Below are 123,792 nucleotides of genomic sequence, written 5' to 3' on the forward strand. Positions count from 1 at the left end.
CCCCTGCTCTAAAGCTTAAGCAAACTATAGTCTTAGGATTTTAATATATGATCAGTGTAGTTGCTGGTGCTGTTGTTCTCATTGATAAAGTAAGGCATGCATTGAGAAATGCACTCAGATTTCAAAGCATTTCCCTTTTGCTCTCTTCCTTTACTTTCTTACCATTTAGGTTGTATCTGCTCTCCTTTCCTTCCTCACAATCTCTCTTTTCCTCCACACTTCTGTTTCCCTCCCCTCTCTCTCAGGCTGTTCTGTTACTAAACCATGGTGTCTACAGTTCTTGCTGTGACACTATCTGTCACCATCCTCCACCTAACTACAGGTAACGTGTGTGGGTTAGTGCTGAGCGATTAACCGAAATGTTGGTTATTTTTTGGTTTCTAAACAACTAATTGACTGACGGTTCAATTATTTGAATTTCATGGCATTCTGCTTTTTTTCTGTGAGCTCAATGCAATGTGCGCTGCAGTTTCTCTAGAGATAAATCGGATTATATGCCCAAACTGTGCTTAGTAGTAGGGAGTTGTAGTTTCCAACAGGCCAATGTTCTATATACTGTAGTTTACCGCAGAACATTTTATAATTAACTACAATGACCATAATCCATTGCACAGCTAAACTTGTCCGGTCTTTGTTCATTTTACGCCTGCTACTTAAGAGAGAAGAATACGCAATGAAGAGGGGATACATAGAGAGCAGTTTATTTGCGAGGTATCTCAACCTGAAAATACTGTACATGATCTCAGTGATTTGATAGTTGGCATTCAGCAGTCAAAAGTAAGGCTTATTTACTTTGAAAAACTATTACAATAGTGACTTGTCAGACAGCATAGCCAGCAGCTCTATAGAGATGAGGACTTGGAATTAAATAGTCATCAAATAAAATAAACGTAATATGCACAATTGAAATATTTTATTAGTTAAATAATGTGAATAACTGATGGTTAATATATACAGTGCATTCAGAAAGTGTTAAGACCCCTTCCCTTTTCCCACGTTTTGTTATGTTACAGCCTTATTCTAAAATTAATTAAATTAATTATTTTCCTCTCCAATCTACACACAATACCCCATAATGACAAAGCGAAAACAGGCTTTTTGAAATTTTTGCAAATGTATTAAAAATGAAAAACAGATACCTTATTTACAAAAGTAATCAGACCCTTTGCTATGAGACTCGAAATTGAGCTCAGGTGCATCCTGTTTCCATTGATCATCCTTGATGTTTTTACAACTTGATTGGAGTTGACCTGTGGTTAAATTCAATTGATTGGACATTATTTGGAAAGGCACACACCTGTCTATATAAGGTCCCACAGTTGACAGTGCATGTCAGAGCAAAAACCAAGCCATGAGGTTGAAAGAATTGTCCGCAGAGCTCCGAGACAGTATTATGTCGAGGCACAGATCTGGGGAAGGGTACCAAAAGATTTCTGCAGCATTGAAGTTCCCCAAGAACACAGTGGCCTCCTTAAATGGAAGAAGTTTACAATCGGGGGAGAAAATGAGCAATCGGGGGAGAAGAGCCTTGGTCAGGGAGGTGACCTAGAACCTGATGGTCACTCTGAAAGAGCTCCAGACAACCATCTCTGCAGAACTCCACCAATCTGGCCTTTATGTTAGAGTGGCCAGACGGAAGCCACTCCTCAGTAAAAGGCACATGACAGCCCACTTGGAGTTTGCCAAAAGGCACCTAAAGGACTCTCAGACCATGAGAAACAAGATTCTCTGATCTGATGAAACCTAGATTGAACTATTTGGCCTGAATGCCAAGTGTCACATCTGGAGGAAACCTGGCACCATGCCTACGGTGAAGCATGTTGGTGGCAACATCATGCTGTGGGGATGTTTTTCAGTGGCAGGGACTGGGAGACTAGTCAGGATCGAGGGAAAGATGAACGGAGCAAAGTACAGCGAGATCCTTGACGAAAACCTGCTCCAGAGTGCTCAGGACCTCAGACTGAGGTGAAGGTTCACCTTCCAACAAGACAACGACCCTAAGCACATAGCAAAGACAACGCAGGAGAGGCTTCGGGACAGGTCTCTGAATGTCCTTGAGTGTCCCAGCCAGAGCCCGCTTGAACCTGATCAAACATCTCTGGAGAGACCTGAAAATAGCTGTACAGCATTGCTTCCCATCCAACCTGCCAGAGCTTGAGAGGATCTGAAGAGAAGAATCTGAGAAACTCCGCAAATACAGGTGTGCCAAGCTTGTAGCATCATACCCAAGCTGTAATTGCTGACAAAGGTGCTTCAACAAATGGTCTGAATACTTATGTAAATGTGATATTTCCGTATTTTATTTGCAAACATTTCTAAAAACCAGTTTTTGCTTTGTCATTATAGGGTATTGTGTGTAGGATGATGAGAAAAAATAATAATTTGAATCAATTTTAGAATAAGGCTGTACCGTAACAAAATGTGGAAAAAGTCAAGGGGTCTGAATACTTTCCGAATGCACTGTAAGTGATAAACAGTCATGGGCAGTCACTACCATCATGGAACTTTTAGTAATTTATTTATTCTGTGTTACAGCATTCAACCCACATAATGCTAGTGCATTTAATGGAAAAACAAAAGAGAAATTGAAATGTTCTATTAGTTTTTAGTAATCGAACCAACCTCAAAAAGCTCTAATCGCTCAGCACTAGCGTATGTGAGAGCGAGAGAGACAAGAGGCATCAATGTTTCTCGTGACAGATGTTTCTAGAATTTTTTTACAACTAATCTGCCAATCATAGTTTTAAATTCCTACGTTTCCTCTGAAGGTTTTTTATTTTTTTATTTTTTTACAAGTGATTATAAATCTCTTTCCTCTTAGGCGTGAGCTTTGTGACCCCTGACCCTGAGGCTCCTCCCACAGCAAGTCCTGGTCCCCATCCATTGGGCGAGCTGATCCATGCAGCCCTTCTGAGTAAGGAGTACCTGGGCCATGCCCCTGTTGATACAGGTAGCATAGCTCACCAATAGCAGTTTTAGATTATTCTATCAATACTGATATTCATTAATATGCTACTACTAATTTAATAATAACAATAACAGAAATACTTTTATTTGTAAAGCCCTTTTCAAATAAACCAAAACCAACTGCATAAATAGAATCACGATGGCATCAGTGGTGTAGGGTAGGTGGGGGCCACGATGCGGACCAATCCGCACACTCATGACAAAACCGTGCGTGTTTAAACCAGGGATGGGCAACTTTGACGGGGGTGGAGGCCACAAAAAATCTGAACTTATCATGGGGGATTGTAGTGGCTCGCGGGTCTGCATACCCACATCCATACCCACACATGCAGTTCTTTTGGGGCCCTAAACAAAATTACGTTTTACAGCTAATTTCCTGCAATTCTACTCATTTTGCAATAGGGTGTTAGAGAAATGTTAACATTTTTTAATGACATTTGACTGAGAGTGACTTGTTATCAACGTGCCCTGCCCCCCCCCCCCCCCCCCCCCCCCGGTCGGTATTTCAACCTTTATTACTACAAGGTTAGATAGCTGGCCGCAAGACAAACTTACAATCTAAAAAATGTTAGCTGACATTTGAGTGACTTTACATCACAAGACAAAACTGCTGATGCAAAACCATATTTCGAAATTGCACCGTGTATTCTACTATTCTAACTCTCAACAGTAAATTGAGACCCCGACTGTGTCCACCCCCGGCAAAAATATAAACGCAACATGTAAGGTGTTGGTCCCATGTTTCATGAGCTGAAATGAAGAATCCCAGAATTGTTCCATACGCACAAAAAGCGTATTTCTCTCAAATTGTGTGCACAAATTTGTTTACATCCCTGTTAGTGAGCATTTCTCCTTTGCCAAGATAATCCATTCACGTGACAGGTGTGGCATATCAAGAAGCTGATTAAACAGCATGATCATTACACAAGTGCTGTGCACCTTGTGCTAGGGACAAAAAATGTTTTGTACTTTGTCACACGACACAATGCCACAGATGTCTCAAGTTTTGAGGGAGCGTGCAATTGGCATGCTGACTGCAGGAATGTCCACCAGAGCTGTTTCCAGAGAATATAATGTTCATTTCTCTACCATAAGCCACCTCCAACGTCGTTTTAGAGAATTTGGCAGTACGTCCAACCAGCCTCACAACCGCAGACCACGCTCGTGTGGACGAGCGGTTTGCTGATGTCAACGTTGTGAACAGAGTGCCCCATGGTGGTGGTGGGGTTATGGTATGGGCAGGCATAAGCTACGGACAACGAACACAATTGCATTTTATCAATTGGCAATTTGAATGCACAGAGATACTGTGACGAGATCCTGAGGCCTATTGTCGTGCCATTCATCCGCCGCCATCACCTCATGTTTCACCATGATAATGCACTGCCCCATATCGCAAGGATCTGTACACAATTCCTGCAAGCTAAACATTTTCCAGTTTTTCCATGGCCTGCATACTCACTAGACATCTCACCCATTGAGCATGTTTGGGATGCTCTGGATCGATGTGTATGACAGTGTTCCATTTCCCACCAATATCCAGCAACTTCGCACAGCCATTGAAGATGAGTGGGACAACATTCTACATGCCACAATCAACTGCCTGATCAACTCTAAGCGAAGGAGATGTGTCGCGCTGTATGAGGCAAATGGTGGTCACATCAGATACTAACTGGTTTTCTGATCTACGCCCCTACCTTTTTTTTAAGGTATCTGTGACCACAGATGCCTATATGTATTCCCAGTCATGTGAAATCCATAGATTAGGGCCAAAGGAATGTATTTCAATTGACTGATTTCCTTTATATGAACTGTAACTCACTAAAATCGTTGAAATTGTTGCATGTTGCGTTTATTATTATTCAGTGCATTTGGAAAGTATTCAGACCCCTTGACTTTTTCCACTTTGTTACGTTACAGCCTTATTCTAAAATGGATTAAATATATTTTTTTTACCTTGGCAATCTACACACAATACGCCATAATGACGAAGCAAAAACTGGTTTTTAATTTTAGCAAATGTGTTACAAATAAAAAACGGAAATATTACATTTACATAATTATTCAGACCCTTTACTCAGTACTTTGATGCACCTTTGGCAGCGGTTACATCCTCGAGTCTTCTTGGGTATGATGCTACAAGCTTGGCACACCTGTATTTGGGGAGTTTCTCCCATTCTTTGCTGCAGATCCTCTCAAGCTCTGTCAGGTTGGATGGGGAGCATCGCTGCACAGCTATTTACAGGTCTTTCCAGAGATGTTCGTTCGGGTTCAAGTCCGGGCTCTGGCTGGGCCACTCAAGGACATTCAGAGACTTGTCCTGAAGCCACTCCTGTGTTGTGTTGGCTATGTGCTTAGGGTCGTTGTCCTGTTGGAAGGTGAACCTTCCTGAGGTCCTGAGCGCTCTGGAGCAGGTTTTCATCAAGGATCTCTCTGTACTTTGCTCTGTTCATCTTTGCCTCGATCCTGACTAGTCTCCCAATCCCTGCCGCTGAAAAACATCCCCACAGCATGATACTGCCACCACCATGCTTCACCGTAGGGATGGTGCCAGGTTTCCTCCTGAGGTGATGCTTGGCATTCAGGCCAAATAATCCAATCTTAGTTTCATCAGACCAGAGAATGTTGTTTCTCATTGTCTGAGATTCTTTAGGTGCCTTTTGGCAAACTCCAATCAGGCTGTCATGTGCCTTTTTACTGAGGAGTGACTTCCGTCTGGTCAGTCTACCATAAAGGCCTGATTGGTGGAGTCTCCACAGAGGAACTCTAGAGCTCTGTCAGAGTGACCATCGGGTTCTTGGTCACCTCCCTGACCAAGGCCCTTCTCCGCCGATTGCTCAGTTTGGCCGGACAGCCAGCTCTAGGAAGAGTCTTGGTGGTTCCAAACTTATTCCATTTAAGAATGATGAAGGCCACTGTTTTCTTGGGGACCTTCAATGCTGCAGAATTGTTTTGGTACCCTTCCTCGGATCTGTGCCTCGGCACAATCCTGTCTCTGAGCTCTACAGACAATTCCTTCGACCTCATGGCTTATTTTTTTTGCTCTGACATGCACTGTTTTCGCTTTGTCATTATGGGGTATGGTACGTAGATTGCTGAGAAAAAAAAATCAATTTAATCAATTTTAGAATAAGGCTGTAACGTAACAAAGTGGAAAAAGTCAAGGGGTCTGAATACTTTCCGAAGGCACTGTATACACTGAGTGTACAAAACATTAAGAACACCTTTCTAATATTGCGTTGCAACCCCCTCCCCCCCGCCCCCATGCCCAACACAGTTGTGTCATGTTGGCTGGATGTCCTTTGGGTACACACGGGAAACTGTTGAGCATGAAAAACCCAGCAGCGTTGCAATTCTTTACACAAACTGACAGTGTCTGCGAGAGGTTCGGAACATATTGACATAAGGAATGTCATTACGCTACCCTGGTGCTTGATCTACCTGCGCCTTCATCGCTGGGATTGCCTGTGTCTCAACGACAGTGCTGTCTCCAAATACGCTGACTCCGGCAGTGGCTTCTTCCAGCAGTGGCTCCTTTCCCTCTCTCTGACGGGGGCACTGCCTGCTGTGGGAGGTCTCGACTTATTGCCGTGAGCAGCGGGAGTATGCTATCCTGCTTCTCGTGGGCCCGTGAAAGGTTCAATGGGCGGATTTCTCCATCCCCTTCTCCGGCCGTTGTATTGGGCAGTTCAATGGTGAGAATTGTCTGTCCCTGGAGCAAAAACGTAGTGCTATCCAGGAGCACGAGTACATCAATAAGCTGCTCCCAAACATTTTAAAGGTGCATCAGAAAATTGAGTATCTTATTTCATGTGGGATACAATGACATTATGAAGGGCAGCTCAGAACAGCTAAAGATGGATTTTAAAGAACTGATTGGGTGTCTGCTTCACACCAACAAAAGCCCCATAATATTTGGCCCTGTGCCCTCCGTAAATCGTGTCATTGAACGTTTCAGCAGACTTTTAGCCCTCCGTAACTGGCTACGAGACTATTGCTGCTCTGTGGGTGTAACATTTAGTGTCAATTTTTATACCTTCTGGAAACAAAGCTTGTTTTATAAGGAGGATGGGATCCAGCCAAATCATTTGGGTTCCTGGATCCTTTCACAGCATTATAAGGCTGCGCTGAGATAATAACTTATCAATGACCCAAGCCCAGCTCAGTTAATCCCTACCATTATGTCACTGAGATGTCATAATGCTTCAGCAAATGTACATTATCCCAGGGGCATTGGAAGACGCAGTATTCTTATCCCGCTTTCCTCCCAAATTTCGTGGTATCCAATTGGCAGTTACAGTCTTGTCCCATCGCTGCAACTCCCATACGGACACGGGAGAGACGAAGGTCAAGAGTCGTGCGTCGTCCGAAACACAACCCAACCTAGCCGCTCTGCTTCTAGACACAGTGCCTGCTTAACCCAGAAGCCAGCCGCACCAATGTGCCAGTTGAAACACTGTACACCTGGTGACCGAGTCAGCGTGCACTGCACCCGGCCCGCCACAGGAGTCACTAGTGCGCGATGGGACAAGAACATCCCTGCCGGCCAAACCCTCCCCTATCCCCTACCCTGGACGGCTCTGGGCAAATTGTGCACCAACCCATGGGTCTCCCAGTCGCGGCCGGCTGCGACAGAGCCTGGAATCAAACCAGGATCTCTAGTGGCACAAGACCACTGCGCCACTCCGGAGGCCCCAAGTAACCTCATTTATGTCCCTCTAACTGCCCTGAAGGCCTCTGCTGATCCTACAGCTATTGTATGCAACCATAGGTTGTAGTGATCACAATATAGTAACCATATCTAGGAAAACCAACGTTCCAAAGGCTGGGCCTAAGATAGTGTATATGAGGTCATACAAAACATTTTGTAGTGATTCCTATGTTGTTGATGTAAAGAATAGTTGTTGGTCTGTGGTGTGTAATGAGGAGCAACCAGACACTGCACTTGACACATTTATGAAATTGCTTATTCCAGTTACTAAATAGCATGCACCCATTAAAGAAATGACAGTAAAAACTGTTAAACACCCGTGGATTGACAAGGAATTGTATGGTTGAGAGGGATGAGGCAAAAGGAATGGCCAATTAGTCTGTCTTCACAACCAATTGGCAAACATACTGTAAATTGAGATCATGTGACTAAACTGAATAAAAAGAAGAAGAAGAAACTACACTATGAAACAAGGATAACAGACAAACTCGGCTGCATCATTCATTTAATCAAATGACTCATTCATCACAAAACGTACTGATATTACCAATTACTTTAATGATTTTTTCATTGGCAAGATTAGCAAACTTAGGCATGACATTCCAAGAACAAACGCTGACACTACACATCCAAGTATAACTGATCAAATTATGAAAGACAAGCATTTTAATTTTGAATTCAGTAAAGTGAGTGTGGAAGAAATGAAAAAAATAGTTGTCTATCAACAATGACAAGCATCTCACATTTTAGTCATTTAGCAGACGCTCTTATCCAGAGCGACTTACAGTTAGTGAGTGTATACATTTTTCATACCGGCCCCCCGTGGGAATCGAACCCACAACCCTGGCGTTGCAAGCGCCATGCTCTACCAACTGAGCTGCAGGAGGGCCGTTTTACAACTTGGATGGACTAGGATAATAGCGGATGATATTGCCACTCCTATTTGCCATATCTTCAATCTAAGTTTACTAGAAAGTATGTGCCCTCAGGCCTGGAGGGAAGAAAAAGTAATTCCGCTACCCAAGAACAGTAAAGCCCCCATTACTGTCTCAAATAGCCGACCAATCAGCCTGTTACCAACTGTCAATCTTAAATGAATCATTGTTTATTATCAGCATGCTAGAGAGGTCACAGTCAAACTTAGATGCATAAAGTACTGGTCTGAAGTGAGTTCTACCGGGGAAGTCCGCTTCGTTCTCAAAACAAGGGTCTGGGCGTACTGCCAAATTGCATATACTGATAGTGAGGATTCGTTCAATCAGTCACTTGCATGAACACAGAAATTGGTAATTAGAAAAGCACAAATATAACATTTTCCATCACATAACCCTTTGTAAACTTTTGAAAAAATGTCTTGACCAGATACAATGCTATTTTACTGTAAACAAATTGACAACAGATTTACAGCACGCTTATAGGGAAGGACATTCAATAAGTACGGCAATTACACAAATGACTGTCTGAGAGAAATGTACAGTGGGGAAAAAAAGTATTTAGTCAGCCACCAATTGTGCAAGTTCTCCCACTTCAAAAGATGAGAGAGGCCTGTAATTTTCATCATAGGTACACGTCAACTATGACAGACAAATTGAGGAAAAAAATCCCGAAAATCACATTGTAGGATTTTTAATGAATTTATTTGCAAATTATGGTGGAAAATAAGTATTTGGTCACCTACAAACAAGCAAGATGTCTGGCTCTCACAGACCTGTAACTTCTTCTTCTTTAAGAGGCTCCTCTGTCCTCCACTCGTTACCTGTATTAATGGCACCTGTTTGAACTTGTTATCAGTATAAAAGACACCTGTCCACAACCTCAAACAGTCACACTCCAAACTCCACTATGGCCAAGACCAAAGAGCTGTCAAAGTACACCAGAAACAAAATTGTAGACCTGCACCAGGCTGGCAAGACTGAATCTGCAATAGGTAAGCAGCTTGGTTTGAAGAAATCAACTGTGGGAGCAATTATTAGGAAATGGAAGACATACAAGACCACTGATAATCTCCCTCGATCTGGGGCTCCACGCAAGATCTCACCCCGTGGGGTCAAAATGATCACAAGAGCGGTGAGCAAAAATCCCAGACCCACACGGGGGGACCTAGTGAATGACCTGCAGAGAGCTGGGACCAAAGTAACAAAGCCTACCATCAGTAACACACTACGCCGCAAGGGACTCAATTCCTGCAGTGCCAGACGTGTCCCCCTGCTTAAGCCAGTACATGTCCAGGCCCGTCTGAAGTTTGCTAGAGTGCATTTGGATGATCCAGAAGAGGATTGGGAGAATGTCATATGGTCAGATGAAACCAAAATAGAACTTTTTGGTAAAAACTAAACTCGTCGTGTTTGGAGGACAAAGAATGTTGAGTTGCATCCAAAGAACACCATACCTACTGTGAAGCATGGGGGTGGAAACATCATGCTTTGGGGCTGTTTTTCTGCAAAGGGACCAGGACGACTGATCCGTGTAAAGGAAAGAATGAATGGGGCCATGTATCGTGAGATTTTGAGTGAAAACCTCCTTCCATCAGCAAGGGCATTGAAGATGAAACGTGGCTGGGTCTTTCAGCATGACAATGATCCCAAACACACCGCCCGGGCAACGAAGGAGTGGCTTCGTAAGAAGCATTTCAAGGTCCTGGAGTGGCCTAGCCAGTCTCCAGATCTCAACCCCATAGAAAATCTTTGGAGGGAGTTGAAAGTCCGTGTTGCCCAGCTACAGCCCCAAAACATCACTGCTCTAGAGGAGATCTGCATGGAGGAATGGGCCAAAATACCAGCAACATTGTGTGAAAACCTTGTGAAGACTTACAGAAAACGTTTGACCTGTGTCATTGCCAACAAAGGGTATATAACAAAGTATTGAGAAACTTTTGTTATTGACCAAATACTTATTTTCCACCATAATTTGCAAATAAAATCATAAAAAATCCTACAATGTGATTTTCTGTAAAAAAATATTCTCATTTTGTCTGTCATAGTTGACGTGTAGCTATGATGAAAATTACAGGCCTCTCTCATCTTTTTAAGTGGGAGAACTTGCACAATTGGTGGCTGACTAAATACTTTTTTTCCCCACTGTAACTGCCTTATGTTGCTGGACCTCAGGAAGAGTAATGGGGGTCCTTAATAAATACAAATACAAAAAGGCACTTAAATATTTTATCTTGCCCATTCACCCTCTGAATGGCCCACATACACAATCCATGTCTCAATTGTCTCAAGGCTTAAAAATCATTATTTAACCTGTCTCCTCTCCTTCATCTACACTGATTTGAAGTGGATTTAACAAGATTTAACATCAACATGTTCTTAATGTTTTGTACACTCAGTGTATACAGTGCCTTCAGAAGGTATTCATACCCCTTTACTCATTTCACATTTAGTTGTGTTACAGCCTGAATTCAATATGGATTAAATTAATGTTGTTTCGCACCGATCTACACACAATACCCAGTGTGAAAACATGTTTTTTTAGAAATGTTTGCAAATATATTGAAAATGAAATACAGTAATAAGTAATTTACATTAGTTTTCACACCCCTGAGTCAATACATGTTAGAATCACCTTTGGCAGTGATTACAGCTGTGAGTCTTTCTGGGTAAGTCTCTAAGAGCTTTGCACACCTGTATTGTACAATATGTGCACTTTTTTAAATTTTATTCTTCAAGCTCTGTCAATTTGGTTGTTGATCATTGCTAGACAGCCATTTTCAAGTCTTGCCAAAGATTTTCAAGCTGATTTTAGGTCAAAACTGTAACTAGGTCACTCAAACATTGCCATCTTGGTAAGCAACTTGTCTCCCAGTGTCTGTTGGAAAGCAGACTGAACCAGGTTTTCCTCTACGATTTTGCCTGTGCTTAGCTCTATTCCGTTAATTTTTTTCCTTTAAACTACCTAATCCTTGCCGGTGACAGGCATACAAATAACATGATGCAGCCACCACCATGCTTGAAAATATGAAGAGTGGTACTCGGTAATGTGTTGGATTTTCCCCAAACATAACACTTTGTATTGAGGACATAAAATTATTTCTTTGCCACATTTTTGGCATTTTTACTTTAGTGCCTTATTGCAAACAGGATGCATGTTTTGGAATATTTTCTGTAGTTACTCCACAATACTCATCTAAATGACAGAGTGTCACGAATTCAGCCGAGGCTGCCCCTCCTCCTTGCTCGGGCAGGCTTCGATGTTCGTCGTCACCGTAGTACTAGCTACTACCGATCCATGTGTCTATGTTCGACTTGTTTTGTCTTTATTGGTCACACCTGTTTCCCATCATGTAGTTATGTCTTCCCTATTTAACCCTCTGTCTCACACTGTGTGTTGTGCGTGTTTGTTCATGTTTTGGTTGTCGTAAGTGTGCGGGTTTGTTCCTCCCTGCGTGGAGGTTTGTTCTTTCTATTACCTACGAGTAAAGTACATTTTTTCGATTAGCTCTGTGTCCTGCGCCTGACTTCGTCCTACCGCATTACACTGACGCCTTGACACAGAGTGAAAAGAAGGAAGCCTGTACAGAATACAAATATTCCAAAACATGCATCCTGTTTGCAATAAGGCACTAAAGTAAAAATAAAATGAATAGTCATTTTAAAGTCACCATTGGCCTCATGGTGAAATCCCTAAGTGGTTTGTATTTGTATTTATTAAGGATCCCCATTAGCTGCTGCCAAGGCAGCAGCTACTCTTCCTGAGGTCAAGCAACATTAAGGCAGTTATATACAATAAAAAAATATTACAGGACATTACATTTCATAAAACTTTTCACAACACATTAAGTGTGTGCCCTCAGGTCACTACTCTACTATCACAAATCTACAATACAAAATCCATGTGTACGTTTGTGTAGAGTTTATGTGTCTTATCATGTGTGCCTGTGTCTCTTCAGTCTCCGCTGTTCCATAAGTTGTATTTTTGTCTGTTTCTTAAATCTGATTCTACTACTTACATCAGTTACCTGATGTGGAATGGAGTTCAACGTAGTACTGTGCGCATCCCATAGTCTGTTCTTGACTTGGGGATTGTGAAGAGACCTTTGGTGGCATGTCTTGTGGGGTATGCATGGGTGTCCGAGCTGTGTGCTAGTAGTTTAAACAGACTCCTCGGTGCATTCAGCATGCCAACACTTCTTACAAAAACAAGTAGTGATGAAGTCAATCTCTCCCCTACTTTGAGCATGAGAGATTGACATGCATGTTATTAATGTTAGCTCTCCGTGTACATTTAAGGGCCAGCCATGCTGCCCTGTTCTGAGCCAATTGTAATTTTCCGAGGTCCCTCTGTGGCACCTGACCACACGTCTGAACAGTAGTCCAGGTGCGACAAAACTAGGGCCTGTAGGACCTGCCTTGTTGATAGTGTTGTTAAAAAGGCAGAGCAGCGTTTTATTATGGACAGACTTCTCCTCTTAGCTACTATTATATCAATATGTTTTGACCATGACAGTTTACAATTCAGGGTTACTCCAAGTGGTTTAGTCACCTCCACTTGCTCAATTTCCACATTATTTATTACAAGATTTAGTTGAGGTTTAGGGTTTAGTGAATGATTTGTCCCTAATGCAATGCTTTTCGTTTTTGAAAATGTAGGACTAACTTATTCCTTGCCACCCATTCTGAAACTAACTACAGCTCTTTGTCAAGTGTTACAGTGATTTCACTCGCTGTAGTAGCTGATGTGTATAGTGTTTAGCCATCCACATTCATAGACACACTGGCTTTACTCAAAGCCAGTGGCATGCCATTAGTAAAGATTGAAAAAGTAAGGGGTGTAGACAGCTGCCCTGGGAATTCCTGATTCCACCTGTATTATGTTGGAGAGGCTTCCATTAAAGAACACCCTCTGTGTTCTGTTAGACAGGTAACTATTTTTCCACAATATAGCAGGGGGTGTAAAGCCATAACACATGTTTTTCCATCAGCAGACTATGATTGATAATGTCAAAAGCGGCACTGAAGTCTAACAAAACAGCTCCCAGAATCTTTTTATCATCAATTTCTCACACAAATGACTGATGATTGGCTGAAAGTGCCGTGCTTGTTGAATGTCCTTCTCTATAAGTGTGCTGAAAGTCTGTTGTCAATTTGTTTACAGTAAAATAGCATTGTATCTGGTCAAACACAATGTTGTTGTGGTGTCGAGAAAACGTTGCTAATTTATGCTGTGAAAACAAGGCAATCCGCTGACACTGTACCTTGATTATAAAGGTTTATTTATATCAAAGTATTCCAGCGTCAATTTACAGATATCTGCCGATATCTGGAGAATAACTGGCTCCAATCTGTAATATGTTATTCTCCCCGTCCTCTGTTTTAACCGTGGTATTTATCCTATGCCCTATGTAACATAATATGGGTGTTTTCCCCTACAGACCAATCCCAGAACTCCACCTAACAGACTTCCTCGGCTTTAGGGTGCCCCTATAGAACTACTCCCCAGATGCTCCCCTTAAGCTAAGTCAACATCCTCTAAGACCCTTTGAAACCATTAGCAAAGTCATAAATTCCTCAGATACCACATTGTCAAAAAGTTTACTAAGGGTTGGTAACAGGCTGATTGGTTGACTATTTGAGCCAGTAAAGGGGGCTTTACTCTTCTTGGGTAGAGGATTTACTTTAACTTCCCTCCAGGCCTGACGGCACACACTTTCTAGTAGGCTTAGATTGAAGGTATGGCAAATAGGAGTGCCGATATCGTCCGCCATTATCCTCAGTAATTTTCCATCCAAGTTGTCAGACCCCGGTGGCTTGTCATTGTTGATAGACAACAATATTTTTTTCACTTCTTCCACACTCACTTTACGGAATTCAAAATTACAATGCTTGTCTTTCATAATTTGATCAGTTATACTTGGATATGTAGTGTCAGTGTTTTGTTGCTGGCATATCATGCCGACGTTAGCTAATCTTGCCAATTAATAAATCATTAAAGGAATTTGCAATATCAGTTGGTTTTGATGAATTAATGTGAAATCTGATTAAATGAATGATGAAGCTGAGTTTTCCTTTTTGCCGAACATTTCATTGAAGGTGCTCCAAAGATTTTTACTATCATTCTTTATATCATTTATCTTTGTTTCATAGTCTAGTTTATTAGTATTTTCAGTTTATTCACATGATTTCTCAATTTTCAGTATGTTTGCCAATCGGTTGTGCAGCCAGACTTATTTGCCATTCCTTTTGCCTCATCCCTCTCAACCATACCATTTTTCAATTCCTCATCAATCCACAGGGATTTAACCATTTTTAGTCATTTTCTTAATGGGTAACTGGAATAAGTAATTTCATAAAATGTCTGAAGTGCAGCGTCTGGTTGCTCCTCATTACACACCATAGACCAACAAATATTATTTACATTAACAACATAGGAATCACAACAAAACTTTTTGTATGACCTCTTATACACTATCTTAGGCCCAGCCTTTGGAACTTTGGTTTTCCTAGATATGGATACTATATTGTGATCACTACATCCGATGGATTTGGATACTACTTTAAAGCAAGTTTCTGCAGCATTAGTAAAGATGTGATCAATACATGTTGATGATTTCATTTGTAACTACCCTGGTTTGTTGACTGATAACCTAAACCAAGTTGCAGGCACTGGTTACAGTTTGAAGCTTTTTCTTGAGTGGGCAGCTTGATGAAAGCCAGTCTATCTAAATCACCCAGAAAATATACCCGTCTGTTAATATCACATACATTATCAAGCATTTCACAAATGTTATCTAGATACTGACTGTTGATACTGACTGTTAGCACTTAGTGGTCTATAGCAGCTTCCCACAAGAATGGGCTTTAGTTGAAGCAGATGAACCTGTAGCCATATTACTTCAACAGTATTTAACATGAGATTTACAGGAATGTGGTTCTGAATATAAACCACAACACCTCCTCCAATGGCATTTCTGTATTTTCTGTAGATGTTATAACCATGTATTGCTACCACTGTATCATCAAAGGTATTATCTAAGTGAGTTTCAGAGATTGTCAGAATATGAATGTAATCTGTTACTAGCAAATTATTGATTTCATGAACCTTGTTTCTTAAGCTACATGTGTTAACGTGGGCTATTTTTATGCATTCAGGGCAGTTAGAGGGACATAAATTAGGTTACTTACATTGTGTCTACCAACGGCCATGGGATAATGTACATTTGCTGAAGCATTATGACAACTCAGCAACCCAATGGTAGGTATTAACTGAGCTGGGTTTGGGTCATTGATAAGTCATTGTCTCAGCACAGCCTTATAATGCTGTGAAAGGATCCAGGAACCAGGTTTCCTTCCTCTCCAGCAACTTAATTAGGAAGGAGGCCTGTATATTTGTAGTGACTGGGTGTATTGATACACCATCCAAAGTGTAATTAATAACTTCACCATGCTCAGAGATATTCAATGTCTTTTTTTATTTTACCCATCTACCAATAGGTGCCCTTCTTTGTGAGGCATTGGAATACCTCCCTGATCTTTGTGGTTGAATCTGTGCTTGAAATTCTCTGCTCAGCTGAGGGACCTTACAGATAATTGTATGTGTGGGGTACAGAGATGAGGTGGTCATGAAAAAAATCCGTAAGAGTCTATTGACGCACCCATGCATCAATCTAAGTAACATAATACAAAAAAATCCCCCCCAAAATCGGAGATATGTTTTTTTGCATGGGTTGCATCCCAATCCACCGCACCCGCCTTTGTCGGCCTTCCGCATCTGCGGTGGAAGGTGGCCGAGCTACAGCGGTGTTTGTCAGACCATGAGACATCCCCATGAGACTTCTCACAAAAACGTCTATAGCGTCCAAATGAATATGACCACTCTATGGAAATATGAGACTCTCACGAACACAATGGTGTTCTCAGTTTTGCTCTACAACTCCCACAAGTGTCACAGGACTCGTCTGAAGGTAACCCAGTACCAGTTAAAACATTTTATGGAGGTAGTTCGTTTTGTGACAACAACAAAAGGGGTTAAATATGTGTCTAAAAAAACATAAATATTTCCTGAACTTTCTTATATTCCTATATATAGGACAGACACCTCAACCGTATTCCTTATTATGTATTTTTTGACTGTCTGTTTGACCCTTTATGAATGTTATTCAGTGTGTTTCTATGGGCTATAGTAGTAAAGGCGAAATTCTATATTTTATCAAATACTAAAACAAATAATTTTAATTTGGTATGACAAAACAATTATCTATGTTAGCTTAGTAGAATCCCCCCTCCACTTTGACATTATGGGGTATTGTGTATAGGCCAGTGAAAATCTCAATGTATTCTATTTTAAATTCAGACTGTAGCACAACAAAATGTGGAAAAAGTAAAGGGGTGTGAAGATCCATGGGGCGGCGCACAATTGGCCCAGCGTCGTCCAGGATAGGGGAGGGAATGGCCGGCAGGGATGTAGCTCAGTTGGTAGAGCATGGCGTTTGCAATGCCAGGGTTGTGGGTTCGATTCCCACGGGGGGCCAGTATGAAAACAAATATAAAAAATAATGTATGCAGTCACTTGCTCTGGATAAGAGCGTCTGCTAAATGACTAAAATGTAAATGTACTTTCTGGAAATTGATCCGGGCCGCCAGTTGCCCATCCCTGGTTTAAACACTCTGCCTCAATTGCAGGCACAACCACCAACCCGACTCAGGCTGTACCACAGCTTGGGCAGACTGAGCCTGCAGCGACTGTGATGCTACCAGGGGTGCTAACCACAGCCCTGACCTCATTGCCCGCAGCCAGCCAATCAGGAGCAGGGAAAACTGTAACATCAACCACAGAGGAGGAGACGACAACCACTTTGATCACCACCACGACCATCACCACGGTGCACATGCCAGGTAAATGCATGGTGTGATTGCAAGCCTAACGTTATGCAATGTTTCATAGCCATTACTTCCATAGGGTTGAGATATTTGTGCATTTTCAGTCAAGTGTCCTGACTTTCTCTCTCCAGTGCAGTGCAATGCCAGTCTCTCTGGGATGGAGGGCATTGTGGAGTCTCCAGATCCTCTCTCCTCATCCCCTTACTCTCCTCTGGAGTGCACCTACAGCATCACAGTGTATCCGGGTTATGGAGTGGAAATTCAGGTAAGGCACCGTTAGTCATCAACGTTACTTATGTCACATCATACCACAATTATTTATTTTTTATTATTTGCACAAAATAAAAATACAAAGCAATGGGATGAGAGTTTAAGAAGCAAGTGAAAAGTACATGTACGGGAAAGGGTCTGGAAAGGCTCCTTGATGTTGTAGGCACAAAGCGTCGATAATGAAGGTGGCTGTGCTTTTATACTGATTGGTTCTCTTGTGTCTTTCTCACTCAAACACCCACATGGACAGCCACACACAGCCCCTGAGTGCCACCCCCTTTAATTACAACCATTGGATGATCAAATCCTTATCTCGATCACCCAGAAATAAAATTATCTCATGAAAGCTTGTCATTTCCTGTTTTACTTCTGGGGGAATGCCTTTAACAATTGTGACTACCTTTGTACAAAGGAAGGACGCGAAGTCTCCTCCCTCGAAATGGAAACTCTCTGCCAAACCCCTCCCTTCCGCTAATTTCACCCGTGTTTATCATGGCCAAAAATCTAATTTTTGTTTTCATGAATTTTTATGATATAGCTAATTTAGACTTTGTGGCTGTGGAATCTAGTGGGAACCATTTATCATCCACACATGGGCTTGAAAATCACTGCACCATTTCAAGCACCACCTTCTCCCAATTCTGATTTGTAAAAATAATCAATGAAGAAAACCCAAAACCAGGAACTACTGCAGTGTTACCAATTTAGCAACTATATCAGTGTATTTAGTTCAGACCCCTCCAGCAACTTTTATTGGTAAAAGATTCTAGCGACAAATTCAGCTACTTTTCAGGCTGCCTTTGGGGAGTTTTGATACTGAGGGTTTCTATGGTTTTGATAGCATTTAGCTAGTCTTGCTAACACCAGCCTCTCTACGTCCATGACGTGAGAGTCTGGAACGGCTGCTTTGATGTGTCAGTAAGAAGTGACCGTAATGAAGGGGCTGTGCCCTCAGACTTCAAAGCGGCATCCTACGCTCGTTGGATATCCCCGTTTTTGAATTGAATCATGATCAATTGTTTTACATAGGACAGTTTCAGCCATTCCGCTTCCAGGATAAGCAAACACACACAGTAGCTAGACCTTCAGAGTTCGGACATCGTTTGCCACTAATACTTTTTTTATTTGATTAATTCAGGGAAAACCCATTGAGGCCATGGTCTCATTCGCAAGGGGGCCCTGATAACAACAATACAACAACCAACACAATGTCAGACAAAACAGCAATCAATACAAAACTTTACATTTATGAAAAACAGTTACAGTACTCAGCTACTAGGTCCTCAATTAACACCCTAAACTGCCGAGCGACACCAGAACATCTAATTGTAATGAGTTCTGCAAATTGTTCCAGCAGTGAGGCGCATTAAAACTAAAAGCGGATTTACCTAATTCAGTGGAGACCCGAGGAACCTCGAGTTAACCAACCCTGTGAACGGGTTTAGTAACGCATGTTTTTATACTTAAACAATGAAGTTAGGTAAGTCGGAAGCTTGTGTAGTGGAGCTTTGAAAAACAAAAAGGGAATAGTGAAGTGATCTATGGGACTTTAGTAAGAACTAGCCAACCTTTTAATACAAGATGCAGTGATGAGTATAAAACTGTAACCTGTGATAAAGCGAAGGGCGCTATGGTAGACGGCATCCAAAAGTTTAAGAGTAGTGGCTGCTGCATTCTGGTAAATTGTCACCATAGTCAAGAACTGGCAGGAAAGTTGACTGTACAATCTGATCCTGCCATTTAGGGAGAGGCAAGATCTATCTCTAAAAAAGCCCACTTTAAATTGTAGCTTTTAAACTAGCTTATCAGTATGTTTTTTTTAAACGTTAAATCCTTGTCAATCCAAAAGCCCAGATATTTATAGGTGGCAACCCGAATGATTGGAGAACCATTAAATGAATAATAATGTTGTCCATCTGAATATTTGGGGGGAGAACAACATATATTTAGTCTTGCCCACATTAACTACAAGTTTTAAACCAACAAGGTCATTTTGTAAGGCAGCAAAGTTAGATTGTAGCTCTAACAACACCTGGTCTACAGTTGGGGCAATGGCATACATAGCAGTATCGTCTGCATACAGATGAATATTACAAGTTTTAACAGATGAAAAAAGAACAGGTCCCAATACCGACCTCCGTGGAACACATTGCATAATATCCAGGAACCTAGACTTAACACCATCAGAAATCCCCACATTGTGTCCTTTCTAACAGATAACACTTGCAAGAAGCCTGACCCAGGGCACATACAGTGGGGAAAAAAGATTTTTAATGAATTTATTTGCAAATTATGGTGGAAAATAAGTATTTGGTCAATAACAAAAGTTTCTCAATACTTTGTTATATACCCTTTGTTGGCAATGACACAGGTCAAACGTTTTCTGTAAGTCTTCACAAGGTTTTCACACACTGTTGCTGGTATTTTGGCCCATTCCTCCATGCAGATCTCCTCTAGAGCAGTGATGTTTTGGGGCTGTCGCTGGGCAACACAGACTTTCAACTCCCTCCAAAGATTTTCTATGGGGTTGAGATCTGGAGACTGGCTAGGCCACTCCAGGACCTTGAAATGCTTCTTACGAAGCCACTCCTTTGTTGCCCGGGCGGTGTGTTTGGGATCATTGTCATGCTGAAAGACCCAGCCACGTTTCATCTTCAATGCCCTTGCTGATGGAAGGAGGTTTTCACTCAAAATCTCACGATACATGGCCCCATTCATTCTTTCCTTTACACGGATCAGTCGTCCTGGTCCCTTTGCAGAAAAACAGCCCCAAAGCATGATGTTTCCACCCCCATGCTTCACAGTAGGTATGGTGTTCTTTTACCAAAAAGTTATATTTTGGTTTCATCTGACCATATGACATTCTCCCAATCCTCTTCTGGATCATCCAAATGCACTCTAGCAAACTTCAGACGGGCCTGGACATGTACTGGCTTAAGCAGGGGGACACGTCTGGCACTGCAGGATTTGAGTCCCTGGCGGCGTAGTGTGTTACTGATGGTAGGCTTTGTTACTTTGGTCCCAGCTCTCTGCAGGTCATTCACTAGGTCCCCCCGTGTGGTTCTGGGATTTTTGCTCACCATTCTTGTGATCATTTTGACCCCACTGGGTGAGATCTTGTGTGGAGCCCCAGATCGAGGGAGATTATCAGTGGTCTTGTATGTCTTCCATTTCCTAATAATTGCTCCCACAGTTGATTTCTTCAAACCAAGCTGCTTACCTATTGCAAATTCAGTCTTCCCAGCCTGGTGCAGGTCTACAATTTTGTTTCTGGTGTCCTTTGACAGCTCTTTGGTCTTGGCCATAGTGGAGTTTGGAGTGTGACTGTTTGAGGTTGTGGATAGGTGTCTTTTATACTGATAACAAGTTCAAACAGGTGCCATTAATACAGGTAACGAGTGGAGGACAGAGGAGCCTCTTAAAGAAGAAGTTACAGGTCTGTGAGAGCCAGAAATCTTGCTTGTTTGTAGGTGACCAAATACTTATTTTCCACCATAATTTGCTAATAAATTCATTAAAAAATCCTACAATGTGATTTTCTGGAAATGTTTTTTCTCAATTTGTCTGTCATAGATGACGTGTACCTATGATGAAAATTACAGGCCTCTCTCATCTTTTTAAGTGGGAGAACTTGCACAATTGGTGGCTGACTAAATACTTTTTTTCCCCACTGTAAATCATCACACACACTTTCAAGCGTTGTTCAGCCCATAGAAAGCCAGCCAGCTAATAACTTGAGCTTTTGGTATTGTCCATATTTTACATTGACATTTTAGTGATTTAGCAGACACTCTTATCCAGAGCATACATTTTCATATTTGTTCATACTGTTCCCCAGGGGAAACGAACCCACAACCCTGGCATTGCAAGTGCCATGCTCTACCAACTATGCTCCCCTACCTCTGCGGAAGCATAATTCCCGCTCAGCCCAGTCAAAACTGTTCGCTGCTCTGGCACCCCAATGGTGGAACAAGCTCCCTCACGACGCCAGGACAGCGGAGTCACTCACCACCTTCCGGAGACATTTGAAACCCCACCTCTTTAAGGAATACCTGGGATAGGATAAAGTAATTATTCTACCCCCCCCCCCCCCCCCCCCCCAAAAAAAAACATTGTAAAGTGGTTATCCTACTGGCTATAAGGTGAATGCACCCATTTGTTAGTCGCTCTGGATAAGAGCGTCTGCTAAATGACGTAAATGTAAATGTCAAATGTCAAATCTTGGGTGAGTACCTCCTTCCCTCAGCCATGGCATTGAAAATGGATCATGGATGGGTATTCCAGCATGACAATGACCCAAAACACACGGCCAAGGCAACAAAGGAGTGGCTCAAGAAGAAGCACATTAAGGTCCTGGAGTGGCCTAGCCAGTCTCCAGACCTTAATCCCATAGAAAATCTGTGGAGGGAGCTGAAGGTTCGAGTTGCCAAACGTCAGCCTCGAAACCTTAATGACTTAGAGAAGATCAGCAAAGAGGAGTGGGACAAAATCCCTCCTGAGATGTGTGCAAACCTGGTGGCCAACTACAAGAAACGTCTGACCTCTGTGATTGCCAACAAGGGTTTCGCCACCAAGTACTAAGTCATGTTTTGCAGAGGGGTCAAATACTTATTTCCCTTATTAAAATGCAAATCAATTTATAACATTTTTAACATGCGTTTTTCTGGATTTTGTTGTTGTTATTCTGTCTCTCACTGTTCAAATAAACCTACCATTAAAATAATAGACTGAACATGTCTTTGTCAGTGGGCAAACATACAAAATCAGCAGGGGATCAAATACCTTTTTCCCTCACTGTATGTGTTGCTTCACAGTCCATGCTATTCCATAAGGTGTATTTTTCTCTGTTTTTTAATCTAGTTTTACTGCTTGCATCAGTTACTTGATGTGGAATAGTTCCATGTAGTTATGGCTCTATGGAGTACTGTGCGCCTCCCATAGTCTGTTCTGGACTTGGGGACTGTGAAGAGACCTCTTGTGGCTTGTCTTGTGGGGTATGCATGGGTGTCCGAGCTGTGCGCCAGTAGTTCAAACAGACAGCTTGGTGCATTCAACATGTCTATACCTCTCATAAATACAAGTAGTGATGAAGTCAATCTCTCCTCCACTTTGGGCCAGGAGAGATTGACATGGATATTATGAATGTTAGCTCTCTGTGTACATCCAAGGGCCAGCCGTGCTGCCCTGTTCTGAGCCAATTGCAATTTTCCTAAGTTTCCTAATTTTGTGGCACCTGACCACATGACTGAACAGTAGCCCAGGTGCAACAAAACTAGGGCCTGTAGGACCTGCCTTGTTGATAGTACTGTTAAGAAGGTAGAGAAGTGCTTTATTATGGACAGACTTCTCCCCATCTTAGCTACTGTTGTATCAATATGTTTTGACCATGACAGTTTACAATCCAGGGTTACTCCAAGCAGTTTAGTCACATCAACTTGCTCAATTTCCACATTATTTATTACAAGATTTAGATGAGGTTTAGGGTTTAGTGAATGATTTGTCCCAAATACAATGCTTTTAGTTTTAGAAATATTTAGGACTAACTTATTCCTTGCCACCCATTCTGAAACTAACTGCAGTTCTTTAAGTGTTGCAGTGATTTCACTCGCTCTAGTAGCTGACGTGTATAGTGTTGAGTCATCCGCATACATAGACACACTGGCTTTACTCAAATCCAGTGGCATGTCGTTAGTAAAGATTGAAAAAAGTAAGGGGCCTAGACAGCTGCCCTGGAGAATTCCTGATTCTACTTGGATTATGTTGGAGAGGCTTCCATTACAGAACACCCTCTGTGTTCTGTTAGAGAGAACTCTTTTATCCACAATTTGGCAGGGGGTGTAAAGCCATAACACATGTTTTTCCATCAGTAGACTGATCGATAATGTCAAAAGCCGCACTGAAGTCTAACAAAACAGCTCCCACAATCTTTTTATCATCAATTTCTCTCAGCCAATCATCAGTCATTTGTGTAAGTGCCGTGCTTGTTGAATGTCGTTCCCTATAAGTGTGCGGAAAGTCTGTAAATTTGTTTACAGTAAAATAGCATTGTATCTGGTAAACACAATTATTTCCAAAACTTTATTAAGTGTTGGTAACAGGCTGATTGGTCGGCTATTTGAGCCAGTAAAGGGGGCTTTACTCTTCTTGGGTAGCGGAATGACTTTTGCTTCCCTCTAGGCCTGAGGGCACACACTTTCTAATAGGCTTAGATTGAAGATATGCAAATAGGAGTGGCAATATCGTCCGCTATTATCCTCAGTAATTTTTCATCCAAGTTGTCAGACCCTGGTGGCAATGATTTTTTCATCTCTTCCACACTCACTTAACAGAATTCAAAATTAGAATGCTTGTCTTGGCATTGGCAGTCATACTTGGATGTGTAGTGTCAGCGTTTGTTGATGGCATGTCATGCCTAAGTTTGCTAATCTTGCCAATGAAAAAAAAGCATTAAAGTAAATGGCAATATCAGTGGCTTTTGTGATGAATGAGCCATCTGATTCAATGAATGTTGGACCTGAGTTTGCCTTTTTTCCCAAAATGTCATTTAAGGTGTGCCTTAAGCCAAAACTTTTTACTATCATTCTTTATTTAATTTGTCTTTGTTTCATAGTATAGTTTCTTCTTCTTTTTAATCAGTTTAGTCACATGACTAAACTGACTAGTCACATTTCTCAATTTGCAGTACGTTTGCCAATCGGTTGTGCAGCCAGACTTATTTGCCATTCATTTTGCCTCATCCCACTCAACCATAACATTTGTACAGTTCTTCAGTAATCTTTTAGACAGGTTTGTAATGCCAGTAGCCTGCTGAATCTTTCACACCCGCTGCCCAACGATGGTACCGGACCTGAAATAATTTGCCGCTTTTTGGAATCTTTGTGCTAGAATCAGTTCTTTAAAATACATTTTCAGAAGTTGCAAGCTAGCCCTCCTAATGTCGTTTGACCCCACATGGACTACGACAGCATCAGCCCCCGGCAGCTGTCGTAGAATGGTCGAAGCAGCCTTGTAATGTCCTGTACTTGTGCTCCAGGATAGCACAGAGTTTCTGCCCCGGGAACCATGATGTTTCTTACCATAGAACTGCCGATGATGACAGCTGGTGCAATGGCTGAGGAGGTCCGGCCGTTCTTTCACTTCGAGGACTGAAGGACCTGATGGACCCGAGCCAGCTGTAGTATCCATCGTGGATGATGAATGGGCTAGAGTCTCAGACAGCCTCACGGTGGATCTGAACCCGAGGTAGAAGCCACCGGAGAGGGAGACAGAACAGAGGACGAAGTCGCAGGTACCTCCGGAGCCAATATCAAATCTGAAGCCCCCAGGTAAGAAGGTGCCGGAACCTCTGGATCCAGGGTGGCGAATATGTTTCTAGTCTGTGTCCGGTCTGGGTTTAACATCTCCAAGGAGGCCCCCATTGCCAGAGGACGCTGTTTTAAATTTATACGGTGAATGACATATCTCCATGGCTGGTTGGTAGGATCGAGAACAGGAACATCCACCAAGTCATCCAGGAGCATCCCACCAACTCCATTCTCCAGGGAAGGGAGAGACCCATTCTGAGAGGGATCCCTGCAGAGTTCTGGCCAGTCGGCTGTGGAGAGCTGACACGGCGGCGACACTTCCACCAGGCCAGAGCGGCGTCTGGCTACTGGATAGAATGGAAAGAAAAAGTAGGCGGGAGTGGATTCCCCAGTAGCTTGTGTAGGTTTTCTACCTGTTTGCTAAGAGTAGCCACTTCGCCACTGTAGTCCTCTGCAAGCAAACCGTTGCAGTATGTGAAATCCATTCGACATTGTGGAGAACCAGTTTTGAATAATGTACTCTACCAGTCAAAAGTTTGGACACACCTACTCATTCAATGGTTTTTCTTTATTTTTACAATTTTTACATTGTAGAATAATAGTGAAGACATCAAAACTATGAAATAACACATATGGAATCATGTAGGAACCAAAACAGTGTTAAACAAATCAAAATATATTTTATATTTGAGATTCTTCAAATAGCCACCCTTTGCCTTGATGACAGCTTTGCACACTCTTGGCATTCTCTCAACCAGCTTCATGAGGTAGTCACCTGGAATGCATTTCAATTAACAGGTGTGCCTTGTTCAAAGTTAATTTGTGGAATTTATTTCCTCCTTAATGCGTTTTAGCCAATCAGTTGTGTTGTGACAAGGTAGGGGGGGTATACAGAATGTAGCCCTATTTGGTAAAAGACCAAGAAATTACTTGAAGCCATGAAGGTCAGTCAATATGGAACATTTCAAGAACTTTGAAAGTTTCTTCAAGTGCAGTCACAAAAACCATCAAGCGCTATGATGAAACTGGCTTTCATGAGGACCGCCACAGGAATGGAAGACCCACAGTTACCTCTGCTGCAGAGGATAAGTTCATTAGAGTTACCAGCCTCAGAAATTGCAGGCCAAATAAATGCTTCAAAGAGTTCAAGTAACAGACACATCTCAACATCAACTGATCAGAGGGGACTGTGTGAATCAGGCCTTCATGGTCGAATTGCTGCAAAGAAACCACTGCTAAAGGACACCAATAAGAAGAAGAGACCTGCTTGGGCCAAGAAATTAGACCAGTGGACATTAGACCAGTGAAAATGTGTCCTTTGGTCTGGAGTCCAAATTTGAGATTTTTGGTTCAAACCACCTTGGCTTTGTGAGACGCGGTGTGGGTGAACGGATGATCTCCGCATGTGTAGTTCCCACCGTAAAGCATGGAGGAGGAGGTGTGGAGGTGCTTTTCTGGTGACACTGTCTGTGATTTATTTAGAATTCAAGGCACACTTAACCAGCATGGCTACCACAACATTCTGCAGCGATACGCCATCCCATCTGGTTTGGGTTTAGTGGGACTGTCATTTGTTTTTTAACAGGACAATGACCCAACACACCTCCAGGCTGTGTAAGGGCTACTTTACCAAGAAGGAGAGTGATGGAGTGCTGCATCAGATGACCTGGCCTCCACAATCCCTCAACCCAATTGAGATGGTTTGGGATGAGTCGGACATCAGAGTGAAGGAAAAGCAGCCAACAAGTGCTCAGCAAATGTGGAAACTCCTTCAAGACTGTTGGAATTCCAGGTGAAGCTGGTTGAGAGAATACCAAGAGTGTGCAAAGCTGTCATCAAGGCAAAGGGTGGCTATTTGAAGAATCTCAAATATAAAATATATTTTGATTTGTTTAACACTTTTGATTACTACATGATTCCATATGTGTTATTTCACAGTTTTGATGTATTCACTATAATTCTACAATGTAAAAAAAATTGTACAAATAAAGAAAAACCCTTGAATGTGTAGGTGTGTCCAAACTTTTGACTGGTACTGTTTACATGGTGAGCAGGTTTTAAAAAAGTATATTATCATCACCATTACCTATGGTTAAAGAGTGGACGTGAAATTGTGTCTTTGCTCTCTACAGCGTCGTCAGACACCTTGTTTCTATTTATTTTGCTCACTCGAGTTAGTGCACACAACTTCATTGTAATGTTATTGGTTAGTGGTTTCTTTGATATTTTCTTTCTTACGGATTGACATTGGGATTCAATCTGATCGTGCTTTGTCAGCTATGCACCTTTTAAAGGCAATGTTTGCGGAGACTGCATTCACGGTAAACGCTGCATATGTCGATTCAATCACAAATTTACTTTGACACTTGACTTTCTTGTGGTTAGCAACCAGTGTTAGGCATTTTTACTCCTCAATGATTCCTAAATGAGTCACTAGATGTCCACCATCTCCCCTCTCCCCAGGTGAAGAAAGTTAACCTGTCCAAGGACGAGTCCCTGACTATCCTTGGCTATGGAGGGACGGGACCAGAACTCTTAGCCAATGAGACCCTGATGAGTGAGGGTCAGGTGATTCGAAGCTCAACCAATCAGGTGCAGATTTACTACCGCAGTCTCCGGCAGACCGATCATGGCATGTTCAGCCTACACTATCAAGGTAAATTCAGAGAGGTGTCTTTTCTTTTTCCAAGTAAATATGTTTGAGTCAATACAATGTTATTATAAGGATGCTGTCCACAACAAGGAGGGGAAGCACACCATAAAAACTTGAGGTGATTGTTTCATAAAAAAATAAAAAATAAAGACAACGTAAATTTTGCATGAATATATTACCAAGGTATTCCACCAGTGTGATGGTTTGTTCACATGTCATCCTGCCTTGTTTTGTGCAATTAATCTGTAGCTCTCTCTCTTTCCTCAATCTTTCTCACTCCCTTAATCTGTCCTACATGCAACAGCCTTCCTCCTCTCCTGCTCGTTCCCTCTTTCTCCTGAGGGAGGGGGTGTGACAGTAACGGACATCCATCCCGGAGGCCAGGCCCACTTCCACTGTGACCCTGGCTTCCAGGTCAGGGGCCACGAGGTAGCCACCTGCTTGAACATGACTCAACCTCATTGGAGCTCTCCTGAACCTCGGTGTGTGGGTCAGTGTCCGCTATCTTCTGACTGTAGAATCTTTGACAATGTCAATATGATACAACAATTGTCTGGCCTGCACAGAAAATGTGTATCTGAAATGCACAATGCTGCTTTGTTGTGGCCAGTGTGGGTACTGTGAGCTCATGGGAAATTATGTTTGTCCACGGAAGGCCCCACATCTCACACAGTTGAGGGAAGTGTTGATGTTTCTGTGGCCTGGCCCCAATGCCAGTGTCCACACACAGTGTGTATAACTGATGACTCTTGATTGTTCTTCCCAACTGTCAGCTGTGTCATGTGGAGGGTGGATCCGAAACGCAACCGTGGGTAGAATCTTCTCGCCGCCTCCTCCATCTGCGAGTAACCATAGCAACGGCAATCTGAGCTGCCATTGGCTACTGGAGGCCAGGGAGGGACACAGGCTCCACCTCCACTTTGAGAGGGTTGCGCTGGACGAGGACGATGATAAGTAAGTTAAGATGTTAAAGGGGCCATCTGCGATTGCTACATCCATATTTTAAATTCATGATAAATACCCTTTGATACTTGAAGAATATAACTTATTAATGCCTCATGAGCTTAGTTCAACTGTTTTACCCCATCAGTACCCAAAAATATAATCTTGTTTTTACTTCTATCTAATTGTAAACAAACACTGTATAATGTCAAAACATGTTCAAGTCTCATGGATGGTCAGTCTATGAATTTGAGTGGTTACATTTCTCCAGCCCCATCCCTCAGCTATTTATCAAATCAGTGGCAGGGTGACAGCGGTGTTATTGTTTAAACTGCAGATTCAGCTACTCAGTTCCACATGAATAATGTAAAACCCATCTTAGTACAATTATATTTTCTAACCCAGTACTGTGTATTGGTTAGATAATAACTTCCTTCTCATGGACATTGAAAAAGTGAAGTTGCAAAAATATAACAATAATTTGGCTGTATTGTATTGTGAGTTCCCTGCTGAAAAAACAGCATAGACCATCATAGGCTAGTCCAGTATAGATGCTGGTTTTGCTGGTGACCAGCCTTTGGTGTGTTTTCGACACTGGTGACCAGCCTTCCCTGTTGAAGAAAACAGCATAGAACAGCATACATTTCATGCTGTCTTTTGCTGGTGACCAGCCTTCACTGTGTTTTTGCTGGTGACCTGCCTTCGCTGTGTTTTGGACAGTGGTGTTAGGTTCTGACAAACAGAGTGAAAAACTAAGGGACAACTAGTCAAAGCTCAAAACAAGTTTATTCATCCAATTGGTCAAACAGCTGAAAAGACAAAGACATGTTTCCACCAGCACAAGTATTTATACGCTCCTATTAGGCGGAGTCTCCTCCTTGCACATCTAGACAGCCAATACATATCTGTTGCTAGGCAGGAAGTTAAGTGATGTGTGTCATAAAACTGTTCCTTCTCACTTCATCTGACCTGACCTCGGCCCACATTCCACACTAATCCACAGCTATCCAACCTTATCAGTGACCTCAACCAAGTGATTGCCTTTTCCCTCACTCAGTAACTTTCCAGACCCCTAGTTCTTATCCACCCTCCGTTTGTATTTGTATTTATTATGGATCCCCATTAATAAATAAACATTACAATACACTTACAACGGATTTCACAACATATTAAGTGTGTGCCCTCAGGCCCTTACTCCACTACCACATATCTACAACACAAAATCCATGTGTACGTGTGTGTATAGTGCGTATGTTATCGTGTGTTTGTATGCATGTGTCTGTGCCTATGTTTGTGTTGCTTCACAGTCCCCGCTGTTCCATAAGTTGTATTTGTATGTGTTTTTTATGTCTAATTCTACTGCTTGCATGAGTTACTTGATGTGGAATAGAGTTCCATGTAGTAATCGCTCTATGCAGTAATGTGCGTCTCCCATAGTGTGTTCTGGACTTGGGGACTGTGAAGAGACCTCTGGTGGCATGTCTTGTTGGGTATGCATGAGTGTCCGAGTTGTGCACCAGTAATTCAAACAGACAGCTTGGTGCATTCAACATGTCAATACCTCTCACAAATACAAGTAGTGATGAAGTTAATCTCTCCTCCACTTTGTGTACATCCAAGGGCCAGCCGTGCTGCCCTGTTCTGAGCCAATGGCAATTTTCCTATGTCCCTCTTTGTGGCACCTGACCACACGACTGAACAGTAGACCAGGTTTATGTTGGAGAGGCTTCCATTAAAGAACACCCTCTGTGTTCTCTTAGACAGGTAATTCTTTACACATACGTTTTTCCAGCAGCAGACTATGATCGATAATGTCAAAAGCTGCACTGAAATCTAACAAAACAGCCCCCACAATCTTTTTATTATCAATTTCTCTCAGCCAATCATCAGTCATTTGTGTAAGTGCTGTGCTTGTTGATTGCCCTTCCCTATAAGCGTGCTGAAAGTATGTTGTCAATTTGTTTACTGGAAAATAGCATTGTATCTGGTCAAACACAATTTTTTCCTAAACTTTACTAAGGGTTGGTAACAGGCTGATTGGTCGGCTATTTGAGCCAGTAAAGGGGGCTTTACTATTAGGTAGCGTAATGACTTTTGCTTCCCTCCAGGCCTGAGGGCACACACTTTCTAGTAGGCTTAAATTGAAGATATGGCAAATTGGAGTGGCAATATCGTCCGCTATTATCCTCAGTAATTTTCCATCCAAATTGTGGCTTGTCATTGTTGATAGACAGCAATACATTTTTCACCTCTTCCACACTCACTTTACGGAATTCAAAATGACAATTCTTGTCTTTCATAATTTGGTCAGATATACTTGGATGTGTAGTGTCAGCGTTTGTTGCTGGCATGTCATGCCTACGTTTGCTAATCTTGCCAATGAAAAAAATATTAAAGTAGTTGGCAATATCAGTTGGTTTTGTGATGAAAGAGCCATCTGATTCAATGAATGATGGAGCTGAGTTTACCTTTTTTCCCAAAATGTCATTGAAGGTTCTCCAAAGCTTTTTACTATCATTCTTTATGTCAGTTATCCTTGTTTCATAGTGTTGTTTCTTTTTCTTTTTATTCAGTTTAGTCACATGATTTCTAAATTTGCAGTACGTTTGCCAATCGGTTGTGCAGCCAGACTTATTTGCCATTCCTTTCGCCTCATCCCTCTTAAACATAAATTTTTTCAATTCCTCATCAATCCACGGGTATTTAACCGTTTTTACAATCAATTTCTTAATGGGTGCATGCTTATTAGTAACTGGGATAAGCAAATTCATAAATGTGTCAAGTGAAACGTCTGTTTGCTCCTCATTACACACCACGGACCAATAAATATTATTTACATCAACAACATAGGAATCACTACAAAACTTATTGTATGACCTCTTATATTAGGCCAAGCCTTTGGAACTTTGGTTTTCCTAGATATGGCTACTATATTGTGATCACTACATCCAATGGATCTGGATACTGCTTTCAAGCACATTTCTGCAGCATTAGTAAATATGTGATCAATACATGTTGATGGTATTAGTGGCGTTAGTACTGACTCTACCACAATGCATTCTTGTGTCTTCATATTTGGCCACCCATTCTATGCGAATTCTCAATCTATCCTTTTTACATGGTGCATTAACCATTAAAGCAACTGACACAAAAACTATGGCAGTTAAAGTAGCTCCCAGACCCCATCCAAGTGCTTGTTTACAGTGGAATCTACTTTTCCTCTTTAGCTCCACTTCCTCTATCGTAGCGTCTTCCAGCTCACCCATTATGCAGCTGGATCTCGTTTCACGTGGGAAGTGTGAACCCACCGAGGAGAGGCTGTGGTCTTCACCGATGCAGGTGCTGTAAGGAGTACCGTGTGTGGTCCAGACCAACACTGTCCCAACACCCCCGCCTGGTGGAACTTGATGTACACTCGATATCCGGGGCTCAGCCCATGCTCTCGGTTATCTCCAGGCGCCTGCTCCTCATGGGCTGATTTCACCTGGGAAAATACACACTGCAACGCATGGGTCATTTTCTGACAATAGGACAACATAGACTCTCCCATTATTGCCAGATCACTAATTTGTGACGTGAATAACAGCTCCTGGTACTCTCATCGGTCTCCCCATTACAACTTAATGTGGCGTGAGTCCTGTGGTGGCATTAGTTGATGCCCTCATTGACATCAGTACGACGGGTAAATTCGAAACCCAGTCTTTCCCTTCTGTGCTCAACATTTTGGCAAATTTCTCCTTAATCGAACGGTTCTGACGCTCCGTAATACCCGACGCTTGCGGCCTATATGGACAATGAAAGGCATGTTCGATTCCCAAAGCCTTACCACTGCCTTTAGCCTTTGGAAGTGAAATGTGTTCCTTGATCAGAGTCTAGTGTCCGGAATAAGCCCCATCTCGGTGTCACTTCCCTTAACATTGTTTGTGCTACAAAGTTCGCTGAAGCTGAGGAAGTTGCAAATACTTCTGTCCATCTGTCCACCACTACCAATGCACGAGTCAATGCCCTGCTTCGAGGGAGTGGCCCTATAAAGTCTATCTGTATGATGTAAATGGTCCATGCGGCAGGGGTTGCTTTTGGGCAGGAGTAGGCATTGTAGGTCCAATATTGTGTTCGGCACGTCACACATCTTTTAACCCAGTCCCGAAATGTTGCCAACACCCCCTTTCCGCATCACGTCGTCTTGAACTGAGATGTTCACAGCCGATTGATGTGTTGGTCCATGATACATTTCAGAAAGAGTAATACGTATCCCGCTTGGTGCTACGGGCCTTCCAGTGGTAGTATTATATCACAACCCCTCAGTGTCTACTTGGCACCCATGTTCTAACCACTCCCACATTTCTTTCTTGTTAGTTTGCTGCTGTAAATCTTTTAGACTTAGAATCCCAGCCTTGTAATTCACAATATTTACATGTGCTTCCTTAACACCTTATCTTACTCAAATCAAACTGTACAAATTGTCACATGCGCCGAATACAACAGGTGTAGACCTTACAGTGAAGTGCTTACTTACAAGCCCTTAACCAACAATGCAGTTTTAAGAAAATAGAGTTAAGAAAATATTGACTAAATAAACAAAAGTAAAATAAAATAAGTGACTACACATAGATAATAAACAGTGAGCAGCAGCAGTGTAAAAACAAAAGGGGGTGGGGGGGGTCAATGTAAATAGTCAAGGTGGCCATTTGATTAATTGTTCAACAATCTTATTGCTTGGTGGTAGAAGCTGTTAAGGAGCTTTTTGGACCTAGCCTTGGCGCTCTGGTACCGCTTGCCGTGAGGTAGCAGACTTGGGTGACTGGAGTCTCTGACAAATTTGTTGGGCCTTCCTCTGACATAGTACAGTGCTTGCGAAAGTATTCACCCCCTTGGCATTTTTCCTATTTTGTTGCCTTACAACCTGGAATTAAAATTGATTTTTGGGGGGTTTGTATCATTTGATTTACACAACATGCCTACCACTTTGAAGATGCTAAATAAAAAATGTTGTGAAACAAACAAGAAATAAGACAGAAAAACTGAACTTGAGCGTGCATAACTATTCACCCCCCCAAAGTCAATACTTTGTAGAGCCACCTTTTGCAGCAATTACAGCTGCAAGTCTCTTGGGGTATGTCTCTATAAGCTTGGCACATCTAGCCACTGGGATTTTTGCCCATTCTTCAAGGCAAAACTGCTCCAGCTCCTTCAAGTTGGATGGGTTCCGCTAGTGTACAGCAATCTTTAAGTCATACCACAGATTATCAATTGGATTGAGGTCTGGGCTTTGACTAGGCCATTCCAAGACATTTAAATGTTTCCCCTTAAACCACTCGAGTGTTGCTTTAGAAGTATGCTTAGGGTCATTGTCCTGCTGGAAGGTGAACCTCTGTCCCAGTCTCAAATCTCTGGAAGACTGAAACAGGTTTCCCTCAAGAATTTCCCTGTATTTAGAGCCATCCATCATTCCTTAAATTCAGACCAGTTTCCCAGTCCCTGCCGATGGAAAAACATCCCCACAGCATGGTGATGGTGTTCTCGGGGTGATGAGAGGTGTTGGGTTTGCGCCAGACATAGCGTTTTCCTTCATGGCCAAAAAGCCCAATTTTAGTCTCATCTGACCAGAGTGCCTTCTTCCATATAAATAATAAATAATATGCCATTTAGCAAACGCTTTTATCCAAAGCGACTTACAGTCATGCGTGCATACATTTTTGTGTATGGGTGGTCCCGGGGATCGAACCCACTACCTTGGCGTTACAAGCGCCGTGCTCTACCAGTTGAGCTACAGAGGACCACACATGTTTGGGGAGTCTCCCACATGGCTTTTTGCGAACACCAAACGTGGTATGATTATTTTTTTCTTTAAGCAATGGCTTTTTTCTGGCCACTCTTCCGTAAAGCCCAGCTCTGTGGAGTCTTAAAGTGGTCCTATGGAAAGATACTCCAATCTCCGCTGTGGAGCTTTACAGCTCCAGAATTATCTTTGGTCTCTTTGTTGCCTCTCTGATTAATGGTCTCCTTACCTGGTCCGTGAGTTTTGATGGGCGGCCCTCTCTTGGCAGGTTTGTTGTGGTGCCATATTCTTTCAATTTTTTAATAATGGATTTAATGGTGCTCCGTGGGATGTTCAACATTTCAGATCTTTTTTTATATTCTGTACTTCTCCACAACTTTGTCCCTGACCTGTTTGGAGAGCTCCTTGGTCTTCATGGTGCCACTTGCTTGGTGGTGCCCCTTGCTTAGTGGTGCTTAGTAGGACCTTTCAGAACAGGTGAACTGAGATCATGTGACAGATCATGTGACACATAGATTGCACACAGATGGACTTTATTTAACTAATTATGTGACTTCTGGAGGTAATTGGTTGCACCAGATCTTGTGTAGGGGCTTCATAGCAAAGGGGGTGAATACATATGCACGCACCACTTTTCAGTAATTTTTTTAGTTGTACATTTTTTTTTAACAAGTTTATTTTTTTCATTTCACTTTACCTATTTGGACTATTTTGTGTATGTCCATTACATGAAATCCAAATAAAAATGCTAAGGACCCTGGGACTAAACACCTCCCTTTGCAACTGGATCCTGGACTTCCTGACGGGCCGCCCCCAGCTGGTAAGGGTAGGCAACAACACATCTGCCACGCTGATCCTCAACACGGGGGCCCCTGTTAATTGAAATGCATTCCAGGTGACTACCTCATGAAGCTGGTTGAGAGAATGCCAAGAGTGTGCAAAGCTGTCATCAAGGCAAAGGGTGGCTATTTGAAGAATCTCAAATATAAAATATATTTTGATTTGTTTAACACTTTTCTGGTTACTACATGATTCCATATGTGTAATTTCATAGTTTTGATGTCTTCACTATTATTCTACATGGTAAAAATAGTAAAAATAAAGAAAAATCCTTGAATGAGTAGGTGTGTCCCAACTTTTGACTGGTACTGTAGGTCCTGGATGGCAGGAAGCTTGGCCAGTGATGTACTGTGCCGTACGCACTACCCTCTGTAGCGCCTTAGAGTCGGATGCCGAGCAGTTGCCATACCAGGTGGTGATGCAACTGGTCAGGATGCTCTCGATGGTGCAGCTGTATAATTTGAGGATCTGGGGACCCATGCCAAATCTTTTCAGTCTCATGAGGGGAAAAAGGCGTTGTCGTGCCCTCTTCATGACTTTCTTGGTGTGTTTGGACCATGATAGTTTGTGTGATGTGGACACCAAGGAACTTGAAACTCTCGACCCGCTCCACTACAGCCCCATCTATGTGAATGGGGGCGTGTTCGGCCCTCCTTTCATGTAGTCCACGATCATCTCCTTTGTCTTGCTCACGTTGAGGGAGAGGTTGTTGTCCTGGCACCATACTGCCAGGTCTCTGACCTCCTCCCTTTAGGAGTGATCAGGCCTACCACCGTTGTGTCGTCAGCAAACTTAATGTTGGTGTTGGAGTCGTGCTTAGCCACGCAGTCGTGGGTGAATGGAGTACAGGAAGGGACTAAGCATGCACCCCTGAGGGGCCCCCGTGTTGAGGATCAGCGTGGCAGATGTGTTGTTGCCTACCCTTACCAGCTGGGGGTGGCCCATCAGGAAGTCCAGGATCCAGTTGCATAGGGAGGTGTTTAGTCCCAGGGTCCTTAGCATAGTGATGACCTTTGTGGGCACTATGGTGTTGAACGCTGAGCTGTAGTCAATGAACAGCATTCTCACCTGTGTTCCTTTTGTCCAGGTGGGAAAAGGCAGTGTGGAGTGCGATTGAGTTGGCTTCATCTGTGGATCTGTTGGGGCGGTATGCAAATTGGAGTGGGTCTAGGGTTTCCGGGATGGTGGTGTTGATGTGAGCCATGACCAGCCTTTCAAAGCACTTCATGTCTACCGACGTGAGTGCTACGAGGCGGTAGTCATTTAGGCAGGTTATCTTCGCTTTCTTGGTCACAGGTACTATGGTAGTCTGCTTGATTCATGTAGGTATTACAAACTCGGTCAGGGAGAGGTTGAAAATGTCAGTGAAGACACTTGCCAGTCAGCGCATGCTCTGAGTACACGTCCTGGTAATCCGTCTGGCCCCGCAGCCTTGTGAATATTGACCTGTTTAAAGGTCTTGCTCACATCGGCTACGGAGAGTGTGATCACACAGTCGTCCGGAACAGCTGGTGCTCTCATGCATGCTTCATTGTTGCTTGCCTCGAAGCCAGCATACAGGGCATTTAGCCCTTCTGGTAGGCTTGTGTCACTGGGCAGCTCGTGGCTGGGTTTCCCGTTGTAGTCCATAATAGTTTGCAAGCCCTGCCACATCCGACGAGCGTCAGAGCCGGTGTAGTAGGATTCAATCTTAGTCCTGTATTGACGCTTTGCCAGTTTGATGGTTCGTCTGAGGGCATAGCGGGATTTCTTATAAGTGATCAGTGTCCCGCTCCTTGAAAGTGGCAGCTCTAGCCTTTAGCTCGGTGCGGATGTTGCCTGTAATCCATGGCTTCTGGTTGGGTTTGTACGTACGATCACTGTGGGGACGATGACGTCGATGCACTTATTGATGAAGCCGGTGACTGAGGTGGTATACTCCTTAATGCCATTGGATGAATCCCGGAACATATTCCAGTCTGTGTTAGCAAAACAGTCCTGTAGCGTAACATCCGCGTCATCTGACCACTTCCGTATTGAGCAAGTCACTGGTACTTCCTGCTTTAGTTTTTGCTTGTAAGCAGGAATCAGGAGGATATAATTATGGTCAGCTTTGCCAAATGGAGGGCGGGGGAGAACTTTGTACGTGTCTCTGTGTAGAGAGATTTTTTTCCTCTGGTAGAAATTAGGTTAAAGTCCCCGGTCACTAGGAGTGCCGCTTCTGGATGAGCAATTTCTTGTTTGCTTGTGGCCTTATCCAGCTCGTTGAGTGCGGTCTTAGAGCCAGTGTCAGTTTGTGGCGGTAAATAGATGGCTACGAAAAATATCTTGGTAGATAGTGTGGTCTACTTTTGATGCCATTAACAAATCATCTACGTACTGTACCAACACAGAACCCTCAAATGTACACTCTTTTAGCGATTGTTTCAATGCGGCGTTGTCATGAGCCTCTCACTCCACCGGGTTACCACCTTAATTTTCTTCCACTCTGCTCACCACTCTCTCTACTCAGCCTAACTAGCTCCACCTGTCCCTGCTCTGCTCTGCTCTAATTACTCTGCCAGCTGCGCTGCATTACCCACTACCTCTCCCAGTATTTAAGGCCCTGTCTTTCAGCTCTCCGGTGTCAGATCGTCTGCAAAGCTCACACCCGGAACCTGTTTGCTCGCGCTTCTGGCTCACCCTGATTTTGTGACCCCGGACCTGCCTGATTTTTGGATACTCTTCTGCCCCAGGAGATCCAGACCTGCTTCTGCCATAACGACTCCTGACTACTCTTCAATCCCGGTAACTCTGACCAGCCTTCTGCCTTGCTACTACGTATTTTGGATTTCCCTTGAACTGTACTGCTGCCTTGTTTCATTCCGCCCTGTTGTGTCTGTGTCTCCCCCCCCCAGGACTTCTGGACCACCCACCACCGGCTTCATAGGACGCATCGCTGCCACTGGGGGGGGCACAGACCCAGCACATTGGACGGGATCCCTGTTACCCCTGGAGCCTTCATTCACTCCCTACTTCCCTTTTCCCTTAAGTTTTAATAAACTTTCTGGTGTGACGCAATTGTGGTCCTCTGGTCGTCTGTCTGAACCGTGACAGTACGATCTGACCATTATGGACTCAGCGCACACTTTCCCCGACATGGAAACCGATGAGCATGAGCAGCAGTTCCAGCAGCAGCAACAACAACTCGCCATGATCATTCAACTCCTCACCAACCTTACCCCAGCCAGTCTGCCCACCAGCCCTGCCCCCGAGTTACCTGCCCCGGTCATTGCAGCCGCTGCTCCGGAACCCAAGATTGGAAACCCCGAGCGGTTCAACGGCGATTCAACCCAGGTCCGGCCATTCCTGACTAGCTGCCGACTTCAGTTCTCCTTGCAGCCAAGGACCTTCGCCACGGAGGGGGCTAAAGTTGGGTATGCCATCACTCACCTGACGGGCCGAGCTCGACTCTGGGGAACAGCAGAGTTCGAACGTCAAACCCCCGCATGTGCAACCTTCGACCTGTTTGCTGAGGAGATGCTGAAGGTGTTTGACCTGGATTCACCAACCGCAGAGGCGTCTCGTGAACTGTTCAGTATTCGACAAGGCAGACGTACAGTCGCAGACCATTCCATCGACTTCCGAACCCTGGCTAGACGAAGTTCTTGGAACACACCATCGTTGGTGGACGCGTTCTTCCATAGTTTGGCTGACTATATCAAGGACGAGTTGGTCTCCCATGAACTGCCTTCCACTCTTGATGAAGCCATCGCACTGACTGTCAGGATCGACAGAAGGATACAGACCCGTCGTCGTGAGAGGGGGCGCCAAGGTCCACCTACTACCGGCATTCGGAGAGATCCGACTGGGCTCCTGTCATCTACTGCCACTCACCCAGGTCAGCTTGATCAGTCTGAGCCTATGGAGATTGGGCGAGCCTCTCTCACTCCTGCAGAGCGCCAGCGCCGCTTCACCTCAAACCTCTGCCTCTATTGTGGAGGTGATGGACATCGTGTGGTAACCTGCCCTTTAAAGGGCCGAAGCTCACCGGGCATAGGGGGAGTCCGGTTGAGTTCAATGACCATCCAGTCCTCCGACCGCAAACCCCTGCTGCAAGTTCACCTCCGCCTCTCTGACTCAACTCACACCCTGGCTGCTCTGGTGGATTCTGGCGCCGAAGCCAACATAATGGACATCAAGCTGGCACGCCAACTGGGACTGGAGAACCTCCGTTTGACACCTCCTATTCCTGCCCGGGCACTGGACGGACACTTACTCGGATCGGTCACTCATGTCACGGCCCCGGTCTCGATGGGTCTGTCCGGAAACCATCAAGAAACTATCCAGTTTCACCTGCTCCCCTCTCCAGGCCAACCCCTCATCCTGGGTTACCCATGGCTCCGCCGGCACAACCCTCAGCTCGACTGGGTGACCGGGGTGATCAGGGAGTGGGGAGAGGACTGCCACCGAACCTGCCTGCTTGCTGCCGCACTACCCCCTCGGCCAGTACCTACTAACTCCGCTCCTGACCTCTCCAATGTCCCAGAATGCTACCATGGTCTCAGAGAGGTGTTTAACAAAGCAAGAGCCACATCTCTGCCCCCTCACCGACCGTACGACTGTGCCATCGACCTCCTCCCTGGAACAGCCCCTCCAAAGGGTCGTCTTTATTCGTTGTCTGCTCCTGAAAGAAAGTCCATGGAGGACTACATCAATGGCTCTCTGTCCGCAGGATTAATCCGTTCATCTTCATCTCCTGCTGGTGCTGGCTTCTTCTTTGTGGGGAAGAAGGACGGATCTCTTCGCCCCTGCATCGACTACAGGGGACTCAACGACATCACAGTGAAAAACCGTTACCCTCTGCCTCTGCTCACCTCTGCTTTTGAGTTGCTCCAGGGAGCCACTGTTTTTACCAAGTTGGATCTCAGAAACGCTTACCACCTAGTGCGGATCCGGGAGGGAGATGAATGGAAAACCGCATTCAATACACCAACAGGCCACTACGAGTATCTGGTTATGCCTTTTGGCCTCACCAATGCTCCTGCTGTGTTCCAGGCTCTAGTGAATGATGTACTGCGGGACATGTTAAACAAGTTTGTCTTCGTTTACCTGGATGACATCTTAATCTACTCCAGAAACCTGTCTGAACACACCCGCCATGTCCAGCAAGTCCTTCATCGTCTTCTGGAGAATTCCCTCTACGCCAAGGCAGAGAAATGTGAGTTTCACGTCAAGACAGTGGCCTTCCTGGGGTACATAGTGGCAGAGGGAAGTATCCAAATGGATCCTGCCAAAGTATCAGCAGTCACTTCATGGCCAGTTCCGGAGAACAGAAAGAAGCTGCAACAGTTTCTGGGGTTTGCTAACTTCTATAGAAAGTTTATCCGGAACTACAGTACCGTTGCTGCCCCTCTCACTGCTCTAACCAGCACCAAGCAACCCTTCACCTGGACCCCAGCAGCCGACAAAGCCTTCAGTACCCTCAAGGTGAGGTTCACCTCCGCTCCCATCCTCCAGATGCCTGATGTGGACCGGCAATTCATTGTGGAGGTGGACGCCTCGGATGTGGGAGTTGGTGCTGTGATTTCTCAGTGGGCTGCGGAGGATAGGAAGCTCCATCCCTGTGCCTTTTTCTCACGTCGGTTGTCCCCCTCTGAGTGCAATTACGACATAGGGAACCGTGAGCTGCTGGCTGTGAAGCTTGCCTTGGAGGAGTGGCGTCACTGGCTGGAGGGGTCCACCATTCCATTTCTCGTTTGGACCGATCATAAGAACTTGGAGTACATCCGCACGGCCAAACGGTTGAACTCCAGGCAGTCCCGCTGGGCCCTGTTCTTCACCAGGTTTAATTTCACTCTGTCATACCGGCCTGGATCACGCAACACCAAGCCAGACGCCCTCTCCCGTCAATTCCAGAAGGATGACACCCCCTCCAAGGACCCTGTGTCGATTCTGCCAAGTCCCTGCATCGTTGCAGCTCTGACCTGGGCTGTTGAGGAACAGGTGCTGGAGGCTCTCCGTAACCAGCCAGGTCCCAGCACTTGCCCAGCTGACCGCCTTTTTGTCCCCGAAGACCTGAGGTCCCAGGTCGTTCAGTGGGGACATGACTCCCGCCTAGCTTGTCACCCTGGCTCCACCCGCACTTACAACCTGCTCGCCCAGAGGTTCTGGTGGCCCTCTCTGAGAAAGGATGTACGGGAATTCGTCCAAGCCTGCCCCATCTGCAACCAACACAAGTCGTCCTGCCAGCCCCCAGCCGGATTGCTGCAGCCCCTGCCTGTGCCCAGACGTCCCTGGTCTCACATCGCCCTTGACTTTGTCACGGGGCTGCCCCCTTCAAGTGGCATGACCGTTATTCTCACCATAGTTGACCGTTTCAGCAAGATGGCACACTTCATTCCCCTCCCCAAGCTCCCAACCGCCAAGGAGACCGCCCAGGTGGTCCTGGAACACGTCTTCCGGATCCACGGACTGCCAAAGGATGTAGTTTCTGACCGTGGTCCACAATTCTCCTCCGCTTTTTGGAAGGAGTTCTGTCACCTGCTGGGAGCCACAGTCAGTCTGACTTCCGGATTCCATCCCCAATCCAATGGGCAGTCAGAGCGGGCTAATCAGGAGCTCGAGAAGGCACTGCGATGCATGACTTCACGCAACCCCCACTCCTGGTCGCAGCAATTGACATGGGTGGAGTACGCACACAATTCTCTGACCTGCTCTGCCATCGGTATGTCCCCTTTCCAATGTGTTTATGGATACCAGCCTCCTCTATTTGCCAGCCAGGAAGAGGAGGTTACTTGCCCATCTGCACTTGCTTTTGCCCGTCGATGTCGCCGCACCTGGTCACAAGCCCGAGCCACACTCCTCAGATCCGTTGCCAGCTACACTACCGGGGCCAACCGTCGGAGAATTCCTGCTCCCACCTACCATGTTGGTCAAAGGGTGTGGTTGTCATCGAAGAACCTGCCACTCAGGGTGGAGTCGCAGAAGCTGGCACCTCGGTTCATTGGCCCATTCCCTATCATAAGAGTGATTAGCCCAACTGCTGTCCGGCTCCAACTGCCTAATTCCCTGAGGGTGCACCCCACTTTCCATGTGTCTAAGATTAAGCCCATCCATGAGAGTCCGCTGGTCCCTGCTGCGCCTTGTCCTCCTCCTCCACGGCTCGTCGATGGTGGTCTGGTTTACACCGTCCGCCGCCTGCTTCGGTCCAGACGGAGGGGTAGGGGTCTCCAGTACCTCATTGACTGGGAGGGCTATGGACCTGAGGAAAGGACCTGGGTGCCAGCTAGTCGGATTGTGGATAGGACTTTCATCACCGCTTTCCACCAACGGCATCCTGATCAACCTGCAATCCGTAGGGGCCGCCCCAGAGGGGTCCCTAACCGTCCTGCCCGCTCGGCTTCCTGTCCTGTGCCTGATCCTGTCTCGGGACCTGTCCCATCTCCCGACCACGGCCCTCCGGCTTCCTCCGAGGATGAGGACGTTCACTCGGACCGTTCGGAGGAGTTCTAGCCCTCCTCCGGCTCCCCTCCTCCCGCCCGGCGTGGTGTTGCTCTTGGGACTTCTGGGGCCGTCCCTTGGGGGGGGGGTTCTGTCATGAGCCTCTCACTCCACCGGGTTACCACCTTAATTTTCTTCCACTCTGCTCACCACTCTCTCTACTCAGCCTAACTAGCTCCACCTGTCCCTGCTCTGCTCTGCTCTAATTACTCTGCCAGCTGCGCTGCATTACCCACTACCTCTCCCAGTATTTAAGGCCCTGTCTTTCAGCTCTCCGGTGTCAGATCGTCTGCAAAGCTCACACCCGGAACCTGTTTGCTCGCGCTTCTGGCTCACCCTGATTTTGTGACCCCGGACCTGCCTGATTTTTGGATACTCTTCTGCCCCAGGAGATCCAGACCTGCTTCTGCCATAACGACTCCTGACTACTCTTCAATCCCGGTAACTCTGACCAGCCTTCTGCCTTGCTACTACGTATTTTGGATTTCCCTTGAACTGTACTGCTGCCTTGTTTCATTCCGCCCTGTTGTGTCTGTGTCTCCCCCCCCCAGGACTTCTGGACCACCCACCACCGGCTTCATAGGACGCATCGCTGCCACTGGGGGGGGCACAGACCCAGCACATTGGACGGGATCCCTGTTACCCCTGGAGCCTTCATTCACTCCCTACTTCCCTTTTCCCTTAAGTTTTAATAAACTTTCTGGTGTGACGCAATTGTGGTCCTCTGGTCGTCTGTCTGAACCGTGACAGGCGTGATACAAAGTTGGACTATTTGTAAACCCCATTGGTGCCCTCGCCCACGTATACTACTCTCCCTGGCAACAAAAACCAGCAGTGGTGTAAAGTACTTAAGTAAAAATACTTTAAAGTACTACTTAAGTTGTTTTTTGGGGTATCTGTACTTTACTTTACTATTTATATTTTGACAACATTTACTTTTACTTCATTACATTTCTTAAGAAAATATTACTCCATACATTTTCCCTGACACCCAAAAGTACTCGTTATATTTTGAATGCTTAGCAGGACAGGAAAATGGTTCAGTTAACACACTTATCAATAGAACATCCCTGGTCATCCCTACTGCCTCTGATCTGGCGGACTCACTAAACACCCATGCTTCATTTGTAAATGATGTCTGAATGTTGGAGAGTGCCCCTGGCTATCCGTAAATAAAAAAAATTAAAAAATGGTGACATCTGGTTTGCTTAATATAAGAAATTTGAAATTATTTTTTACTTTTGATACTTAAGTATATTTCACAATTCCATTTACTTTTGATACTTAAGTATACTTTAAACCAAATACTTTTAGACTTTTACTCAAGTAGAATTTTACTGGGTGACTTTTACTTTTACTTCAGTCATTTTCTATTAAGGTATCTTTACTTTTACTCAAGTATGACAATTGGGTATTTTTTCCACCCCTGCAAACCAGTGTCGTGACTCTTCAGCCACCGGCACTGACCAAAATAAATGTTTCATGTCAAGCACACTGTACCATTCTGAGTATGAGGGAATAGATGCCAAAAGGTCTGCCAAATCCGCTACTACTGGTGTGATTTTCACTGCATGTTTGTTTATGCCGTGAAAATCCACCTTAATATGCCATTTTAGTCCCTTTTTCACTTGGAATAAAGGGCTGTTGCACCGAGCAGGTCCTCTTACCACTATGCCTCGTTCAAGTAATATTGAAAGATCCTCCGCCACTGATTTCTCAGCCTCCGGTTTAATAGGGTAATGCTTCATCGGTTGCGTTGGCTCTCCCTCCACCACAACAGGCTTGCAACCTTTAATCAGACCAAAATCTAATGCGTCTTTTGCCCATGGTGAAAGATCCTGAAACAACAATTGCTCTGCTTTCGCCGTTCTTACTGCCAATTTTGATTTGTTACCTTTCAGAATCCACTCTCCTGGCATCCCGCAAAGATTATCCGACCCCAAAATCGGCTCTACTCCTGTCGCCATGTAAAATTATCCGGGTGTTGTTACTGGACCTATGTTCAAAGACATAGGTAGTAGCTGTATCGCCTTAGATTCTGCCCATTACCCCACTAAATGTGATACTTTTTCCTGTCGCAAATTTAGCCAATTTCTCATCGTAAGGAATCAGTGATATTTGAGCACTGGTATCTATTAGAAAGTTGTGTGAGACGTGGCCTCCTACGTCCCCCTTCACATAGAAACCATCATCTCTACGAACCACAATCGATCGGACCGAGGCCAGACACCGCTATGTGAAGTTGTCATTCCCCGCTGCTTTCAAGAGAGTTTGGTGTTGTTCTTTCGTCAAAGATGCAAACCCTTGCATCGCAGCATTCCCTCCAAAGGCAGTGGGTGCAGTAGGCTCCGGTACTACCCTACACTCATTCTTTTATTCTTTCCTCTCTGTTGCTTTGTCTTACTTTGGCCATTGAAACCACTGTTAGTGACTTTCACTGTGGCTGTATTAACCACTCGCACGGCTGCGAAGTGAGCTGAATTAGATTCCCCTCTCAATGCCGCCTGTACTATTTCATCCCAGTGAGAATGTTGGTCCACTACCCCCACAATAGCCATTTTGATAACAGGTTTCAAGCCTGCCATCAAAGCAGACGTACAAATTCCTGCATTTTGATCGTATCAATCCCCCATTGTCAGATTAGTACATAACGCATCATCCATCCGATCCACATAATCGCGTATTCCTTATTTTGGACCCTGAGTACAGTTACTAATTTTACTCGCATCCGGTCTAAACAATATATTCCCAACTGTAGTTAAGAATCAAAAAATTTCGTCATTTGCTGTCGCCCGGGTCACACGCTTCGTGTCCAGAGGACCAAGCCGGCGTTCGATATCACTGTGCGAGGGTTGGCAACATGGCCCTTAGCAAAAGCGAGCGTACAATATGATCGTATTCACCAGCATGGAACCCAAAAAATTGACCCTGTTTCCTCATGAAACTGATAAATTCCTGTCCCTCCTTTACTGGATCCAGTGCCTCTTTTCATAATACTACGCATTTCGCTTAGGCTCAGTGGCTGATGGTGATGCTGAATTTGGATCCATGCTTGGGGATGCGCGTCATCGGGAATAGGGTTGTCCTCCCCGGTACTATTTGTCCCGGATAATATGTAACCGGGGTTGCGTGTGTTCGTACTGGGCGCACATCTCTATGATTGCTGATCCACTATCCAGTCCGGGACTGCTGTATCTGGATTTGTAATGTGCCTGTTCTCTGCCTCTCGCAACTCATATCGCTCTTTTTCCTCTTTAAGAGACGGGTATAATTTTCTAGCGCAATAGCCAATTCCTGTTTATGTTCATCTAATCTATGCGCACAGCCTTCGGATATGCCCAGTTTTTAATTTGACGCTTCATTCTTGTCTACTGCCTGCTCCATTTTACCTCGCAGGTCTCTATTTTTCTATTTTTCCACCTTTATCCGCTGCTGATAAAATGCTGTGGTAAGGATGCCTGCGTATTGTGGTCTGGACCTTTCTCTGATTTTCAGTATTCCACACTACGATTGCATCCATACACTCTTAGCTGGTTTTAAACTTTCCATCTACAGGATAATGTGTACCAATGTTGTCCAATTTAACTAATTTTTCCCACCATTTATTTGGTTCTTGGTGCTGGTCATATGCCTTTTTTAGTGCCTCTAAAGCTTTGGTAATATTTTTCCCTTCTACCCCTCCCACTCCGGGAGTCTCCTGGCCTCTAGAAGCCATATCAGTTATTATTGACTCTGTGTCACCCCCCAACGGCGTTAAGTAGTAACAGCTTAGGCTATCAATAATTTGGTGACTACTCCGTACACTTTTGGTGCTGGATGACACTGTTGTGTCTGTCAATTCACCACAGGCAATTGTGGACTACTAATGTGTAGCATGGGAAGGGGTTTTAGTCTAATTTCTCAATATAAAATACCTCTGTTCCCAACAATCCTCATTAACAAAATTACTCACAATTGTCCTCCTATTTCCACCTAATGTGATCCTTTTCACTTCATCTGACCTGACCTGACCTCGGCCCACGTTCCCAACCAACCAAGTGATTGCCTTTTCCCTCACTCAGTAACTTTCCAGACCCCTAGTTTTTATCCACCCTCCATATACATTCCTTATACATTTAATTATTAACTTCTAGTATAGCAAGTATTTCAACCTAGAATCCAACACTGGTATAAGCGGGTCACTATGAAAACCAGCATCAAGTCACATCATGCTGGCTTGCAAAGTAATGTTTAATTCCTATGGAATCCAGCCAGGGTGGGGATATCCAAAAATTGGAACTTTTCTTCACCCACAATCTGCATTCAGAAGGACTGCCAGGATTAGAAAGAAGAATAAATGAGACTACCCAAACCATCTAAACTGGAAAAAGCATTTCAGTAACGGGTGCAAGAAGTCCAACTAACAGATTGGATTAGTTTAGAAAAATGTATGAAATGTATCTTTGTGTAGAATAAGATTAATTAAACAATCAATGCAAAAACACAACAAACGAAAAAGATATTGAAACAAACTATTTTAAAACTCGACTGCAATAGAGCATGCTGGGAAATATGATAATGATGGGCGTGGTCAGACCAGTTTGACCAGCTAAACCATTCTGGTAAACCAGCATAACCTGCTAGACCATATGCTGGTCAGACCAGCTTGACCAACTAGACCACAAAACATTTTGAAATGTGGTTATGCATCAGCAGTTTTTCTCTTGTTATGTCAGTCACTGACAGTCACTCAATGTCAGCTAACAATTTTTTGATTGGTAAGTTAGTCTAGCCAGCTATCTAAACTTGTCGAATACCAACCAGGCATGCAGGGCATGTGCCCAGGGGCAGTGACCTGCAGGGGGCCCCCATTGATTTGTATTAGTCACTCTCATTCAGATATCATATTAACATGGCATAAGTCATGGAAAAATGTGTAGAATTGCAGGAAATTAGTTATACAATATTCTCTCTGCCCATGGCAAAATGTTTAGAATTGCAGAAAACCTGCTTTAAAACTTACATTTTCTCTCCGCCGTCAAGACGGGGGCCAGTAAATTCTTGCTTAGGGCCGGCCCTTGCTACTGGTATAATGCATTTAGTTAAGAGAGTTAAGTAGTCTAACTGCACAAATCAGTTGACTGCATGTGTGGGTATGGATGTGCGTACGCCACTTTTTTGTGGCCCCCACCCCCATCAAAGTTGCCCATCCCTGAGCTAGACCATGCTGGTCAGACCAGCTTGACCAGCTAGACCATGCTGGTCAGACCAGCTTGACCAGCCTCTGACCAGCACTGACCAGTTAAAGACCAGCATGGACCAGCATAAACCAGCATGGACCAGCTTGAAATGTATGCTGGTCTATGCTGTTTTTTCTCAGCAGGGTTGTTTGAAATCAGTGCAAGATGTATAAAATACGTTCAAATACCCTGTGTAAATAAGCTCTATTAGAGTTACTCTCTTGTGGACAGACTACATAAACATAAATGGTACCATAGATCTGTCATGATACAACGGGATGAGTGAGATAATGAGCAGCATTTGTTCCAGTGGTTTGGACATGCCTGTAACTTGCAAAGAGGGTGGAGCTCTTGGTTCCAGTTCCGATCCTCATTCTATCTCTTCTCTTAACATGTATGGACCCAGAACTTAATCGAGCATCTGACCAAAACTTTAGTTCTGGGTTAACCAAGATTATATTCAAGTTAACACTCCAACTATAAGAATGCCACAGTGTATTTATTGATCACAGAGAGTCAAGACCTTGTTGACCGGTGTTTTGGCTCACTGCCCGCAATTTACTGCTTGTTTCTACAGCACCATCTTGCGAGTTGGTCATCTCCCGCTCGTACAGTGTATGTGCAGCCAAGATCCATACAGAGAGCAAGGCCTCTGCTTTCTCTCTGTTTGCCGTACTGGTGTGTGACTGGTGTGTTTGCCATTTCAATGGCTGTGCTTGTTTCGGGAGGCGGGGTTAGGGCTGTGTTTGCGAACCCACTGAAGCTCATAGCAAACTTTTAGTAAATTCTTTCAAGAAGAGAGACACAGAAGCCTGTAGTTTCAAATAGAGGTCGCTAACAAACATTTTCAGCGCTACAGGAGCTGTGTTGGTGGGAGTGTTGCCGCCGTGTCATCTCTCCACAGACGACTGGCCGGTGCCCTGCAGGGATTCCTCCCTGAAGCGGTCGCCACCTTCCCTGGAGATTGGATTTAGTAGGATGCTTCTGGATGACTTAGTGGATGTTCCTATTCTTGATCCTACCAAGCAGCCATGGAGGCACGTCACTCGCCGTGGAACTTGAAAGCAGCAGCCTTTGGCAATAGGGGCCTCCTTGGCGGTGGGAAGCCCGGATACATATTTCAAACAGCTTCACCGCCCTGGATCCAGAGGTTCCGGCGCCTTCATCCCTGGGGGCTTCCACTTCGAGATCAGATCCGGAGGTACCTGCGTCTTCGTCCTATCTTCTGTCTCCCTCTCTGGTGGCTTTTACCTCGGGTTCAGATCTTCAGAGCTCCCCCTTCATTGGACCATGAGGGTGTCTGGGCGAAAGAAAGTCCGGACCTCCTCAGCCATTTCACCAGCTGTGATCATCGGCAGCTCTATGGTGAGAAACATCTTGGTTCCCGGGGCAAAAACCCTGTGCTATCCCAGAGCATGAGTACAGGACATTACAAGGCTGCTTCCTTTTCTTTTTCTCTTTTTTTCTATTTTTTTTAGGGGGTAGATCAGCTTTAATATTGCAGATAGATTGTAATTTCCATCAATGTAATTGTCTGCATCACTTCCAATCCCCCATATGTTTTTTTTCTCTCGCAAATACATATACATACAAACATACATACATACATGTACACATACATATACAGTTAAACTCGGACGTTTACATACACCTTATGCCAAATACATTTAAACTCAGTTTTTCACAATTCCTGACATTTAATCCTAGTAAAAATTCCCTGTCTTAGGTCAGTTAGGATCACCACTTTATTTTAAGAATGTGAAATGTCAGAATAATAGTAGAGAATTATTTATTTCAGCTTTTATTTATTTCATCACATTCCCAGTGGGACAGAAGTTTACATACACTCAATTAGTATTTGTTAGCATTGCCTTTAAATTGTTTAACTTGGGTCAAACGTTTCGGGTAGCCTTCCACAAGCTTCCCACAATAAGTTGGGTGAATTTTGGCCCATTCCTCCTGACAGAGCTGGTGTAACTGAGTCAGGTTTGTAGGCCTTCTTGCTCTCGCACACTTTTTCAGTTCTGCCCACAAATGTTCTATAGTATTGAGGTCAGGGCTTTGTGATGGCCACTCCAATACCTTGACTTTGTTGTCCTTGAGCCTTTTTGCCACAACTTTGGAAGTATGCTTGGAAGACCAATTTGCGACCAAGCTTTAACTTCCTGACTGATGTTTGAGATGTTGCTTCAATATAGCCACATCATTTTCCTTTCTCATGTGCACCAGTCCCTCCTGCAGCAAAGCACCCCCACAGCATGATGCTGCCACCCCCGTGCTTCACGGTTGGGATGTTGTTCTTCAGCTTGCAAGCAAGCCCCTTTTTCCTCCAAACATAACGATGGTCATTATTTTTGTTTCATCAGACCAGAGGACATTTCTCAAAAAAGTACGATCTTTGTCCCCATGTGCAGATGCAAACCATAGTCTTTTTTATGGCGGTTTTGGAGCAGTGGCTTCTTCCTTGCTGAGTGGCCTTTCAGGTTATGTCGATATAGGACTCGTTTTACTGTGGATATAGATACTTTTGTACCTGTTTCCTCCAGCATCTTCACAAGGTCCTTTGCTGTTGTTCTGCGATTGATTTGCACTTTTCGCACCAAAGTACGTTCATCTCTAGGAGACAGAATGTGTCTCCTTCCTGAGCGGTATGACTGCTGCGTGGTCCCATGGTGTTTATACTTGCGTACTATTGTTTGTACAGATGAACGTGGTACCTTCAGGCGTTTGAAAATGGATCCCAAGGATGAACCAGACTTGTGGAGGTCTACAAAGCTCACAGACGGATGGTCTGACATTCTCCTGTATAATTCTCTGATACAGAGCAGAATTCATGGTTCCTTCTATTAAGGCAAGTCTTCCAGGTCCTGAGGCAGCAAAGCATCCCCAAACCATCACACCACCACCACCATGCTTGACCTTTGGTATGATGTTCTTACTGTGGAATGCAGAGTTTGGTTTTCGCCAGGCATTACTGGAACCATGTCGTCCAAAAAGTTATACTTTTGAATCATCTGTCCATAGAACGTTCTTCCAAGAGTCTTGATGATCATCCAGGTGCTTTTTGGCAAACTTGAGTCAACTTTTTGGACGAGATGGGTCCCATTATGCCTGGCGAAAACCAAAACACTGCATTCCACAGTAAAACATTACATTTACATTTTAGTCATTTAGCAGACGCTCTTATCCAGAACAACTTACAGGAGCAATTAGGGTTAAGTGCCTTGCTCAAGGGCACATCGACAGATGTTTCACCTAGTCGGCTCGGGGATTAGAACCAGCGACCTTTCGGTTACTGCCACTACGCTCTTAACTACTAAGCTACCAAAGGTTAACCAAAGGTCAAGCGTGGTGGTGGTGTGATGGTTTGGGGATGCTTTGCTGCCTCAGGACCTGGACGACTTGCCTTAATGGAAGGAACCATGAATTCTGCTCTGTATCAGAGAATTTTACAGGAGAAAATCAGACCATCCGTCTGTGAGCTGAAGCTGAAGCGCAGCTGGGTCATGCAGCAAGACAATGATCCAAAACACACAATCAAGTCTACATGAAAATTGCTAAAAAGCAACAAATTGGAAGTTTTGGAATGGGCTAGTCAAAGTCCAGACCTAATCCAATTGAGATGTTGTGGCAGGACTTGAAACGAGCAGTTCATGCTTGAAAACCCACACGTCACTGAGTTAAAGCAGTTCTGCATGGACGAATGGGCCAAAATTCCTCCACAGCGACTTGAGAGACTGATCAACAACTACAGGAAGCATTTGGTTGGAGTCATTGCAGCTAAAGGTGGCACAAGCAGTTATTGAGTGTAAGGGGGCAATTACTTTTTCACACAGGGGAATTGGGTGTTACATAACTTTGTTTATGAAATAAATATGTAATTGTTGTTATTTGTTCACTTATGTTCACTTTATCTAATATTAGGTTTTGGTTGAAGATCTGATAACATTCAGTATCACAAATATGCAAAAGTAGAGAAAATTAGAAAGGGGGCAAATACTTTTTCATAGCACTGTAACTCCACTAGTCCTACCTATGATATAATTTACGAAGATTATGCCTTTTTTAAACATTTTTTCAAAAAATATTTTTTTTAAATCAATTAGTATATTTGAGTTTAACCACAATATTTGTTGCATTATTTGTTCTGTCGTTTCTGGAGGATTAAATTGAAGTTGCAACCAACTTTCTATGGCTTGTTTTAGAAATAGTGATATTTGGTAGATGATTTCCTTTTCAAATAACCGAAAGTGAGTGGCTGTAACCTGAATAAAGGAGAAAAGGCCATTCTTGAACATTGGGTGAGACAATCTTACTAATTTGCTAGAGAACCAGTTCGGATTGAAGTATAACTTTTGTATGACTGAAGCTTTTAGTGATAGGTTTAATGCTTTAATATTTAATAATTTCTGTCTGCCATGTATATCTCACTAGATCAGCATATTTAAGCCTCCATATATCTACTAGTTCTAATGTATCCATGACATTCACGATTTCCTTAAGAGCATGAGGGTGATAGTTTGTAGTGTGATTTCCTCTACGGTCCATTGAGCTATTTAAAACAGTATTATAATCTTCCACCATAACAATAGAGTCTTGTATTGCTTGCAGGGTTGATAATTTATTATATATATTGTCAAAGAAGTGTGGATCATCATTATTTGGTCCGTAAAGGTTAATGAGCCAAATCTGTTTATGGTCCAATAACATATTTAACATAATCCACCTACCTTTTGCGGATCTGTTTGGACAATTTGCACATTCGGATCGAAATTACTGTTAATTAATATCACCCCTTTTGAGTTTCTTTGCCCATGGGAGAAGTATATTTCGCCCTCCCATTCCTTTTTCCACACAACTTCATCTAGAATTGTTGAATGAGTTTCCTGTAAACAATACATATGACATTCCTTCTCTTTGAGCCATGTAAATATTGTTCTTCTTTCGTTATCTGCTAAGCCATTACAATTATAACTGGCTATACTTATTTTACCACATACCATAATGAGATACAAGTTTCAAATCTATTCATCATTATATTTGTTTGTAAATTTACCAATAAAAAATACCATAGTGATTGAGTGTCCATATACAGTTGAAGTCGGAAGTTTACATACACTTAGGTTGGAGTCATTAAAACTCGTTTTTCAACCACTCCACAAATTTCTTGTTAACAAACTATAGTTTTGGCAAGTCGGTTAGGACATCTACTTTGTGCATGACACAAGTCATTTTTCCAACAATTGTTTACAGACAGATTATTTCACTTATAATTCATTGTATCACAATTCCAGTAGGTCAGAAATTGACTGTGCCTTTAAACAGCTTTGAAAATTCCAGAAAATGATGTCATGGCTTTAGAAGCTTCTGATAGGCTAATTGACATACTTTGAGTCAATTGGAGGTGTACCTGTGGATGTATTTCAAGGCTTACTTTTAAACTCAGTGCCTCTTTGCTTGACATCATGGCAAAATCAAAAGAAATCAGCCAAGACCTCAGAAAAAAAATGTGTAGACCTCCACAAGTCTGATTCATCCTTGAAAGCAATTTCCAAATGCCTGAAGGTACCATGTTCATCTGTACAAACAATAGCATGCAAGTATAAACACCATGGGACCACGCAGCTGTCATACCGCTCAGGAAGGAGACGCATTCTGTCTCCTAGAGATGAACGTACTCTGGTGTGAAAAGTGCAAATACATCCCAGAACAACAGCAAAGGACCTTGTGAAGATGCTGGAGGAAACAGGTACAAAAGTATCTATATCCACAGTAAAACGAGTCCTATATCAACATAACCTGAAAGGCCGCTCAGCAAGTAAGAAGCCACTGCTCCAAAACCGCCATAAAAAAGACTACGGTTTGCAACTGCACATGGGGACAAAGATCGTACTTTTTGGAGAAATGTCCTCTGGTCTGATGAAACAAAAATAGAACTGTTTGCCCATAATGACCATCGATATGTTTGGAGGAAAAAGGGGGTGCTTGCAAACTAAAGAACACCATCCCAACCGTGAAGCACGGGGGTTGCAGCATCATGCTGTGGGGGTGCTTTGCTGCAGGAGGGACTGGTGCATTTCACAAAATAGATGGCATCATGAGGAAGAAAAATGATGTGGCTATATTGAAGCAACATCTCAAGACATCAGTCGGGAAGTTAAAGCTTGGTCGCAAATGGGTCTTCCAAATGGACAATGACCCCAAACATACTTCCAAAGTTGTGGCAAAATGGCTTAAGGACAACAAAGTCAAGGTATTGGAGTGGCCATCACAAATCCTGACCTCAATACTATAGAAAATGTGTAGGCAGAACTGAAAAAGCGTGTGAGAGCAAGAAGGTCTACAAATCTGACACAGTTACACCAGCTCTGTCAGGAGGAATGGGCCAAAATTCACCCAATTTATTGTGGGAATCTTGTGGAAGGCTATGTTGTGTATGAAGATTATGACGATTCTAGAGGAACAAAGAAAGAATGTTTATCTTAGTTCAAAAGTAGCCATTTGTGGGGTGACGCCCCAGGGGAGACAGGTGATTGGACAGCAGAGGGAGCAACCCATCTTTTTGCATTGTTTATAAGTATATGCTGGACGAAGAAGAAGTTAGAGCAGCCATTACAATTCGAGGACACTGCTCTCCGGGTCTCATGACACCTGTAACTCATGCTGAAAGCTTGTGATATGAATAATCTTATGATCAAAGGTTCAGTATGAGCGGACTCCTTTGTTTGACAGCAATGAGCACCAGCATTCGACGCGATACGACAGCTACCCGAAACGTTTGACCCAAGTTAAACAATTTAAAGGCAATGCTACCAAATACTAATTGAGTGTAGATCCTAACTGACCTAAGACAGGGAATTTTTACTAGGATTAAATGTCAGGAATTGTGAAAACTGAGTTTAAATGTATTTGGCTTCAACTGTAGCTGTACCATGGTATTTGCATTGCTACTAAGTAACCCTCCAATTTTTCTCCACTATTCCCCCCGCTAAAGCCCCTCCTCATCCCAAGTTGGGCCGTCATCCCAGTGATCGGCATACCACCCCCGTCCCCCCGGATCCCTAGGCTCCCGAGAGGCCAGGACCCATCCATCGAAAACAGCACACAGTGCCAAAAGCATTTCCAGTGCTCTCACCTCAAATAAATAAATAAATATATATATATACAGTAGGGAGAACAAGTATCTGATGCACTGCCGATTTTGCAGGTTTTCCTACTTACAAAGCATGTAGAGGTCTGTAATTTTTATCATAGGTACACTTCAACTGTGAGAGACGGAATCTAAAACAAAAATCCAGAAAATCACATTGTATGATTTTTAAGTCATTAATTTGCATTTTATTGCATGACATAAGTATTTGATACATCAGAAAAGTTAATATTTAATATTTGGTACAGAAACCTTTGTTTGCAATTACAGAGATCATACGTTTCCTGTAGGTCTTGACAAGGATTGCACACACTGCAGCAGGGATTTTGGCCCACTCCTCCATACAGACCTTCTCCAGATCCTTCAGGTTTCGGGGCTGTCGCTGGGCAATACGGACTTTCAGCTCCCTCCAAAGATTTTCTATTGGGTTCAGGTCTGGAGACTGGCTAGGCCACTCCAGGACCTTGAGATGCTTCTGACAGAGCCACTCCTAAGTTGCCCTGGCTGTGTGTTTCGGGTCATTGTCATGCTGGAAGACCCAGCCACGACCCATCTTCAATGCTCTTACTGAGGGAAGGAGGTTGTTGGCCAAGATCTCGCGATACATGGCCCCATCCATCCTCCCCTCAATACGGTGCAGTCGTCCTGTCCCCTTTGCAGAAAACCATCCCCAAAGAATGATGTTTCCACCTCCATGCTTCACGGTTGGGATGGTGTTCTTTGGGTTGTACTCATCCTTCTTCTTCCTCCAAACACGGCGAGTGGAGTTTAGACCAAAAAGCTCTATTTTTGTCTAATCAGACCACATGACCTTCTCCCATTCCTCCTCTTGAGCAGGGGGACCTTGTGTGCGCTGCAGGATTTTAATAAATGACGGCGTAGTGTGTTACTAATGGTTTTCTTTGAGACTGTGGTCCCAGTCTCTCTTCAGGTCATTGACCAGGTCCTGCCGTGTAGTTCTGGGCTGTTCCCTCACCTTCCTCATGATCATTGATGCCCCACGTCGTGATTGACCGTCATCTTGAACGTCTTCCATTTTTTAATATTTGCGCCAACAGTTGTTGCCTTCTCACCAAGCTGCTTGCCTATTGTCCTGTAGCCCATCCCAGCCTTGTGCAGGTCTACAATTTTATCCCTGATGTCCTTACACAGCTCTCTGTTCTTGGCCATTGTGGAGAGGTTGGAGTCTGTTTGATTGAGTGTGTGGACAGGTGTCTTTTTATACAGGTAATGAGTTCAAACAGGTGCAGTTAATACAGGTAATGAGTGGAGAACAGGAGGGCTTCTTAAAGAAAAAGTAACATGTCTGTGAGAGCCGGAATTCTTACTGGTTGGAAGGTGATCAAACACTTATGTCGTGCAATAAAATGCAAATGAATTACTTAAAAATCATACAATGTGATTCTCTGGATTTTTGTTTTAGATTCCGTCTCTCACAGTTGAAGTGTACCTATGATAAAAATTACAGACCTCTACATGCTTTGTCAGTAGGAAAACCTGCAAAATCGGCAGTGTATCAAATACTTGTTCTCCCCACTGTAGCTATTTAAAATGATCTATCTTGCATATCTTAATTTCCATCATTATCAATTAATATGCGTAATAATGTAGGCAGTTACCTATAACCCGGATTGACATTGTATTACATTAAATTTTTGTCATCAAATATTATTTTAGCAAACAATTATTGTGGTTCATCCTTTATTCTCCCTAACATCCTTACCCCCTTGCAACGGATAAACACACACACACACACACACACACACACACACACACACACACACACATACTCTAACACACTCAACCCCTTTCCTCCACAATCAACCATAAGATCAGATGCTCAACGTTTGTTACATCCCAGAGCCCAACTCAAGAAACAACCTGATTTACGAATGCATATACAGTTACAGCTGTTTGAGAAAGCATGCAAGATTGAGCAAAAATTGATAACAATGTGAGATTTGGTTAACCTATGTCAAGTCCTAGGTGATGGAGATCAGATCCACCCTCTTCCCCTGAGACACAAACACTCTGGTCCCCCGTTGTAAGCATTTTCCCTAAGCATCTCCGTGCAGTCAGACCTTTGATTATTTTGTGCCACCAGGGCCACAATAATATACCCCCTCTCTGATTGTCCAAGTGTGACCCCCTCCCCATAGGTTACTGCAGCCAGTGTTGCCAGCATTGCCACTACCTGGGTGGGGTTACCCCACCGGAATCCCAACCGGCTAGGTACAAGGTCGTCAAGGTTCTCATTAGCAGCTTTGAGAATTTCCTTGTATATTATGCTCTCCCATCAGGGGGCTCTGGCTTTGTAGGACCAACCCTGCCAGGCAGGCTCAGAATCTTGAGGGGGCGGTGCTGCTCAAGTAGGTCTTTGACCGCATTTATTTTTGTTTTGGCTGCATAAAAAAATATAGGCAACTCACAGCAGGGCCATAAAACAGATGGGGACTTTGGTCTATGGGTCACTCAGGTGGGTGTCTAGTATATAGGGTTGGGGATTGTTCCACCATGATAGGACAATAAAATGTTTTTGATTAGATGTATACTTTATTTTAAAATGTATATCCCTCATCTGAACAAAATTGAAAGTTCTCTCTCACAACCCCTGCTCACAGACACACGTTGGTTCTGGGATATGCAACCATTTCCTTTCTCACTAATTTAACACCACACTTTTCCAAACACAAAAACCACACCACACCTTCCATCACAATACATCCACACATACCCACATACTGTGCCTTCTATGTCTTCTGTTTGCTATGTTTTTATCTCCACTATTTTGATTGAGTACTTCTGTTCTAATTAGTTGTATTTGAAGATGTATTATTTGGCTTGTTATCATTTCTTGTAATACCGTCTTATCCCTTTATAAAATACTATGAATACTATAAATGTGCTTTATTATTACAATCCCGACCATGGCTAGTATTGGGTGTTCCATTATTCGACTCCTCTATTAGAACTTTCAGAATAGCCATGGAGTAGTCTTTGTGTAACGGAACATTTGGTTGTCAATATACAGTCTATCGACAACGAGAGCAACACGCTATATATCTCTGTCCTCTTATATATACACAAGGCTGCTTCCTACCATGCTGTCGTAGTCCATGTTGGGTCAAATTACATTAGGAGGGCTAGCTCGGAACTGCTGAAAATTGATTTTGAAGAACTGATTCTAGCTCTGAAAGATTCCAAAAAGCGGCCAATTATTTCAGGCCAGGTACCATCGCTCGGCCACGGCTGTGAAAGATTCAGCAAGACTACTGTAGAGCTGTTGCCATAGCTTTTATAGATAACTTTGACACCTTTTGGAAACAGAAAATGCTCTGCAGGAATGACGTAGTCCATCCAAATCATCTAGGCTCCTGGACCCTGTCCACACATTTCAAGGCTGCGTTGAGACAATGACTTATCAGTGACCTAAGCCCTGCTCAGATAATCCCTACTATTGTGTCGCTGAGTTATCGTAGTGCTGCTGCAAATGTGCAGTGTCAGTCATAATTTGAGTGGCCTAATTTATGTCCCTCTTAACGCCCCTCAATGGCTCTGTCAATCCTACAGCTATTGTATGCCGTAATCATGTCTACCTCTGATAAGCCTACCAGTAAAGCAATAAAACAATCAAGAATCCCAGAAAAGTGCTAAAAATAGCCCACATTAAACTGGTACCCGGCTACCTTCCTACTAGTCTTGTGAGGTGTATGGGCATCCTAGAGCAAAACAACCGACAAGTACGTGTTTGTGAAAGACTCACCTTTTCATAGAGGGTTCATATTAGTGTTTGGACGCTACAGACAGAAGTTGGCAGATCAGGTGTACCGACTTCAGAAGAGTCCTGTGATGCTTGTGGGGGTCGTAGAGCAAAACGGAGAACACCATAGTATTCATTAGAGTCTCATGAGAGTCATCTTTCATAGAGGGGGATATAGGTCAAACCGTTCGGATGCTACATACATTTTTGTATTATGCTAATTGGCATTCCGCTACCCAAGAATAGCAAAGCACCCTTTACTGGCTCAAACAGCCGACCAATCAGCCTGTTACCAACCCTTAGTAAACTTTTGGAAAAAAATGGTGTTTGACTAGATACAATGCTATTTCACAGTAAACAAATTAACAACAGCTTTTCAGCACACTTATATGGAAGGGCGCACTAACTGGCACCGACGAGGATGGCGGCCTCGCGACTAGCTCTTAGGAAACTTTGCGGTATTTTGTTTTTTTATGTATAATATTTTACATTATTAGCTCAGAAAGTGTTTTGTATCATTACATACAGGGAAAAACTATTGGATATCAGAGTGGCGGTAACTCCCCAGCATTACGACCAGGAATACGACTTTCCTGAAGCAGATACTTTGTTTGCTCTCCCCAGGGCAATTGAACTGATTCCAGCTGCTGACCCAAAACATTGCCGGCAGAGGAGAAGCACTCGGAGCGGCCTGCTGGTTCGCACACAACCCACCACTTCCAAGTATACTACTCGCTAATGTTCAGTCTCTGGTTATCAAGCTTGACGACCTCCGGGCAAGGATTTCTTTCCAGAGAGACATCAAGGCCTGTAACATACTTTGTTTCATGGAAACATGGCTCTCTGGGGATATTCTGTCGAAATTGGTCCAGCCAGATGGGTTCTCAGTTCATCGCGCAGAAAGGAATAAATATCTCTCCGGGAAGCAGAAGGGCGGAGGTGTGTGTTTCATGATTAACGACTCATGTTGTAGTTGTAGTAACATACTGTACAGGAACTCAAGTCCTTCTGTTCACCCAACCTAGAATACCTCAATATCAAATGCCGACAGTATTATCTCCCAAGATAATTTTCTTCGGTTATAATCACGGCCAAGTATATCCCCCCTCAAGCCGATACCACAACGGCCCTCAAAGAACTTCACTGGACTTTATGCAAACTGGAAACCACATATCCTGAGGCTGCATTTATTGTAGCCAGGGATTTTAACAAAGCAAATTTGAGGACTAAGCTGCCGAAGTTCTATCAACATATCGACTGTTGTACACGCGCTGCTAAAATCCTCGACCATTGCTATTCAAACTTCCGGGATGGTTATAAGGCTCTTTGCAGATTTTCTCCAAGTCATTAAGGTTTCGAACCTGACGTTTGGCAACTCGAACCTTCAGCTCCCTCCACAGATTTTCTATGGGATTAAGGTCTGGAGACTGGCTAGGCCACTCCAGGACCTTAATGTGCTTCTTCTTGAGCCATTCCTTTGTTGCCTTGGCCGTGTGTTTTGGGTCATTGTCATGCTGGAATATCCATCCACGAAGTTGTCCTGTCCCCTTAGCAGAAAAACACCCCCAAAGCATAATGTTTCCACCTCCATGTTTGAAGGTGGGGATGGTGTTCTTGGGGTCATAGGCAGCATTCCTCCTCCTCCAAACACGGCGAGTTGAGTTGATGCCAAAGAGCTTCATTTTGGTCTCATCTGACCACAACACGTTCACCCAGTTCTCCTCTGAATCATTCAGATGTTAATTGGAAAACTTCAGACGGGCATATACAGTGGGGGAAAAAAGTATTTAGTCAGCCACCAATTGTGCAAGTTCTCCCACTTAAAAAGATGAGAGAGGCCTGTAATTTTCATCATAGGTACACGTCAACTATGACAGACAAAATGAGAAGAAAAAAATCCAGAAAATCACATTGTAGAATTTTTAATGAATTTATTTGCAAATTATGGTGGAAAATAAGTATTTGGTCAATAACAAAACGTTTTCTGTAAGTCTTCACAAGGTTTTCACACACTGTTGCTGGTATTTTGGCCCATTCCTCCATGCAGATCTCCTCTAGAGCAGTGATGTTTTCGGGCTGTCGCTGGGCAACACAGACTTTCAACTCCCTCCAAAGATTTTCTATGGGGTTGAGATCTGGAGACTGGCTAGGCCACTCCAGGACCTTGAAATGCTTCTTACGAAGCCACTCCTTTGTTGCCCGGGCGGTGTGTTTGGGATCATTGTCATGCTGAAAGACCCAGCCAGGTTTCATCTTCAATGCCCTTGCTGATGGAAGGAGGTTTTCACTCAAAATCTCACGATACATGGCCCCATTCATTCTTTCCTTTACACGGATCAGTCGTCCTGGTCCCTTTGCAGAAAAACAGCCCCAAAGCATGATGTTTCCACCCCCATGCTTCACAGTAGGTATGGTGTTCTTTGGATGCAACTCAGCATTCTTTGTCCTCCAAACACAACGAGTTGAGTTTTTACCAAAAAGTTATATTTTTGTTTCATCTGACCATATGACATTCTCCCAATCCTCTTCTGGATCATCCAAATGCACTCTAGCAAACTTCAGATGGGCCTGGACATGTACTGGTTTAAGCAGGGGGACACGTCTGGCACTGCAGGAATTGAGTCCCTTGTGGCGTAGTGTGTTACTGATGGTAGGCTTTGTTACTTTGGTCCCAGCTCTCTGCAGGTCATTCACTAGGTCCCCCCCCGTGTGGTTCTGGGATTTTTGCTCACCGTTCTTGTGATCATTTTGACCCCACGGGGTGAGATCTTGCGTGGAGCCCCAGATCGAGGGAGATTATCAGTGGTCTTGAATGTCTTCCATTTCCTAATAATTGCTCCCACAGTTGATTTCTTCAAACCAAGCTGCTTACCTATTGCAGATTCAGTCTTCCCAGCCTGGTGCAGGTCTACAATTTTGTTTCTGGTGTCCTTTGACAGCTCTTTGGTCTTGGCCATAGTGGAGTTTGGAGTGTGACTGTTTGAGGTTGTGGACAGGTGTATTTTATACTGATAACAAGTTCAAACAGGTGCCATTAATACAGGTAACGAGTGGAGGACAGAGGAGCCTCTTAAAGAAGAAGATACAGGTCTGTGAGAGCCAGAAATCTTGCTTGTTTGTAGGTGACCAAATACTTATTTTCCACCATAATTTGCAAATAAATTCATAAAAAATCCTACAATGTGATTTTCTGGATTTTTTTTCTCAATTTGTCTGTCATAGTTGACGTGTACCTATGATGAAAATTACAGGCCTCTCTCATCTTTTAAAGTGGGAGAACTTGCACAATTGGCTGACTAAATACTTTTTTCCCCACTGTATATGTGCTTTCTTGAGCAGGGGGACCTTGCGGGCGCTGCAGGATTTCAGTCCTTCACGCCGTAGTGTGTTACCAATTGTTGTCTTGGTGACTATGGTCCCAGCTGCCTTGAGATCATTGACAAGATCCTCCCGGGTAGTTCTGGGCTGATTCCTCACCGTTCTCATGATCATTGCAACTCCACGAGGTGAGATCTTGCATGGAGCCCCAGGCCGAGGGAGATTGACAGTTATTTTGTGTTTCTTCCATTTGCGAATAATCGCACCAACTGTTGTCACCTTCTCATCAAGCTGCTTGGCGATGGTCTTGTAGCCCATTCCAGCCTTGTGTAGGTCTACAATCTTGTCCCTGACATCCTTGGAGAGCTCTTTGGTCTTGGCCATGGTGGAGAGTTTGGAATCTGATTGATTGATTGCTTCTGTGGACAGATGTCTTTTAAACAGGTAACAAGCTGAGATTAGGAGCACTCCCTTTAAGAGTGTGCTCCTAATCTCAGCTCGTTACCTGTATAAAAGACACCTGGGAGCCAGAAATCTTTCTGATTGAGAGGGGGTCAAATACTTATTTCCCTCATTAAAATGCAAATCAATTTATAACATTTTTGACATGCGTTTTTCAGGATTTTTTTTTTTAGTTATTCTGTCTCTCACTGTTCAAATAAACCTACCATTAAAATTATAGACTGATCATTTTTTTGTCAGTGGGCAAACTTACAAAATTAGCAGGGGATCAAATACTTTTTTCCCTCACTGTATGTGGTAGTAGAGTAGTGGCATTGGTAGCAGCTAATGGGGATCCATAATAAATAAAAATACAAATACCATGGTTAAACGTCTTGAAGGAATAACCTCTCTCCCATCCCTCTTCTTTTTCCCTTCTTTCCTTCCTTTCTACTATCCTTCCTTCCTACCCGCTATTCTTCCTCTGCCCTCCATTCCCCCCTTTCTCCCCACCTTCCACCTCTCTACTCTTCTTTCTTCCCCTCCATCCTTTCTTCTCCCTCTTTGTCAGGCTGATTGTGCGCAGCGGAAACAACTCTGTGGCTCCGCTGATCTTTGACTCAGACCTGGACGACGTTCCAGAGCGTGGCATCGTGAGCGAGGGCTCCATACTCTACCTGGAGCTCATGGCCGACTCCTCTTCCATCCCTCTACTGCTAGCTCTGCGCTATGAGGGTGAGACCTTAAAATGCTCCCAGCATCAGTACACACAGCTATATTCAATACATCAAAACTATGAAATAACACATATGGAATCATGTAGTAACCAAAAAAGTGTTACATTTATTTCCTTCTTAATGCGTTTGAGCCAATCAGTTCTGTTGTGACAAGGTAGGGTTGGTATACAGAAGATAGCCCTATTTGGTAAAAGACCAAGTCCATATTATGGCAAGAACAGCTCAAATAAGCAAAGAGAAATGACAGTCCATCATTACTTTCAGACATGAAGGTCAGTCAATACGGAAAATTTCAAGAACTTTGAAAGTTTCTTCAAGCAAGTGCAGTCGCAAAAACCATCAAACGCTATGATGAAACTGGCTCTCATGAGGACCGCCACAGGAATGGAAGACCCAGAGTGACCTCTGCTGCAGAGTTAACTGCACCTCAGATTACAGCCCAAATAAATGCTTCACAGAGTTCAAGTAACAAACACATCTCAACATCAACTGTTCAGAGGAGACTGCTGCCAAGAAACCACTACAAAAGGACACCAATAAGAAGAAGAGACTTGCTTGGGCCAAGAAACACGAGTAATGGACATTAGACCAGTGGAAATGTGTCCTTTGGTCTGGAGTCCAAATTTGAGGTTTTTGGTTCCAACCGATGTATCTTTGTGAGATGCAGAGTAGGTGAACGGAAAATCTCTGCATGTGTGTTTCTCACCATGAAGAATGGAGGAGAATGTGTGGGAGTGCTTTGCTGGTGACACTGTCTGTGATTTATTTAGAATTCAAGGCACACTTAACCAGCATGGCTACCACATCATTCTGCAGCCATATGCCATCCCATCTGGTTTGCGCTTAGTGGGACTATCATTTGTTTTCAACAGGACAATGACCCAACACACCTCCAGGCTGTGTAAGGGCTATTTGACCAAGGAGAGTGATGGAGTGCTGCATCAGATGACCTGGCCTCCACAATCACCCGACCTCAACCCAATTGAGATGGTTTGGGATGAGTTGGACCACAGAGTGAAGGAAAAGCAGCATATGTAGGAACTCCTTCAAGACTGATGGAAAATAATTTCTCATGAAGCTGGTTAAGAGAATGCCAAGAGTCTGCAAAGCTGTCATCAAGGCAAAGGGTGGCTACTTTGAAGAATCTAAAATATAACATATATTTTGATTTGTTTAACACTTTTTTGGTTACTACATGATTCCATATGTGTTATTCCATAGTTGTGATGTCTTCACTATTATTCTACAATGTAGAAAATAGTAAAAATAAAGAAAAACCCTGGAATGAGTAGGTGTGTCCAAACTTTTGACTGGTACTGTATATGGTTGATTTATAAAGCCAAGCACATTTAACAGTTATGCTATTGATTATAAATCTAATTAAGTTGGGGTTTGCGATCTCCTCAGTTTTCTTAGGCAATTAGGCTAAGCCCTATTCGCACGGGACTAGTATTACTAGAGAACATTGGTTATGTAATTATTACCCCAGAATGTCCGTTATTCCAGAGGACGATTTCCAATAAATTGACAGTTATGATGGAAGCATGGAGTTTTTTTTGTAGGCGTGAAGATATTTCACGTCCAGGCAATAACAGTGCTACACTGATAACTGGAGCTTGGTTCCCAAGTTTCTAAACCATACGAAACCCTATTTGGTATAGTGTCGCCATAATATCTGAATTGAGGAATGTGATCATAATCATTAGGATATTTTAGCGATCCGCAGTAGACGTCCTAAATGCCCCCCAGCCTTCAGATGTGAGCTAAACAGTGCACTTGCACTTGAGATGCATTTTAAGGCTATGGGATCCGAAAGTGAAGTTATCATTTCCAAACGTTTAGGTAAATTGTATGCTGATTTGCGATCTATTAACAGCAAGGGTTAAATTAAATAGGCACAATATTTTTTACCGATGCATTTGGCAATATTCAATTCATACGCACAAAACATATGAACAAAAGCATTCACTGAAAGTTGATACATGTAGGCCCTTCATACAGTGCATTCTGAAAGTTTTCAGACCCCTTGACTTTTTCCACATTTTGTTACATTACAGCCTTATTCTAAAAACGAATCCTCATCACTCTACACACAATAACCCATAATGACAAAGTGAAAACAGGTTTTTAGAAATTTGTGAAGATTTATTAAAAATAAAAAAATAAAAAACTGAAATACCTTATTTACATAAGTATTCAGACCCTTTGCTATGACTCGAAATTGAGCTCAGGTGCATCCTGTTTACATTGATCATCCTTGATGTTTCTACAACTTGATTGGAGTCCACCTGTGGTAAATTCAATTGATTGGACATGATTTGGAAAGGCACACACCTGTCTATATAAGGTCCCACAGTTGACAGTGCATGTCAGAGAAAAGACAAAGCCATGACGTCAAAATGAATTGTCTGTAGAGCTCCGAGACAGGATTGTGTCAAGGCACAGATCTGGGGAAGGGTACCAAAACATTTCTGCAGCATTGAAGGTCCCCAAGAACACAGTGGCCTCCATCATTCTTAAATGGAAGAAGTACCCAATGGTCACTCTGACAGAGCTCCAGAGTTCCTCTGTAGAGTTGGGAGAACCTTTCAGTAGGACAACCATCTCTGCAGCACTCCACCAATCAGGCCTTTATGGTAGAGTGGCCAGACGGAAGCCACTCCTCAGTAAAAGGCACATGACAGCCCGCTTGGAGTTTGCCAAAAGGCACCTAAAGGACTCTCAGACCATGAGAAACAAGATTGAACTCTGGCCTGAATGCCAAGTGTCACGTCTGGAAGAAACCTGGCACCATCCCTACGGTGAAGCATGGTGGTGGCAGCATCATACTGTGGGTTTGTTTTTCAGCTGCAGGGACTGGGAGACTAGTCAGGATCGAGAGAAAGATGAACGGAGCAAGGTACAGAGAGATCCTTGATGAAAACCTGCTCCAGAGAGCTCAGGATCTCAGACTGGGGCGAAGGTTCACCTTCCAACAGGACAATGACCCTAAGCACACAGGCAAGACAAGGCAGGAGTTGCTTCGGGACAAGTCTCTGAATGTCCTTGAGTGGCCCAGCCAGAGCCTGGACTTGAAACACAGGGATGTCAATTCGCACGGGACTAGTATTATCAGTTCACCAAAAAAAAGTAGCTTATTCTGGCTGGAATTACTCTCCTGCCATGTACAATATACTGACATGGCAGATTCGGACCGGACTAAAATTACAGATATGGTGTTTTGTGCTTGTGCACATAATTACATTACCCGACCACCCCCTGAAAAACGAGTCCCGTCCGAATAGGGCTGCCTTAGCAGCAGCTACTGTTCCTGGGGTCCAGGAAAATTTAAGGCAGTTTATACAATTTTTTAAACATTACAATACATTCACAGATTTCACAACACACTGTGTGCCCTTAGGCCCCTACTCCACAACTACCGCATACAGTGAGGGGAAAAAAGTAAATCATTTCTTACATGCGTTTTTCTGGATTTATTTGTTGTTATTCTGTCTCTCACTGTTCAAATAAACCTACCATTAAAATTATAGACTGATCATTTCTTTGTCAGTGGGCAAACATACAAAATCAGCAGGGGATCAAATAATTGTTTTGAACTGCATATTATTCATATTAGCTCTCTGTGTACATCCAAGGGCTAGCCGTGCTTCCCTGTTCTGAGCCAATTACAATTTTCCTAAGTCCCTAACATGCTGGTTAATTTTGCTATTATGCACATAGCATAATAAGGTGCCAATTCTACGGCACACTGATGATTGTTTCAGAACCACAGACAGCGACCATATCCAAAGCGGGAGAAAGCGCATTTCTTATAAAATAATATTTGATTTATTAGTGATGCACCATAATTTTTTACATCCTATAACCATATACAATTTCAGTATCACATGTCGTAGAGTGATGGACTGTGCCAACCCCGTGGCCTCCGCATTGGATTAGTCCACTGAGACAGGTGTGAATCAGACAGGTATGTTGTGCGCCATGAATAAAAACAAAACATTGCGACTGCTTGACTAAAGAAATCTCGGTCGACCAACAGCCTATCGACCAAAAAATCGACCAGTCGACTAAATGGGGTCAGCCCTACTTCAGTTAATCTTACATTATGCTTTATCCGACTTTATCTTTCTCTCCTCATATTCACACGTGCAGACTATTTTATCTCTCTCTCTCTCTCTCTCTCTCTCTCGCTTTCTCTCAGCTTTTGACGGGGAACACTGTTATGAGCCCTACTTGCCCCATGGGAATTTCAGCAGCAGTGACATCACCTTTCCGTTGGGCACCACAGTCACCTTCTCCTGCTCCACAGGCTTTGTCATGGAGCAGGGCTCCGGGGTCATTGAGTGTGTGGACCCAAGCGATCCACACTGGAATGAGAGCGAGCCTGTGTGTAAAGGTAATACTATTGAAAACTACCATTACATTATGATAATTTGTTTGTAATAATAATAATAATAATAATATGCCATTTAGCAGACACTTTTATCCAAAGCGACTTACAGTCATGCGTGCATACATTTTTACATTTGGGTGGTCCCGGGGATCGAACCCACTACCCTGGCGTTACAAGCGCCATGCTCTACCAATTGAGCTACAGAGGACTTTCATTCACTAAACTAAAAACTAAAGACAATAATACAAGTAATGTTACAATTACTTTTTGTCCCTGTGCCACTCCCTCTCTTCCCTCCCTCTATCTTGCTTTCTATCTTCCGCCCCTAACTCCCACTCTCTCTCCCCCACCCCCCTCTCAGCTTTGTGTGGGGGAGAGTTGACTGATCCCTCCAGCACTGTTCTGTCCCCTGATTGGCCACAGAGCTACTCCAAGGGGCAGGACTGTGTGTGGCAGATCCATGGCAATGAGGAGAAGCGCATCGAACTGGACATCCAGATGTGAGTTTGGCCTCACCAACACTGAACAGGCATCATTTTGGTTTTTGAAGCTGTGGTTGGAGCATTTGGGAGAGGGAATTGTTCTCCTTCTTCTTTTGCCTCTGAAACCTCACTGCATAACGTGAGCGCTCCCTTTGCATAGTTTTTTTTACCACTACACCAGAGGTAAACTACCGGTCAAAAGTTTTAGAACACCTACTCATTCAAGGGTTTTTCTTTATTTTTTCTATTTTCTACATTGTAGAATAATAGTTAAGACATCAAAACTATGAAATAACACATATGGAAAAAGTGTTAAACAAATCAAAATATATTTTATATTTGAGATTCTTCAAATAGCCACCCTTTGCTTTGTTGACAGCTTTTTCACACTCTTGGCATTCTCTCAACCAGCTTCATGAGGTAGTCACCTGGAATGTATTTCAATTAACGGGTGTGACTTGTTAAAAGTAAATTTGTGGAATTTCTTTCCTTCTTTATGCGTTTGAGCCAATCAGTTGTGTTGTGACAAGGTTGGGGGGGTATACAGAAGATAGCTCTATTTGGTAAAAGACCAAGTCCATATTATGGCAAGAACAGCTCAAATAAGCAAAGAGAAACGACAGTCCATCAATACTTTAAGACATGCAGGTGTGTTGGGTCATTGTCCTGTTGAAAAACATATGATAGTCCCACTAAGCCCAAACCAGATGGGATGGCGAATCGCTGCAGAATGCTGTGGTAGCCATGCTGGATAAGTGTGCCTTGAATTCTAAATAAATCACTGACAGTGTCACCAGCAAAGCACCCCCACACCATAACACCTCCTCCTCCATGCTTTACGGTGGGAAATACACATGTGGAGATCATCCGTTCACCCACACCGCGTCTCATAAAGACACAGCGGTTGGAACCAAAAATCTCAAATTTGGACTCCAGACCAAAGGACACATTTCCACCGGTCTAATGTCCATTACTCGTGTTTCTTGGCCCAAGCAAGTCTCTTCTTATTATTGGTGTCATTTAGTAGTGGTTTATTAGTAGCAATTCGACCATGAAGGCCTGATTCACGCAGTCTCCTCTGAACAGTTGATGTTGAGATGTGTCTGTTACTTGAAGTCTCTGAAGCATTTATTTGGGCTGCAATTTCTGAGGCTGGTAACTTATCCTCTGCAGCAGAGGTAACTCTGGGTCTTCCATTCCTTTGGCGGTCCTCATGAGAGCCAGTTTCATCATAGAGCTTGATGGTTTTTGCTACAGTACTTAAAGAAACTTTCAAAGTTCTTGAAATGTTCCGTATTGACTGACCTTGTCTTAAAGTAATGATGGACTGTCGTTTCTCTTTGCTTATTTGAGCTGTTCTTGCCATAATATAGACTTGGCCTTTTAACAAATAGAGCTATCTTCTGTATACCCCCCCCAACCTTGTTACAACACAACTGATTGGCTCAAACGCATTAAGAAGGAAAGAAATTCCACAAATTAACTTTTAACAAGTCACACCCGTTAATTGAAATGCATTCCAGGTGACTACCTCGTGAAGCTGGTTGAGAGAATGCCAAGATTGTGCAAAGCTGTCATCAAAGCAAAGGGTGGCTATTTGAAGAATCTCAAATTATTCTACAATGTAGAAAATAGTAAAAATAAAGAAAAACCCTTGAATGAGTAGGGGTGCTAAAACTTTTGACCGGTAGTGTATATGATGGAGGTAGAACTCAAAATAAGCATGTTTATGTTTCAGAAACGTGCATGTTTTGTAAGGAATATATTTAAAGCATAAAACGAAGGTTGAACAATGTGAGCCTTGCGTTTCGCCGTCTCACTGAATGCTGCTTCCGTGGCGTCTCATTGATTATAATGGGTGACTGATGGACATAAAAAAAAAAATGATGTGATGCTTCCAGTGAAGTTTTTATCGTAAGGATTAGAAATGACAATGATTGTGAGAAGATACATTTTATGATGACATTTTATGATTCCATTTGAAGTGACATTGTTATTAAAGTATAAGTTGTTTTCCTCTCTTCATGTATTTTGTCTCTCTCAAAGTTTGAATATCCGTCACAACGACATTCTCACCATATTCGATGGTCACGACCTCATGTCCCATGTGATCGGCCAGTACCTGGGGTCACGAGAACGTTTCCAGGTCGTGTCAGGTGGTTCTGAGGTCACTATTCAGTTCCAGAGTGACCCTGACGACTCCTCCTTTATTCTCAGCCAGGGATTCCTTATTCACTACCGTGGTACGTACACATACAGGACTTTTACATACAGGACATTAACATACACATAAAGGACATAATATAAAGAACATTGATTGCCCAAACATGACATCACACAAAAATATGTACATTTTCCTGGCGTGTATTCAGTGAAGCAAAATGTTAATAACCGTACCAGTCAGAGGTTTGGACACACCGACTCATTCAAGGGTTTTCTACATTGTAGAATAATAGTGAAGACATCAACACTATGAAATAACTTATATGGAATCATGTAGTAACCAGAAAAGTGTTAAACAAATCAAAATACAGTATATTTTAGACTTTAGATTCTTCAAAGTAGCCACCCTTTGCCGTGATGACAGCTTTGTACACTCTTGGCATTCTCTCAACCAGCTTCACCTGCAATGCTTTCCCAACAGTCTTGAAGGAGTTCCCACATATGCTGAGCACTTGTTGGCTGCTTTTCCTTCACTCTGAGGTCCAACTCAGGTCATCAGGGGATTGTGGTGGCCAGGTCATCTGATGCAGCACTCCATCACTCTCCTTCTTGGTAAAATAGCCTGGACACAGCCTGGAGGTGTGTTGGGTCATTGTCCTGTTGAAAAACAAATGATAGTCCCACTAAGCGCAAACCAGATGGGATGGCATATCGCTGCAGAATGCTGTGGTAGCCATGCTGGTTAAGTGTGCCTTGAATTCTAAATAAATCACAGACAGTGTCACTATCAAAGCACCCCCACACCATCACACCTCCTCCTCCATGCTTCACGGTGGGAACCACATGAAGAGATCATCCGTTCACCTACTCTGCGTCTCACAAAGACACGGCGGTTGAAACCAAAAATCTCCATTGCTCGTGTTTCTTCTTCTTATTGGTGTCCTTTAGTAGTGGTTTCTTTGCAGAAATTCGATCATGAAGGCCTGATTCACGCAGTCTCCTCTGATCAGTTGATGTTGAGATGTGTCTGTTACATGAACTCTGTGAATGTCACGAATTCAGATGAGGCTGCCCCTCCTCCTTGCTCGAGCAGGTTTCGGCGTTCGTCGTCACCGGCTTACTAGCCACTACCGCTCCATTTATCATCACTCCATTTGTCTTGTCTTGTCTTGTCAATCACTCACACCTGGTACTCATTCCCTCATTAGTCTGTGTATAAGTGTTCCCTCTGCCCCCTTGTCCTTGGTGAGTGATTATGTGATTAGGTGTGAATGACAGTCAGGCGCAGGAGGTAAAAACACAGAAATCCAGAGTTTCTCACCTATGGAGTCAGCGGGAGAAGAGCGCACATCTGGAATCGTGGCAAGGGTCCAGGAGCATTCCACGATGCTGGCCAGCTTGGGGGAAGCGATGGATCGGGTTCTTCAGGTCGTCCAACGCCTGGAGAGAAGAGGAACCGATCTGTCGAGACCAGCTGGCCAACCGGATCCAACCACCTACATCACAGCACCCGGAGGGATCCAGATATCCCGACCTCGGGCGTTCGATGGGATGCCGGCTCTGTGTCAGGGATTCCTTCTCCAACTGGAGCTGTACTGCTTCAGTGTCAGGCCGGCGCCATCAGATCGAGAGCAGGTGTCCGTCCTCATTTCCTGCCTCTCGGGGAAAGCCCTGGAGTGGGCCAACGCGGTTTGGAGAGAAGGAGGAGCCGCGTTGGAGGACTACAGGGAGTTCGCCCACCTATTTCGGTGGGTTTTCGATGGGCGGGTGAGCAGCTGGTCCACTTGAGGCAGGGGACGAGGACAGTACAGGAGTTCGCGCTGGAGTTCCGGATCCTGGCAGCAGGGTCCGGGTGGAATGAGTGGGCCCTGATCAACCAGTTCCGTTGCCATCTACGGGAGGACGTCCTACGGGAGCTAGCCTGCCGTGACAGCAGTTTGTCTTTTACCGAACTGGTGGACATGGCCATTCGTCTGGACAACCTGCTGGCAACCAGAGGACGTCCTGGAGGAGGATTTGTTTAACTCTTTTTTTGGTTACTACATGATTCCATATGTGTTATTTCATAGTTTTGATGTCTTCACTGTTATTCTACAATGTAGAAAATAGCAAAAATAAAGAAAAATCCTTGAATAAGTAGGTATGTCCTAACTTTTGACTGGTACTGTAATATGAACAGACAATACGGTTACATATTCTACCTCAATTGTGTGTTCTACACGATACATTTCAATCTGAATGTTCTGTAACATTATATCCTCCTGAACAAGCACCTGGTTTATCCTACATCTAATGACATCATCTTATTTCTCATGCAGAGGTAGAGCCTAATGACACCTGCCCTGCCCTCCCTCAAATCGAATTTGGCTGGATTAGCTCCTCCCACAGCTCTCCCGTGAGGGGAAGTGTGTTGACCTATCAGTGCCAGCCGGGGTATGACATTAGTGGCTCTGACATCATCACTTGCCAATGGGATCTTTCCTGGAGTAACAGCCCACCCACCTGCATCAAAGGTGAGCTAAAGTGCATTCCTGCCCGACTACATTGCTGACACATGCCAGATCATATGTTATAGCAATCTGGTGCCCGACGGCATTGGTTGATGCAATGCAACACCTGAGCAGGAGAACACAACCCTATACTTCCAACAACACTTCGGATGCGTTTGAGAGCATCAATTTTGCTCCGTTGCAGATCACCGACTGAACATACTAGCTGATACCCGCATAGCTGATGTTTTGGTGGTGTCAGAGGTGGAACTGCATTGGCGCTGTCAAATCGGTGAGCAGCTGCTCTTGATCATTGTCACGAAGCCACACCTGTCCCACTCGCGTTAGAAGTTCAGAACGAGAAAGTGTAGGCTATATAGAAATTACGCTCAAATTAAAATTAATTAACCTAAATAATGATGCACTGAAAATTGCCACTGAATAAAACCAACTTATCATCTGACCACATCCTGTCATTTCTTTATTCTGTATCAGCAAAAAATGGGTTTATCACTTATACGGTGTGCAGGCTTTTAGCATAGCCCCTTTTACACCCCTGTTGGCTTACCCCTACTAGCTAACCACTAGCAGCCTTGAAACACATCACTTACTAGCAGCTCAGCACATCAGCATTTCTCATGCTGTTACACAAAATCAAGATAACATTTTACCATCATAGTAGACATTGAACGTCTATAACCAAACTGGCTAAAACGCTGTTGTTGGCCGATAGTACAGTGGGTCTTCCTTTAAAAGTTATGTCATACTGCAGTACAGCTTGCGCCGTGCTGCGTAATTGTATGGCACGTTAGAGTGAATGACGTCATATTATTTTACTGTCAGCCATTGTTGCCATTAATGCTAGTTTGACCACCACAGGGCATCTTTGAGAAGCGAAGTTATTGAAATGACATGGAGCTGTAGGCCTAAGAGTCCTGTTACTGTAGCTGTTTTAGCGAAACGTACTTATTGGCATAAAGGCCTACTTCAATATACAGTATATCAATAAATTATTCATTCATTTGTGCATGTCATCACACAGCATACAAGTCATCCATGTCTTAAAATACAGTCAAGCATTTTAGTTATAAAACGAAATAACAAATGGAGCCTTGAATAATTAAACAATGAATAAACCACAACATGTCGGCTAAAGCGATTTAATTCACGAATGCATTTGACTGTTTTTAATATTGGCTGTACTAGAGATTTTAAAACCTTTTTTTTAGTAGAAACTTAGCTATGGCGCTGTACAACATGACCGGTCGGGAGTAGGCCTAGGCTACTAAGTGACTGCGAGTGAAGAGCAAAATAATCCTAACATTTCCACAGCCTAATTGTTGGCTAACCAATACCCAAACGGAGTATGTGAAAATAAAAATCTGATTGATTTATCAAGACCAGTCCCCATACTTGTCTCAAAGCAGCACAAAACAGTGCTCAAATACAGTGCCTTGCAAAAGTATTCATCCCCCTTGGCGTTTTTCCTATTTTGTTGCATTACAACCTGTAATTTAAATGGATTTGAATTTGTATTTCATGTAATGGACATACCCAAAATAGTCCAAATTGGTGAAGTGAAATGAAAACAATAACTTGTTTCAAAAATTCTAAAAAAGTAATAATGGAGAAGTGGTGCGTGCATATGTATTCACCCCCTTTGCTATGAAGCCCCTAAATAAGATCTGGTGCAACCAATTACCTTCAGAAGTCACACAATTAGTTAAATAAAGTCCACCTGTGTGCAATCTAAGTGTCACATGATCTGTCACATGATCTCAGTATATATACACCTGTTCTGAAAGTCCCCAGAGTCTGCAACACCACTAGGCAAGTGGCACCACCAAGCAAGCGGCACCTTGAAGACCAAGGAGCTATCCAAACAGGTCAGGGACAAAGTTGTGGAGAAGTATAGATCAGGGTTGGGTAATACAAAAATATCTGAAACTTTGAACATCCCACGGAGCACCATTAAATCCATTATTAAAAAATGGAAAGAATATGGCACCACAACAAACCTGTCAAGAGAGGGCCACCCACCAAAACTCACAGACCAGGCAAGGAGGGCATTAATCAGAGATGCAACAAAGAGACCAAAGATAACCCTGAAGGAGCTGCTAAGATTGGAGTATCTGTCCATAGGACCCCTTTAAGCCATACACTTCACAGAGCTGGGCTTTACGGAAGAGTGGCCAGAAAAAGCCATTGCTTTTGGTGTTCGCCAAAAGGCATGTGGGAGATTCCCCAAACATATGGAAGAAGGTACTCTGGTCAGATGAGACTAAAATTGAGCTTTTTGGCCATCAAGGAAAACACTATGTCTGGCGCAAACCCAACACCTCTCATCACCCCGAGAACACCATCCCCACAGTGAAGCATGGTGGTGGCAGCATCATGCTGTGGGGATGTTTTTCATCGGCAGGGACTGGTAAACTGGTCAGAATTGAAGGAATGAAGGATGGTGCTAAATACATGGAAATTCTTGAGGGAAACCTGTTTCAGTCTTCCAGAGATTTGAGACTGGGACGGAGGTTCACCTTCCAGCAGGACAATGACCCTAAGCATACTGCTAAAGCAACATTGAGTGGTTTAAGGGGAAACATTTGAGAATCTGTGTTATGACTTAAAGATTGTTGTACACCAGCGGAACCCATCCAACTTGAAGGAGCTGGAGCAGTTTTGCCTTGAAGAATGGACGCTCAAGTTTTCAGTTTTTTTGTCTTATTTCTTGTTTGTTTCACAATAAAAAATATTTTGCATCTTCAAAGTGGTAGGCATGTTGTGTAAATCAAATGATACAAACCCCCCAAAATCCATTTTAATTCCAGGTTGTAAGGCAACAAAATAGGAATAATGCCAAGGGGGGTGAACACTTTCGCAAGCCACTATTGCTTCAAATCCTATTATAACAATTGGATAACTTTAGGTGTTTCAGTAAGCAACTATGTGTTTTCTTCATTAGCAACAGATTGGCGCCGGAGGAGTTGGCTGCCGTTTTACGGGCTCCTAACCAATTGTGCTATTGCGTGTGTGTTTTCGTGTTATTTGTAACTTATTTTGTTTCTGCCACCGTCTCTTATGACCGAAAAGAGCTTCTGGATATCAGGACAGCGATTACTCACCTCGTACTGGACGAAGATTTTTTCTTTAACGAGTCGGACGCAAAGGATTTTCTTCAGACACCCGACAAGGCCCACATTCCGTTATTCGCATGAGAAAGCCTTGTAAGAATCCGACGGCGAGTGGGTAATCTGCTTTTACCATCAGACCTATTAGCCAACATACAATCATTGGATAACAAAATAGGCTAACTACGATCACGGATATCCTAACAACAGGACATTAAAAACTGTAATATCTTATGTTTCACCGAGTCGTAGCTGAACGACGACATGGATAACATACAGCTGGCGGGATATACGCTGCATCGGCAAGATAGAACAGCTGCCTCCGGTAAGACAAAGGGTGGCGGTCTGTGTATATTTGTAAACAACAGCTGGTGCACGAAATCTAATATTAAGGAAGTCTCAAGGTTTTGCTCACCTGAGGTAAAGTATCTCATGATAAGCTGTAGACCACACTATTTACCAAAAGTTTTTATCTATATTTTTTGTAGCTGTCTATTTACCACCACAAACCAATGCTGGCACTAAGACTGCACTCAATGAGCTGTATAAGGCCATAAGCAAACAGGAAAACGCCTCATCCAGAGGTGGCGCTCCTAGTGGCCGGGGACTTTAATGCAGGCAAACTTAAATCCATTTTACCTCATTTCTACCAGCATGTCACATGTGCAACCAGAGGGAAAAAAACTCTAGACCACCTTTACTCCACACACAGAGATGTGTACAAAACTCTCGCTCGCCCTCCATTTGGCAAATCTGACCATAATTCTATCATCCTGATTCCTGCTTACAAGCAAAAACTAAAGCAGGAAGCACCATTGACTCGGTCAATAAAGAAGTGGTCAGATGACGCAGATGCTAAGCTACAGGACTGTTTTGCTAGCACAGACTGTAATATGTTCACCGGCTTCATCAATAAGTGCATTAATGACGTCGTCCCCACAGTGACCATACGTACATATCCCAACCAGAAGCCATGGATTACAGGCAATATCCGCACTGAGCTAAAGGGTAGAGCTGCCGCTTTCAAGGAGCGGGACTCTAACCTGGACGCTTATAAGAGATTCCGCTATGCCCTCAGACCATCAAACCGGCAAAGCGGCAATACAGGACTAAGATTGAATCTTACTACACCGGCCCCGACGGATGTGGCAGGGCTTGCAAACTATTACAGACTACAAAGGGAAGCACAGCCACGAGCTGGCCAGTGACAAGAGCCTACCAGACAACACTGAGGCAAGCAACACTGAAACATGCATGAAAGCATCAGCTGTTCCGGACGACTGTGTGATCACGATCTCGTAGCCGATGTGAGTAAGACCTTTAAACAGGTCAACATTCACAAGGCCGCAGGGCCAGACAGATTACCAGGACGCGTACTCAGAGCATGCGCGGACCAACTGTCAAGTGTCTTCACTGGCATTTTCAACCTCTCCCTGACCGAGTGTAATACCTACATGTTTTAGAATCGCGAATGCGAAGGTAACCTGCCTAAATTACTACTGCCCCGTAGCACTCACTTCGGTAGCCATGAAGTGCTTTGAAAGGCTGGTCATGGCTCACATCAACACCATTATCCCAGAAACCCTAGACCCACTCCAATTTGCATAACGCCTCAACAGATCCACAGATCTATCTTAACTCTATTTCTTGAACTGCATTGTTGGTTAAGGGCTTGTAAGTAAGCATTTCATGGTAAGGTCTACACCTGCTGTATTTGGCGCATGTGACAAATCAAATTTGATTTGATTTGATTAACTTGGTCAAAACATTTATTTATTAAAGACTATCAGAAAGGATGTTGGTACTTATTTATTTTGATCCAAAGCCACGAATGAGTGAGTCACTCAGCTTTATGCTGACAAATATAGCTTTATGCTGCGGAATAGCCTACTAAATAGGCCAAGCCTAAACGAATATATTAAATTGGCTAAATAAGCTAGTACATTTCATAAATAAATGAAGTAGCTCAGGTTTTGAAAATATGGCCAACTTTTTTCCCCTCCCTATCCTCGCTGGACTCTCTTTCATTCAGTTTCTTCTTCACATCAGCAAAGAAGTACTCCGTGTTTCACAAACTCACTTTATATAGAGGGGCTATCACTCTTTCACACTGTGGTAAATAAAGCCAGTTTGTTATTTATAATTATTTATTTCTGTTTTCAGAGGGAGAGAAACCAAAAGCCCACCGTGCCTATTTTTCGAAAATCGTCAGTCCACATGTCAAGTGCGCCATTGTATTTACCCAAGTTCTCTCTCAACTCCAGGACCACTCACCAGCACATTTTTTTTTGCCTGATGCAGGACTCTAGTGCCAGAGAAGAGAGACTCTCGGACTGAAACATTCACACCTACATTAATTTATGAAAATATAGTACATTTGTGCCACAGTTTAGACTACCGATAGATCAGTGTTCTAACTCTCCCTTGTGATAGTGTGGTGCAATGACAGAATGATGCAATTTACCACAATCTGCCACCATCTACCACAAACGGTCACTTCATAAGCTCAAAACTTTTAAAGGAAGAACCACTGTAGCTATAGCTATCCACATGCTAACCTGCGTGCTAACATTACTAAAATTACTAGCAGCAGTAACAGTAAATACAGTTATAATGGCAAACGCAAACATTTGCTACCATGACATCCTGCAAGTTATATCCGCCAATAAAGATCAGGTAGTTCAGCAGAAATAAAGACATACCTTGAAATAAACAATGATATTTTACCATTCATTTCTGCAAAACATACAGTGTTGATGGAGTTGCTGTAGCTTGCTAGCTAGCTAGCTTATTCCATCCCCAAACAATATGCTAGATCCGAATGGGACAGCTCGTTTTGCATGGCACATTGCGCTTAGATAGCTGGCTATCTTCGTTTTTTATCATCTACCATCAACATAACATGACAAAAGTTTTGGGGCACTTTAGTATCTACTTACCCGATTCACCTCCATCACTGAAGTCGTCCGCCGTCGTGCTGTAACACCAGTGGTGTCAGTGGACTTGGAGCTGGCAGGATTTAACTGTTGGAACCGGTTTTTACTAGCCAGAGCTTCATGGTGAATCCATTATTCCACTGTTGGTAGCCATCGTAATCCTTTGGGGCAGAGTGAGACTGAATCACCAGGGGTTCCCCTGAACCATTCTGCCCGAAGCGGTCTGACTTTTTCCCAATAAATCAAACATTCCTACTGTTAAACAGTGCACTGCCGCCACCAACGGGCTGTTCTTCTCTTGACGTCAAAGCCGCAATGTATTGTTGGTACTGTATATGAGTTTTTTATAAATCTAATTCAAATTGCAAAAAATTAAAGTGTATAATTATTATACTTTTTAAAAACTTTTGCACCAATTTACGTTGATAGATATGTGGAAATATACAGTGCATTCAGGAAAGTATTCAGACAATTTTTCCACATTTTGTTACGTTACAGCCTTATTCTAAAATGGATTAAATAAGTAAAACATTTCATCAATAACCCATAATGACAAAGCAAAACCATATTTATTTTTTTGGGTGCAAATGTATTACAAATAAAAAGCAGAAATACCTTATTCATATAACTATTCAGACCCTTTGCTATGAGACTCGAAATTGAGCTCAGGTGCATCCTGTTTCCATTGATCATCCTTGAGATGTTTCTACAACTTGATTGGAGCCCACCTGTGGTAAAGTCAATTGATTGGACATGATTTGGAAAGGTACACACCTGTCTATATAAGGTCCCACAGTTGACAGTGCATGTCAGAGCAAAAATCAAGCCATGAGGTCGAAGGAATTGTCCGTAGAGCTCCGAGACAGGATTGTGTTGATGTGCAGATCTGGGGAAGGGTACCAAAACATTTCTACAGCATTGAAGGTCCCCAAGAACACAGTGGTCTCCATCATTCTTAAATGGAAGAAGTTTGGAACCACCAAGACTCTTCCTAGAGCTGGCCGCCTGGCCAAACTGAGCATTCGGGGGAGAAGGGCCTTGGTCAGGGAGGTGACCAAGAACCCGATGGTCACTCTGACAGAACTCCAGAGTTCCTCTGTGGAGATGGGAGAACCTTCCAGAAGGACAACCATTTCTGCTGCACTCCACCAATCAGGCCTTTATGGTAGTGGCCAGACGGAAGCCACTCCTCAGTAAAAGGCACAAGACAGCCCACTTGGAGTTTGCCAAAAGGCACCTAAAGGACTCTCAGACCATGAGAAATAAGATTCTCTGGTCTGATGAAACTAAGATTGAACTCTTTGGCCTGATAGCCAAGTGTCACGCCTGGGGGAAACCTGGCACCATCCCTACGGTGAAGCATGGTGGTGGCAGCATCATGCTGTGGGTTTGTTTTTCAATGGCAGGGCCTAGGAGACTAGTCAGGATCGAGGGAAAGATGAATGGAGAAAAGTACAGAGATCTTTGATGAAAACCTACTCGAGCGCTCAGGACCTCAGACTGGGGCGAAGGCTCACTTTCCAACCAGACAATGACCCTAAGCACACAGCCAAGACAACGCAGGAGTGGCTTCGGGACAGGTCTCTGAATGTCCTTGAGTGGCCCAGCCAGAGCCCAGACTTTAATCAGATCGAACATCTCTGGAGAGCCCTGAAAATAGCTGTGCAGCGACGCTCCCAATCCAACCTGACAGAGCTTGAGAGGATCTGCAGAGAAGAATGGGAGAAACTCCCCAAATGCAGGTGTGCCAAGCTTGTAGTGTCATACCCAAGAAGACTCAAGGCTGTAATCGCTGCCAAAGGTGCTTCAACTGAGTAAAGGGTCTTAATACGTATGTAAATGTCATATTTCAGTTTTTGCTTTGTCATTATAGGGTATTGTGTGTAGATTAATGAGAAAAACAACTATTTAATCAGTTTTAATGTAACAAAATGTGGAAAAAGTCAAGGTTGTCTGAATACTTTCTGAATGCACTGTATTGTGCAACATTCCCTTTAAGGGTCATTACTGTACCAACAACAGCTGCAAATCCCAATAAAACTGCTTCTCGTTTTGAAGTTCACTTTCCTTGCTTTGTCCAACAACACTATCATGAATCTAGCAAATACGTTTTGTGGTTCAGAGTGCACTATTTATTTAGTTTCATAGTGCAAATGTTTGCTAGCAAGTTTCTCACACTGGCTTTAGCCATGGGTGGAGCCGGGTGGTTGCCTAGCAACCAGACCTGGGTTCAAATACTATCTATATGAAAAACGAAAAACTACGTTTTAAGTGAGAAGTCATTGGTCTGAAGCCGAAAAACAAAGGAAATTCACGAGCACCACAATGCCTGCTCTACCAAGGTTTTCCAGCACACACCTTTACCTACTACAGTATGCTGGTCTGTTATACTTCAAACAATGTATAGGCATGTTGCTGAGGATTTAAACCTTCTCAAACAGCCTAATCATACTCTTAGAGGAGGTGCTCCCACAATAAATCAAATAAAATGTATTTATAAAGCCATTTTTACATCAGCAGATGTCACAAAGTGCTTATACAGAAACCCAGCCTAAAACCCCAAAGAGCAAGCAATGCAGATGTCGAAGCACGGTGGCTTGGAAAAACTCCCTAGAAAGACAGGAACCTAGGAAGAAACCTAGAGAGGAACCAGACTCTGAGGGGTGGCCAGTCCTCTTCTGGCTGTGCCGGGTGGAGATTATAAGAGTACATTGAGGGAAAAAAGTATTTGATCCCCTAATGATTTTGTACGTTTGCCCACTGACAAAGAAATGATCAGTCTATAATTTTAATGGTAGGTTTATTTGAACAGTGAGAGACAGAATAACAACAAAAAGATCCAGAGAAACGCATGTCAAAAATTTTATAAATTGATTTGCAATTTAATGAGGGAAATAAGTATTTGACCCCTCTGCAAAACATGACTTAGTACTTGGTGGCAAAACACTTGTTGGCAATCACAGAGGTAAGACGTTTCTTGTAGTTGGCCACCAGGTTTGCACACATCTCAGGAGGGATTTTGTTCCACTCCTCTTCTTTTTTTTCTTTTTTTGGGGGGGAATGTTCCACTCCTCTTTGCAGATCTTCTCCAAGTCATTAAGATTTCGAGGCTGACGTTTGGCAACTCGAACCTTCAGCTCCCTCCACAGATTTTCTATGGGATTAAGGTCTGGAGACTGGCTAGGCCACTCCAGGACCTTAATGTGTGCTTCTTCTTGAGCCACTCCTTTGTTGCCTTGGCCGTGTGTTTTGGGTCATTGTCATGCTGGAATACCCATCCACGACCCATTTTCAATGCACTGGCTGAGGGAAGGAGGTTCAAACCCAAGATTTGATGGTACATGGCCCCGTCCATCGTCCCTTTGATGCGGTGAAGTTGTCCTGTCCCCTTAGCAGAAAATCACCCCCAAAGCATAATGTTTCCACCTCCATGTTTGACGGTGGGGATGGTGTTCTTTGGGTCATAGGCAGCATTCATCCTCCTCCAAACACGGAGAGTTGAGTTGATGCCAAAGAGCTCGATTTTGGTCTCATCTGACCACAACACTTTCACCCAGTTCTCCTCTGAATCATGCAGATGTTCATTGGCAAACTTCAGACGGGCCTGTATATGTGCTTTCTTGAGCAGGGGGACCTTGCGGGTGCTGCAGGATTTCAGTCCTTCACGGCGTAGTGTGTTACCAATTGTTTTCTTGGTGACTATGGTCCCAGCTGCCTTGAGATCATTGACAAGATCCTCCCGTGTAGTTCTGGGCTGATTCCTCACCGTTCTCATGATCATTGCAACTCCACGAGGTGAGATCTTGAATGGAGCCCCAGGCCGAGGGAGATTGACAGGTCTTTTGTGTTTCTTCCATTTGCGAATAATCGCACTAACTGTTGTCACCTTCTCACCAAGCTGCTTGCCGATGGTCTTGTAGACCATTCCAGCCTTGTGTAGGTTTACAGTCTTGTCCCTGACATCCTTGGAGAGCTCTTTGGTCTTGGCCATGGTGGAGAGTTTGGAATCTGATTGATTGATTGCTTCTGTGGACAGGTGTCTTTTATACAGGTAACAAACTGAGATTAGGAGCACTCCCGTTAAGAGTGTGCGCCTAATCTCAGCTCATTACCTGTATAAAAGACACCTGGGAGCCAGAAATCTTTCTGATTGAGAAGGGGTCAAATACTTATTTCCCTCCTTAAAATGCAAATCAATTTATAACATTTTTGACATGGATTTCTCTGGATTTTGTTGTTGTTATTCTGTCTCTCACTGTTCAAATAAACCTACCATTAAAATTATTATTTTTCCCTCACTGTATATCTATTTTCTATTGTGTTATTGACTGTACGTTTTTGTTTATTCCATATGTAACTCTGTGTTGTTGTTGTTTTTATTGCACTGCTTTGCTTCATCTTGGCCAGGTCGCAGTTGTAAATGAGAACTTGTTCTCAACTGGCTTACCTGGTTAAATAAAGGTGAAATAAAATAAATAAACTCTGCGGTCCGACTCATCCCAAACCATCTCAATTTGGTTGAGGTCGGGGGATTGTGGAGGCCAGGTAATCTGATGCAGCACTCCATCACTCTCCTTCTTGGAACAATAGCCCTTACACAGCTTGGAGGTGTGTTGGGTCATTGTCCTGTTGAAAAACATATGATAGTCCCACTAAGCCCAAACCAGGTGGGATGGTGTATTGCTGCAGAATGCCGTGGTAGCCATGCTGGTTAAGTGTGCCTTGAATTCTAAATAAATCACAGACAGTGTCACCAGCAAAGCACCCCCACACCATAACACCTCCTCCTCCATGCCTTACGGTGGGAAATACACATGCGGAGATCATCCGTTCACCCACACCGCGTCTCACAAAGACACGGCGGTTGGAACCAAATATCTCCAATTTGGACTCCAGACCAAAGGAAAAATGTCCACCAGTCTAATGTCCATTGCTCATGTTTCTTGGCCCACGGAAGTCTCTTCATCTTATTTTACCTTTATTTAACTAGGCAAGTCAGTTAAGAAGAAATTGTTATTTACAATGACGGCCTACACCGGCCAACTGTGCGCTGCCCTATGAGACTCCCAATCACGGCCGGTTGTGATGCAGCCTGGAATCGAACCAGGGGGTCTGTAGTGACGCCTCATGCACTGAGATGCAGTGCCTTAGACCACTGCGCCACTTTAGTAGTGTTTTCTTTGCAGCAATTCAACCATGAAGGCCTGATTCACACAGCCTCCTCTGAAGAGTTGATGTTGAGATGTGTCTGTTACTTGAACTCTGTGAAGCATTTATTTGGGCTGCAATTTCTGAGACTGGTAACTCTAATGAACTTATCCTCTGCAGCAGAGGTAACTCTGGGTCTTCCATTCCTGTGGTGGTCCTCATGAGAGCCAATTTCATCATAGCACATGATGGTTTCAAAGTTCCATATGTGTTATTTCAGGTTTGATGTCTACAATGTAGAAAATAGTAAAAATAAAGAAATACCCTTGAATGAGTAGGTGTTCTAAAACTTTTGACCGGTAGTGCATACCTAAAGGGGTCCTAAAATTCCAAATCAAATGGCTAAATGATTAAACAACTCCATATGCTAGTTTAGTAGATATTGCCATCTAAGGGCTTAGACTTACAGTGGTTAAAGTGGCAACTACAGAGTTTACATGAGACAAGTGATAACTGACAGAGTTGTGGACTCGAGTCACATGACCTGGACTCGAGTCTAACTTGAGTCACAAATTTGATGATTTGAGACTCGACTTGACAGAAAATAAAATGACTTGACTTGGACTTGGAGCCTCAAGACTCGGGACTCAACTTTGACTTGAGACTGATGACTTGAAATTATCTGGCCAGGTTTTGTAATGTTTTGTCACTCATTCTGTGGCACAGAGACTACGTGGATTACTCTACACGCAGCCAGAGACAGTAGCCGCAGCATCGCCTATGCAAAAAAAACTGCAACAGATTGCCTAGTGAAACGCACACTCGGAACTCTGATTGGACCAGCAAACTGTCAATCAACACAGGTCGGGTGGTGAGCTAGCGAACAGATTGCTGATTTGCTGTACAGCTATAGGATCTGGTGCCTAGCAAACGTCAAATTATAGGAAGAGAGGATTGCCATAATAAATAAATATGCAGCTCCAAAAATTGTTTGGTGATCAAAAATAGTAACTGTTTATTTTGCCAGCTCATCAGCAATGGGGCAACAATTACTAGCAAAGGCCGACTGGTATTTTGTTTGAAATTGATAATCTACATACAGTTGAAGTCGGAAGTTTACATACACCTTAGCCAAATACATTTAAACTCAGTTTTTCACAATTCCTGACATTTAATCCTAGTAAAAATTCCCTGTCTTAGGTCAGTTAGGATCACTACTTTATTTTATGAATATGAAATGTCTAAATAATAGTAGAGAGAATTATTTATTTCACCTTTTTTTTCTTTCATTACATTCCCAGTGGGTCAGATGTTTACATACACTCAATTCGTATTTGTTAGCATTGCCTTTAAATTGTTTAACTTGGGTCAAACGTTCCGGGTAGCCTTCCACAAGCTTCCCACAGTAAGTTGGGTGAATTTTGGCCCATTCCTCCTTCTATAGGATTGAGGTCAGGACTTTGTGATGGCCACTCCAATACCTTGACTTTGTTGTCCTTAAGCCATTTTGCCACAACTTTGGAAGTATGCTTGGGGTCATTGTCCATTTTGAAGACCCATTTGCGACCAAACTTTAACTTCCTGACTGATGTCTTGAGATGTTGCTTCAATATATCCACATCATTTTCCTTCCTCATGATGCCATCTATTTTGTGAAGTGCACCAGTACCTCCAGCAGCAAAGCACCCCCACAGCATGATGTTGCCACCCCCGTGCTTCACGGTTGGGATGGTGTTTTCTGCTTGCAAGCTATCCCCTTTTTCCTCCAAACATAACGATGGTCATTATGGCCAAACAGTTATATTTTTGTTTCATCAGACCAGAGGACATTTCTCCCAAAAGTACGATCTTTGTCCCCATGTGCAGTTACAAACTGTAGTCTGGCTTTTTTATGGCGGTTTTGGAGCAGTGGCTTCTTCCTTGCTGAGCGTCCTTTCAGGTTATGTCGATATAGGACTCGTTTTACTGTGGATATAGATACTTTTGTACCTGTTTCCTCCAGCATCTTCACAAGGTCCTTTGCTGTTGTTCTGGGATTGATTTGCACTTTTCGCACCAAAGTACGTTCATCTCTAGGAGACAGAATGCGTCTCCTTCCTGAGCGGTATGACGGGTTCGTGGTCCCATGGTGTTTATACTTGCGTACTATTGTTTGTACAGATCAACGTGGTACCTTCAGGCGTTTGGAAATTGCTCCCAAGGATGAACCAGACTTGTGGAGGTCTACAATTCTTTTTCTGAGAGCTTGGCTGATTTCTTTTGATTTTGCCATGATGTCAAGCAAAGAGGCACTGAGTTTGAAGGTAGGCCTTGAAATACATCCACAGGTACACCTCCAATTGACTCAAATGATGTCAATTAGCCTAACAGAAGCTTCTAAAGCCATGACATCATTTTCTGGAATTTTCCAAGCTGTTTAAAGGCACAGTCAACATAGTGTATGTAAACTTCTGACCCACTGGAATTGTGATACAGTGAATTATAAGTGAAATAATCTGTCTGTAAACAATTGTTGGAAAAATGACTTGTGTCATGCACAAAGTAGATGTCCTAACCGACTTGCCAAAACTATAGTTTGTTAACAAGAAATGTGTGGAGTGGTTGAAAAACGAGTTTTAATGACTCCAACCTAAGTGTATGTAAACTTCCGACTTCAACTGTATGAAGCTTGCATTTGGAATTTGTTTAAAATGAATTATTACTATGGCACCATAGGCGCGGCTCTTCACTTGTGCTCTACAAACTCCCGCCAGTGGAGAGTGCTTTTTTTCTCTTGTTTAAATGCATAGGCCCTATGTGGTAAATATATATTCCATTTAATACTACAATAATTGCTAGAGTTTTATCATTCCAGCCCTGTACCGTTTATTGCAAATACATCTACACTCTGAGCATGTCAACCTGCCTTGCCTTCTGCTGATTTCATGCCCTTACTACTGCTACAAGGTCACAATTACATAGGCTAATCAAAATGTGTTGTAGACAAAATAATGAAAAGGGCTGTCTGGTAGCCTCAATAAATATACAAAGATTTGTAGTTGAACAAGTCATTGCATGTATAGATACATTTGTTTACTTTAATTGAGACTTGACTTGTAAACTTGTGACTCGACTAGACTTGACTTGCTCTTAGAAGGCTTGGATTCGAGTCTTGACCCGTTCTACTTAGGACTCGACTTGAGACTCGGAACTTGTGACTTGAGACTTGCTTGTGACTCAAACAATAGTGACTTGGTCCCACCTCTGATAACTGAGCAATGCATTTTCAACCAATTCATGTTTAAAAGAGAATGAACAAAATTGAAAATGTAAACAACAAAAACTAAATCAAACCCACTTAAATATATATTAAAAATAACTTAAAAAATTAAAAAGTCTGTCCTCTCAGGCCACTACTCTACTACCACATATCTACAATACAAAATATGTTTGTGGAGAGTGTGAGTGTTACCATGTATATTTGTATGCGTGTCTGTCCAGTCCCCTCTGTTCCATAAGGTGTATTTGTATCTGTTTTTTAAAATCAGATTCTACTGCTTGCATCACTTACCTGAAGTGGAATAGAGTTCAATGTAGCCATGGCTCTATGTAGTACTGTGCACCTGGCATAGTGTGCTCTGCACTTGGGGATTCAAATCAAATCAAATGTTATTTGTCACATACACGTGTTTAGCAGATGTTATTGCGGGTGTAGCGAAATGATTGTGCTTCTAGCTCTGACAGTGCAGTAATATCTAACAAGTAATATCTAACAATTTCACAACATATACCCAATACACACAAATCTAAGTAAGGAATGGAATTAAGAATATATACATGGACGAGCAATGACAGAGCGGCATGGACTAAGATACAGTAGAATATTATAGAATACAGTAAATACATATGAGATGAGTAATGCTAGATATGTAAACATTATTAAAGTGACTACTGTTCCATTTCTTAAAGTGGCCAGTGATTTTATATAGGGAGCAGCAGCATCTAATTTGCTAGTGATGGCTATTTAACAGTCTGATGGCCTTGAGATAGAAGCTGTTTTTCAGTCTCTCGATCTCAGCTTTGATGCATCTGTGCTGACCTCGCCTTCTGGATGATAATGGGGTGAACAGGCAGTGGCTCAGGTGGTTGATGTCCTTGATGATCTTTTTGGCCTTCCTTTGACATTGGGTGCCTTAGGTGTCCTGGAGGGCGGGTAGTTTGCCCCCGGTAATGCGTTCGGCAGACCGCACCACCCTCTGGAGAGCCCTGCGGTTGCGGGAGGTGCAGTTGCCATACCAGACGGTGATACAGCCCGACAGGATGCTCTCAATTGTGCATCTGTAAAAGTTTGTGAGGGTTTTAGGTGCCGAGCCAAATTTCTTCAGCCTCCTGAGGTTGAAGAGGCTCTGTTGCGCCTTCTTCGCCACACTGTCTGCATGGGGTGGACCATTTCAGTTTGTCAGTAATGAGTACGCCAAGGAACTTGAAGCTTTCCACTTTCTCCACTGCGGACCATCGATGTGGATAGGGGGGTGCACCCTCTGCTGTTTCCTGAAGTCCACAATCATCTCCTTTGTTTTGTTGATGTTGAGTGAGAGGATATTTTCCTGGCACCACACTCCCAGAGCCCTCACCTCCTCCCTGTATGCTGTCTCGTCATTGTTGGTAATCAAGCCTACTACTGTTGTGTAGTCTGCAAACTTGATGATTTGAGTTGGAGGCGTGCTTGGCCACACAGTCATGGGTGAACAGGGAGTAAAGGAGGGGGCTTAGCACGCCCCAGTGTTGAGGATCAGCGAATTGGAGGTGTTGTTTCCTACCTTAACCAACTGGGGGTGGCCTGTCAGGAAGTCCAGGACCCAGTAGCACAGGATGGGGTTCAGACCCAGGGCCTTGAGCTTAATGATGAGCTTGGAGGGTACTATGGTGTTAAATGCTGAGCTATAGTCAATGAACAGCATTCTTACATAGGAATTACTCTTGTCCAGATGGGATAGGGCAGTGTGCAGTGTGAAGGTGATTGCTTCGTCTGTAGATTTATTGGGGCGCTAAGCAAATTGAAATGGGTCTAGGGTGACAGGTAAGGTAGAGGTGATATGGTCCTTGACTAGTCTCTCAAAGCACTTCATGATGACAGAGGTGAGTGCTATGGGGCGATAGTCATTTAGTTCAGTTACCTTTGCTTTCTTGGGTACAGGAACAATGGTGGCCATCTTGAAGCATGTGGGGACAGCAGACTGGGATAGGGAGAGATTGAATTTGTCCGTAAACACACCAGCCAGCTGGTCTGCGCAAGCTCTGAGGACGCGGCTAGGGATGCCGTCTGGGCCGGCAGCCATGTAGGGGTTAACATGCTTAAATGTCTTACTCACGTTGGCCACGGAGAAGGAGAGCCCACAGTCCTTGGTCGTGGGCCTCGTTGGTGGCACTGTGTTATCCTCAAAGCGGGCAAAGAAGGTGTTTAGCTTGTCCGGAAGCAAGACATCAGTGTCGGCGACGTGGCTGGTTTTCCTTTTGTAGTCTGTGATTGTCTGTAGACCCTGCCACATACGTCTTGTGTCTGAGCCGTTGAATTGTGACTCCACTTTGTCTCTATACTGATGTTTTGCCTGTTTAATTGCCTTGCGGAGTGAATAGCTACACTGTTTGTATTCTGCCATAATCCCAGTCACCTTGCCATGGTTAAATGCGGTGGTTCACGCTTTCATTTTTGCGCGAATGCTTCCATCTATCCACGGTTTCTGGTTAGGGTAGGTTTTAATAGTCACAGTGGGCACAACATATCCTACACACTTCCTGATATACTCAGTCACTGTTTCAGTGTATTCGTCTAAATTATTTTCGCAAGCTACCTGGAACATATCCCGGTCCGCGTGATCAAAACAATCTTGAAGCGTGGATTACGATTGGTCAGACCATCGTTGAATAGTCCTTAGCACAGGTACTTCCTGTTTGAGTTTCTGCCTATAGGAAGGGAGGAGCAAAATGGAGTCATGGTCAGATTTGCCAAAAGGATGGCGGGGGAGGGCCTCATAACCATCCCGGAAGTTCGAATAGCAATGGTCGAGAATCTTAGCAGCCTGAGTACAACAGTCAATATGTTGATAGAACTTTGGCAGTCTAGTCCTCAAATTTGCTTTGTTAAAATCCCCAGCTACAATAAATGCAGCCTCAGGATATGTGGTTTCCAGTTTGCATAAAATCCAGTGAAGTTCTTTGAGGGCCGTCGTGGTATCGGCTTGAGGGGTGACTATAACTGAAGAAAATTATCTTGGGAGATAATACAGCATTTGATTGTGAGGTATTCTAGATCGGGTGAACAAAAGGACTTGAGTTCATGAATGTTACTACAATTACACCATGAGTCGTTAATCATGAAACACACACCTTCGCTCTTCTGCTTCCCGGAGAGATATTTATTTCTGTCTGCGCGATGAACTGAGAACCCATCTGGCTGGACCGATTTCGACAGAATATCCAGAGAGAGCCATGTTTCCGGGAAACAAAGTATGTTACAGGCCTTGATGTCTCTCTAGAAGGAAATCCTTGCCCAGAGCTCGTCGACTTTGTTATCCAAAGACTGAACATTAGCGAGTAATATACTTGGAAGCGGTGGGTGGTGTGCACGCCTCCTAAGTCGAACCAGCAGGCTGCTCCGAGTGCCTCTTCTCTGCCGGCGATGTTTTGGATCAGCCGCTGGAATCAGTTCAATTGCCCTGGGGAGAGCAAACAAAGGATCTGCTTCGGGAAAGTCGTATTCCTGGTCATAATGCTGTTAGTTCTGGTGAGTTACCGCCGCTCTGATATCCAATAGTTTTTCCCGGCTGTATGTAATGATACAAAACACTTTCTGAGCTTATAATGTAAAAAATAATACATAAAAAAATGAAATACCGCAAAGTTTCCTAAGAGCTAGTCGCGAGGCCGCCATCTTCGTCGGCGCCAATGTTTTACATTGTGAGGAGACCTCTGGTGGCATGTCTTGTGGGGTATGCATGGGTGTCCGAGCTGTGTGCTAGTATTTTAAACAGAAAGCTTGCTGCATTAAACATGTCAATACAAAAACAAGTAGTGATGAAGTCAATCTCTCCTCTACTTTGAGCCATGAGAGATTGACATGCATATTATTAATGATAGCTCTCCATGTACATTTAAGGGCCAGCCGTGCTGCCCTGTTCTGAGCCAATTGTAATTTACAGGGGGTGTAAAGCCATAACACATACGTTTTTTCAGCAACAGACTATGATCGATAATGTCAAAAGTCACACTGAAGTCTAACAAAACAGCCCCCACAATCCTTTCATCATCAATTTATCTCAGCCAATCATCAGTCATTTGTGTAAGTGCTGTGCTTGTTAAATGTCCTTCCCTATAAGCGTGCTGAAAGTCTGTTGTCAATTTGATTACTGTAAAATAGAATTTTTTTCCCAAACGTTTACTAAGGGTTGGTAACAGGCTGATTGGTCGACTATTTGAGCCAGTAAAGGGGGCTTTACTATTTTTAGGTAGTGGAATGACTTTTGCTTCCCTCCAGGCTGAGGGCACACATTTTCCAGTAGTCTTAAAATGAAGATATGGCAAATAGGAGTGGCAATATCGTCTGCTATTATCCTCAGTAATTTTCCATCCAAGTTGTCAGACCCCAGTGTCTTGTCATTGTTGATAGACAACAATCATTTTTTCCACCTCTTCCACACTCACTTTACGGAATTCAAAATTACAATGCGCTTGTCTTTCATAATTTAGTCAGATATACTTGGATGTGTAGTGTCAGTGTTTGTTGCTGGAATGTCATGCCTAAGTTTTATAATGTTGCCAATAAAATAAAATAAAGTATGTGGCAGTATAAGTGGGTTTTGAGATGAATGAGCTATCTGATTCAATGAATGATGGAGCTGAGTTTGCCTTTTTGCCCAAAATGTCATTGAAGGTGCTCCAAAGCTTTTTACTATCATTCTTTGTAATTTATCTTTGTTTCATAGTATAGTTTCATTCTTATTTTTTTAAAATTCAGTTTAGTCACATGATTTCTCAATTTGCAGTATGTTTGCCAATCGGTTGTGTTGCCAGACTTATTTGCCACACCTATTGCCTTATGCCTCTCAACTATACAATTTTTCAATTCCTCATCAATCCAAGTGGATTTAACAGTTTTAACAGTCCATTTTCTTAATAGTAACTGGAATAAGCAATTTCATAAATGTGTCAAGTGCAGTGTCTGATTGGTCCAGCAAATATTCTTTACATCATCAACATAGGAATCACTACAAAACGTATTGTATGAGCTCTTATACACTATATTAGGCTCAGCCTTTGGAACTTTGGTTTTCCTAGATATGGCTACAATATTGTGATCACAGATTTGGATACTGCTTTAAAGCAGATTTCTGCAGCATTCGTAAAGATGTTATCAATACATGATGATGATGATGTCATTCCTGTGCTGTTTGTTAATGCCCTGGTAGGATTACTGATAACCTGAACCAGGTTGCAGGCACTGATTACAGTTTGAAGCGTTTTCTTGAGTGGGCAGCTTGCTGAAAGCCAGTCAATATTTAGGTCACCCAGAAAATATACACTATATATACAAAAGTATGTGGACACCCCTTCAAATTAGTGGATTCGGCTATTTCAGCCACAACAGTTGCTGACAGGTGTATAAAATTGAGCACACTGCCATGCAATCTCCATAGGTAAACATTGGCAGTAGAATGGCCTTACTGAAGAGCTCAGTGACTTTCAACGTGGCACCATCATAAGATGCCACCTTTCCAATGTCAGTTCGTCAAATTTCTGCCCTGATATAGCTGCCCCGGTCAACTGTAAGTGCTGTTATTGTGAAGTGGACACGTCTAGGAGTAACAACGGCTGAGCCGTGAAGTGGTAGGAGACACAAGCTCACAGAACGGGACCGCCGAGTGCTGAAGCGTCTTAGCGCATACAGTGGGGAAAAAAAGTATTTAGTCAGCCACCAATTGTGCAAGTTCTCCCACTTCAAAAGATGAGAGAGGCCTGTAATTTTCATCATAGGTACACGTCAACTATGACAGACAAAATGAGAAAAAGAAATCCAGAAAATCACATTGTAGGATTTTTAATGAATTTATTTGCAAATTATGGTGGAAAATAAGTATTTGGTCAATAACAAAAGTTTCTCCATACTTTGTTATATACCCTTTGTTGGCAATGACACAGGTCAAACGTTTTCTGTAAGTCTTCACAAGGTTTTCATACTGCTGGTATTTTGGCCCATTCCTCCATGCAGATCTCCTCTAGAGCAGTGATGTTTTGGGGCTGTCGCTGGGCAACACAGACTTTCAACTCCCTCCAAAGATTTTCTATGGGGTTGAGATCTGGAGACTGGCTAGGCCACTCCAGGACCTTGAAATGCTTCTTACGAAGCCACTCCTTCGTTGCCCGGGCGGTGTGTTTGGGATCATTGTCATGCTGAAAGACCCAGCCACGATTCATCTTCAATGCCCTTGCTGATGGAAGGAGGTTTTCACTCAAAATCTCACAATACATGGCCCCATTCATTCTTTCCTTTACACGGATCAGTCGTCCTGGTCCCTTTGCAGAAAAACAGCCCCAAAGCATGATGTTTCCACCCCCATGCTTCACAGTAGGTATGGTGTTCTTTGGATGCAACTCAGCATTCTTTGTCCTCCAAACACGACGAGTTTAGTTTTTACCAAAAAGTTATATTTTGGTTTCATCTGACCATATGACATTCTCCCAATCCTCTTCTGGATCATCCAAATGCACTCTAGCAAACTTCAGACGGGCCTGGACATGTACTGGCTTAAGCAGGGGGACACGTCTCGCACTGCAGGATTTGAGTCCCTGGCGGCGTAGTGTGTTACTGATGGTAGGCTTTGGTACTTTGGTCCCAGCTCTCTGCAGGTCATTCACTAGGTCCCCCCGTGTGGTTCTGGGATTTTTGCTCACCGTTCTTGTGATCATTTTGACCCCACGGGATGAGATCTTGCGTGGAGCCCCAGATCGAGGGAGATTATCAGTGGTCTTGTATGTCTTCCATTTCCTAATAATTGCTCCCACAGTTGATTTCTTCAAACCAAGCTGCTTACCTATTGCAGATTCAGTCTTCCCAGCCTGGTGCAGGTCTACAATTTTGTTTCTGGTGTCCTTTGACAGCTCTTTGGTCTTGGCCATAGTGGAGTTTGGAGTGTGACTGTTTGAGGTTGTGGACAGGTGTCTTTTATACTGATAACAAGTTCAAACAGGTGCCATTAATACAGGTAACGAGTGGAGGACAGAGGAGCCTCTTAAAGAAGAAGTTACAGGTCTGTGAGAGCAAGAAATCTTGCTTGTTTGTAGGTGACCAAATACTTATTTTCCACCATAATTTGCAAATAAATTCATTAAAAATCCTACAATGTGATTTTCTGGACAAAAAATTCTCCATTTGTCTGTCATAGTTGACGTGTACCTATGATGAAAATGACAGGCCTCTCTCATCTTTTTAAGTGGGAGAACTTGCACAATTGGTGGCTGACTAAATACTTTTTTTCCCCACTGTAAAAATCGTCTGTCCTTGGTTGCAACACTCACTACCGAGTTCCAAACTGCACAAGAACTGTTCGTCGGGAGCTTCATGAAATGGGTTTCCATGGCCGAGCAGCCATACACAAGCCTAAGATCACCATGCGCAATGCCAAGCGTCGGCTGGAGTGGTGTAAAGATCACCGCCATTGCACTCTGGAGCAGTAGAAACGCGTTCTCTGGAGTGATGAATCACGCTTCACCATCTGGCAGTCCGACGGACGAATCTGGGTTTGGTGGATGACAGGAGAACGCTACATGACCTAATTTATAGTGCCAACTGTAAAGTTTGGTGGAGGAGGAATAATGGTCTGGGGCTGTTTTTCATGGTTCGGGCTAGGCCCCTTAGTTCCAGTAAAGGGACATTTTAATGAAATATATATGTAAATATTTGTTTTATTCACCCGCTTATACTGTTTTGTACACTGAGTAAACAAAACATTAGGAACACTTTCCTAATATTGAGTTGCACCCCTTTTTGCCCTCAGAACAGCCTCAATTCGTCGGGGCATGGACTCTACAAGGTGTCGAAAGCGTTCCACAGGGATGCTGGCCCATGTTGACCCCAATGCTTCCCACCACAGGAGGCTGATGGTGGACGGCTCATAATAATGGCTTGAACGGAGCGAATGGAATAGCGTCAAACACATGAAAACCATGTGTTTGATACCATTCCACTGATTTCGTCCTCCCCAATTAAGGTGCCACCAAACTCCTGTGCTTCCCACGGTTGTGTCAAGTTGGCTGGATGTCCTTTGGGTGGTGGACCATTCTTCCCAGCAGCGTTGCAGTTCTTGACACACTCAAACCGATGTGCCTAGTAGATACCCCGTTCAAAGGCACTTAAATATTTTGTTTACATTTTAGTCATTTAGCAGACGCTCTTATCCAGAGAGACTTACAGTTAGTGAGTGCATACATTTTTTTCATACTGGCCCTGGCGTTGCAAGCGCCATGCTCTACCAACTGAGCTCTACGGGAACGCCCTCTGAATGGCACACATACACAATCCATGTTTCAATTGTTTCAAGGCTTACAAATCTACACTGATTGAAGTGGATTTAACTGGTGACATCAATAAGGGATCATAGCTTTCACCTGGTCAGTCTATGTCATGGAAAGAGCAGGTGTTCCTAATGTTTTTCATACTCAGTGTATATTAAAATGCATTAGTTTTCTATATGGGTTTATTCTGGGACAATGGACAATCATCTACATATCAGAAAATAAGCGTGCTGGTGTTTACTAATTTACCTCTGTTTCATCTGTAGTGCCAGAGTAGATTTTTTTATTTATTATAAAAATATTACATAATATCTTGTATACCCTTATCGCAGTCCAGCAGTGTCCTGATCCGGGGGAGGTGGTGAACGGAGCACGTTCGGTACGCCCAGAGTCTGGATTCGCTGTTGGAACAGTTGTGCGCTTCTCCTGTAACCAGGGTTACCAGCTGGAGGGCCCTGGCCAGATTTCCTGCCATGGACGGGATACGGGCACCCCCAAGTGGAGTGACCGCAGCCCCAAATGTGTCTGTAAGTCACTCCCCTGGGTGTTTGTCTGTGTGTGTTGAGATGGATGTCAAACACTGTAATCCTACACTTTTTGTTTTTGAAGTGCCTTCAAAAAGTATTCACACCCCTTGACTTTTTCCACATTTTGTTGTGTTAACATTTATTTAATTGTCATTTTTTTGTCAACGATCAACACATAATATTGTAATGTCAATTCCAGTGGAAGAAAAAATCTAATATTTGTTTTAAAAAAGGACAAATAAAACACTAAAACACTGGATTAGATAAGTATTCAACCCCCTGAGTCAATACATGTTAGAATCAGCTTTGGCAGTGATTGCAGCTGAGTCTTTCTGGGTAAGTCTCTAAGAGCTTTCCACACCTTGATTGCGCAACATTTGCCAATTATTATTTTCAAAATTCTTCAAGCTCAGTCAAATTGGTTACTAGACAACTATTTTCAGGTCTTGCCATAGATTTTCAAGCAGATTTAAGTCAAACTGTAACTCGGCCACTCAGGAACATTCACTGTCTTGGTAAGCAACTCCAGTGTAGATTTGGCCTTGTGTTTTAGGTTATTGTCCTGCTGAAAGATGAATTCATCTCCCAGTGTCTGGTGGAAAGCAGACTGAACCTTTCCTCTAGGAGTTTGCCTTAGATCAATTCCATTTATTTTTTATCCTGAAAAACTCCCCAGTCCGTTTGCCTGAGCTTAGCTCAATTCCATTTATTTTTTATCCTGAAAAACTCCCCAGTCCTTAACAATTACAAGCATACCCATAACATGATGCTGCCACCACTATGCTTGAAAATATGGAGAGTGGTACTCAGTAATGTGTTGTATTGGATTTGCCCCAAACATAACGCTTTGTATTGAGGACAAAAAGTGAATTTCTTTGCCAAATTTTTTGCAGTATTACTTTAGTGCCTTGTTGCAAACAGGATGCATGTTTTAGAATATTTGTATTATGTACAAGCTTCCTTTTTTTCACTCTGCCAATTAGGTTAATATTGTGGAGTAACTACAAAGCTGTTGATCCATCCTCAGTTTTCTCTTATCACAGCCATTAAACTCTGTAACTGTTTTAAAGTCGCCTAATGGTGAAATCCTTGAGCGGTTTCCTTCCTCTCCAGCAAGTGAGTTAGGAAGGACGCCTGTATCTTTTGTAGAGACTGGGTGTATTGATACACCATGCAACGTGTAATTAATAACTTCAACTTGCTCAAAGGGATATTCAATGTCTGCTTTTTAAAAATGTTAACCATCTACCAATATATCTTTGTGGTTGAATCTGTGTTTGAAATTCACTGCTCGACTGAGGGACCTTACAGATAATTATATGTGTGGGGTACAGAGACAAGGTAGTCATTCAAAAATCATGTTAAAAACTTTTCTTGCACACAGAGTGAGTGCATGCAACTTATGTGACTTATTAAGCACATTTTTACTCCTGAACTTATTTAGGCTTGCCAAAACAAAGGGGTTGAATACTTACTGACTCAAGACATTTCAGCTTTTCATTTATAATTAATTTGTAAACATTTTGAAAAACATAATTCCACTTTCACATTATCTGGTATTGTGTGTAGGCCAGTGACAAATAATCTCAATTTAATCTATCTTAAATTCAGGCTGTAACACAAAAAAATGTGGGAAAAGGGCTGTTAATACTTTCTGAAGGCATTGCTCTCTCTCTCTCGCTCTTTCTGTCTCTCTTTCCCTCCATCTTTATTTCCTTTCCCTAAACAGTGAAGTATGACCCATGCCCAAACCCAGGTGTGCCAGACAATGGTTACCAGACATTGTACAAGCATAGCTACCAGGCAGGAGAGACACTACGTTTTTTCTGCTATGAGGGCTATGAACTCATTGGGGAGGTTATTATCAACTGTGTCCCGGGGCACCCATCTCAATGGAACAGTCCACCACCCTTCTGCAAAGGTGACAATCTACATTGGACTGCTGGAAATGAGAATGAGTAGTTAGAGGGGTTTCAAGAAATTATGCATGAGAATTGAAACACTTGAACATATTGTAAAGAATGAATGAGGAATGATGATCTTATAATAATAATCTGCATCTCACCATCTATCAGTGGCATACGAGGAGCTGTTGGATGATCATAAATTAGAAGGTGATTTTTCGTCTTCTTCTACGTCTTCTTTAGGGGAATTTTGGCACTTTTCAACCTCATATTCATTCTCCAGTTACTTACAAAGACTATGAGATTCATAGTGACACAGGGAGGAGGAAAATGCCTCCCCCTGGCTAGAAACTCGTCGGTTTTGAAAATCACTTTGTTTTACTTTTAATGCAATTAATGTCAGGCTTTCTTCTTATATTTCTAACTACAGAACATAGAAACGTCATGGCAACCAATTTTCAACACGACAGAACTTGTATGATGAATTTGTACTTTTGAAACAACGTCAGATCTTCAACTTTATCTCCACTATCAGATTTATTTTTAAATCCAGTTTATCAACAAGTTAATAATTGTTATGTTGGATTCACGTCTCGATCGCAACCAAAAATCAAAGTTAAAGAAAGGACTGGTATTCAATCTGATCACGGGTTGTGGAAAATGCTTTAAGGTCAATGTTCCCGCGTTCATGGTGGTCACCTTCACGGTAAATGCTGCAGATACCGGCTCAATCATAGTGATTACATATTGGGAATTCAACAAACTTTTGGCTGTCTTTTAGAGTGGGTGAATATGGGTTGTAATTTCAATGATCAACGTCTCAAACAAATATTACCCAATTTCCCACGTTGAAATTACGTGGTTTGCTCAGAGGGATGGTGCTGGAAATAATGAAAATGAGGTTGAAAAGTGGTGGAATTCCTCTTTAATTGTCTTGCTTTAACTTCTTCTTCAATTTATTATTTTGGATTATTTCCCTAGTATCCCAGTCATTTGAGCCCTCCCACCAGATGCTAAGCGAGAACATTGCCTTGGCAATCATCCTGCCAATCATCCTGGTCATCCTTCTGATTGGTGGAATCTACATGTACTACACAAAGTAAGTGCTGCGCAGTTCAGTAGTCACAATTCAAATGCTTTCTTCATACTTTCACCAGATATTGGCATGGTCTGACCTAACACACACACACACACACACACACACAAATTCACACAACAGTACTGAGCCATTGCATAGATCATATATCAGAAGTTGACTGTATTATGTATTCTCTCCCTTTAACATTTATTTATCTTTTCCCTCTCCCTCAGTGTATGTAGACTGCAGTGGAAGCCACTTTTCTGGAAGTCTCTCTCTCACACACACTCATACAGCCCAATTACTGTGGAGTCTGACTTCAATAACCCTTTATACGAGGCAGGGGTGAGTATTTTCTCTATTTTTGCCTAATGGGTGAGTATTGCCCAAGACCTCTCACTTTGGGGCTAGATTCTATCAGATCCGCGCTAGCCAACATCCGCATAGTGGTTGTTTTGGCAGTGTCTGAGGTGGAACTGCATTAAAGCTGTCAAATCCACAAGTGGTTCCTTGCGTTACCCTATCACAGACTCTGCCATTGGATGCAACGAAACCACACCCGACTTTATACCCAACAAGTCATGCAGCCGCGTTACAAGTTCAAAGACTTGAATGTGTGATGTTCTATTGTCTACACCTCGATTAAACTTATAGGCTAGAAATCCTCCCATCCAAATTAACATGAAAACGTGCATTAGCCTGTCATTATTTCTATCATGGATAGAAGCTACAGTTTCTATCGCCATTTTGAACTTCTAATGCGGTAGGGAGAGGTTGGTGGCACAAGCAGCCACTCACCGGTTTGTCATCTCATACCGCAGTTACACCTCCAACACCGCCAACGCAGGTTAATGCTCAATCTGATTGAATTGAGGCCTTAGTTATGGCTGGGTAGGAACTAGCTAGCCTGAACCCCTAACCAGGACACGATTAGCCCTGTCTGTGTAACCAACTGGGAATCAAACCCAGGTTGTTAGTCTAACTCAACCACCAAGTAAAATTGTGCTATCTATGTCACTGAGATAGAGTTTAATGTAGAGTTAATGTACAGGTATATTGTATAAACTTTAATAAATTGCCACTTATTTTTTCAACTTTTCACCTTTTGACTAGTATTTAGGAAGAAGTTCTCTCTAACTTTGCTTTTTTTTGGGCTGGAAGTTGCCATGCTATTGACTGTAAGTTAACAAAAAGTGAATACTCTAGTCCGTTGCTTATGAATCCTGGAGATTGCATGTCCTAAACTGCTGAGGATATTTTGCTGTAGCATATAAAACCAACTATTTTCTTCTTCAAATTAACTGTTATTCGGGTCTGTTGTATTGCTACCTGGTTCCTAGGACACACGGGAGTATGAGGTGTCCATTTGAAGAAGAAAAGTCTTGAGAAGAATGAAAACCCACAGATAGATAAAGAGATCTGGAGGAAGAGGAACAAGTTTCTTTTTCTTTCAGATGGCTTCTTTCACTCCCCTCCTCCTGCCATTTCCTCTTCCCTGCCTCTCTCTTTCGTTCTCTCTCTTTATCTTTGAGTTTGTGTCTTTACGCCTCACTTTTCTTTTGTTTGTGTCTCTCTAATTTCCCAGTCTCTCTTTCTGTCAGTGATTGTAGGTTTGCATCTCCTTGGGCCAGATTCAATCCGCTCGCATTTGTCCGCTATGCACATTTTAAAGGCAATGTTCCAGCGCTAGTGGAGACGACATTCACGGTAAACGCTGCATATGTCGGTTCAATTGGAAATGACCTTTAAATGTCAATCGCGCTTTAACGTGGATTTTCCACGGCCCAGATTGAATCTAGACCCTTGTCTTCATCTGTTCATAGTGTGCAGCGATGACTGTCTCCCAGTGGTGTGCTGTTTTCCACAGTCCAACTTTTTGTCTAAAATTAGGATTGGTGCCATACAGAGGTTAAACGGTGGATAATATGGAAGCAGAGACAGAAAGAGGGAGATCCAGAGAGGGAGAAAGAGGAAGAGCTGAGATATATTTATGAAGTAAAATCATATAGAGAGAAACAAAAAAGGGAGAGACAGGAAAGCAGACACACATGCTCAGTTGCACACAGTATACACACACAGACACACAGAGAGAGAGAGAAAGAGAGAGAGCGAGAGAAATGCATACACACATTGAATGTAAATATTTGGTTGAATATCGAGGCTCATATATACAGAAAATTCAGTGCCAAAATATAACATTGCATAATGTAATGTATCTTCAACTCTCGTTGCCATAGTAAAAAGCCAGCATTTCATATTGTTCTTTGCCATTTCTGAAGTGTATTTCCACTTGATGTTGAATGACATTGAGAATAAGGTGAGGACCTGAATGTCGTCACGCTTATAGCACGCAATGATTGTATATTTTACAGCTTCTGCTGAATCATGTTATTATGATTATCAACGATTATCATTGTTATCAGTGCAAATTTGAAGTTGTTGTATATGCACTATGTTAAAGAAAATAAGCTAACTTGGCTGCTTGCTGTGATGCAGTATTTAACTGATATGTTTTTTTAATTTCTTACCAGTTTATTGTCTGAACAGTAAATCTACTTTAATTCACTGTGCCAATATGGGGGTCCAGGGGACTCTTTTGCATTGTAAAGGTATTATTTGCATTATATTTTGCCATGGCATTATTTATTTGCTGAAATTAAGATTAAATAAAAGTCTCTGAATGGTGAAAGGAGGTCTTGTCTTCATTAAATACCAAATGTACAGTACCAGTCAAAAGTTTGGACACACCTACTCATTCAAGGGTTTTTCTTTATTTTTACTATTTTCTGCATTGTAGAATAATAGTGAAGACATCAAAACTATGAAATAACACATATGGAATCATGTAGTAACCAAAAAAGTGTTACACAAATCATAATATATTTTATATTTGAGATTCTTCAAATAGCCACCTTTTGCCTTGATGACAGCTTTGCACACTCTTGGCATTCTCTCAACCAACTTCACCTGGAATGCTTTTCCAACAGTCTTGAAGCAGTTCCCACATATGCTTAGCACATGTTGGCTGCTTTTCCTTCACTCTGCCGTCCGACTCATCCCAAACCATCTCAATTGGGTTGAGGTCGGGGGATTGTGGAGGCCAGGTCATCTGATGCAGCACTCCATCACTCTCCTTCTTGGTAAAATTGCCCTTACACCGCCTGGAAGTGTGTTGGGTCATTGTCCTGTTGAAAAACAAATGATAGTCCCACTAAGCCCAAAACAGATGGGATAGCATATCGCTGCAGAATGCTGTGGTAGCCATGCTGGTTAAATGTAAATATATCACAGACAGTGTTATCAGCAAAGCACCCCCACACCATAACACCTCCTCCTCCATGCTTTACGGTGGGAACTACACATGCGGAGATCATCCGTTCACACACACCGCGTCTCACAAAGACATGGCGGTTGGAACCAAAAATCTCCAATTTGGTCTCCAGACCAAAGGACACATTTCCACCGGTCTAATGTCCATTGCTAATGTTTCTTGGCCCAAGTGTAACGGCTCTCATATGGCTCATCAACGAAGGACACAGTGCTGTTCTCTTTCACTGTTTATTCTGCAAATACATACACAACACTGTGTAAACTTCAGAACAACTGCAACCCACCAAGCAATCTCCATCAAAGTTTAACAACTCTTTGACTGGAACTGTAATAATTGTATACAAATGTATATTTATAATATACATTTTATACATTACATTTATAACAACATGGTTACTGAGGAGCGCTCAACTTATAATGACTCCGTCTGACGGCCATAACACATCACCACAGCACATGGGCTACACGTGTACAGTAACATAACATTATTCCATATAATTTGGGAGCACATACCTGCAAATACATACACAACACTGTGTAAACTTCAGAACAACTGCAACCCACCAAGCAATCTGAGTGACATGAAATAACATAAAATAAAAATAAATGTACACTTCACGAGGTGACTAACCTCATTAGCAAAGAAAGTGCAAGGCGAACATTAGCTATGCTTTAGCATAACGCAACGTGCACATTTTGTAAATGTCCATAAAATTGTAAATACATGACACAACTCTGTAACACTATCACATAACATGTCAACATCGATAGGGATTATAAAATAATATGGTTTTCAGCCTTACATACATTAGACATAATTTAAAAAGTGAAAACACTGGGTGCAGCATGGATCACGATACATACCTCCATCAAAGTTTAACAACTCTTTGACTGGATGCTGCGTGATGACGTGCACATATATTATGTACACTGGGATGCAGTTACTCAAATAATACAGCAGGTGGCTGTATTATTTTCATTGTGTTGGTCTATCTCCAGAAAGTCAAAAGGATGTGGAATCAGAATCATGTCGAGTTCATGTACAGCCATTGCAAAATGGATTTAGTCTTAAAGGGACTGTGACACATTTATACATTCTATTGCTAGTGACAACAAGGTGAAAATAAACAAAATGGTACAAACAGAGAATGTAAATGAGGCTCAGGTTCGAAACCTATTGCCTGTGGAGAGTTTAAATGAGGGAATGTCAACTGCTCAGAGAAGACCCTCAGACTGCTAACTTAATATACAAAATGTACCTGCTTCTAATTTTCATCCTGATGTAGCCAAGAGTTTGTATGAGAAAGTGTCAGTGATTTTTGATTTTACTTCGATTTTATTAGGATCCCCATTAGCGACAGCTAGTCTTACTGGGGTCTAACACATAACGAAAAATACATTACAGACAATACTTTACAATTGACATGCATTTAAAAACATTAACATGTAGTGTGCGTATGTGCAGCTCAATCAAATCTCAGACACCCAAGATATTGGGAATGAATACTACCACTTAGAGACAGAAAGTTGTGGTAGAGGTTTATCAGATGAGGAAATCATAAGCTTTATGAAAAGTGAATCAGATGAACAGCGTGTAACTGGAGAGGTTGATGATGAAATAAGCGAGGATACACTGAAATGTGTTTTGTCAGATGAGAAACATTTTGGAGGGTTCAGGCATTTGGAGGGTTCAGGCACCTCTATGTTGCTATAAATTTGTATTTTTCTTAATATGTTTTGTAATTTTGTATATTGTATGTGTTTGATGTATGTATGCAGGGCTCATCTGTAAAAGAGACCCTAGTCTCAGTATGACTTATTAAAAATACCACTCCAAATAATTGTGTGTTTACATTGACTCGTGATGAATGGGAGAGGGTCCATTCAGAGAGAAGTAGTAGGTATTTCAAAAAGTTATCATGGGTAGGCCTATTTGTAAGAAAGATTAGAGTCCAATCCTTACTGTGTAGTACATTTTAGATATCATACATTTTCAGTCGCTCAGAAAAGGATATTAAAATGTGTTATTGTTCATATGGCATAAAGACCATTTCGAGCTCCAGAGAGGGAGCAACTTGCATTGTCATTACGTAATACTGCCCTATATAAGGTGCACAGGGAATTAATAGCCAATGCCGACCTCCGATGTTTGGCCGCTCAGAACAGAAGTGGCATTGGAGTAGATTTTTTATTTATTTTTACAACGCACAAATAACTTTGGGGATTCTGACTAAATCAAGTCAATACAATTAATGAAGGAAAGACTTGAGAATGAAGATGACCAAAATACGGTTATCAAGGGGTTCATTCATGTTTTACAAATATGACCAAGCACAGTGCAGCATTTGCTTAGTCCTGTAGAGCAGAATCTTGTCAATGTGAATAGTCAAGCAGGAAAGTTGAACAGCCATTCTAAAAGTGAGCTATGCAATTCAATTGATGAACTACAGTGCAGATTATCTGAGCAACTGGGCAATGAGGAAGTTCTGAAATAAACAAAATCACCTTTCATTGAGCGTTTCATTGAAATACGGACACAAAGCAGCAAAGACAATAGTAGTAGTTGCACAGATCAAACATTTACTTTAAGAAAGGGCTGTTGGACACACTTTTTAAAAACATTCTCCTTGTAATATTAATTTGGTCTGACCTTTTGGCAGGAGATTTACAGAGGTTTTCAGCATTATACAAGTCAAACCAAAGACAGAATAAGAAATGTACAGAAATGAGTGAGTTAACATTCAAAAACACAAGAAAGTGTTGTGTATCGTCAAATTGTATACTCTGCATGAAGCTGGCCAGAGAGACGTGAGAAAATCGAACTTCGCAATCCCAAAAGGCAACGCATACTGCCGCAACCCAAGGAAAGCTGGGAGAAAAGGATAAAAACACCAAAGCATCTCCGTAGGTCTTTTCAAATTCTTCCAGCTATATATTCTAAATCATTCAGTCTTAATAAAAAGACAGGGATGAACAATGATCAGAATTTACTGTGTAGTGAGCCACATTCGGTCAATAAGTTGAAATCTCAGCAGGATTTCCTGAATGATTCCAAAATAACAATATGTAGATTTGAAAACAGAGCTGCAAACTGTTGGTTCAACTCATCCTTGCAGTCTTTGTTAATCTCAGGATAGTGATGACTACTGTATCTTCAAACATATTGACCCACAATCCATAACAGAATGTTCAGATATTAAAGTTAACTTTGCTGCTCTCTTGTTCGCAGTTCAGAGGTCTGGACACATCTTTAAGCATTGTGAGTTAGAGCAAGTTTTGATAGAGATAAACCAGACCATTCCATCACTGGTAATAGGTCAGCATAATGACCCACTAGATTTTATTTATCAATTACTCCCCTGGTTACAAGATTTGGGCATCAAAACAGTGGTCAGTGTTTATTTTTTTATTTCATCTTTATTTAACCAGGTAAGCCAGTTGAGAACAAGTTCTCATTTACAACTGCGACCTGGCCAAGATAAGGCAAAGCAGTGCGATAAAAACAACAACACAGAGTTACATATGGGGTAAAACAAAACATAAAGTCAAAAAATACAATACATATAAAATACATAGACAGTGTGTGCAAATGTAGCAAGTTATGGAGGTAAGGCAATAAATAGGCTATAGTGCAAAATAATTACAATTAGTATTAACACTGAAATGATAGATGTGCAAGAGATTATGTGCAAATAGAGATACTGGGGTGCAAATGAGCAAAATAAATAACAATATAGGGATGAGGTAGTTGGGTGGGCTAATTTCAGATGGGCTGTGTACAGGTGCAGTGATCGGTAAGGTGCTCTGACAACTGATGCTTAAAGTTATTGAGGGAGATAAGAGTCTCCAGCTTCAGAGATTTTTGCAATTCGTTCCAGTCATTGGCAGCAGAGAACTGGAAGGAATGACGGGCAAAGGAGGTGTTGTGTCACGCCCTGGCTCTGGGGACTCTAATATGTTGAGCCAGGGTGTGTATAGTCTATGTGTGTTCTAGGTTTCACTTTCTGGTTTTGTAATTCTATGTTGGCCAGAGGGTGGCTCCCAATCAGAGACGGCTGTAGCTCGTTGTCTCTGATTGGGAGTCATACTTAGGTAGCCGTTAGGCATTCATTGGGTGTGGTTTCTTGTTCTTATTTGGTTTGGGTATTACCATTGACTGTCACGTCATCGTTTTGTTGTTTTGATCGTGTGATCATTATCTAAATAAATATGTTCGCCTTCAACGCTGCGCCTTGGTCCTCCTCTATGTATGACGATCGTGACAGAAGAAACCACCAAGACTTGACCAAGCAGCGTGTCCAGGAGCCATCGCCAGGGAGATCTCTAGCAGATCTCCTTCGCCTCCTCGACTGGGTCAAGCCGAGTGAGGAAGAGAAGGGCTTGACATTGAGGCAGAAGGGCGAAAGGCTGGCGAGGGACATGGAGACCTGGTCCACGGGTAGGAGAGACGGCCAGAAAATGTTTAGGGGGGGCTAACGCCGTGGACGACGGGCCAGCAAGAGACCGCGGCAGAGCGGCCCAGCGGATTGGCAGAGGAGGCCGCCAGGTTACGGGGGCCACTGGTCGAAGAGGGGGTGGAAGGTGTAGAGGCACGGCGAGAGGTACTGGGGTGTGTTACCAGTCCGGTCCGGCCCATTCCAGATCCCTGCGTAGGACCAGTGGTGTGTGTCCCCAGTACGGTCCGGCCCGTTCCTGCTCCCCGCACCAAGTCAGTGGTGCGCTTCGTCAGCCCGGCTCGGCCCGGCCCGTTCCTGCTCCCCGCACCAAGTCAGTGGTGCGCTTCGTCAGCCCGGCTCGGCCCGTTCCTGCTCCCCGCACCAAGTCAGTGGTGCGCTTCGTCAGCCCGGCTCTGCCCGTTCCTGCTCCCCGCACCAAGTCAGTGGTGCGCTTCGTCAGCCCGGCTCGGCCCGTTCCTGCTCCCCGCACCAAGTCAGTGGTGCGCTTCGTCAGCCCGGCTCGGCCCGTTCCTGCTCCCCGCACCAAGTCAGTGGTGCGCTTCGACAGCCCGGCTCGGCCCGCTCCTGCTCCCCACACCAAGCCAGTGGTGTGCGTCGTCAGTCCGGCACGGCCCGTGCCTGTTCCACCGGTGGCTGGTCCGGCACCGATCAGATGCTTCACGCCGGAGTTAGAGCAATCCGCTCCACCAGTGTGCAGTCCAGCTCCGGCCAGCGGGGCCAGACCGGACCAGGGGTACTTTGGGGGGTTGGAGAGGGAGCGGGGATCAGGCCCGGAGCCGGATCCGCCGCCTAAGCGGAGTGCCCACCCGGTCCCTCCCCTGTGGTATTTGGTGGGCGCGGTCGGAGTCCGCGCCTTTAGGGGGGGGGGTACTGTCACGCCCTGGCTCTGGGGACTCTAATATGTTGAGCCAGGGTGTGTATAGTCTATGTGTGTTCTAGGTTTCACTTTCTGGTTTTGTAATTCTATGTTGGCCAGGGTGGCTCCCAATCAGAGACGGCTGTAGCTCGTTGTCTCTGATTGGGAGTCATACTTAGGTAGCCGTTAGGCATTCATTGGGTGTGGTTTCTTGTTCTTATTTGGTTTGGGTATTACCATTGACTGTCACGTCATCGTTTTGTTGTTTTGATCGTGTGATCATTATCTAAATAAATATGTTCGCCTTCAACGCTGCGCCTTGGTCCTCCTCTATGTATGACGATCGTGACATGTTGGCTTTGGGGATGACCAGTGAGATATACCTGCTGGAGTGCATACTACGGGTGGGTATTGCTATGGTGACCAATGAGCTAAGATAAGGCGGGGATTTGCCTAGCAGTGATTTATAGATGGCCTGGAGCCAGTGGGTTTGACGACGAACATGTAGTGAGGACCAGCCAACAAGAGCGTACAGGTCACAGTGGTGGGTAGTGTATGGGGCTTTGGAGACAAAACGGATGGCACTGTGATAGACTACATCCAATTTGCTGAGTAGAGTGTTGGAGGCTATTTTGTAAATGACATCGCCGAAGTCAAGGATCGGTAGGATAGTCAGTTTTACGAGGGCATGTTTGGCAGCATGAGTGAAGGAGGCTTTGTTGCAAAATAGGAAGCTGATTCTTGATTTAACTTTGGATTGGAGATTCTTAATGTGAGTCTGGAAGGGGAGTTTACAGTCTAACCAGACACCTAGGTATTTGTAGTTGTCCACATACTCTAGGTCAGACCCGTCGAGAGTAGTGATTCTAGTCGGATGGGCGGGTGCCAGCAGCGTTCGATTGAAGAGCATGCATTTAGTTTTACTAGTGTTTAAGAGCAGTTGGAGGCTACTGAAGGAGTGTTGTATGGCATTAAAGCTCGTTTGGAGGTTTGTTAACACAGTGTCCAATGAAGGGCCAGATGTATACAAAATGGTGTCGTCTGCGTAGAGGTGGATCTGAGAGTCACCAGCAGCAAGAGCGACATCATTGATATACACGGAGAAAAGAGTCGGCCCAAGAATTGAACCCTGTGGCACCCCCATAGAGACTGCCATAGGTCCAGACAACAGGCCCTCCGATTTGACACATTTGACACAATCTGAGAAGTAGTTGGTGAACCAGGCGAGGCAGTCATTTGAGAAACCAAGGCTATTTAGTCTGCCAATAAGAATGCGGTGGTTGACAGAGTCGAAAGCCTTGGCCAGGTCGATGAAGACGGCTGCACAGTACTGTCTATTATCGATTGCGGTTATAATATCGTTTAGGACTTTGAGCGTGGCTGAAGTGCACCCATGACCAGCTCAGAAACCGGATTGCATAGCGGAGAAGGTACGGTGGGATTCGAAATGGTCGGTGATCTGTTTGTTAACTTGGCTTTCAAAAACTTTCGTAAGGCACACTGATTATGCACACTGATAGCTGTGAAACTTGCGAAAACAGCATCTCACACAATGAACATTTCTTCAGCTAAGTTTTTCAGGTTCTACTAAATACAGACACATCATTGCTTTATATTCTATTCAGGCAACAAATCACTAAAGGGGGGTGCACTCACAAAATGCAGTCAATGTGATGGCAAATTGATTAGACAAAGTTTTTGGACCACCACACCAGATATTCTTGTTATTTTTGTGCCCCGTGTAGCAGAAAATGGTACAGATAAGAGAGACTCCATTTTTCCATCCAGTAAAATAGAAATCCCAGTTGTTGGCAACAAGAAACAGATGAACAGATTGAGCTCTGTAATATGTCACTCAAGCGCAACATTTACAAGGGGGCATTTCTGGTCAGAGCCGGATTTTGACACTTTTAAGATACCGGCAGATAGATGACTTAAACATTTATGTTGGCACAAATAGGGAAGGGGTTGGCACGAGTACAGAAGAGGTTATGTATTTCTATGAAGTAGTCAATCCTTAAGAGTCTATTGACACACCCGTGCGTCAATCTAAGTAACATAATGTAAAAATCCCCATCAAAATGTTTGGGCTGCGTCTTAATCCACCACATCCACCTTCCGCATCTGCGGTGTTTGTCAGACCATGAGACATCCCGAAAATCGGTCTTGTCACGAAAACCTCTGTAGCATCCGAACGGTGAGACTCTCATGAATATGATGGTGACCACCACAAGTGTCACAGGACTAGGACTTGTCTGAAGGTAACCCATACAAATTAATGGAAGTATGGAGGTAGTTTTGTGTCAGCAAAAGAAGGGGTTAAATATGTGTCCAAAAAACCAAAAATATTTCCTGAGCTTTCTTATATCTCCTAGATATAGGACAGACACTTCAAAACCTTATTCCTTATGATACATTTTTTTTTGCCATTAATGAATGTGTTATTCAATGTGTTTCTATGGGCTATAGTTGTAAAGTCCAAATGGTATGACCATCTTAAAATTACAGGTTAATGAGCAAATTTAAATTTAAATGGTGTACAACCACTTGATTCAGAATCAGAGATTTCTGTCATTCCACAGTATGAATACTTCTCCAATTCACAGTGGAAAAAACATTACCCATTAAAATATTTCGCAATACTACATCAGCATTTTCTGAATGCCATAAGAGATTACTTAGAGCTGACCAAGGGAAACAGTCTCCTCACTTCAAAAAGGCAATTTCCCAGTTCGAAGCATTGAATTCAGTGATATTTTCACAATCCATGGATCAATAAAAACTTCATTACAGTGGGGTAAATAACATAGTTGAACATTTTGTTCAAGAAATTCTACCCGCACATTTTTGGGAAATGATCTGCCCTACATTCAGTCTAAAAATGTCCAGTAAGTGTGATGCCCAGGCAGTTTATGGCCAGATTACAAAATAACTGATAATAGAACCCAGGGACATTTCTTCAGAAAATATAGGCCAATACCTTGTTGGTTCAAATCAACAGAGCAGAGCATGTAATACAGTGCCTTCGGAAAGTATTCAGACCCCTTTACTTTTTCCACATTTTGTTATGTTACAGCCTTATTCTAAAATTGATTAAATTGTTTTTTCCCCTCATCAATCTACACACAATACCCCATAATGACAAAGCAAAAACACGTTTTTAGAAATGTTTGCAAATTTATATACAGTACCAGTCAAAAGTTTGGACACACCTATTCATTTAAGGGTTTTTCTTTATTTTTACTATTTTCTACATTGTAGAACAATGGTGAAGACATAAAAAATAACACATATGGAATCATGTAGTAACCAAAAAAGTGTTAAACAAATCAAAATATATTTTTTCAAAGTAGCCACCCTTTGCCTTGATGACAGCGTTGCATTATCTCAACCAGCTTCATGAGGTAGTCACCTGGAATGCATTTAAATTAACAGGTGTTCCTTGTAAAAAGTTAATTTGTGGAGTTTCTTTCCTTCTTAATGCGTTTGAGCCAATCAGTTGTGTTGTGACAAGGTAGGGGTGGTCTACAGAAAATAGCCCTATTTGGTAAAAGACCAAGTCCATATTATCGCAAGAACAGCTCAAATAAGCAAAGAGAAACGACAGTCCATCATTACTTTAAGACATGAAGGTCAGTCAATACGGAAAATTTCAATAACTTTCTTCAAGTGCAGTCGCAAAAACCATCAAGCACTATGATGAAACTGGCTCTCATGAGGATCGGCAGATGAAAGGAAGACCCAGAGTTACCTCTGCTGCAGAGGATAAGTTCATTAGAGTTACCAGCCTCAGAAATTGCAGCCCAAATAAATGCTTCACAGAGTTCAAGTAACAGACACATCTCAACATCAACTGTTCAGAGGGGACTGCGTTATTCAGGCCTTCATGGTTGAATTGCTGCAAAGAAGAATCTAAAATATATTTTGATTTTTTAAACACTTTTTTTGGGTGCTACATGATTCCATATGTGTTATTTCATAGTGTTGATGTCTTCACTATTATTCTACAAGGTAAAAAATAGTAAAAATTAAGAAAAACCCTGGAATGAATAGGTGTGTCCAAACTTTTGACTGGTACTGTATACATAACAAAATGAAATATTACATTTACATAACTATTCCGACCCTTTCCTCTGTACTTTGTTGAAGCACCTTTTAGCAGTGATTACAGCCTTGAGTCTTCTTGGGTATGACGCTACAAGCTTGACACACCTGTATTTGGGGAGTTTCTCCCATTATTCTCTGCAGATCCTCTCAAGCTCTGTCAGGTTGGATACGGAGCGTCGCTGCACAGCTGTTTTCAGGTCTCTCCAGAGATGTTCGATCGGGTTCAATTCCGGGCTCTGGCTGGGCCACTCAGGGACATTGAGACTTGTCCCGAAGCCACTCCTGCGTTGTCTTGGCTGTGTGCTTAGGGTTGTTGTTCTGTTGGAAGGTGAACCTTCGGCTCAGTCTGAGGTCCTGAGCGCTGTGGAGCAGGTTTTCATAAAGGTTCTGTATGTACTTTGCGCCGTTCATCTTTACCTCGATCCTGACTAGTCTCCCAGTCCCTGCCGCTGAAAAACATCCATGATGCTGCCATCACCATGCTTCACCGTAGGGATGGTATTGGCCAGGTGATGAACGGTTCCAGGTTTCCTCCAGACATGACGCTTGCCATTCAGGCCAAAGAGTTCAATCTTGGTTTCATCAGACCAGAAATCTTATTTCTCATGGTCTTAGAGTCCTTTAGGTGCCTTTTGGCAAACTCCAAGCGGGCTGTCATGTGTCTTTTACTGAGGAGTGGCTTCCGTCTGGCCACTCTACCATAAAGGCCTGATTGGTGGAGTGCTGCAGAGATGGTTGTCCTTCTGGAAGGTTCTCCCATCTCCACAGAACTCTGAAGCTCTGTCAGAGTGACCATCGGGTTCTTGGTCACCTCCCTGACCAAAGCCCTTCTCCCCCGATTGCTCAGTTTGGCCGCGCAGCCAGCTCTAAGAAGAGTCTTGGTGGTTCCAAACTTCTTCCATTTAAGAATGATGGAGGCCACTGTGTTCTTGGGGACCTTCAATGCTGTAGAAATTTTTTGGTACCCTTCCCCAGATCTGTGCCTCGACACAATCCTGTCTCGGAGCTCTATGGACAATTCCTTCGACCTCATGGCTTGGTTTTTGCTCTGACATGCACTGTCATATGTGCGACCTTATATAGACAGGTGTGTGTCTTTCCAAATCATGTCCAATCAATTGAATTTACCACAGGTGGACACCAATTCAGTTGTAGAAACATCTCAAGGATGATCAATGGAAACAGGATGCACCTGAGCTCAGTTTCGAGTCTCATAGCAAAGGGTCTGAATATGTATTTCTGTTTTTTATTGTTAATACATTGTCACGTTCGTTGAGGATTGGACCAAGGTGCAGCATGGTATGCGTACATAGTCTTTTATTATATAAACACCGACAAAATAACAAAATCCAACAGACCTTGAAGTTCAAAAGGCTAAACATCCAACAAGCCAAACTGAAACAAGATCCCACAACATAGGTAGGCAAAATGGCTACCTAAGTATGTTCCCCAATCAGAGACAACGATCGACAGCTGCCTCTGATTGGGAACCACACCCAGCCAACATAAATATACACATTCTAGAATTTCACATAGATATTCACATTCTAGATAATACGCATATATATTCACACCCTGACCAAACCAACTAGAGATCTCTGTGTCAGGGCGTGACATACATTTGCAAAAAATTATAAAAACCTGTTTTCGCTTTGTCATTATGGGGTATTGTGTGTATATTGATGAGGAAAATGTTTTATTTAATCAATTTTAGAATAAGACTGGAACGTAACAAAATGTTGAAAAAGTTAAGGGGTCTGAATACTTTCCGAATGCACTGTATCTAAGAATTCAAAAGGCTCTCAACGTTCACGCTTTTATGTAACCCATGCCCCAGACTTTGCTTGTAAAAATTGACATGGCTAGGATCAAATTACCAAGAAGCTTTACTCTACCTTGCATATTTAGCAAACATACTGTGTACTATTTCCAGTATAGTCACATTTTCAGACGAATACTCATTTGTGAAATTGTATACATGTCATGACCATCAAAGTTGTCAGTGGACTGAAAATCAGAATTACTCAAGGAATTGCTGCACAAAGACAAATTTTGTCTCATTGCATATGACCAGATAAGTAGTGTAGAGGTTCACTTATGAACTGTCAAATGCAAGGAATGTGATTCCTCTCAACATGAAGACATTCCTTGGCCAACTCAGAGGAAACTGTCTTCACTAACAGCTGAGGATTTTGATACAATAATCAATGAAAATTGGTTCAGTGATAAGATAATTGATGTGTACCTTGATCTTGTAAAATCTAATTTGGGGAATCACTTTGTGTTGATGTGCCCCACTTCTTTTGTTAGCCAACAGTTACAGAATCTCTGTTCTGAGAGGATAGATGTTCTGCCTAAGGTACCTAGAATAGCATACAATTGGTGGCGTTTTTGAGAATGTAATAATACCTGTGAATTTAAAAGCACATTGGATGGCCATAGCTATAAACATGAAAAAGAAAGTATGTGCTCGCAATACTATAACATTGAGTGTTAAAATAATGGAATCCTTAAAGCAATATGAGAAGGAACTGGAGGGTATTCTTCACTCACTACAGAAATATCTGGTGTTACAGTATTTGGCATTACATGGAAAGGTTGTGAACATTGTTTTGAAATATGAATTTTCTCATCGTTGTGGTAATTCATTTCAAAGCTCAGGTAGATGCAAGTAGTTGTGGTCCCTACTTGTGTTGTTCACTAAAGCAGTCCTATTTGGAGATAACATTAATGAATTCATTCACAACAACATGAGATGTATTCTGTATGAGTTATCAGAAAAAATATTGCATTAATGTTATGCAAGAACGTGTATATCATTGAGTATAATGGTGAACGCCATGAAAGAATGTTATAATGGTGAACGCCATGAAAGAATGCGTCCATGTACATTGTCAAAAGAAGATCCATCTGCAATGATTTGATTAAGTGGTGTAACCTGCACATGCATTATGGTTCTCTGATTGTTTGATGTATTTCAGGAGCTGATATCTTGAACCCTGATCTTGCATATAAGGACATACATACAAGGCAGTGTCTGAGGAAGCCCCGAAAAATGTCCAAAGACTCCAGCCACGGACTGTTCCCTCTGCTACCGTCTGGCAGGCAGTACCGGAGCATTGGGTCTCGGACAAACAGGCTACAAGACAGCTTCTATCCCCAAACACTGACACTTTTGAACAGCCAAAGACTCCAGGCACTGATACTTTTGAACAGCTAGGCAATGGCTGCCCCCCCTCATCCATGGTCTATCTGCACAAACTATCTGCACTGACTATATGCCACTCACGGGTCTCTAAATACAGTTATCAAAACAACATGCAACTTGGCAATGCACATCCTACATGTCTCAAAAGCAAATATTTCTACCAAATGAAAGCTAACAGTCTCTCACGACATGCACACTGTGTCATTCATAGTATCATGACCTACAAAACTCTAAAAACAGCTACCACTTGAAAATGTGTCAATTTGGCTTTAATATAATATTTTTTTAGATGAACCAACAGACATTTTTACAAAAGAAGAGTGGCAAACCTGTACTGTATAGAATTTCCTGCAAGATATGTAAAGAAATAAAGCAGAAAGGCTGCAATATGCTTCAACACAATTTACTGTATTTTTGCAAATTACTGTATTTTGCTTTTTGCACAGTAATTCCAGAATACACAAAAAATAAATAATTCCAGTACTGTTAAACAAACAAAGTGTATACACACTATGAATATACATAGCATATTGTCCAAATGAAACAGATATATAACAATGCTAGTCAACCCTGTCTGCTGCATTGGACCACAAGTTCTCATCCACATCACACCGTATGGCCTCTCGCACAATATACCTGGGAAAGAATCTCTTTGCATGCCTGATCCATCCCTGGCAATCTTCTGCAGAGATATCCAGGCATCCTGCATTCATTGCATCCAAGAGAGATATTTGATCATGTGGATGGTGGTCACAAACTTTCCACCTCCATGAGGAAAATAATGATTCTATGGGTTTGAGGAAGGGAGAGTAACGGGGGAGGAAAAGTGACACCATCCCGGGATGGGCTGCAAACCACTCTGTGACTGCATGGGAGTAGTGAAATGTCACATTGTCCCATACAATCACCCAGGTTTCCATATTTCTTCTGACTTGCCCTCTTTCTTCACCTGGCAAAAGCCTTCCATGGAGGTCATCCATGAATGAAATGAGGCGCTCTGTGTTGAATGGCCAAATTAGTGGTTTATGTAACAGCAGATCCTTCAGAGGATATTGCGGCACACATTGTGATTTTAGCACCCTTCTAGCCCGGGACATTCACTGTTGCTCTTTTCCCAATCACATTCCTTCCACGTCGGCGTGTTTTGGCCATGTTAAAACCAGCCTCATCCACAAAGACGAACATGTGGGGTGTTGGCCTGGCTTCAAGCTCCATGACATTCTAAAATATTGTAAATCCATGTTATTCTATAACAGTAGTTTACATTACAGTATACTGTAACTGAAATCACTGCTGAATGTGCAGTGCTCTGGTGGGTTTTGTTTACAGTAAAAACAGTACTGTGTTACAGGATATAGACATCTTACCTGGTACCGGAGTTCCTTGACACGATCATTCCTCTCAAAGGGAACAGTGTACACCTGCTTCATGCTGATATTATGCTTTGTCAAGACTCTAGCAATGGTTGTCGTGCTTACACTTTCAATATTTTGAAATGTATTGTCTGCCAACACTCTCTCTTGAATTTCTCTGAGTTTTATGGCATTGTTGCTAATGACCATGTCAACAATTACAGCTTCCTGCCGAGCAGAGAAAATCCTACCTCTCCCCACTCCATTTGGTAACCGTTGGGTCCTAAAACAGAAATAAAATTACACACAAGTGGTTCGGAGAGCTTTTGCTCGATTTACAACTCTACAGTAATATTCAGTACAGTTAGAAGCCCATGCAGAATGCATATCTTACCTGTTAGTTTGCTGGAAGGTTCTTATTATAGATGACACAATTGAGTGTTGCAAATTTGGCTGCACTCGGAGACCAGCATCTCTCATTGATAGACCATGATTGACAACATGATCAATGATTGTAGCCCTAATCTCATCTGACACTACAACTCCGGGTCTTCCCCTCAGTCGTCTTCCACCACGGATATGTAATCCTCTGCCTCTCCCGGCAACTCTTCCACCTCTGTAAGCCCTACACGATCTCTGGCTGGGTCCATGTTTATGTAAAATATATTCCAAAAATGTCCCCATAGTAGAGATGGTAATGACATAAAAATGGAAAACACCTGAGTAAGTCTTCAGTTACGTAATGGAGAATGAAAATCAGCTGTGAATAATTAAGAGTTATTATTATTTTTTTATTTTTTATTTTAGAATTTCTATTTTGCTTTTACTAAAGAGATAGTAAAAAATTGCAGTCTAATTCAAATTTCAGTAGCTTTTGAACTTGAGTTTAACAGTTTTGATAATGTCACGATTCAGACAGACGACCAGAGGACCACAATTGCGTCACACCAGAAAGTTTATTAAAACTTAAGGGAAAAGGGAAGTAGGGAGTGAGTGAAGGCTCCAGGGGTAACAGGGATCCCGTCCAATGTGCTGGGTCTGTGCCCCCCCCCAGTGGCAGCGATGCGTCCTATGAAGCCGGTGGTGGGTGGTCCAGAAGTCCGGGATCGAAGAGTAGTCAGGAGTCGTTATGGCAAAAAGCAGGTCTGGATCTCCTGGGGCAGAAGAGTATCCAAACATCAGGCAGGTCCGGGAACACAAAACCAGGGTGAGCCAGAAGCGCGAGCAAACAGGTTCCGGGTGTGAGCTTTGCAGACGATCTGACAAAGGAGAGCTGAAAGACAGGGCTTTAAATACTGGGAGAGGTAGTGGGTAATGCAGCGCAGCTGGCAGAGTAATTAGAGCAGAGCAGAGCAGGGACAGGTGGAGCTAGTTAGGCTGAGTAGAGAGAGTGGTGAGCAGAGTGGAAGAAAATTAAGGTGGTAACCCGGTGGAGTGAGAGGCTCATGACAGATAAGGGTATCTTAACATTTTGGATCCAAGATGGCATAGCAGTGCGGTCGTGCATTATGTTGTGTCCTCGTGTAAATAGCCAGTTTTTTTGTTTGTTTTTCTCACTTTCCATCCTTAATTAAATATACTTTCCTGCAACCCGCCTCACCCAATGTGGAACGGATTCTATTATTTCTTCATAACTTTTATCAAGAACCCACAGCTGAAACTAGCCAGCTAGCCAGCTAACTAGCTACTTGCTATTAGCTATTGCTATTAGCCACCGTTAGCGGTCTTCACCACTGTCCATGGCCTGTACTACCTACCAGCCAGCTCTAGCCTGGACAATTATCGGCCAGTCTGCACAGCGTGCTATCGACCCAGAGCATTTAGGATTTTCTGCCGGAATCACTGAATCACTGGACCTTAACACCGTATCATCACAACTAGCTAGCTGCAACCGAATGGATGTTGTTGTTGGCTAATCACCACTAATCACCACTAATCACCACACAAAGCTAGCAGGAGTTAGCCTTGAGCTAGCCTCGAGCAAGGCCCATCTCCCGGCTATCCACCTCTCTGTCAACCGGACGGGACCTCCTAGTGTCGACACGGAGCCCCGCTGATCCATCACAACTGGTCTGCCTAGGTGTACCTCCACTGTACTCATATCCTTCCATATCCTTTTCTGTACATAATGCCCTGAATCTATTCTACTACGCCCGGAAATCTGCCCTGTTTATTCTCTGTACCCAACGCACTAGAAGACCAGTTCTTAAAGCCTTTAGCCGTATACTTATTCTATTCCTCCTCTGTTCCTCTGGTGATGTAGAGGTTAACCCAGGCCCTGTATCCCCCAGTATCACTCCTACTCCCCAGGCACTATCATTTATTGACTTCTGTAACCGTAAAAGCCTTGGTTTCTTGCATGTTAACAGCAGAAGCCTCCTCCCCAAGTTTGAGTTATTCACTGCATTAGCACACTCTGCCAACCCTGATGTTCTAGCAGTGTCTGAATCCTGGCTTAGGAAGGCCACCAAAAATTCAGACATTTCCATCCCAAACTACAACATTTTCCGTCTAGATAGAACTGCCAAAGGAGGCGGAGTTGCAATCTACTGTAGAGATAGCCTGCAGAGCTCTATCATACTATCCAGGTCTGTGCCCAAACAGTTTGAGCTTCTACTTCTAAAAATCCACCTTTCCAGAAATAAGTCTCTCACTGTTGCCGCTTGCTACAGACCCCCCTCAGCCCCCAGTTGTGCCCTGGACACCATATGTGAATTGATTGCCCCCATCTATCCTCAGAGTTCGTACTGCTTGGTGACCTAAACTGGGATATGCTTAACACCCCGGCCGTCCTAGAATCTAAACTAGATGCCCTCAATCTCACACAAATTATCAAGGAACCTACCAGGTACAACCCTAAATCCGTAAACATAAGCACCCTCATAGATATCATCCTGACTAATTTACCCTCTAAATACACCTCCGCTGTCTTCAACCAGGATATCAGCGATCACTGCCTCATTGCCTGCGTCCGTAATGGGTCCGCGGTCAAACGACCACCCCTCATCACTGTCAAACGCTCCCTAGAACACTTCAGCGAGCAGGCCTTTCGAATTGACTTGGCCCGGGTATCCTGGATGGATATTGACCTCATTCCGTCAGTAGAGGATGCCTGGATGTTCTTCAAAAGTGCTTTCCTCTCCATCTTAAATAAGCATGCCCCATTCAAAAAATGCAGAACTAAGAACAGATATAGCCCCTGGTTCACACCAGACTTGACTGCCCTTGACCAGCACAAAAACATCCTGTGGCATACTGCATTAGCATCGAACAGCCCCGCGCGATATGCAAGCCCCGCTGATCCATCACAACTGGTCTGCCTAGGTGTACCTCCACTGTACTCATATCCTTCCATATCCTTTTCTGTACATAATGCCCTGAATCTATTCTACTACGCCCGGAAATCTGCCCTGTTTATTCTCTGTACCCAACGCACTAGAAGACCAGTTCTTAAAGCCTTTAGCCGTATACTTATTCTATTCCTCCTCTGTTCCTCTGGTGATGTAGAGGTTAACCCAGGCCCTGTATCCCCCAGTATCACTCCTACTCCCCAGGCACTATCATTTATTGACTTCTGTAACCGTAAAAGCCTTGGTTTCTTGCATGTTAACAGCAGAAGCCTCCTCCCCAAGTTTGAGTTATTCACTGCATTAGCACACTCTGCCAACCCTGATGTTCTAGCAGTGTCTGAATCCTGGCTTAGGAAGGCCACCAAAAATTCAGACATTTCCATCCCAAACTACAACATTTTCCGTCTAGATAGAACTGCCAAAGGAGGCGGAGTTGCAATCTACTGTAGAGATAGCCTGCAGAGCTCTATCATACTATCCAGGTCTGTGCCCAAACAGTTTGAGCTTCTACTTCTAAAAATCCACCTTTCCAGAAATAAGTCTCTCACTGTTGCCGCTTGCTACAGACCCCCCTCAGCCCCCAGTTGTGCCCTGGACACCATATGTGAATTGATTGCCCCCATCTATCCTCAGAGTTCGTACTGCTTGGTGACCTAAACTGGGATATGCTTAACACCCCGGCCGTCCTAGAATCTAAACTAGATGCCCTCAATCTCACACAAATTATCAAGGAACCTACCAGGTACAACCCTAAATCCGTAAACATAAGCACCCTCATAGATATCATCCTGACTAATTTACCCTCTAAATACACCTCCGCTGTCTTCAACCAGGATATCAGCGATCACTGCCTCATTGCCTGCGTCCGTAATGGGTCCGCGGTCAAACGACCACCCCTCATCACTGTCAAACGCTCCCTAGAACACTTCAGCGAGCAGGCCTTTCGAATTGACTTGGCCCGGGTATCCTGGATGGATATTGACCTCATTCCGTCAGTAGAGGATGCCTGGATGTTCTTCAAAAGTGCTTTCCTCTCCATCTTAAATAAGCATGCCCCATTCAAAAAATGCAGAACTAAGAACAGATATAGCCCCTGGTTCACACCAGACTTGACTGCCCTTGACCAGCACAAAAACATCCTGTGGCATACTGCATTAGCATCGAACAGCCCCGCGCGATATGCAACTTTTCAGGGAAGTCAGGAACCAATATACACAATCAGTTAGGAAAGCAAAGGCTAGCTTTCTAGAACAGAAATGTGCATCCTGTAGCACTAACTCCAAAAAGTTTTGGGACACTGTAAAGTCCATGGAGAATAAAAGCACCTCCTCCCAGCTGCCCACTGCACTGAGGCTAGGAAACACTGTCACCACCGTTAAATCTACGATAATCGAGAATTTCAATAAGCATTTTGCTATGGCTGGCCATGCATTCCACCTGGCTACCCCTACCCCAGCCACCAGCTCTGCACCCTCCGCTGCAACTTGCCCATGCAAGTATCTGAGATCCCCAGATATTGGAAAGCTGCCGCGGTCATCCCCCTCTTCAAAGGGGGTGACACTCTAGATCCAAACTGTTACAGACCTATATCCTGCCCTACCCTGCCTTTCGAAAGTATTTGAAAGCCAAGTTAACAAACAGATGACCGACCACTTCGAATCCCACCGTACCATCTCCGCTATGCAATCTGGTTTCCGAGCTGGTCATGGGTGCACCTCAGCCACGCTCAAGGTCCTAAATGATATAATAACTGCGATTGATAAAAGACAGTACTGTGCAGCCGTCTTCATCGACCTGGCCAAGGCTTTTGACTCTGTCAATCACTGCATTCTTATTGGCAGACTAAATAGCCTTGGTTTCTCAACTTACTGCCTCGCCTGGTTCACCAACTACTTTTCAGATAGAGTTCAATGTGTCAAATCGGAGGGCCTGTTGTCGAGACCTCTGGCAGTCTCTATGGGGGTGTCACAGGGTTCAATTCTCGGGCCGACTCTATTCTCTGTGTATATCAATGTCGCTCTTGCTGCTAGTGACGCTCAGATCCACCTCTACGCAGACGACACCATTTTGTATACATCTGGCCCTTCATTGGACACTGTGTTAACAAACCTCCAAACAAGCTTCAATGCCATACAACACTCCTTCTGTGGCCTCCAACTGCTCTTAAATGCTAGTGAAAATAAATGCATGCTCTTCAATCGAATGCTGCTGGCACCCGCCCGCCCGAATAGAATCACTACTCTCGGCGGGTCTGACTTAGAATATGTGGACAACTACAAATACCTAGGTGTCTGGTTAGACCATAAACTCTCTTTCCAGACTCACATTAAGCATCTCCAATCCAAAGTTAAATCTAGAATTGGCTTCCTATTTCGCAACAAAGCCTCCTTCACTCATGCTGCTAAACATGCCCTCGTAAAACTGACTATCCTACCGATCCTTGACTTCGGCGATGTCATTTACAAAATAGCTTCCAACACTCAACTCAGCAAATTAGATGTAGTCTATCACAGTGCCATCCATTTTGTCTCCAAAGCCCCACATACCACCCACTATTGTGATCTGTACGCTCTCGTTGGCTGGCCCTCACTACATATTCGACGCCAAACCCACTGGCTCCAGGTCATCTATAAATCACTTCTAGGCAAATCCCCACCTTATCTTAGCTCATTGGTCACCATAGCAACACCCACCCGTAGTATGCGCTCCAGCAGGTATATCTCACTGGTCATCCCCAAAGCCAACACCTCCTTTGGCCGCCATTCCATCCAGTTCTCTGCTGCAAATGACTGGAACGAACTACAAAAATCTCTGAAGCTGGAGACACTTATCTCCCTCATTAACTTTAAGCATCAGTTGTCAGAGCAGCTTACCGATCACTGTACCTGTACACAGCCCATCTGTAATTAGCCCACCCAACTACCTCATCCCCATATTGTTATTTACATTGTTATTAATTTTGCTCATTTGCACCCCATCATCTTCTGCACATCTATCACTCCAGTGTTAATACTAAATTGTAATTATTTTGCACTATGGCCTATTCATTGCCTTACCTCCATAACTTACTACATTTGCACACACTGTATATAGATTTTCTATTGTATTATTGACTGTACTTTTTTGTTTATTCCATATGTAACTCTGTGTTGTTGTTGTTTTTATCGCACTGCTTTGCTTTATCTTGGCCAGGTCACAGTTGTAAATGAGAACTTGTTCTCAACTGGCTTACCTTGTTAAATAAAGGTGAAATAAAAAATTTAAAAAATAAACAATTTGCAAAATCGTCTGTAGATACAGAGTTTTGTTGGTAAATGTGTTTTAGTGAGACAAGTATTTATGTAATTTCAAAGATGTTGTCATTAAATGCATTTTGTGTCAAAGCAATGACAAATGATCCACAGGTTGCCACATAAAGTGTTGTTGTGATAACTGTATTTAGAGTTTTGCACATGTATCCGCAGTATTGAACAATGCTTGTTAGCAATTCAAAAAAAACTGTAATTAACTTCATTGTGATATTTGTTATGCATAAAGTATGCTTTTTTGGACTAAATTTACTTGCATCTTTCTTGACTTTTTGAATAAAAATATTGTATGTTGTATTTTTCAAAGTGTCCACCAGAAGGAAGATTATAAGATATGTATTTTACATTATAAGGTATTTTGGTATGACAATATACAGTACACTAAGTGTACAATACAATTTGTCAGGGCATGGACTCTACAAGGTGTCGAAAGTGTTCCACAGGGATGCTGGCCCATGTTGACTCCAATGCTTCCCACAGTTGTGTCAAGTTGGCTGGATGTCCTTTGGGTGGTAGACCATTCTTTATACACATGGGAAATTGCTGAGCTTGAAAAACCCAGCAGCGTTGCAGTTCTTGACACAAACCGGTGTGCCTGGCATCTACTACCATACCCCATTCAAAGGCACTTAAATATTTTATCTTGCCAATTCACACTC

At 43.2% G+C, this 123,792-nt stretch overlaps 1 protein-coding gene across 1 annotated transcript; it reads left to right on the plus strand.

Annotated features, from left to right (window-relative positions):
* Positions 1-264: 264 nt before the first annotated feature.
* LOC311150358 (seizure protein 6 homolog) lies at positions 265-101,856 on the plus strand (the record flags this gene model as incomplete). Its single annotated transcript, XM_084187770.1, has 18 exons — positions 265-322; positions 2,822-2,950; positions 17,299-17,511; positions 17,628-17,761; positions 27,534-27,726; positions 28,028-28,213; positions 28,497-28,677; positions 63,205-63,368; positions 67,572-67,766; positions 68,125-68,263; positions 70,292-70,488; positions 72,727-72,921; positions 95,989-96,183; positions 97,913-98,104; positions 98,259-98,297; positions 99,069-99,186; positions 99,399-99,510; positions 100,506-101,856. The coding sequence occupies 18 exons, from the start codon at positions 265-267 to the stop codon at positions 100,533-100,535; spliced, it is 2,670 nt and encodes an 889-aa protein (XP_084043896.1). The 3' UTR covers positions 100,536-101,856.
* Between the last annotated feature and the right edge of the window lie 21,936 nt (positions 101,857-123,792).

The sequence above is a fragment of the Coregonus lavaretus genome (genome assembly GCF_964263955.1).
Source record: "Coregonus lavaretus genome assembly, chromosome: 2".
Classification (NCBI taxonomy): Eukaryota; Metazoa; Chordata; class Actinopteri; order Salmoniformes; family Salmonidae; genus Coregonus; species Coregonus lavaretus.